At 34.9% G+C, this 144,179-nt stretch overlaps 1 protein-coding gene across 1 annotated transcript; it reads right to left on the reverse strand.

Annotated features, from left to right (window-relative positions):
• Positions 1-1,717: 1,717 nt before the first annotated feature.
• Positions 1,718-89,676, reverse strand: GCR1 (G-protein-coupled receptor 1). Its single transcript, XM_089815429.1, has 9 exons — positions 89,185-89,676; positions 49,295-49,326; positions 29,274-29,443; positions 7,605-7,699; positions 5,748-5,849; positions 4,732-4,788; positions 3,959-4,102; positions 3,044-3,114; positions 1,718-2,579 (listed from the first exon to the last, which is right to left on the reverse strand). Exons 1-9 carry the CDS (start codon positions 89,347-89,349, stop codon positions 2,474-2,476), a joined length of 942 nt encoding a protein of 313 aa, XP_089671555.1. The 5' UTR covers positions 89,350-89,676; the 3' UTR covers positions 1,718-2,473.
• Between the last annotated feature and the right edge of the window lie 54,503 nt (positions 89,677-144,179).

Raw genomic sequence — 144,179 nt, forward strand, 5'->3', positions numbered from 1 at the left:
AAATCGTTGTACTAGATCTTGTCATTGTGGGACCCATTTCTATACTCTGCTACTTTCTTCGACCACAATGTACCCTCTATCATAATCAATTTAATGTCTCGACACAATATCATTCCCTCTTTGTTTAGCTTGCCTCAAAGTTATTAGTTGTGGATCTTTGATTAGCAATACCTCTATTATGCATCTATGAAGAAATTAGTGTTCAACTAGACTTTTGTCTCTAAGGCTTTGTTGAGTTTTGCATGAAGCTCATAGAGCCTATCAAACTTTCCAACCTCACTTGATCTACAAGATTGGCACTTATTTCCTTTGAAGAAGTTGTTGTCACATGATCTCCGTCTCAACACTTTTAAGTGTATGATGTTCTAATACCAATTGAACAAACCCTTATTTTCGGCTCCAACTATTATTCACATTTAACTTCTATTAACATCTTATACTTAAGCCTCGACTTCTTATATCAGGTTGTTTTTGGCAACCCGTCTTCTTTCTTGTTGCTTAAGTAATCAAATAAAATGTTGGATTGCTTAGTCCACTCTCTCACTAGTTTCTCTTTTTCATGTCTTTGTTCGGAATATTTTTCTGCTTCATGACAACCCCCGTTCTTGGGGTGTTGGATTTTTTTCTTGTTCTTTGCAATCAACTTTGGTACGACAATCTTGGGCAATCGACTAAGTAATGTGTCAATGTCTTCAGTACCTCCAAATTGTTCTAAATTGTGCCTTCTAGCACTTGATTCCTTTCAAATTTTGCAACAATGCATGATCATTTTAAGAGGTGCCCCAAATACGTGAAGTCTCTTGTGAGATCATCTACACATTGGTTTGAATTCACTGCTTTGTCAATCAGCCAACCCATTTATTTTATCATCTTTCTAATGTCTTTGGCAATAGGTATATAAATTGATGTTTCCTTTAACCTAATTTGTTAAACCAAATTTGGAAAGGCAACAATGCCAAAATGTTTGCTATCAATTCTACAGCGTTAAAGTTTAGCAATGTAAATGATAATAGAAATAAAAACAAACACGGTGAATACAAACTAAGCTGATGCTTTCATATGGGCGGTGACATATGTTTTCTATAGGGAGGACCAAACCAACATTCTTCCTCTACATAAACTTGCTTTTCTAAATGAAAATTTATGGTTGTTGACTTTAAAAATGTCATTAGCTGAACAGAATTTACATTACTGCCTAATGCCAACAAAATATGTTGGCTACAACAAAACAAACTTTTCAAGTGATGCTAGAAAGGAGAAACCATAAAATTGTACTTTGACTAGCAAAAAATAATGGATACCATCCAGATAATATAGGAAATGCTGTTAAATATGTCATATACAAATATGACACGCATGCCCTTGCTCTAGTGAATGTTAGTCCAAACAGTAGAAAATTTCCTTGCATTACAGTCAACATATTCCCCAGTCCCACCACAACTGTGGGTGGAGAAAGGAATGAAGAGAAGCGTTTGGGGAAAGTGACTTCACAGTGATGCTCTGCAGGTCGTCACTTTTTCTGTAGCTGCTGAATCTTGGAAGTGATCTTCAAAATTTTATATATAATAGTGATGTTTTCATGCCTAGAAATGGAGATTAATGTTTCTATTTATAATCTCAAGACATTCTGAATAGTAAATTTGTAGTTAACAAGCTAATTGCCTACTTTTGCCCTTGTGTGTAGTATGATTGAGCCGTGATACCATTCTGGTCACCATTTTTCTGAAATAAACCAATTTAATTTCCAATTTAAAAGGAGTCTCATTTAGAGTAAATTTACAATACAGAAATGTGTACTCAATGGTAATGAGTTACACAAAATAAATGTATATTTATTACACAGTTCCAAAAAATACAAAAATGTAGGATAGCAAGAAGCAATTGCTGAAAACTAAAGCTTTTGTTAGCAATCTAGCATGGCAATGAGAGTGATAACACGTCTCAGATTGCATACATATGCTTAATTTCTTTAATGGAGATTTCAATCCTAAGTTTTACATCAAATTAATAAATTCTGCTGAATTCCAGTCCCTTGTCCAGCTCTCCATGAGTTTTAGTTATTACTGCTTGCACACTTGGTAGAAATCCTCCCTTCGATATTCTGGTGTATGGTCTTCCTGAAACGCTGCAAACATACGTTATCTGGCTGGTACCTCGTTGAAGTACACAACAATTTGTATTGTTGGTGCTAGAGACTGGCTATAGCATTACTAACAAGGCAATTCTATTCAACATCCCAAAAGGGGCAATTAATCACAAATTTTGGAGGGATGCAGAAAATGGAGAGCAACCTTGCTAAGATTTTGGTCATCTGTGGGTCCTGAATGGTGTTGAATTTAATTATACATATGAAAGTGACGCGAGAACATCTGAATTTGTTGCTGTAGAAGAACCTTAAGAAATTCGAGTATAAGTCCAAGGTTGGCTGAAAAGAGCCTAACAATATGAAGGTTACGCATCCCAGTAGATGAAATCATTGTTGGACTGAAACTTTGAGGGGGATCAGTTCACTTTCCCGTGCTTGCTCCCTCATCATGATACAACTAGGTAGCCACTTTCTAAACCTTTCTGGCCACCACCTGCATCAAAAGTACAAAATCAAGAAAGAAAAGAAGTTAATTACATATAAATTTGAAGTAGATGTAATACTGGAATACTCTCTTATAGTTGTCAGTGGACTGCAAAAATAGAGATATTTGTTATTAACTTTTGATACTTGTAGGATTGAATGGGCTTCAAAGCATTTTCAGGCAGCAAGGCTATCTAAGCATGTTTCTTAGTGTATATCTCCCTTGTAGACATTGATACTAAAGGTAGAACTGTATCAGTTTCTGTGAAAGTGATATTCTGAAGAGAACACAGTGCACAAACAAAGGCCCCACATAGGCGATACAGAAAATAAGTCTTAGATAATGAGGATTGTCTTTAAAGAAAACTGCACATAATACAGCAATATGTGGCAATAAAAGTTGCAAGAAAAAACTGCCGGCTCTATTAGCATATAGAAAGAAACAATGAAGAGTTATGAAGTTGGGCAGCTCACCGATTGGTTTTTTCCTGAATCGTGCGGCGCACTGAAGAATTTAGTCCATATGCCAAGGAATTAAACAAGCCCTGAGAAATCAAACAAGCCCTGAGAAATCAATTCAAATGACAAAGCAAGAAATCATGATAAAAGTTGCTAATGATTATATATATTGGTATCAAATAAGTAGTATCTAAACCAGAAAATAGTTCTAATAAATTTAAAAGAAGAAAAATCATATAATATTTAGGATGTCAAGCTCATAAACTCAGAACAAAACACCATCTAGGTTATGTAATAGTGTCAAAATCCATCGACTAGCACAGAGATGAGATAAATAAAAATTAAGAAAACAAGAGATTGCTGAAATGGTATTTATCTGGTGCATATTTCGTGATTGCTAGGCTACTAGCATATTCATGCTCTAGTGATGCAAGGCCTATGCTACTTAATGAATACAAAGCATTTCCCTATAAGGTTGCATTATGCAAAGGGGTCATGTATAAGAGAAGGAATTTGATGTAAAAAAATTCAATGAAGTGAGAAATTCCACTCACGAGAGTCTAGTTCATACAGACAACGAACAAAATCAAAATCAAACTCTACCTATCTTTTAGTAATAATATAATAAGACTTTATAGTTTTAAGGAGGAAAACTTCCTCAACAAATTGTCAAACTCTCCTAAACAAGGAATAAGTTGTAAACTTCCCCAGAAATTAACAAAATGGGAATTAAAATAATAAATTAATCCACTTAGATTAATAAATAAAAATGAAACAATATCAGAAAATCAGTTTGAAAACTAGGCATTTATGTGTGAATGTTCTTATCAATGCCCCATAAATTATTAGGAGTAAAATAAAAGGTGGAATTTGTTCCAAAAAATTTCTGAAAAACTACAGAACCATTCCATTGCATGGGCTAGAACTTACCATCAAGGCTGCTGTTCCAACATCCAGAAAAGAAAGCCAAAAAATCTTTTTGTTTGGTTCAATAAAATCATGCATACGATTCAGAGTGGAAAATGTCCAACAGCCTATCAATATCAGAGGGTAGTAGCCCCATCGGTTCACTGCCTGGAGAAACAACAATGCACTAAATTTAAATGCTTTTGAAATTAAATTAGATAATCCATCATGCAGCCAACTGATATTTGCACTGCTATGCTAAATGGTTTTAAGATATTATTGTAATTCTTTTCAATGTAGATTGTATCAAAGATTTTTTTCCATCAACGCTTTGGATCACACTACCCAGAAAGAATTACAATAATTTCTATGGATCATGGAAATCTGATATCATTGGTTTTAAAATATGTACGCGAAATTTAACACACTGCAATTCCTTCAGATAGAGATAACTCTATGGGATACAACTCAACTAAGCTATAAGTGTAGACCGACAGATTTTGAACAGATTTTGAATCAAACAAGCATTTTGTGTCTGTGTTATATAAGACATTGTAATCTGTCACAAACCATTTCAGGGTACTTATTGAAAAAGCTTGCAACTGCAGGAAAATAAGTTATAAATAAACAGAGAGCAAGGAAATGAATATTCTAGAATCTAATCAGCTGTACTTTTATTGTTTGCAGGCTATATTTCTAACATGCAGGCAGATTGGCCTTCAAAATAATCAAGATGAAGAAACAATATGTATTATGCAAATCTAAACATGCAAAGTAATCTCGTATCTTGTACCCACCTTCATATCAGCCTTTGCATCAACTTGTAATTGTCGATCTGACATGCCTGCTGCCATCTGCCAGAAAATAAAAAGACAACGTTAATGGGCATGAGAAGCTGCATTAAGCTGAGAGGTTAGAATTTGAGATGTAGCAAGATGAGTTAATGGCTTCTTGGATTTGCATAAGACATTTGTATCAGACCAAAACACTCTAAGGAATGTTAGTAATAGTTGTCACAATTCTGCAGGTTTGAAATAGCATTTTCTCCTTTGTTTGACTTCCCTGCTGTACACACTTGTAGCATATCACTTGTTATGTACCACTGTGACTCCAAAATCTAAGGGCTCGCTATAAAACAAAAAAATAAGAGAACCTGTAAGGCACTCATTACAACAGTCTTTACTAGAAAATTTTGAATTAGAGATATCAACTACTTTAAAATAAAAAGACAGTAGAAAAGCTTCTGTGAAACAGAGTTGACACCGATATTACCAACAATGTGGATAGATGATAAACTACTTTGCTTCTGCTGCCCAGAAGATAGAATGAACTGTATACAAATATCAGAAAAAAACGAAACCTCACCAAACTTGGGTAACATCTAGAGTAGAACTGCCAACACATTATTAAAAAGTTGAGTAGTAAAGTAATCAGGATTTGTATAGGAAAAAATGCAGACTATCCATCCAATTATATGCAAACACGTTAAAACAATATTTTCTACAAGAATAATTATAATGTTTTGAAATTTCAAAAGAAAGTATCCTAATGGCTTTAACATTGCACTTGTGAAAATGCAGCAGTTGGGTTTCTATCCAAACACTATATCCTAAGGAAAAATCAGTTTTTAAGCCTGCTTAAGATATTAAAATATGACAGACAAATTAGCAGGATTATTTTAAAACAAAGGTAGGTTCTGATCTCTACAACACCTGATTCTAAAATGACCTAGTTTTTGTTGTTTTTGGAATGGATGTTGATAACTGTTCTATTAAAGTGCGACAGACTACAAACAAAAAATCCATATACGTACCCTAGTAGCATTGTTGAGCATACGAATGACTTGGAAATATGTGAAACTGTTGAAGAGAATGGCTCCCCATAGTGGAGAATAGAAGGTGATAAATTGGAGAACCTGCACAATTTTTTTAATAAAATGCTGTTTGTTAGGAACTTATGTCCATGTTTGTTACATATACATCAACAGGCTTAAACACACAGGCTCATGAGCCAATAAGTATATACCTAAACAGAAGCACCAAACTTATAGTTCATCCATGTAACGGGCCATTATTTCAACTTTTAATATAAATGCTCAGAAAACAATGTTAATAATATACAACAGATTAATTAAATATATGGAAACTAAGTAATGAAGTTAAGAACACAGCTGTTTGGCATATGCATTATAGATTTAGTTTCTATCTGTAGGATGCCTCTACTAACAACATAGAAAAGTTAAATTGCTCAAATCTTGCTCTTACAATTTGATCGACAACATATTTAATATGCTACAATGCTAAAGGAGATAGAAAACAAATCAAATGAGCAACATGCCTTATAGAATTAAGTGTGATGACTACATATAGTTAAGTTCTTAAACAAAACTATATGCTACCAGTCACTGATGTAGGAGTCACAAAACAAGCACGAAGAGGAATGAAACAATATTTTAATGGAGAAATTTTTTGCCAATAAATAAAAGAAAAATAACATCAAAAAGAGCATGCTCTTTATAAGAAAGACCCATAAATACAATATAGTATCCCGTGGCTGCAGTTGCAGGGATAGTAGTTCCATAGATTTAACAGAATTTTCGTGTTTACCATACTAAACAGTCCAATGTGCTGTAATACTTTGTAATACTTTATATATAACTTAAAGGGGAAGAATAAGAATTGTGTTGCAGGCATTTACATCCTGCTTTGGTAAGGTTAGAATTTCAAAACTTATGACCTGCCTTCATGTCTGGTCTGTTTATACTTCAATGCAAGAGGCGACCATAGGATATCACAAGAATATGCAAATAGCAGATACTGATAGCTCTAATCACTGGAAATTTCAGTTCTTCATTAGGTTCCAGTTAAGTTGTAGCCATACACAATTAGATCTACAAACTCATTATCCCTGACCAATAAATGATGGGCTCAACCTCTGATATAATCAGACCATGGAATGGTGGAGAATTCTCTGACAGCAACATCAAGCTTCCTAACTTTCACCTTGCAAATGTTACATTTGGTACTTATCCAAAATTATCAATGGTGTGATTACACACACCAGATTGGTGCTCTCAATCGGCATGTATGGGTCTGACAATACTACAAAAATGCAACAGTGAAAAAACAAAAACTGTAGAAGTCAAATATAGAAATGTGGATATAATAAATCAATAACATAAGCAAAATATACTTATCGATCTACAAAAATTAACATAAATCAAATAGTTCAAAAATACCAATTAAATCTTATTCAAATTAGAAACTCCCTACAGGTGCCAGGTACAGATAAGAGTGAATGGACACAGAGGATTGGTGCAAAAACTTACCAAGTTTTTAAACTCAACCTTTTCATGTGTGATCTTTCTAGAACTTCACTTGCATTCCAATTACCTTCTGTACACTAGGCTTTAGCCAATACAATTCTTTAGTCTTAGTTTCTAAAGTAACCATTAGAAAGCAGCTATGTGTGTCCTTACTTTTATCTTTATTTAGCAGTCCACACTTGAATCAAAAGTTTACTCAATAAATTGTATGCTCAATCACACTAACAAGTTCTTGTTAAGTATTTTTTATTATACAATGGAGTCAAGTAAAGTGTAAACTTGGTAAATTCCATAGAAGGAAGTCGATTTCCCATTGAAGCATACAAGAAGTTAATAAGAAATTACCTTTCCAGCCCGTGTTGTTTGAATCCAGCACCAAACACCTGTTTGTCCATAACCATCTCCAATAGAAGGTATGATGATCATAACAAGGGAAGTTCCTGATATGTTGCAGAGAAGGGAAAAATATTAAAAATATATACAGTCAATAAGCAGTAAACATAAGATGATAACTAATTGGTTCCTATAAAAATAATGAAACTATAATCCTGGCTAGGAATAGGATCTAGGCAGACAGCCTGCAGGTCAAGATCTGATCTGTATTACTACAATACACAAAAGGATTTTAGATTGAATGTTAGTTCAGTGACAGAGATATGTAACAAAGCTAGCAAGTCCTAACAGTCACAAGCAGATCTAAATACAATTGCAAGGAATATTCATGAGACATTCTTGATGCAGGCAATCTGATAATTGTATTAGGTCATGGGTGGGGAACTAGGGTCATTCTCAATAGTTTTGAAAGTGGTCAGAAATGTGCTTTACTAAAATTAGAAAATATTAATGATTACTAATTAGAGACGGTCCTCATTGCCAGCTGCCTGTGACCAGATCCCACCTCAAATCAGATTGTATCTGCAACACTCACTCTTGTGTTTGCCTTGTATGCTTTCGGAATCATATGATAAAGGTTGTATTGCATGTATTATTTGGTTGATGATTGATATGTTATAAATTATAAACCATTGCATCAAATTTTTCTATGAGGTTTGTAATAGGTGGAGGACTAACGTCATTCAACGATAACCTTTTCAGTGGTCAGAAATGTGTTCTACTAAACTTAGAGAGTATTAATGATTAGAGATGGTAATTGCCAACTGACTGTAACCAGATTCCACCTCAAATCAGATGTCTCTGTAATGCTCATACTTGTGTTTGCCTTTTGTACTTTCTGACTCATATGATAGAGGTTGTATTATCAGTGCACAATTTAATGATGATTCATATGCTGTAATCCATTGCATGGAATCTTCTGGTGAGGTGTGGCATGCCTTTGAGGTGTACTTATGTTGTATTTTTGAATGATTTTGCGAAGATACTTGTTATGAGTAATGACTATCGAGGTGTTTCCAATGAGTTACGTTTTGACATTGGTTTCTCAACTATGCATTATGGGGTGCATATGTTGTGCCCATGTATTTAGATTATTTGACTGTTTCAACATTATATTTTATTGTTGATTGTTCATATTATTCCTAGATCATGTTAGTCATAGATGTTTTAGGGTAGATGAGATGAACTAATATCATGTTATGATTTAGACCACAAGGATTATCATTAGACTATGTTGCTTTAGCTGTTATTATGTGGAGCAGGTATGCCTGAGGTTTGACTTGAGTGTGCATGAGATTTACAGGTAAAAAACCAATGGTTGGGATGTGGAGAAGTTGACATGGGTTTTGTTTAGCCATCTCACTCTAATTAGCCCCTGTTAACCTTTGTGTTAACCCAAATCTAAACCAATAACGATCCAAATCTATATGTTTTGAAAACCCATAGGTGTATGTGGGTCATCTGTGCTGCATTTCTTTTAATATTAATGTGTCAGAAAAGATAATATCTATGCCTGACTAGAAAAAAGGTTTGTTAGATTATATTGTTTCATTTAGAAGAAAATTAAATGAATTTAATTACTTTGAAAAAATATAAAATTGATCGTAGTAAAATAATTGCTTGTTGCAAAGTTATTTAAATTATTTTCAACTATATAGTTTTATTAAATCAAATTACATTTATTTAAATATTAATTAAATGTACTGTTAGCCAAAATAAATAATAACAAATATAACAAATAGAAAAATAGAAAAGAAATGTAAAAGGGAAAAGACATAAATTAAAAACTTCTTATTCACTCGCTCACTTCAGCATCAACTTCTTCAAAATCCCATTCTTTGCTCCTCTCAGAAAAAAATGATTTTGAGGCAAATGGATGAAATGGCTTAAAGTTGGATTTGGATTGCATGTTGGAGTGATAATGCTTGCCGGTGGATAAGAGTTGCATAGATATGTATTTTCTGCAAAGGAAGAATTACTCCACTGTGTGATCTTGAAAAAAGTGGTAATTTTCTTATTAAATTTGTAATTAAAATGAAATCCTTCCCTTTAGCCATGCCCGGTTTAGATGGTAATATGGCATCATTCTATAAAATATTTAGAATATTAGTTTATAGATTTTTATAATGTTTTGCATTTTTCCAAAATGGGGTTTTGAGGGCAAAGTTCCTGCAAAATGTTCTTACATCACATGCATTCGAATTTTGAAAAATTGACTTCGGAAAAAGAAGTTTGTGCATTTCTAGATCAAAAGAGTATCTTTGAGTTTTTTAAATTTCTTCTGTTTTAAATGTTAGAAAAATAAGGGAAAACTGAAGATATCATGATTAATGGAGGCATGCGATTTTTAATATTTTGACCTCCTTGAAGAGAACTGTCAAAATTGCATTTAAGACCTCATGCGAATGAATTATGTCTCAGAAAATATCATTGAAAGCCTAGTTGTGCTTGCTAAAACCATCAGAAATTCAGCATTGAGTCTCACCAAGATGACACACTTGCCTTAGCTGATGTTAGCTTCAATGATGCTCAAGAGCATGCATAAATAATTTTGTAGGTTTGTCCAAATCTGATTCCGATTCTTCTGAAATCTAATAAGAATGGGAACCTCTTAAAATGATGTGCTTAAGCATCACAGACCAAAGCCCTTCGATCGGAACACACCTTCCTTACTAGATTTTTGGCAAGTTTGAGGACCCCTTGATTGTTGCAAAAGACAGGTGAAGGGCCTACCTGAAGCATATGGATGTCGAAATGCATCCTACAAAGCCAAACCTTACAACCTGCTTTGACTCTTTCTCCATATTCAACTTCTATTAAGGAAAGAGATAAAATTTGCTGCTTCTTACGAGTCTAACTAAAACCACGCCCCCAAACTAAAGACATACCCAAAAGTAGACTTTTTGTCATTAACTGAGCCTCCCCAATCCAATTCTATGTAACTGATAAGTTGAGCATCTTTGGTTCATCCATAGAGGAGATCAATATCAGGAGCTCACTTGACATAGCATAGGACACGCTTCATTGCAGCCCAATGATCTGAAGTGGGAGTTGTCATGAAGTAAGATATATAACTCTCTGCAAAGCTGAGATCAAGTCTAGTGGGGGTGAGATATATCATACTAACCACTAGTAATATGAACGTGGATTCATTCTCAGCAAGAGAACCAGATTTGGATGATAACTTGATATCAAACTCTATAGGTTTAAATGCAGGTTTACAATCTTGCATTTTGAATTTGTCCAGCAAAGCTTATGCAAACTTAGATTGAGAGATGAAGATCCCATTTGACTATTGCCAAACACCAACACCTAGACAGTAATGAAGAAGTCCAAGGTAGGTCATGGTAAAAGACTGATACAGATTTTTTTTGATTCCCCAAATCAATGATTCAGAACTGCTAGTGATAATCAAATAATCAACATATATATAGCTAGAATGATGATATCTCTGCCAGTAGTCTTGACATTCAAATTTGAGTTAGGACTTCTCGGGAAACCCTAATCAATGAGGTAATTATCACTTTTCATGTACTATGCCCAATAGCTTGTTTGAGGCCATAGAGTGCTTTCACCAGTTTGAGTACCTGGTGTTCTTTACCAGCAACATTGAATCCAGGAGGTAGCGTCATGTATACTTCTTCCTGTAACTCACCATTCAAGAACACAGCCTTGATGTCCATTTGATGGACCTTCCAATCACACCGAGCTGTCATGACAAGAACTAATCTGATGGTGCTCGTCTTTGGATGAGCCTTTTGACATTGTAGACCCATTTGCAACCATTGTGATTCTTTCTTTAAGGAAGATCTGACAAAACCCAAGTGTTATTTTTCATCAAGCTATGATGCTCATTCTACATAGCTTCTTCCTAATCATGTATTCCTTTTGCCTATGTACACGCTTGAGGTTCATATACACTGTGATTGTCGGCCACGAGGGCAAAATTTACCAAGTCATAAGGTTTGCTCTTCAACCAAGCAGTTCTACCCTCGATCAACTCATCATCATGAAGATCACCAATCATCATAGCCCACCTCTTAAGCCGAAGAGTAGAAGTGCTTACATCTAAAACTGGAGGTGCAAGCAAATCATCATCATCAAACCAAATATCGGATGAATCTTGAGAAAAACCAAGTGGTGTGGTTGCATGTATAGGTGAGCCTACTGGAGGAAAGGTAGGAACAAGAATAACTGGAGCCTTCTCACCTGAAGCCCTCTTGTCAAGTGGACCTTAGGAACAAGAATAACTGGAGCCTTCTCACCTGAAGCCCTCTCCTCAAGTGGACCTAATGGGAGATGTATATCCAAGTCTCGAGCTTAAAGAGATTGATCCTCTATATTCATAACTAGAGGAGAGAGCTGAAATGGTCTGCATTCCTCATCAAAGACCACATCACTATTGAAGAAAAGATTAAATTAAAGCTATCCAATTTGCACAATCCATAAGAATAATGCTAAAGAGTTTTAGATTTGATTGTATGCCAATTTTTAACATCAATGTTTCAAATCACACTATTTAATTCATCATCAAAATGCAAGCAAGAGAATAAAAAGAGAAATTGATGAAGAAGAGACGATTAGTATGATGAAGAAGAGATGATAGTCTCGATGTCAACTAGGCAATAGGTTTTGTGATTATCACTGTAGCCAATTAGCAGGACTTCTTGGCTCTTGGCATCTATCTTGGTGTGTTTAGCATCAAGGATCCATACAAATGCAGTGGAGCCAAAAAAATTGAGTGTGGGATGACTAATTTTGGGCTTCTGCCCTGACTATGCCTCTTCCAGAGTCTGCTTCTTGACAATCATTGTAAAAGAATGATTTTGAAGAGAGACAATACTGTGGACAGATTCAGCCCAAAACTTCTTTGGAACCTACTTATGTGATCATGTTGTTAGACACTCAACAAGACCATTTTGCTAAGGGGTGTATGGTGTTGTTACTTGGCGCTTTATGCCATGTTGATCACAAAAATGAGAGAAGGCAAAGAAACAAAACTCAGCCCCATTGTTAATTCTAAGAGTAATAATGATTTGAACTTTTGAACTACAACAAATGCCTCTGATTTTTGATGAAGGAAATACACCCACATTTAACAATTAAAATCATCAACAGAAAACAAAAATAACTAGACCCAGTAACTGAGATAGTAGCCATTGGTCCACAAACATCAACATGGACCAATTGTAATACCTTAGAAGCTCTGCAGGTTTCGCCATCTGAAAAAGGAGTGCAATGTTGCTTCCTAGCTTGACAAGCTTTGCAAACTCCAAGATTCTAGGTCTAAAACGATGCAGTCCAATTGTTAAAATAGGAAATACTGAGAGGGGGGTGGGGGGTGACTCGATGTTTCACAAACTTTTGACCAACTATGGATATCTTTAACAATCTTTAAACATGCATATAAGACCAAGCTCAAAATAAATATAACAATAACACAATGCAACGTATAACACCATTATTTGTTAACTAGGGAAACCCTGGCCAACGGAAAACCCCGGTGGGGATGGTACCCACAAAATGATCCACTAATCAAAAATATCTTGTGAAAGATATTTACCCTGTTAGGATTCTATTACATCCGTATAGTGTATATGTCCTTGTTAGAGGACTAGGCCTTGTTAGAAGCCTCAACCCTATTAGGAGTTGGTATTACAATTACCAAAGTACCAAGCTAAGCCCGTTGCTCAAACATGCAAACACAATAGTACAATCTTTATACAAAAGGTAATGATACAAAAGCCTTTCTGACAGTGCTAATATCTTCACTATTTGATTTGTCCTTTGTAGCTCTCTTCACAAAATTGATCACGCATCAAGTTCGCATCAATACTGATCATACCAAGTGCGCATTCAAACATTATATCATTACAACACAATGCCACACTTCTGACAAACAAAAGTGTCTTCCTTTATACCCAACTACTTAACCAATCAGCCTTCAAAACCAGCACGTTTCCCAAAACTTGAAATTTCCTTTTGCTAAGTGAGGGTTAACATTTTAGATGTCGTCCCAATCTTGTTAAGTCATTATTTTGGTAAACCAAAACAATCCCTTAACCAAAATGCCTTTACTCTATCGTCTGCTCTATTCAACCTGCTATGACCTGGACTTGGAAAACTGTGCATAACTCTGTTCCTACATCGAATATTCTTAAGCGCTTTAACCACGTTCTTATTACATCATGTACTTGCTTCCCTCAATTGCTTCTAGTAAATTGCGCTAAAGCAAAATGCAAACTGTTTGCTGGTTTCATTAATAATACCTAGACAATTTTTGAAGTTCAAGTATCCAAAACTTAGTATCAAGTTTTGTCTTCTTCACAATAGATATATGTTGCCATAAATGAGAACCCTATATCATCCTTACATATCCTCCCAGCCAAATTGCTAACAATCTCCCCCTTTGATATTGATGGTAACATATGGGAAAATTGGCTAAGTCCCCAAAATCCTCAAAATTACAAAACTTGTGAAGTTCTTTACATGGCCAAACAAAATTTGCAAAATGTGGATCATTTGATATATTTACCATCTTTACATCTTATATTCATAATTTACTCCCCCTTTCACTATACTTTATCCTACTTATAGCTTCTTGCAATAACGTATACATAGCAGTTACAATTTTCCTTAGTATTAACCTCCTTTGACATCAATGGCAAAGGTGAGACAAAATTTTATATAAATGTCAAAAAAATTGTTACCTTCTCTTCTTCATCAAGCTTGCTTACTGTTAATGAGTGTCATGCACTCTCCCAAGTTCTGCTTCAAGTTGTTGAACTCTTTCTCCCAATTGTCCTTTACTGTCTCATCTATGTTAATAAGTGCACATAAACCATAGGACACAAATTCTAATACATTAAGATCAGAGTAGACAAATTTCGCAAAAGATTCTTTTGCATCTGTACATTCTTTAAGCTGCCTCTGCACATGGTCAATTTTCAATGTCAGGTGCTCCCTTAATAATGAAAACTTCTTTACAGTCCTTTCCTTCTACAACTCTAAAAACCTCAGCTCATCACGAGCACTGCTAATCCATGTCTCCAAGTCTATGATCTGAGCATTTGGATTTGACAATTCATTCACAGTGCTCTTCAACTCTGTCTCCTTGTCCTTAATTTTATTTTGAATGCCTTTTGTGTACTCAAAAGACAAAGCACATTTACCATATAATTCTTTGCCTTTTTGCAGGCATCTTCTAAATTCATTGATGCAAATGTCATGAAGTGATAAGTCTACAACAATGTTATTGCAAACATTGCTAAACAAGTTTGCATCATGATTGGCTTGAGCTTTTGCTGTAGCAACTTCAACTAGTGTAGAGAACCCTTTATCAAATTTTGTCATTTCTTTCTTTGCTCTCTTCTCAATGTCAGACTCACTGATCTGAATCTGAGTAATATCTTGCATTTTGTTTGTCATCTTCTCAAGTGTCCCTGAGGCACTCTTACTCATTTTCCCTGATTCTTCAGCAATCTTTCCAAGTGAAAATGTTGTTAATTACAGATACTTTTGGATGTCCATGTTTACCATCACACATCCTAGTAACATCTTGTGCCAAATTCGTGATTAGTGCTTCAAGAGGGGATCTCAAAGGACTAGCTTGTGTTGTCTCTACTGCCTTAGCAAGTGTATGCACAACTGCTATTTGTCTCTCAGCTGCAAATCCTTGTTGTTCTGGTGGCTGTGATGGCTGCGTGTCCATCTGATTGTTCTATTCTTGCACTTTTTTGTCTTTCTTCTTTCTTTCCTTCTTTCTTTGTCTTCTTGAAAGAAATATCATTGAATGTGACTTTATTAACTATGTTTGACCATTTTGTTGTATAGTCAAACTCTGCACTCACAGGGGTCGGCATCAAAGATAATTCTATGGATGCTCCTTGTCCGTGCACAACTGTAGATTCCTGGTGACTCACTTTATTATCTTGTCCACCAGAGCTGGAGTAATCTTCAATGCTGACTGCTTCCATATTGCCAACTCCATCATCCTTCTAAGCTGCAGAGGCGTCATCTTTAGCAGTAGCAAAGGGATCTTCACTAGTATCAATGGTGATTGTTGTTCCCCCTATCATCATGGAGTCATCTTTCCTCATTTGGTGCAAATTCTGCATCCATTACAGTATCATCTTGCTAATCTTCTGTTGTTGTTGCTGCTAGAGTAGAAGTAGACTCTGTCATAACTTTTACTATTGCCTCCTATGTTTCCTTGATTACTTCATCATACATGCCTGCCATTACTTGAATTATTTCCTTTCTCAGTAGGGGCTCCAATTTCCTCTTAATATCCTCCATTTGATTATCACTGTCTAGGGTCTATAGTTTCTGAATTACATTTTCTCTTATTTTCTTCTCTTCCTCATCAGCTCTCTTCTTTCTTATTTTCAGCCTTTCTTATAATTCATCAGGTACATTTCCATGTATATGTATAAAGTATTGCTTGAAATCAATCATATTCCTTGTCATTGCATTCTCCAACTGCCTCTTTTGTAAATGATCATATAAGTCATAATACTTCTTTAACCGAGTTAGGTTCCCATCTTTGATTATCATTTGATTCATTCTGCCAATTTCTGGTTTCCATCTCTTCTTCCTCTCACTGCTCTCTGCTTGTTGTGGTTGTGGTAGTGTCTGTGGCTGAGATTGAGGTGGGGTAATCTGCTCTCTCATCTTCCTTGGTGTACTTTTCTTTACTTCTGTTGTAGCCTTCTTCCCAACATAGGTCATTAACACCTTTGGCTTCTTTTTAGGTCTTGGCCCACTAGCCATTTCCTTATTCTTCTTGATTTCTTAGGTGTTATTTCTTCCTTTTTCTCTTCCTCATTTTCTTGCTTAAAACAGGTACAAGTATTACTGATGGTGAGGTCCTTGTAGACCTTGAAACTGGCGTGCTCATCTCACTGATCACTGTTACATCTTCCTCCTCTTCTGACTCTGCTTTAGGTACAAAGGGAATAGCACTAATAGGTGCTAAACAGGTAGGTGTTGCTAATGGTGGACTACTCGGTGCAACAGATAAAGGTTGTACTAGTAAGATGTTAAAATGGCCCGCTACCTTCATCTTTGTTGCAATTTGTTTTGCCTTCACATATTCTTTTTTTGTCGTCTTTATTTCCTTAAGCATTTTCTTCACAACTTTCTCTATTGATTTTTTGGTGCCTTAGATATCTTCAATTGACGTGCCTCAGTCAATCTTTCTTCTACAGTTCCCCATTCCTCACTCTCATCATCAACATCTCCCTTCAATAATTTTGTAGCATACTCGATTATTTCTGCCTCAGTGACTTCATAGCCCAAGGGGTCAACAAACATTACTCTATGAGTAACTGCCTCCACACATATCTTATGAATTTCAACCATAAAACATATTTGATTCTTGTATCTCTCAACAACCGACTTTGGTATCCTTGCTCTTCATTTCATCTCAGATTGGAATGATCTTATAAAAAAATTTATAGTCATAATCATATAGTCTTCAGGTGTTTTCCTATAGAAGTAGCTCACCAAATTCATTGAGCATTTATTTGAATTCCATTTTGACTATGGCATATTTGGGAATCTTTTCATGATATGAAAGAATAGGTATGTGATCAGAAACCCAAATCTAAAGATTGTATATTTGTTTTTCTTAGATCTCTCCAAGTTATCAAGAAGTTGTTGCTTCAAGATCTCACAAAGGTTAACTTCAGTTCTGCCAACACACATCTTGTATGCAGCATTAATGAAGCCTACGGAAACTTTATCTTCTCTTCAACTTGAATTCATCTTATAGGCTAAGATTTTGCTGATAAATCTCACATCCTCTTGTTGAATTAGACTTAACATCATGCCTCTTACCATTCCATTTTGTCTTGGTGTTAGCTTCAACTACTTTCTTCAGATTCTTCTCATTTATAGGTATTTTGCCCTTGTTGCTCAGTCTAGTCACCTCAAGAAGTAGGTCACTTGTTATGTCAACTACTTGTTCTCCTATCCAAAATTTATTGTCAGAGATTTTGCTCAGAATGATTCTTGCCCACTCTTCATTCTCAAATTCGTGGCGATACAAAAATTGTCCAATCCTTAACTGACCTAAATAGTTAAACTCATCCTTAAAGCTCATGTCTTGCTTGTAGATTTTCTCAAATTCCTTTAATATGTCAGAATCTCCTAAGGTTTCAAATTTACAGTGGATATATAATTGCACATCCTTTACAATTACTACTCCATCTAGAATTTGCAAGAATGCCCCAACAAGGTCGTCTCCTAATTGTGCAATTAAACTTCTTTTGAACTTATATCTAGGTTTCTCCATAATATCATGAAATAACGACTGATCCATTTTTACAAAATTCATATGACTTCACAGTTAACTCTCAACGATGCAGATATATACCTTGAAACTGTGATATTAGGGCTTTAGCACAAACTCTTTGAATTTGCTTGTAAAACACTTCAATTCTCTTTCAAATCACTCTTCAATCTCCTCCACAAATTTCTCTTGGCTCTCGACACTCGAATGATGGCTCATTACTTTGATTTTAGTCCTTTTATTCACCACAAGTCGGATTTGCATTAATTGTACCACGCAAACTCAAAAAGCTGATACTATAACCAGTAAATTGAATTTCTATCCCAAGCTCACATATGATCCTAGAAGTTTATGTGTTCTTGGTTGTAGCTCCCAAACCTCATTTCCATGCTTCTCCTAAGTGTACAAAACTTTATGCCACCATTTCAGGGTCTAATGAATTTCTGTGTAATATCCATTCTTTCTTCTAATGAATTAATTGCTGAAATTGATAAGGGTTTGTTAGCTACTACAACTGATTTCAACTTATTCTCAAATGTGTCACTTGTCTTCTCAACCAATACTTATGTGCTTGTAGGTGTCTTTGCCTTAACAAATGTTTCATTGAAGATTTCTACTTGTTCTTTCACATTATCTTTTCGTCTTTCATTGTTATTTTCATTCCATCTTATATTGTTGTTTGCATTCCTTCTATGGTTCATATTTAGTGTTCTCACATTTGGTGTTCTCATGTTGTTCACCTTACAAAATGTTGATGTATGTCCCAAGTTGTTGCAAATCTGACATGCTATCACATTGTTGTCATAGCTAGGCCCAAATTGATTAGTGTGTAATCTGCAATCCCTAGCAATATGTCCAAAATTGTTGCACTTATAACATATAACTCCATTTCTTATGACATATGTTGCTCCCAGTGGTCTACTAGCTGTAGGGTTAGTACTTCCATACATTCCATTATTATTATATCTAGGTTTCCTACATTCATTACCTCTATGTCCATAAGCAAAGCAATTATAACAATAACTAGAGAAGGATTTAGAATACTTACCTGTATAGTCCTTCATGTGACCAATTTAATTGCATGCAAAGCATGTTCGATTAAATTGTTCCTTCACCTCCTTAGGGTGTTCAAATTGATCAGGTTGATTAGGTACTACTTTGTTCAGATCTTGTTGTTCAGGTTGTTGGTTCACTAGATTTGGTTCCTCAGTAACTTCAAATCCTTGAGATGATTCTCCTTCAACCTATCCAATCCTTGTTTTATCATAAACAGGGCTTTGTGCCATAATCTGCTCATCAAGCTTTTCAGTGCTAGAATATAACTTCTCAAGATGTTGCTTGGTTTGTGTACGCTCTCATTTAACAATAGTGTTGTACTTCTCAAGTTATATATATTGTAACTTTGTAGTCTCAAGTTCAAATGTCACCTTGGTAAGTTTGGATTTCAGATATGCATTCTCAGATCTCAAATTTGATTGACTTTTCTTCTCATCTTCCATCATACTCATCTTAAGATTGGTAATCTCAAGTTCATGTATTCGATTTTCATTTTTCTTCTTCAATTTAGAAAATGCTTCAAAATCCTTGATCTAATCATGTGACTCTTTCTTCTTGGATTTAGTTAATTCAATTTGTTCCTTCAACTTCTGAATGAAATCTTGTGCATCTCTAAGTTTGATCTTCATCTTCTTTCTATCTTCTGTCACTACATCAAATTCTTCAAGAGCTCCCTCAAGATTCTTCTATAACTGTCATCCATAGAGATCTTACTCAAGCTATTAGGCCTCCTCTGACTAACTATGCTTTGATACCAATTGTTAGAAATAGGGAATACTGAGACGAAGTGATTTAGGGGACTCCCCTTAATACCATAAACTCATAACAGAAACAAAGAAACAACAGCAAATGCGAGAACAAAATATGAACTTATTATTGCCACAAATGCAGAATTCTCAATTACAATATGCTAACACAAATGAGCGCCTTCATTACAGTAATCTACAAGACAGTGCTACAAACTATCACCCAAAGTTGTCTTAGACAATCTTCGGGCCTTTCTTAAATAGGCAGTTTTATGCCGCCCGGGAAGGTTCTAGATGCTTAAACTTAATACCTAAGGCCGACAGACCCTAACAATACACATAGAGTCGGCCAAATACATCTTTGACAAATTATTTTAGAAATTTTGGTAGCCCAACTTCCGAAGGCCATAACTCATGAACCGTTGCTTCGATTGGCTCTTATAACCACTTTTTAGAAACGCCAACTCTTGATCTACAAGCCCTAAATTGCACTAGCGCCCTTTCGTCGAGTTTTCGGACCTCATCTGAGCACTCTAAGGCCTCCAACAATGAGCTTGAAGATTTTTCTGCAAATTTTTTCACTGAAAATCTACAATAACTTCTTTGATACTAATGCTTGAGCAATGAGATTTTTATGGTAGGCTTACAACTCTAAAATGAAGCTTCCTGTAGAAAATGAGAACATTCTGAGTTCATATGACAAACTTACTAAAAATAGTAAATTCCCATAAATAGTAACCACCTTGTCTACTAGTCCTTATTAAAATAGAAAAGGCTAAAAATAAAATATTTTTGGGTCATGCAAAATTGCCCTTACACCCAGGATGCTCTTGCTCGCCATCTGACATACTCCACAACTTTGTACAAACTTCGTCACATCTTGCTGTAACTGTGGCCAGCAATAATTTTCAGCAACCAAAGCTATAGTTTTATCTCTGCCAAAATGTCCAGCCAATCCTCCACTATGCTTCTCCTTGATGAGGTTCTCTCTCATTGAACTTCTTGGAATGCACAACTGGCTTCCTCTGAACAACATATTATCTTGGATCATAAAATCCAACCACTTTGTCCTGTCAAGTGTAACAGGTTTTGTACAAGCCTTCCACACTTCACCAAAATCAGGATCATCTAGATACAATGTACTAAGTTCCTTGAACCCAACCACCTCTATCTGCATTTCTGTCAGCAAAAGTTGTCTTCTACTAAGAGCATCTGCAGCTTTGTTAGACTTCCCACTTCTGTGTTTCAAAACAAATGTATAACTCTGCAAAAACTCAACCCATTTTAAATGTCTTTGGTTCAATTTTCCTTGACTATTCAAATATTGCAAAGCTTGATGAAAAGTATACAAAACAAACTCCTTGGGAAGAAGATAGTGTCTCTACTTCTTCAATGCTTGAACTATAGTCCCCTGCATCAAGTGGTATCAGAGCTATAGAGTTCTTGAGTGTGTGGACAGATCGCCAACTATGAGGCAATTAACCAGGACCGTGGTTTGGGCTGAGCATGTAGACAGATCGCCAATTGTGAGGCAGTTTGCACTAGGGTTTCAGCAGAAGCACAAAAATGCCTCCATGAAGAGAGCGTGGCGGAAGAGCTGCAAGTGTTACACCTGAGGGTTTTCAAGCCCTCCAAAGACAAATGCAAGCATTGGAAGAACAAATGCGTAGAGGAATGAATCTTCCCATAAGAGATGAAAGCGAGGATGATGAAGTAGAAGAAAAAGCCAAAGCAGAGGTAGTTCCAAACCCAAAAGAAGAGAGGCTTTTTAGGGCCATCTCCAAGATTGGAAAAAGACCTAAGTTAGAAGTTCCCACATTTTCAGGAAATCTTAACCCAGAAGAGCTGATTGATTGGATCAATGTACTATAGGAGTACTTTGAGTATGAAGATATTGAGGATCCGGATAGGGTCAAGTTTGCAAAGGCAAAATTGAAGGGACGTGCAAAGATCTGGTGGCAAGAGGTTCAGTTGGAATGAAATAGAAAGGGAAAGGACAAAATCACCAGATGGGATCGAAAGATAGCTAAAATGAAGCGACAATTCATTCCTATGGATTATGAGCTTGATCTATTGAAGAAGATGCAAGGAATGAAGCAAGTGGGAAAATCTGTTCAAGAGTATATCAAGGAGTTCTACCGAGTTCTCATTAGACCGGCCATGTAGAAGTTGATAAAGAGAAAGTCGACTGTTATCTTAATGGGTTAAGGACCAGCATTTAGGACGAGTTGAGTCTGGTTCAGATGAACAATATTGAGGAGGCATACCAGTTTGCCCTAAAAGTTGAGGAGAAACTGAGCAAGAAGTTTGACAATAAGAATAGTGGAAGAGGTCATGGTGGAAGATCTAGCGGACGATCTTATGGAGGGTGTAATGATGATCAAAAGAACAAGTATAAGGCTGGAAGTAGCAACCAAAACCAAAGGGGAAACAATTCCAATCGTTTCCATGATCAAAACAATAGAGATCAAAGAGGAAGAGGTAGAGGACAAGGATCTAGAAGAGGAGGCTTCCGTGGAAAATGTTTTCATTGTGGGGAAGATGGGGATAGAGCATTTGAATGTACCCAGCGCCAAGGAAGGATAGATCGAAGAACAGAAGGTCGGGCGAGAGTTGCACATGTTGATGAAGATGCTAGATCCTCACATTCTGAAGATGCTGAAAGAGAAGTCCTAATTAATAGAAGAGTCCTGCTGAGTGGTGAGAATGAACCTGATCAAAGGAGTCTGTTTTGAACAAGGTGCAGATGTGAAGATAAGTGTTGTGATGTGATCATTGATGGTGGAAGTACTAACAATCTGGTGTCAAAAACGATGGTCACCAAGTTGAAGCTGAAGAGACAGAAACACCCGCGTCCATACCATATTGCTTGGGTGCAAGATGACCACAAGGTTATGGTCAATGAGCAATGCTCAATGAAGTTCAAGATTGGGAGCTACCAGGATGAGGTACTATGTGATATCATACCTAGGCTGTGGCAGTTTGACAGGCATGTTGTACATGATGGGCGAGCAAATACCTACACTCTAACTAAGGATGGAGTGAAACAAAAGTTGAAGTCATTAGAAGGATAAAGAAGAAAAGGTATGTAGTGCTGCTAGAATATGTTTTGTTGATGGAAAAGAGTTTCTTAAAAGTATGAAACATGAGTATATGTGTTTTTCTATAATTCTTAAAGATAGTAAAGAAGAAGTAGAGGAGGTACTTGCAAAAGTTGCAGATATGTTGGAAGAGTTTTCTGATATTGTATCAGATAATGTACCTATTGGATTGCCCCCAATGAGGAAGATTAGTCACCAGATGGATTTGGTTCCAGGAGCCAGTTTTCCAAACAAGGCAGCGCACAGAATGACACCAGCAGAAAATGAAGAGTTGAACAGACAAGTTCATGAGTTGTTGCAGAAGGGGTTGATTCGAGAGAGTCTAAGTCCATGTGTTGTACCAACAGTGTTAGCACCAAAGAAGAATGGAGAATGGAGGATGTGCATAGATTCTCGTGCTATCAACAAGATCACCATCAAGTATAGATTTCCTTTGCCAAGGATGGATGATATTATGGACTGTTTGAGTGGAGCTCAGTATTTCACAAAGATAGATCTGAAGAGTGGGTACCATCAGATTCGTATCAGAGAAGGTGATGAGTGAAAGACTACTTTCAAGACAAGGGAAGGACTGTATGAGTGGTTAGTCATGCCTTTTGGGCTAACCAATGCACCGAGCACTTTCATGAGGTTCATGAATGAGGTATCGAAGGAGTTTCTAGGTAAGTTTGTCATTGTTTACCTAGATGATATATTGATCTTTAGTAAGACATTAGAGGAGCATTTGATTCATATTCACAAGGTGTTTGAAAAGTTGAGAGAAGAAAAGTTGTTGATAAACTTGAACAAGTGCAGTTTTGTGAAGAAGGAGTTGGTGTACCTGGGATTTGTAGTCTCAGGAGAAGGTCTGAAAATGGACCCAGAGAAACTGAAAGCTATCCTTGAATGGCCTACTCCAAGAAGTGCAATAGAGGTAAGATCTTTTCATGGACTCGCTACATTTTACAAAAAGTTCATAAGAAGTTTTAGCAGTATTTGTGGACCCTTGATTGAAACAATGAGAGGAGATAGAAAAGAGTTTAAGTGGACCGTAGGAGCATATGAGAGTTTCAATCTGTTGAAATAGAAAGTTACTGATCAAGCTATTTTAACACTTCCTGATTTTAATAAGGTGTTTCAAGTAGACTGTGATGCTAGTGTTACTGCAATAGGAGCTATTTTGAGCCAAGAAGGTAGACCTGTTGTTTATTTCAGTGAGAAGTTGAATGATGCAAAAAGAAAATATTTTGTTTATGATTAGGAATTTTATGCCATAGTTCAAGCATTGAAGAAGTGGAGACACTATCTTCTTCCCAAGGAGTTTGTTTTGTATATTGATCATCAAGCTTTGCAATATTTGAATAGTCAAGGAAAATTGAACCAAAGACATTCAAAGTGGGTTAAGTTTTTGCAGAGTTATACATTTGTTTTGAAATACAGAAGTGGGAAGTCTAACAAAGTTGCAGATGCTCTTAGTAGAAGACAACTTTTGCTAATAAAAATGCAGATAGAGGTGGTTGAGTTCAAGGAACTTAGTACATTGTATCCAGATGATCCTGATTTCGGTGAAGTGTGGAAGGCTTGTACATAACCTGTTACACTTGACAAGACAAAGTGGTTGGATTTTATGATCCAAGATAATATGTTGTTCAAAGGAAGCCAGTTGTGCATTCCAAGAAGTTCAATGAGAGAGAACCTCATCAAGGAGAAGCATAGTAGAGGATTGGCTAGGCATTTTGGCAGAGATAAAACTATAGCTTTGGTCGCTGAAAATTATTACTGGCCATAGTTACAGCGAGATGTGACGAAGTTTGTACAAAGTTGCCGAGTATGTCAAATGGCAAAAGGAGTGAAGCGGAATACAGGGTTGTATCAGCCATTACCTATACCAGAGAAGCCATGGGAGGATGTCAGCATGGATTTTGTTCTTGGATTACTGAGGACACAACGTGGGCATGATTCTATTTTTGTGGTGGTTGACACGTTTTCAAAGATGGCACATTTTATTCCTTGCAAGAACACTAGTGATGTTGTTCATGTAGCAGAGTTATTTTTCAAAGAAGTGGTGAGATTGCATAGTCCGCCAAAGAGTATAGTTTCAGATCGAGATACCAAATTTGTTGGGTATTTCTAGCGTACATTGTGGAAGAAGTTGAAAACAAATCTGAAGTTTAGTTCATCACATCATCCACAGACTAATGGGCAGACAGAAGCTGTCAAATCGTAGTTTGGGAAACTTGCTAAGATGCTTGGTTGGAGATAAACCAAAAGGATGGGATATGATTTTACCACAGGCGGAATTTGCATATAATAATTTTGTCAATAGGAGTACTGGTAAATCACCATTCTAGATTGTACATGGGAGTAGTCCCAGAAATGTTTCTGAATTGAGGAAGTTGGATAAGGGAGAGATAAGTAGTGCTGAAGCAGAAGATTTTGCTGAACATTTGAAGAACATCCATGAGTAGGTGTGGAAGCACATTATAAAGATGAATACACAATATAAGGCTAAGGCAAATGTGAAAAGGAGATATAAGGAATTTCAGATTGGAGATAAAGTGATTGTTCATTTGAGAAAGGAGCGTTTTCCAGTAGGTACATATAATAAGTTGAAGTTAAAAAGTTTGGACCGTGCAAGATAGTGAAGAGGCATGATTTTGGAAATGCGTATGAAGTGGAGTTGCCTGCTAAATTAAATATTTCACCAGTATTTAATATTTCAGATTTGACGAAGTATTATGAAGGAGGTGATGGAGATGAAGTTGTAGAAGCACAGTGGAGCATTCCAGCAGCTAGTTCGGCTACCAAGGAGATTGAGGAGATATTAGACAATTGTATTGGAAAAAGTACCAGAAACAAAACTTATGAGGAATATCTGGTCAAACGGAAAGGAAGACCAGTTGAGGATTCATCATGGCTAGCAAAGGAGGAGGTCAACCGTCTTGGTTTACCTTTGAACACCTGAAACGCGACGGGGTCACTTCTCAAATTACCCCGGGTGTTTGATGCAGAAGCATCCTAGGTGTAAGGGTAATCTTGCATCACCCAAAAATATTTTATTTTCAGCCTTTTCTATTTTAATAAGGACTAGTAAACAGGGTGGTTATTATTTATAGGAACTTACTATTTTTAGTAAGTTTGTCATACGAGCTCAGAATGTTCTCATTTTCTACAGGAAGGTTCATTTTAGAGTTGTAAGCCTACCATAAAAATTTTATTGCTCAAGCGTTAGTATCAAAGAAGTTATTGCGGATTTTCGATGGAAAAATTCGTAAAAAAATCTTCAAGCTCACCGTTGGAGGAGAGTGCCCGGATGAGGTCTGAAAACTCGACGAAAGGGCGCTAACGCGGTTCCAAACCTGTAGATCAAGAGTTGGCATTTCGAAAAGTGGTTATAATAGCCAATCGGAGCAATGGTTTGTGAGTTATGGCCTTCAAAAGTTTGGCTACTGAAATTTCTAAAATAATTTGTCAAAGATGTATTTGGCCGACTCTATGTGTATTGTTAGTGTCTGTCGGCCCTCGGTATTAAATTTAAGCATCTAGAACCTTCCTAGGCGGCATAAAACTACCTATTTAAGAAAGGCCCGAAGATTGTCTAGGACAGCTCTAGGTGATAGTTCGCAACACTGTCTTGCAGATTACTGTAATGAAGGCGCCCATTTGGGTTAGCATATTGTAATTGAGAATTCTGCATTTGCGGCAATAATAAGTTCATATTTTGTTCTTGCATTTGCTATTGTTTCTTTGTTTTCGTTATGAGTTTATGGTATTAAGGGGAGTCCCCTGCATCACGAAGGGTGAATTAGTTCTCCACAAACTTTTGCCCAACTAAGGATATCTTTAACAATTGTTAAACTTGCATATGAGATCAAACTAAAAAGTATATATAACAATAACACAATGCAACTCATAACACCACTATTTGTTAACTAGGGAAACCCTGGCCAAGAGAAAACCCTGGGGGGGATGATACCCACAAAATGATCCACTAATTAAAAGTATCTTGTGAAAGATAGTGACCCTGTTAGGAGTCTATTATATCCGTATAGTGTATTTGTCCTTGTTAGAGGACTAGGCCTTGTTAGAAGCCTCAGCCCTGTAAGGAGTTGGTATTACAATTACAAAAGTAGCAAGTTGGGCCCGCTACTCAAACATGCAAATACAATAGTATAATCTGTATACAAAAGGTATAGATACAAAAACCTTTATGACAGTGTTGATATCTTCATATCTGATTTGTCCTTTGTAGCTCTTTTCACAAAACTGATCATGCATCAAGTTCACATCAATACTGATCATACCAAGTGCACATTCAAACATTATATCATTACAATACAATGACACACTTACAAACAAAAGTGTCTTCCTTTATACCCAGCTGCTTAACTAGACGGCTTAACATCTAGGATGTCGTCCCAACCTTGTAAAGTCATTGTTTTGATAAACCAAAACAATCCCTTAAGCAAAAATGCCTTTACTCTGTCATCTACTCTGTTCAGCCTGCTATGACTTGTACCTGGAAAACTATTCATAACTCTCTCCGTACATCGAACATTCTTATGCGCTTTTAACCATGTGCTTATTACATAATGTAACTTGCTTCTCTCAACTGCACATAACCTCAACTACTTCCAGTAAGCCGCACTAAATAAAAATGCATAATTGTTCACTATTTTCTTGAATAATACTTAGACAATTTTCTAAGTTCAAGTATCCAAAACTTAGTATCAAGTTTTTCCTTCTTCGCAGTAGATATATGTTGCCATATATTATAACCCTATATCATCCTTACATATCCTCCTAGCCAAATTACCACCACCAATGGCAAGATCTTCTAAACAAATTGAGAAAGATAGTCTATTGAAGTGCCCATACCACTGACACCAAAGTGTACTGATAGAGAAGCAATGGGTTACCATAACAAGCTTTCGAGAATCCCCAGAGCTTACAAGTTTGAAAATACCATAATCTTCAACACCAACAATGAGTTTCCCAATCAATGATACTACATTGATGTGAACTCAAGGTTACAACAAGCTGAGGAGAATGTCTCAGAATTTGACTAACGGAGAGAAGATTGAATTTCATGCCTGGAACATAGTATACATCAAAGAAAATTAGTTTCCTTTTTCTAGATTGAATAACGATACTACTTTTTTCGACAACAATATACTCTTCTCCTCCAAAGATAACTAAAAACTGAGAATGGTTAGAAATCTATGAACCAATCCTAACAATAAGTAAAGCAGCAAGAGGCATATCAGAGCCATGTGGTGGCTCTGCTGGAAAAGAAACTTCACCTTTGTTCCTTTGGCACTCTATGTATTCTCTTACATGCTTGAGAACATCATCTTTCATACACTTCAATGAAAACCTTTCATGGATGTACTTGGATGTCTTCAAAAAGCCTGGTGACCAGCAAGCTGATTGTTACAGACAGGAATAAGAGTTTAATGTTTTAGCCTACTCTCTGGTACAAAATAGATTCTATCCTTGAAATCTAAGTTGTCAGTTCAGTTTCAGGATTGAGATTGCCAATTGGATTTTTTTGAGGGCTTGGGTTCAGTTTGGGTTCCTCCATAGGAAAACATACTTAAAAAAAAGAAAAAATTGTTTATATATGCAGCAGCAATTCAGTTCATAATACACCACTATGCTAATTATTTAGCAAAATGTCAATATAGACTACCTTGTTGCTGTTTTAGTTCAAAAATAATAAGGTCAACTATCAACAATCAGTCACCACTGATCAAATATCATATGGGACATCAAAAATACCATCGTCCTCCATATTCTGATCAATTAGAAGAACTACAAACAGTGCTATTAGTAGTAGCATTGGCACTTGCACACGCATTGGCAGCGGTATTAGCATTCTCAGCTAAAGTAGAAAAACTTGGACTCGGCAAGGACTCGGCTGGCCCAAAAAATTTAAAACTTGGGAACTACCAAATAACTCAGGGAAGTTGGCAATAACTTGGCAAATTTATTGAACATTCGAATATATACATTTCTTAAAATATTCTTAAAAACACACATAAATTAAATTTATGCAACAGAGTCAACATAATACTCATTTCCAAATATAAAGAAGAGATGCCTAATTTGATGAAGCATACTTACAGTCCTTAAGTTTATTTGCAATATGAATAAAAGACAACCAGCAGTATGTGATTGTGTCGCACTGTGATTAATTCTTCGACAAGAGTGAGACAAGTTTGAAAAGGTGGTTCAAGGACAATTTACGAGTCTGTGCACTTATATTTACACTTGGTCATTAAACTGCTAAGAATTTACCTGCCTTTTAGAAGTGAAGAATTTAGGAAAAAAAAATATTTGCAAATATCTAAGTGTTTCCATTTGCACATTTGTGAAACTGTTCTCTGATGGGCTAAGTGCATAGAAAACTGATGGATAAATCAAATGAGGGAATAGTGCATACCCCATACATATAAATGAAATATAGCTCCCAATTCTTCAACATCAGTTTTATGCCTCACAACAGTGCGATGAAGGGTAAAAGCTATAGTTGTCGTCCACAGAAAAGATGCAACGCAAAAGAAATGTGTGCTGTATCCTTGCGCATAGCAGAAAAACCTCTTTCCTGGATCCCTGTATCACTGCAAGATTTTGAGACCAAAATTTCTGCTATTTGTGATATCTTGTAATGCGTAAGAAACGTGAATGAATCTAAAAGTATGCATTGTGCAAAATAAACAAATTTGCTGCCTAAACTTGCTGAAAGAGAACACTCGAAGTTTTCTGTGTCAATTCTTTTTTGCATTTCAAAAAGGTACTCGGTTTATGAATGTCCTACTCCTGATTGCCATTTAAGTTTGAAATCAAACTTCTTGAGGAAAGAAAATGGAGTTATATTAAAGTTCAAAATCAGTGTTCTATTGACAACTAGGTTGCATAAACCTCATTTTGAAACTAGTAATCAAAATGCAAAGTCATTGCAGTTTTTCACATTCAATATAATATTGCACTCTGAAAAGTAGGAAAACAATCTTGGATCTGTTTGCACAACAAGTTCTTTGAATATAAAATTCTATGAAGTCTGGATTCCAATGTGGAAACCACAATGAAGCATAGTACATAAGAATAGTAAAGCATATATTCATGCACCATGTTGGCTCCCAAAGCAGCGATTCCACAAATCCTAAAGCAAGTGGACAAATCTTGATCCCAGAAACTAAGGAAATGTAAGTTGTTATGATCAGATTGTAACAATTATCAGCCACTGCGTGAGTGGATTAACTCTCTTCCTTTAGGCTCTGATAGGCAAAGAGGGCCATTCTCTAAGGTCTTCAAACTAGGTCCTCTGCAACTACATTTAATGCACTGTAAACTCCAAATTATGTCATTCAGCTCAAACTAATGCTGAACAAAATGGGTCTTTTAAGAAAGTTCCAATAGCAGATGGAAAACATTCCTCTGAATGCACCAAATGATACAACAGCCCTATTCCCTTTAAAATGAATCCTCTTGTGCTTTACATACATATATGCAAGAAACAAACAAGACTATTGTGGTTCTATTCCCATCAAAATGACTTCTATCATGAATCCTCTTATTCTTATTCCAGAGACATCTTCAAGCTTCTATCTTTCAATTACAGAATGGAATGCATTCCTGCATTTACTTGGTTTTGTTTCTTCCAAAAGGGGGGGAAGTTATTTGTCAACATTGAACCATGTTTTGTATTCAGACAAAAACCATTTTTGTAGGAGTTATACAGTGTGGGAGGGGCTGCATAGTCATTGTCCTTCCCTCTTATGGGGGGACTATCAATCGTATCTTTGTGATACTGAGTTTCTGGATTAGATTGTGTAAAGATATATATATAATTAATACTTTTATATATGTAATATAGATATATACATGCTTATTTTTATATATATTTATAATATATACTTATTTATATATGTAATATACATATTACATATATATATGTGTATATTTTATATATATAATATATACTTATATATATGTAATATTTATATATATATAACGTACATATAAGTATATAATATATATAGGTTATTTACACATTCATACGCCTTCTTAATCTATAGGCTTGCTTCTCTTGGATTTAGATTGGTTATTGTTTTTTCTCTCCCTTACTATTAACCTTTTTCTTGCAATTGTGAGATGCCTTCTTGTTTAGTCTTTCACACCATTTGTTTTATTATTATTTTTCTAACTTTGGGATGTGTGCAATCCCTTTCTCTTGGTCTCCTTTCTTTGATAAGTCTATAGGCTAAATCTGCAACTTACATTATTTTTCATCTCTTGCTCTCTCATCCTGATGATGGATCATGTAGTGTGATTCGAAACGTTTTTTCTTGATGACAAAAATCTTTAGACAATCTAATCCAGAAACTCAGTATCATAACTATTAGGCCCCGTTTGGTGAGCGGAATAGGAATACTTATTCTGGAATACGTATTCCGGAATAGAACGTATTCCTGTTCTCCGTTTGGTTCAGCCAATATTTGATGGGAATTCGCAGACCCGAAAATTTATGTTTTCTAAAATAAATAAAAATGGAATAGGAATACGTATTCCAATACCACCTATTTTGGTGGAATTGCAAAACCCCATTTTTGGGTTAAAAATGGAATACATATTCCATTTTTGCTTCGTATTCCAATCCCGTTTTGGTGCATCCAAACAAAGAATTCGCCATTTTTGGAATACGTATTCCTATTCCGCTCACCAAACGGGGCCTTATGGATTGTGGAAATCTAATCGTATTAATGTATCTTTGTGATCAATGAAGCCCTGGGAGTATGGATGATTCCTCCATTCATGACTGATTTCATCACTTGTACATGATTGTTTGTTGTATTCTCTCTTTTGAAGAGAGGTTTTTTCCCATGTGGATTTTCTCCTAACTCCATTTGCGAGAGACCTAAACTGACCTCATAGTTGGGACCCATCCTTGCATCATTTGCATTGGCTTTTTCCTCCCTAAATTGCACTTAAGGCTCGTGTTGGCACAAATAAAGTATTTAACTAACCAATTTATCAATTTATCTCATTCACATGCTAACTTAGCTCTCAAGATGAATTCAAGGATGACCCCACAATATGGCTTATCTGCAAGGAGAGGGGGTTGCCAACTTCATCAGTCAATTAACGGGTTAGATGAGGGCTTGTCAGCTCAGTTTGCTAGCTCCTGGGATAACAGGACAGTTTCCTTTGGGGATTTTTCTTTTGAAATCAGTGAAGAGGTGATCGCAATGGCCATTGGGTTATCTAAGGCATAGTTGATAATGGCATTTTAAACAACTAATCTAAGGCAAGTCAGGCTTCGGTTAAGAAGTAACGAGAATATGACAAAGCTCTGCTTCCATCACCTCGGGACCAGGTTTTCTTTATGACCATGAGGTACTTTACACTGGAAGGGCATTTTAAGGTGTACTATTATTATCATATGGCACTTCTTTAGGAATCCTGAAATCATCTCATTTCCTCTTTTCTTGTTAAATTCTCTTGAAAGCTATGTATTACTATTAGAAGTCAAGGAAAGTGCCTATCAAGGTAAAAAACAAATTTACTTGCATCAAGGCCTCTTACTTTTAGGCTTTATCACTTTAACTAGGTCCTCTATCCTCCTAAATCAATTGTTGTCTGTGAGGCCCCTATATTACAATGCCCCCGGCTAACCAATATTGTTGATATGCCAAACCAAAATAAAAAAGAAGGCATCAAGCATCCAGAGAACATTATAATTGTGTATTGTCCAAGCACCCTAGATAATTTGAACTTTGAGGCATCTGCCATTGAGGCTGGCCTGAAAGGTAAAGACACAATGTTGTCCGCCTCCAAGAAGAAAAGCTAAAAATCCTTCCCCACTACAAAAAAAGCAAAATTCTTTGTTCAAGCGGTAAATAATATGAACAAGGAGGTCCAGAAGGAGCATAGCACCCCCCATAGATCCAACAAATTGGCCAACAAATCCGCAATGAAGGAAAAAAAATACTTGTCGACTATGACTAAAGAAGACACAAAACAAGGGAACTAGACAACTACAAAGGGGAGTGAGAAAATCAAGACAATGGAGGGTGATGTTTTGGAGACTAATAATATCTTTAGCTCAATTAAATCTACCTCCAACAGCTTGACCAATACTTTTGATAAGGTGAAAGAGGGACCTGTTGATCCTAGCATTGACATGCTGCCGCCCGAGGAGAACCTAATTTTATCTAGCTTCAACATGGTTTCAACCAACTTGTAGAGTGAGGTGGATAGTCTAAAGAATAGAGTACGTGAAGCAGAAAGAAAATTAGTAAGCATTTCCAAGTTCAGTCATTGGGTGATGCAAGACTTTGCAACCTCCCTCCATCTGCTGCAACAGAAGATGCTAAATAAATATGAACAGGCTAATGGAAATTACAAGGACTTGTTTAAATTCCTCACTGATGACTAGTCCCATGTGCTGCATAAATCAGGTTGTGATATCAAATCTTCTCATAAGGCTTGATGGGGATCTGAACCCATACCCCTCTATGGATTTTCTGTACATTCTTACTGTTAGCCTAGGTATCTTTTGAACTCTAGTTGGTTGTTTTACATCCTCTACTGTATTAGTATAATTTTGATTAGGATTTTAGTTTCTTCAGTTATGATTAGTGCTGTTTGGTACTATGGTGGTAACTTTCATGGTTATATGTTGTTGGACTATGGCCTAAATTAATTTTACCAACTTTGTTCTTGGCTACTTTTGATGTTTATCCTTGTTAGTGTGTTCTGTTTGTACCCCTCGGGTAGTAGTCTTGCAAGGGGTCAACATCTTAGTTTTTTTCGTTGATTAATATCAAGAACATAGAATGCATCTTCAAAAATCCTTATCTGATATCAACATTACCAACTATACTATACTTGCCCATTGTAAGATCCAACAAGACCAAAAATTAGTGTTGATAGAAATGTCATCACACAAATGTAAAACTCATGCTAATAGTCATCCTTATTGTTAACATTCACACAATACAATCTCTTGAAGATCCCTAGCTCGTTATTAAGCCAACTTAAGTATAATCACAAAATCAGATTTACAAAGAATCAAATATTATTTAATGAACCTTCTATCAGACAGACTTCTTTCCAAAAATCAACAAAAAAAATGTTTCCTACCTTCTACTCAAAAATTCTATTTAGTATTAAGAATACATCCATATACAAGATTATTAAGTCTAAGCATTGAGATCAAGTGGATAATGCATTGGGTTCACATTGTGAAGGCCCAAGTTTGAGTCCCCAGAGTGACTTCTTTGATGGAATTCTAAGTGTTGTTTCTCTTAAGGAACAAACTATTGTATTGCTCAATGAAGCTAGATAATAATAACAATTGGCTCAAATGCTCATTTGAACTATAATTGAGAGACCATTAGAAATATTAAAAAACTAACACCAAGCATATAAGTGAATTGTCCAACTTAAATGTTTACACAATTTACAGTTTGTTGTGGTTCTAACAAGTAGAGTAACTTCATGTGTAATGGATATATTCCTATATCACCTATACTTATGTTGGTTATGTAAAAAGCACATTATTGAATTAGTTATTAGCTAGGTCCTATTCACATATGTTCACATGTTTACTTAAAGAGTTAGGAATCTTTCTAGAAATCTCTAGTACATGTGATCTTATCCCCTACTTGTCACAACATATGATTAAGACACTTATCATTATCCTAGTTAGTCCTATCTCTCAACCTTACCTATATAACTAAGGCATCATATGTACATGTTAATCTTTGAGCCCATTAAGCAATTGGATAATCTTTGATCAATAGATCTAACTCATTATGCTCCATAATCAAGCAATCTTTTGTTCTCATCACTCTCTTGCTAAAGGTAATATTTGGCGTTACAAATGATCATGGAAGCTTGAGTCCATTGCTATCTCTATCACAACATGAGAGCATCAAATCTGTGAACCCCTTCTCAAATTTGAGAGATAATTAGGTAGGAGCTTTTGTGGAGTGCACTTTGTGGCAAAACAGAACTCCCAATTGAGTCCAAATTCCCAAAAATCCCTTATTAAATTGATAAAATTTCAGCAATTTTAGGAGGGTTGACATATTTGCAGTGTTACCCAGGTGCGTGCACCTGAGGTAAAACCATGTCGCACTAGGTGCATGCACGTCCTAGGTGCGGGTACATTGTGCACTCGCACTTTGCCACCACTGCCAAATCGCAATTGCATCAGTTGGTGCACCCAAACGAGACGTGGGTGCTTCTTGGGTGCGGGGGTGTGAGGGTGTGTGCTCGAGTGAGCACGAGGTGCGTTTGGCACCAAGGTGAAAAAGTCTAAAATATAAAGTTTCTGGTTGTTAAATTTTATTTTATTTTAACATGGGAACCCTAATTGGGTATGGACCCCATGATGTTTCTTTCAAGGTTTAACAAGGCCAATACACATTTTCATTTTGTATTTCCATTTCATTGTTTTGCAGCAACAAGAAGCAAAAAGAGAAAAAGAGGTTGGAGGAGTTTTTGAGAGCATTGTGAGTGATTTTGCAAGGGATTGAAAGATCAAGAGGAGAGCAAGAAGATTTGATTTTGCAGAGGATTCATCAAGCTCAAGGTAGGTATTTTTTATATTACTATAGTTTTGTTTTAGAAATTTAGATTCTAGAATTTATATTTAGTATTTACTTTCAGCTTTGCATTTAAAAATTAATTTTTGAATGTTGCATTCTTGATTCTTGAATCTTGTAGATATTAGATAGTTCTAAACTTCTATATTATTACTTTATTAATTTTATTATTAAAATTGTTCTATGATTTTTATTTTTATTTTTATTTGTTGTTACTAAAGTAGGTTGAAACATATTTAGTTTACTATTTTTTTAATTTCTAAATTTTTAAGAAGGCTTTAACTAGTTTGTTCTAATGTTTTTTAAAATAATTATTAACTAATTAGGCTGAAATGTATCACGATTCATAATCATTTTTATTTTGTGAAACACAGTTTTCTAAAAGGAATCCAGACAAAGTGTAGAAGACATGGAAATTAATGAGGGAAGTGCATCTAAATATGAGCCTAAGCCTGAGGGAAGTGATCATGAGGCTGATGTAGATGCCCAATCTGATTTAGAGCCTCCTTATGTTGCACCAGGGGCGCCTTTTGGTAATTGCCTTTCACAGATTTTGGCAGAGTTTACTAGGGGTCCTTATGATCCAAAGTCCCCTCTAAAACAATTTGTTATGAGAATTACACTTTCTACAACTACAGGTGGTGGCACACAAAAATGGAAATGTAATATGTGTGGCGCAAAATGGTTTGGCAACATTACAAGTGTCAATGCACACCTTTGGACTGGTTATGGTGTGAGCTCATGCCTATTCTTCGCAGATTCTAAAAATGTGAAATACGGAATTGAAGTGAACAAACTATGGGGCATTCCTGATGATACTGCAATTCCAGTGCCTAAATCTTTGGTTGCTAGGCAAGAGGTACAAAATATACAATAGTTATAAGGGCAACAAGATACATCTACACGTATCTTGCATCAAAGAGCAAGGACTATGTCACCTACACCATCCTTTTCTTCACCTACACAGTTCAGCAAGGGAAAACAAAAAGCAAGTGCAAGTACTAGTAGTAGTAAACCCATTGCTTAATTATTTAACATGCACACAAGGGAGCAATTAGATGATGTCGTTGATGATTTCTTCTTTGCCAATGGCATGTGGCCTAATCTCCCTATTTTGTGAGGATGATATCCATGGCAATGAAAGAGGGAGAGAAATCATATTTGTCGTCAAGTGACCATAAGTTGAGGACCACAGTGTTGGATAGGGCCTATAACAAGTTTGGGATCTTTATGGAGTAGATGAAGGCATGTTGGATGGAGTCAGGCTACAACATTATCACGAATGGGTGGACGAACATTAGTCATCGACCACTCATCAATGTTATGTTCACATGCATCGAGGGCCCATACTTTTTGAGGGCATTTGATTGTTCAAGGCATCTTAAAGATGTTGATATTCAGTTTTGTGTGCTTAGGGATGCCATTGAAAAGTTTGGTCCACAAAATGTGCTCCAAGTTGTGATAGATGCAACACGTGTGCAAATCTACAGGGAGGCTTGTTGATGAAGCCTATAGACATATTTGGTGGACTCCATGTTGTGTGCTTGCCACGAACAATACACTCAAGGACATGGGGAAAATTGATTGGAGTAGACAAGTAATAATGGGAGAGAGGTGCAAATGCTTATCTGCAATCAACATACACCACATGCACTTTTTAGGGGCTTCGCAAAGAAGCAATTCTTGAAACCAGTTGCGACCAGATACGCCTCATATTATATTCTCTTGGAGAGAATGATTGAGTTGCAAGAGTCATTGCGACTCACGGTTATGACACAAGAATGGAATCGATGGCCCAAGTCTAGAACAGAACAGGGGAAGAGGGTAAAGGAGATAGTAAAGAGCGATCAGCTTTTGAGTGATGCAAAATAAAAAGTCTCCATCACTACTCCAGTGTTCTAGGTGATTAAATATGGAGATGCAGATACACCTAACCTTGGAGAGGTTTATGAATGCATTTATTCCATGCTTGGGAAGATGAGGATTGTGTGTCAGAGAGACCCTCTCTAGCATTCTATATGGAGCACATTCATCCTATCATTCACCACAGGTGGGAGAAGTTGAAGATTTGTTTGCACATGGTTTCCTATAAACCCAAATTGGTACATGCCTAGGCCTAGTAGAGTCACACCACTTCAAGATGTTGAGGTGAATAACGTGTTCTTTCAATGCATTGCCAAGATGTATGATAGTGAGATTTGCACTAAGTGTTCGAAATTTGCTAGTCTTACACGTAATCCTTAAGTCTTGATTCAGTGTTCTAAGTTCTTTATGATTATAAGATCTTTAAATTATTACTTATAAGTTATAACTTATTTTAATATTATGTTGTAAATTTGTAACTTCTAGGATACTCGGATGTTGCAAAAGTGGATCTCAAAACTATGGCACAAAAGAATCCCATTTTGTGGTGGAAATGCCATGGATCACAGAATTCAAAGATCACCTCACTAGCCATCTGATTCCTTTCTCAGGTTTGTGGCTTTACCCCTTTGTAATCTTAATTTTAAGAGTTTCACTTTACTGATTTATAATTCATTGATTTTTTATTTATCATTTGTCACAAATTGTATGAACATTTGTTTGTAAATTGTAACTTTCAACTTTGTTATCTCAAGTTTCTAGCTCCTTAGTTGTAGAGAGGAACTAGTCTACCTATAGCTTCATCCACTCTCTTAAGAGAAACAGACATATCTCTAAGAAAGCAAAGAAGTTTAGTGTTCTAAATGGTTTCTTGCAGCTCAAAGATCGCAAGGCACGCGAGTACAAAGAGCCCAACAGCACAATGGGATGTAGAGCCAGAGGATCCAACTCAAATTGATGAGGATGATGATGCAACAGAAGCCAATGTAGGGTTAGTTGGCGTTCCTTTGGAGGATCAAGATCTTACCTATGAGGAGTCTAGTAGTTCTAGTGATGAGGACTTTGTTATAGGGGATGATTAGAGAGCTCCCACCTGTTAGGATTAACCACGGACAGAAATAACAGTTACATACAAATATAACCAATATCAAAAAATAATAAATCGCACAGAAGAGAACACAAGACACACGAATTTAATGTGGTTCACCAATCCGTTGGCTATGTCAACCAACAAAAAGTCCGATATTATTATTATCCAATGATTACAATCTGCAATCCCTTACAGCTCAATACTGTTGCAAGAAGCTACAATATCACCATACATCATGAAATCATAACCCTAAGCAATTTTATACAAGTTTTTGGGTTAGAACAAAATTAGGGTTAGAATAAATCGTCCAATGGAAAAATAGCAGTCGACGCCTTTTACAATAATGGGTCATTTTTGGGTTCAAAACCCCTGTGGGGGCATTGCCCTTCGACCCCACCCTATACTGCGATAGGGAGCAATCCTAGAGCACTGCCCCAAGACCCCCGTAGAAATAATCTGGGAGGAAACTGCGCCGAATAAACCTCCGAGTCTGATTAGGCTCCACATCACAACACCACCCTTACATTCTCATTATTGACATTTTGTTGATTGTACTCACTCTAATATGGCCATGATACATTATTTCATTTCAGTGTTCAATGCTACTCTACTCATTGTAATCATGAGCATCTTTATGATATATCATATTTGAACAATCAATTTTGAATCTTTCATCTTTGTCATTTGATAGTCAATGGTTGATGGTACTATGTATGATTTATATTTTTCATCTATCATTATCATTATTATGTTTAAAGTTTTTACTATGAATATGTTACTAAGTTCAATGATCATTGATTATGAGGATTCAAGTTTCAAGTTTGAACTTATGGTTCATGAATCGCATTTCAACTTTCTATATTCAACTATATTTGGTATGTTATATTGAAGTATTATTTTATAATTAGCATTTCCATGCATAAATGTATACTATGCATGTTAAAGGATAATTCGTCAATGCATTCTTCAAGAGAATAATTGAACTAAGGGATTAACTGTCAACTGTTGGATATGAAATTGATAGCAAAGAGTTGTCCCTAATAACTTGAGGTGGCCTACCAAATTCATGGGAGTCATTCATACAAGGTATAAGTGCAAGACCAAAACTTCCAAAATTGGATTGGTTAAGATCTAACTACCTTCAGGAAGAAGCTAGACAAATGTCAAAAGGAATTTAACAAAAACCTATAGATGAGGATATTCATGTCCTAAACACAAATTCACATAAGAAAGAAAAGAACTTAAAAAGGAAAAGAATTTTTCATGGAAAGGGTTCATCCAAGTAGAGAAGACAAGATAATTCGTCAATGCATTCTTCATGAGAATAATTGAACTAAGGGATTAACTATCAACTGTTGGATATGAAATTGATAGCAAAGAGTTGTCCCTAATAACTTGAGGTGGCCTACCAAATTCATGGGAGTCATTCATACAAGGTATAAATGCAAGACCAAAACTTCCAAAATTGGATTGGTTAAGATCTGACTACCTTCAAGAAGAAGCTAGACAAATGTCAAAAGGAATTTAACAAAAACCTATAGATGAGGATATTCAAGTTCTAAACACAAATTCACATAAGAAAGAAAAGAACTTAAAAAGGAAAAGAATTTTTCATGGAAAGGGTTCATCCAAGTAGAGAAGAGATGTCTCTCAAGATCAATGCTTTAGATGTGATCAATATGGACACTATGTTGTCAAGTGACCGGACAGGGCAAAGAAACAAGCATCCTTTGCTAAAGTTGGAAAAAAAAAATATGGAAGATGATTTCGAAAAGTTTTTATTCTACTTAGCACTATCAAATCATGTATCAAACAAATTTAACACTTGGGTGATTGACGGTGGGTCATCAAGACATATTACTGGATTTTGAGAACATCTAGACACTATGGTGGAAGAAACTGATGAAGAGGTAACCATTGGGGATGATTTTGCATATCCTGTAAAAAGGGTGGGAACTTGTACCATCAATTTAGAAGAAGGTATCACTATCCAACTAAAAGTTGTACTAGTTGTACCTGGAATTAAGAGAGACCTAGTAACAATCTCTATCCTAGAAGATAATGGATATAGGGTCAACTTTATGGATGGGAAATTTCTGGGATGACTAAAGAATTCTACATATAAGAAAGTTGAGACTATTGGTAAGACAAGGATATCTATACAAACCCTACATTGAATCTAAACAAGCACTCATTCATGAAACTTCTAACTCTGATCTAGCATCGAAAATTAGGGAATATACACTTTTGCACCCTAACCTCTATGGAAAAATTGGTAACAAGAGTGCCCAAACTAAATCCAACTTGGTGGGACTTGTAAAGGTTATGCCTTAGGGAGAAACACTAAGAGTTATTTTCAAAATAGTTTTGAGCAAAACTAAAAATATATTGGAATTAGTCCACTTTGACCTATGTAGACCAATGTCTACCCTCTCCATGGGAGGTTCTCTTTATTATGCACTTCATCCAGAAAGCCCTGGATCTACTTCCTTAAAGGTAAAGTGTCAGAAGAGATCCTTAAAAGGTTAAAGGACTTCAAAGCCGTAACAGGAAACTCTTTTGGAAAGAAAATTAAAACTCTAAGAACAGACAATGGGAAAGAATACACTTTAGAAATCTTTCAAGAATGTTGTGTTAATGTCAAGATTAGAAGGGAGTTCAATGTACCCTATAATCCTCACTAAATGTGGTAGCTAAGAGGAAAAGCAAAACTATTGTGGAGGCTGCAAAATCAATGATGTATGACCAAAACCTAGATATACCTCATTTTTGGCAAAAGCATCTAGAACAATTGTTTACATCCAAAATAGATGTCCTCATTCACAGCTTCATAACAAAACTCCTAAAGAGGCTTTTACCAGTCCAAAACCTGACATGAGCCATCTAGGGATTTTGGCTGCCATGTGTATATTCGTGTGCCTGACGAGAAGAGCTCAAAACTAGAACATTCAGAGAGGAAAGGAATTTTGGTAGGCTCTAACGAAATCTCAAAAGCCTACAGGATTTACATACTTGGACAAAGACAGAGAACTTAGCAGAGATGTCATATTTGAGGAAGATATTGGCTTCAAGAGGGCAAAGACTTCAAATGAGTTGGAAACTCAGGAATCGCCTAACAACATAGAGGAAGACTCTACTCCTTTGGTTCAGAGGGAGTACCCAGATGAAACCTCAATGAACACCAAACTGATCCTAAGAAACGAAGGGAGCATCAAGAGGAAAATCTAATCATAAACAATAAGAAAAAACCACTTTGGACTAGAAAATTTGTTGAGGAAGTTGAAAACTTTGCAGCACTGAAAAAACTTTCAGAGAAAGTAAGAGGCCTAGCAAATTCTCAAGTTATGTGGCCTTAATAAGCGAAATCATGAACTCAGAACCTACTAGTGTAACAGAAGCTCTCAAATATCAAGTATGGAAAGATGCCATGACAAAAGAGTATCAATCCATTTTGAAAAATGATGTATGGGATATAGTACCTAGGCCTAAAGAGAAATTTGTTGTCTCCTCCAAATGGCTCTTCAAAGTCAAACATTTTGTAGATGATAGTGTAGAGAAACACAAGGCACGCTTTGTTGTCAAAGGATTCTCTCAAAAGGAAGGTATTGATTATGAGGAGACATTTGCACCTGTTGCCAGATATACTTCTGTTAGAGCAATTTGTGCCTATTGCAGCAACTAAAAGCTAGAAGATACACCAGATGGATATAAAACTGCATTCTTGAATGGGACTATCGAAGAAGAAGTTTATTTAGAATAACCTGAAGGTTTTTTGATTCATAATGCAGCCTCACCTGTATGCAAATTGAAGAAAGCCCTATATGGACTTAAACAAGTTCCCCAAGCCTAGTATGAAAGGATCAACAACTCTCTTATGGGACTTGGTTTTTCAAAGAATGATGTGGACCCAAATCTCTACTTTAAAATTATTAAAGATGATATGTTAATACTAATCCTACATGTTGATGACCTAATTACAAGAGAAAGTCACCTTATTGTTCAACGTAAAAAGGACTTGGCTTCAAAATTCAATATTTCCTAAGTTTGGAAGTGTGGCGAAAACCTGATGGTATTCTTCTGAATCAAGAAAAATACATTGTTGATACTCTAAAAAGATTTGGGATGTTAAATTGTAGACCAATGTCCACACCCATGGAAAGAAACTTACATTAGTTAAAAGAGACAGCAGCAGAATCCAAATTTGCATATCCTACTCTTTATAGACAGATTATTGGATATGGTTTCAAATATGAAGAAGTTGACTTACATCTACATGGTTACTCATATTCAGATTGGGCTAAAAGTATGACTTATTGAAAAAAGTACCTCAAGAAGTGGTTTCAGCTTGGGATCACCCACGATTTCTTGGACAAGCAAGAAACAGTCTTTAATAGCACAAAGTTCCACAAAAGAAAAATACATTGCAACCTCTATGGGAGCTAGAGAAGCAGTTTGGCTCAAAAAGTTAATTGAGGGACTATTTGGTAAGCCCCTGAAGCTTACTACTATCCACAACAACAATCAAAGTTGTATCAAGCTCTCAGTAAATCCTGTATTCCATGATCGATCTAAGCATATAGAGATTCCTTACCACTACGTGAGACATATGGTAGAAAGGAATGCAATCTGGTCGGTGTATATTAGTACAAGTGATCAAATAGCAGACATTATCACCAAGCCTCTACACTTCATAAATAAACTTGGTATAGATGAAATGTAATTTACTAAGACAGTCTCAAAATCATTTTATTTGTACTAATAATATATACCTAAAGATGTTTAACGTGTAAAATATTTTGTCAAATGTGTGACTCTACAACTCTATGGGCTTCCTGTGTACATTACTGAAAGGTGATGATCTTTCTGATAATATACACTTGTATTCAACACTATCAGGTGACAACTTTACAATGTTCACTATCATGATGAATATCATGTGACTTGATATTCATATGCATGTCATGATAGTATCTCTTGAACATTTTGATAGATATCATGAGATGTGATATGTATTATATATCATTATGTTCTTTATGAGATAATCGTGGTGGCTATTATGTGACATTGGACATGTCATGATATATTATGGTAGACATCATGAGACATGATGTCAGTGCACATACCATAACTAGGATACACAAATGTCATGTAACGTGATGTTCTCCATATTCTTGATATTACAAGTTAGGTGATATCTAAATTGATGTTCACTTATCTTCGCTAGCTAAGAGGGAGTGTTGATATATATAGCTTCGGTCAGATACAAGGTTAACCAGTCACATTAATAATAAATAAGCATGTATGTATGTCTATCAGTTAATATAGTGAACTAACATACATTCATACATACACTTGCACATAATCGTTGTGCTAAATCAGAATTATTATTCATATACCTTGGAGATAGAAATTATCCTTGCACTTAATCGAAACCATATATATATATACAAGTTATGCATACTGAAATCTGTATTGACAAATCCAAATATCTTCAATCTCTTGGTGATAGAGTAATGATCTCTTGCATAATAATGATCAGGTATATTATATTTATATCAAAATTGAATCTAGCAAATGATTCATTAAAGGTTATGCAGATAGGTGAACCTTATTAAGCACTGTTTATTGGTTAAACATACCCAATTAGCATTGGGTCTATTGGAGAACCTTATGTCTTTTCATGAGGAGACATGTCCACTCATGACATGTCCACTCATGACATGTCCATTGAGACATCTATGCATCAAAATCAATAAATGCATTCTCTCCTTCAGATTGGCGATCTCTAAATAGAAAGCAAAATAAATATTCAGATCTAACTTAAGTTTTTCATTATCATTGCTATTCAGATTCACTCTAAAATAATCTGATTATCATCTGCAAGTAAATTAAAGAATTAGTATTTCTCAAATCTGAAAATTGCTATTACTAAACTAGTCTAATCATAAGTTTCATTTACAATTACAAACTTAATAACCTAAGTTTAACTAGTTCTGTGATCTGATTCTTAAGGTTTTGATCTCCTTCTCTGGCAGGGGAATGACATATTTGTATCTCGTTAGTCCTGAATGATGTTGCATCAGATTGTCAAATTACACTTGATATTGACAATACCCTTTGATGAAGATACATAAGAAGAGCTTGAATAAGATGGAAAGCTTGAGCATATTGTTGATAAAGAGACATCTCCTATCGCTCATCAGCTCCTATTGAGATCAGATACCCATCTTTTGTTGCTTCATCATAGTTCAAAGTTGCTTCATTGAGAGCTTCCAATTATTCTTTGAAAATCATAGTCTTCCAAATTCAGCTTTTAGGGATGATTAATTGATAGATATTTTGAGATTGCTCATTAAATCTTACATTACAGATCTGGAGGATAAGATTGAAAGGCAATAAGTTATAACCGCATCATAGTTGTTGTCCCATCATCTTTGTCTTTGGGTCTTGTTCAACATCAGTTGCAGCTTAATTGTGTTCATCACTTTCTTTATTGATTGGGCATGTACCATATTTGATTATGGAATCATCTTCTATGGACATGGCAACATATGAGCATCTTTAAAAGACATAATCATGCATCTTGATATTTCTTTGTACTAATTTCTATCTGATATAGGAAACAATCCCGCATCTATACTAAGTTTTGTTTCATCCGAAAGGAAAAATATTGTTTGTAAACATTGAATCATGTTTTATCTTCAATTATTCACCATCATTGCAGAAAATTACATACTGTGGGGGAGCTACAATGTCTTTCTTTTTCCCTCTTATAAAAACTCTTCATTCTATACTGGTCATGGGTGCCATCCTTGGAGGTCTTGTGTTCTCTATCCATCACGTGCATATGTTTGCTCGCATCTTTTCTATCTTTCAGGAAGGAGTTTTGCCCAATTGGGTTTTCTCCTTTTCTACATTTTTGAGAGATTGAATCCATGCATGGGTATTTAACAAGGCCTAGTAGCCGGGAACCATCATCACTTTTGCATTTTTTGCATTTTTACATCATTCTCCCTAGGCCACTCATTGGGGTGTATGCATGAACAAGAGTAGTTCCCGTCCAGATTAGGAATATTTCTATAAGTCTCTAGTGCACATGTGATCTTATACCTAGTTGTCACATCACATAGGATTAAAACACTTGTCATCATCCTATTTAGTCTTTTCTCTCAACTAGGCCTATATAAGCAAGGATCATGTGTACGTATTTATCTTTGATCTCATTAAGTAATGGTGTAATCTTTGATCAAGTGATCTAATTCATTGTACAACATAATCAAGCAATAGCTTGCTCTTACTGCTCTGTTGTAAAAGGTAATCTTAAGTATTGCAGATGATCTTGGAAGCTTAATTTCATTGGTGAACCTAACATATTGTCATATTGACAAACATAAATTTCAATAATTGTAATCGGATTAAATTTTTCATTCAAAGTATGAGAAAAGCAAGCTGACCCTTAAATCTTGTAAATCTTGTAACTAAGAGTTGAATAAAATTATCTTTCAAGTTTTATAAAGATTTCAATATAAAAAATTAAAATGCTGTGTAACTGCTTAAATAGGCATCAAAGTTTAAAGTGATTCATGAAAAGGAATCTAACAAAACAATGTGTACTATGTGGAGAATTTGAAGACGATATTCCTTACCAGATAGGGTGGATGGTTCATAGCGTATCATTTGTTTTTGAGACAATACTCCATATCAGTTGTATGGAAATCCACTCATTTTACTAAGAATCTATATTTCAAGTACTCTCAAAGAATAATGCTGCATTTTGTTCATTGTTTCATTTCTTAATTGAGAATTGTGCAAAAGTAAAGTAACTTCATTTTTTAATTGAGAATTGTGTGATTTCCTATCTGAGGCTGCATTTTGTTCTGCTACAGCAGTGTCCATTCCTTGGGCCGTGTTTCATGGTTCTTAGACTTGAGGTGGAGTTTTTCTTATTTCAGCTGCAACAAATCCAATGCCAAAGGCTAGTCCAATTTCTTTAATAAATTACTACGTCGTTCAGCTTAAGATTGTAATAATTGCTTCATAAAAAATTGCAATTGAAGGTTGTGCTGGCATACTATAGTTATTTCAATAATTGTTTTAGTAATTGCATTTGCTTTCTCAAGCAATTCTCTTTATTCCATTATAAAAAAAGCAAGGTATCCAGCATTGGTCTAGAGAGAGTCAGCAAGGCTTTTACACTAAATCATGTGTTATGGTAAATCAATGTTGTTGTAATTGTATTAAACAAAGGAGATGAAAGCTCTTTATATAGATTTACAAAGACGATATTTCTAAAAGAGACAATCGTGAACTAAAGACAGAAATAGAAACTACTTAATAAACTGAAGATTAAGATGACCATTAAAGAAACATTATAATATTCTAATACCCTCCCTTAATGGTCACTGTCTAACTATTGTCTTTCAGTCAAAAATTCTACAAAACATTTTGTTGCTGCTGAGACCCTTCCTATATCTGTAAAATGTTAATGACCAAGAAGCCAAAATCTGTCCAAACAATAACAGAGAAGGGTGTCCCCTTCTTCAAAATGCTTTGCACAACAAGACAAGAGCTTAACACTGACTCTGCCACTGAGATGAGTTTGCCACAAACCCTCCCAGAATCAGCAAAACCTCTGATCAAAAATCATCACAAAACATCCAACCTGATATTGGATAACAAAGTTGCTCTTCCCTTGAGACAGAGATAAACGCTGAGAAAAACTAGCGCAATGTTGAGGAAGAATCGACAACCCCTCCAAACTTTGCAGATGAGCATGATGCCCCAAAACAGACTGCAAAGGCACAATTGTTTAGGAGAAAAATCGGAAGAATCAAACATGATTTTTGAGGTGAAAAATCAATCAAAACCTCACAATACAGTAGTAAAACCCACCAAATAAAATTATAAGCCCACAAAAAAATCCCATGCAACTTTACGAATTACAGAATAAAAAATTTTTAAAAGAAAAATTATAGAATCTCATAAGAAATTTTTTCAGGGAAAAATTTTATAAAAACCTATAAAAAATTTGTTAAGGGCGGCGAAATGCACGAGTTTGCATGGTAAACCAACACATGCAAGCAACATGCAAGTGCATGCAAGTACAAGCAACCCTAAAAAATCAAAGACTTTTGCTACAACCAAGAAATGTACAGGATAAAAACCCTTAACTAGGCTTGTGATTTCCAGCAAAAATCCTTGAAGACTAACTAGAGAAGTTTCATAAAATACCTCTTAACAAATTTTTTTCTAAAAATTGAAAATCAAATTTCTAGAAAAAATCTAAATCAAGAGAAGCTCGAATTTTCCTTAAAAAAGTCCACCAAATTTTATGAAATCCCATCGACCTACTTTGATACCATGCTATGGTAAATCGATGTTTTTGTAGTTGTATTAAACAAAGGAGATGAAAGCTCTTTATATAGATTTACAAAGATGATGTTTCTAAAAGAAATGATCGTGAACTAAAGATGGAAATGGAAATTACTTAATAAACTAAAGACTAACTAAGACGACCATTAAAGAACCATTATAATATTCGAATATCATGGAGTAGGATCCAAAACATTAATAAAAAAATGATCATACAATTAAATCCAAAAACTATGGAGATAATTTATCGTGGATTCTGGAATTTTCATGCATTTAATCTTGTAACATTAACTGATTTCTGAACTTCATCTAGTTGCCCCTCTAACATACCCCTCTAGCTAGCATCATTGGCCATTAATGGTGAAGTAGAATTCCCTTTTACTACTCAAGAAAGGCCTGTTGACAAAGTCGGCATTTTTAGAATTTTGAATTGAAGATTGGCACCTTAACTTATAACTTTATTCTTAAGGTCAATTCTAAGAACAAAAAATCACTTAATCATTTGTTCTCTTGTGAATTACAGTGAACCTACCTATATCCTTCGACCCCTTTGTTAGAAAAAGTAAATAAGTATCTTGCCTAATGAATGCAACAATGCATGACCTAAAGAGATGAAGTTGATGATTTGCTTTAGCCTGCGGTCAAAGGCATACGTAAAAGCACCTACCTAAACTATCAAGCTACCTCTTTCTTTCCAGAGATTCAACCAATGTCATCAAATCTTATGATGTGGAACTTTAGTCAAACATGGGATCACTTTATCAACAAATTTCCCACAAGTTAAAAACTTTTTGTTCAACACCTCATCCATGTTTGTCATTTACATTGGTTGATACATTGTTCTTATTTACATTTATTAGTCTCTCTTATTGCCTGAATGTCAAACATATCCTCATACAAATCATCACACCATCTGCCTTGCACATTGACTTACTTTTACTTGAGTGCATTCATTAATGTTCATATATACTGTCTAGTTGCTCCCTTCTCTATACATTTCTTGATGCCTTTGAAGTGTCCAATGCAAAAAAACTTCTACTTTTCTACTTCCTGCCTACTTGGTACCTTCCTTGATGTCTTTAAGTGTTCAACACAAGAAGCCCTTCACCTTTTCATATTTAGAGGCTGATTTAGTAGAGTCAATATCTTAGTCTAGACACAAGTCCTCAAAATAGAAGCAAACCAATCCGCCAATTCAATATTTTCAGTCTAAAAGAACTCATTGAAAAAATAGTGTTGTTAACCAATATGTTAGAATAAATTGTAAGAGAACCTGAAAATTATTTCTCAGTAGAATTACAAATTTGTGAAATTCCATCTTTGATTTTGATTCCCATTTATGCTTCCGTGCTTACATATTACAGCATATAATATTTTTCATTTTGGTGTGCTTACTTCAAGTTTCCTCGTCAACTAATCATATTAAAATTTATTGGTGCTTTAAACCACAGAGCTATAGAGTGGCAATCAAATTATTTTGAAAAGCAGCTTATGCATGTATAACTTATCATGATCATAACGTACCCAAGGATGTTGAAGAAGCTGTAGAACATATCCTGCATATTAAGACATGCCTATATTAGAACAAAAGATTGTAAAGTTGGAATGACAATCTAAATAAAAATTGCAAAGAACAAAAAGTTACAAACAAAGAAGCAATCGACGGTTTAATAGCATGCCATATTTTCTCAAAGTATGAATTGTGATCATTAAAATTATAGGGTTCCTTAGATGCAATTACAGATCACATTTAAGTCTTGATAATCAGGACATTACTTCATAATTAAATCCATATTGATTATTTGTAATACAGAATTTAAGCTACATGGCCAAACCTGTCTACAAGCATAAAGCAAAGCACTCCTAAGAATAAGACCACACATATTGATAGCATGACAAGGCTATTATCCTCATTTAAATTATTATATCATAAAATATGTGTGCACATGTAGAGAACATGCTCTTACATTGAGATGTCTTTTGTTCCCAAAAGAAGATGCCACCAAGAGATGCATGTATGAAAATGCTAACTAGGTATGAAATGAAAAAACATTTGAAAACCAATGAGTTGGTTTGCTTCTTTCAGGACCTCTAGATGATGAAGGAGTCAGGGAAGAGAATCATTCTTTGTTGCTTTCGATTTCCCAAGGTATTATTTGTGTCAACTATGGTTACTCCTTTATCTGATAAGGCTGCTACTTGCATAAATGAAAATAAATAACAAACCATACCAGATAGACTAAAAGAAATACATCTTTATTCACCTGAAGTTCTTACACAGAAATCCAACTGCTTTCCCTGGCAATGAAAAACCTATTTAAAGAACCCAATGAGTGCCGAGGAAAACACACCCGTTGACAATTATTTGTAATTGCCTCTTAACAACTACCCACAAGTCAACAAGCAAAAAACACATGGTCCTCATGATGGCACTGTACTGATAGAAGGGCCTTCCACCTAATGATTCCCTTGCACAATCAAAACAACTCGAACATAACCTGGACACTCCATAACAAGTGAATGTTTCACAATGAAATATGGTCAAAGATCTTAAAGCTATTGAGCTTCTAGCACTGTGAACTAGAAGTTAAAAAGTAAACTTATAAACACAACCCAGCTTCACATTGAGATTGCAATGTGCCGTACATAGAATGTACCCACAAGCAGCCATACACCTAGATGAACTATGGTGGAGGACCATACAAACAAGTATAGGCTAAATGTACACTTGACTATATAAAAAAGCCTTCAGCATGCTGATTAATGTACCTAAAGAGTACTTTTAGCATTACAAATATATATCTCCATTAGGAAAACCTTATTCAACACTACCATATGCCATGACTGTACCTTCTCCTATCTCAATAGCCTATAGGAATGATTCCATAGGTCTACTAAATCCAAAGTCTGAGGAAAAGCATACTCAAAAGGTTGAACAAATGCAACGGTAGAATGGAAAGTACAAAACTGTAAAGCAGCAACAATGGATGACTGATCAACATTGTACAATGACCAAACAAATGCTAGAGGATCATACAACAAAAGCATGTGTAGTCTGTGTAGTAAGAGACAAATCTGATGAGGAGTATTATGTGAAAATTGAGGATTGAATGTTGAATATGGCATAGACATGATATATTATCGTTGCTTTTTAAAACTCCATAGACCGTGCAATACAAAATCCTTCTGCGAGACATGAAAAATCTGTAAACAAGAGACGCAACAAACAGACTGTTTTTATGATGGTTTACAATGGATGTATCGTGGGATGCAACAATTATACAATAGATTTCTGTAACATTGATCCCAATTTAATATTGTCCATGGTTTGCCATACAATAAAAAAGTAAGGAACTTGATTATTATTGTAAATTTTAATTTTTGGGTTCATTTGGGTTTGCTAGTACAAAAACAATGTAAAATTTGTATTATATATATATATATATATATATATATATATATAGAAATATATATATAGAAGCAAGAATTAAGATTAGAACTTCACACAGTATCATATAAACAACAAAAAAACCATAAACTTGTAATCATCACATCATGATCATACCATAATAACAATGTAATAAATTTGGTGCTGGCTGGACCCACAGATGTACCCGACCAGGACCAGCACTACAGGCGCCAGGGGCCAAGCCCTGCAACATAGATATTCCTTCTAATATTTTCCTATTTCAAGTATGTTTTAGTAAGAAACCACTAAAGATGACATACACTAAAAATTTGCTAAAGAGACCATTTAGTGAGAACTTTCTAAATAGGCGACAATGAGAAATTGCCAATGATGTCATATTGTGAGAACTGGGATATCGCCGAAGCAAATGTTTGATAGGACCTTGCTAAAGCAACCATACAATATGAACTTCCCAAGACAGCCATATGGTGAGACATGTTTTTTCTATTCCACTATGTTTTTTCCCTGCATACTATAATACTTTTCTTTCTGACCCACTGTAAGAAGCTTCTCCTTTTTAGGTTTTTTTTCCATCCCCTCAATTATCTTTGCACTTCAATATCATGTCAAAATGTACAACATCAATAGAGTCCCGTGTAACATTTGTTAGGCAAATTTATTCATTGGCTCCTAATTGAGTATCATTTTAATTTCATTACCATGAGTCATATCTTCATTAATTTGCCAATTTCATATGTATAGCTTTCAACCATTGAGAATAAATTGTTGATTCCAAACCATGTACTTCTCTTGATGCGCATAGACTATTCAACTTTTTCAAATCAGCTACCAAAGTTTCCTCACAGATGATTATTTACCATATCATAATCTTTATTCCTTTCATTAATCTTTACAGCTTCAATCAAATTGAAGTTCAACAAAGATTTCATACTCCACTTGCTAATGGGAGGCTACAAAAATCAGCTACCCAAGTTTCCTCACAAATGATTATTTACCATCTCATAATCTTTATTCCTTTCATTAATCTTTATAGCTTCAATCAAATTGAAGTTCAACAAAGATACTTCATACCCCACTTGCTACTGAGAGGCCACAAAGGGATTTAATTTCATCTTTAACACACAATTGTGAATCCAAGACTTCTTTGATATTCAGCTCCATCGGACTCTAATAATGCTTCTCTATTCACTCTTCCCTAAAGTCTAGAATTTGATGAATCCAAGGAATCTGAGGAAGTTGCTTCCTCACATATTACCTGATTTTTCAAATTAATTATACGTCGATTTTTTCATTTCACTGCAGATCATGTTATTCTTCCAATTGTGGTTGACTTTAGCTTCCATCAACCCAACCCAACCCAACCCAACAATGCATCATAGGCTCTTTTCCATAGTGAGATCACAACAAAGATGAGTAGAACTGATTGAATTCCAAAGATTACCTTTTGCCCCATGAGAATTTCAAGCATTTTGATTCCTTGTTGAACCACTATTACCATCTGGAAATTTGGTGGTCACTAATCATGCTTCTTTCTCCACTCTTCTCGAAACTGAAGAATCCGATGAATTCAAGGAAATAAGAAAGTTTCATCCTCACTAATCACCTGATTTTCAGATCAATTATATATTAACAGATTTTGTTTTCAATAGAGATTATGTTGTTCTAACAATTGTGGTTGGCATTGGCTGCAAACAACCAACACCAAGCCAACAAAGCATAATATGCTTTCTTCCATTAGTCCATAACTAGATGACAAAAAAACCAAGTAGAAATGCTGGAGTTCCAAAGATTAACTTTTGCCCCATGAGGATTCCAAGCATAAATGATTCTTTGTTGATCCACTCTTACCAATTGGAAAGTTGGCAGCCATTAGTAACTTACCTAGACTTTGCCAAGTGTCTTTTTGAAGTACATTCATACCAAACTTGCCCTCAATAATTGTGTCAACCATCACATGCAATACAAATATCTCCTTTGTCATGTTAACCATTATTAGAAAAAGGTTATCACTTAGCTTACCAACAAAGGGTGTATGGCTATAAGGTCTTCATTATTTCCAAATTCTAAATAGGCAATGGCATGTACTGTCTCATCCCTCAAAATTATAGCATTTATAAGCTTGGGAATACTTTGTAAAAAATCCACTACTTTAATTGGTGTGGTTGTTTGAAGTACTTGCCTTGCAATAGTTTTACTGAACTACAATTGATTTACATTTGCATTTGCATTTGGTGGCAACACTCATTATCCATGGAAATCTCCAACTCAACTTTGTCTTCACCAGGTTTCTTTTACGATATGTGGATCAAGGTACAAAACCTTCTTTGCTTTTGGCTCAAGTAACAACCAGTGCTTCATTATGTCTCTCTCCATCAATTATATCAATGCTTGCCTTTTGTTTCAAATAGCTGCATCATCATGATCTACGGGTTTGCACCATTTACAAAGTAGTCATGTTTTGTGTTGGTTTCTATTGTAGCTCCTTGCAAAGTGTCTCCATTCACTGCATCATCGATATTGTATGATGGGACAACCTTTGAAGTTTAAGTGTATAAAACTCTGCCCTCCCCTTCTTTAATTTTGATGGCACCAAAGATGCATTCTTGTTATTTTGCAGCTTTGGTGGAGTGAACTATTTTCCTTGTGTTCAATCAGCAAACAGTACTCAGGAAGGGCAGATAAGTTTAGAGGAAACGAGAAATTAAAACAATTATAATTATCAAATCAGTGATTAATATAATAGCAATCCAAGCAATAATAAATAATAATTTACTAATTAATCGGAAAGCATGTGATTGACAAGGAAGGACCAAGTAAGTAGTTTAAAGAAGTATGTCTCCTCCCAAGGCTTGCCACTCTCCCAAGGGTATTGGGATATAAAAGGAAGAAGGCTACAAAAGAAGGGATGAACAGTAAAAGAAAAACACATATTCGGCAAGGATAATCCAACACGTACAATCAGCAAAAATATAATTATGTCAAGGAAGATCAAAGTACAATCAGCATTAGCCAATTTCATCAGAGAGCCAAAAGAGCATAAGGAAAAAGAGGCTCATGAGCATGCTGAAGAGATTCTAGTGGCAGAGATATTTATGCACCTCTAACTGGATCCCATTCAACTAGGAAAAGAGCTTCAATGAACGGAAGCCCCACAAGGGTGGGTAGAGTGTATAGAAGAAAATGGAACCACCAGTTCTCCAAGTGGAGAAATACAGTACAGATAATGCTTCTTCCAGATTTTTACCTTATGATACACATTCCTTAGTTGCGGATTATGTATAAACTCTATTAGTTAGTGACTGAGACAGAGCTGATGTATTTGATGCGATGCCATATTTTCTGGTTAGATACATATGGTGAATCCACAATCAGACAGTGATATAAGTTTTTGTAATGTCAAATGATATTATATCTAATATAAAAAAGGTACTATCAGCAAGAAATAAGGGAGGACATTCAAAGAAGATCAAACATTCAATACAAGTTATAAATCTAAGAACAGCCCCTAGAAGTTTTCAACAAATACAAAAGAGCAATCTTCAGATCAGGATCCAAGAATCGAACATACTCTAGGAGTCCATTGAATCTGCAAACACAATTATCAATAAAAATAGAATCAAGTACTAAGGGCACTTACACCATGTAAGGAGGTCAAGAGGGTAGTTACATCGTGTAAGAAGACCAAAAGAGCACTTACACCTTGTCAGGAGGAACAGAGAACACTTATACCTTGTAAGAAGGCTAGGGGGCATTTACATCATATAAGGAGGCCAAGAGAGCACTTAGACCTTGTCAAGAGGCCAAGAGCACACTTGCAACTTGTAAGGAGGCCAAGGGAGCACTTGCATCTTGCAAGGAGGCCAAAGGAGCACTTTCATCATGTAAGGAGGCCAAAAGAGCACTTACATAGGACTGAGAAACCCCTGTACAGCCTTGTGCCCAATCACTCAGGGTGGCATATGTCTGTTAGGAAGATGAGATATTGATAGGGAAAGTAGGTACAAGCAAACCACTAAGCAAGCAAAAGGAAGGCTTTGGTATACATCCACTCTTGGGCTTAATGTAGAAATGGCTCCAGGCAGATCTATCTTGTTTCTTCCTCCAACCTTTAATATGCTTACATAGTGTTATTGGTAGTCTATGATTACGATGTAATCTAACCCTGATCATAGAATAGACATATAGATATATTTTTGTATATGTTATTTCATGTGATGATTGCGGATTCAATCCCAGATCAAAATATTAGGAATATCTGCTTGGTAAGATGTAACTGTAATGTCCCCTTTTCTGGGACATTGGAGAATGAATAAGCCAATGCAAATATATATCAATATTGACAATTGGAGGACTTACTACAGAATTATTAAAGTCAATTTAATAATATAAAAAGGGGTTGATAAGAGACGAGTTGGAAAGAACACAAGGACAAGAATGAGGAAGTTGAAGATTCCTAAGTTGGGTCCTTAAATGGAGTTCATTTTGAGCATGCTTGGTTATTGAGTTTTGGATTTCTTCTCTCTTGGAGAACTTTTGGAAAGCTATTACTTTCAATAGGCGAGAAGATGGAAATTCTCAAGCTTGGACAATGGACGGAAACCCATTGTGAGGTGGAGTCTTTGTCTGATTTGCATAGGTGTTTCACATTGTATTCCAAGTTCATCTTTTCTGTTATCCGATCTTGTTGTAGTTATCATATTTATGATTGGATTTCTTGGTCTTTTTGCTGAAGAACCTCAATGAAATATTATTTCTGAAAATGTATTTGGACAATGGACGGAAACCCATTGTGAGGTGGAGTCTTTGTCTAATTTGCATAGTTGTTTCACATTGTATTCCAGGTTCATCTTTTCTGTTATCCGATCTTGTTGTAGTTATCATATTTATGATTGGATTTCTTGGTCTTTTTGCTGAAGAACCTCAATGAAATATTATTTCTGAAAATATATTTCCATTGGAGATTTAAAAGCAATAACATTTTGAGACTTCTTTAATTTGGTTGTTTAATGGGGTTTTGCTGATGAAATCTGAAATACATTGCACAAAGTTATTGGTTTAACAATTTCTAAGATTGGTTATGAGAATTGGGGCAAATATCCAGTTAGGGATAATATAATGGTATCAGAGCATCAAACATGTCATTCTGTTGGGTATAATTAGAGGTTTCATCAGAAACATATTTACAGAAAGATTTTTTTGTCAGTCATGTATCCTGCCAGCCTGTAGGGTTATCAATTTGTAAAAATTAGAAATTGGCAGATCTGAAGTGATTTATCTGCTCAATTGAACCAAGAAAACTCTCAAAATATTATAAATCTAGTAATACAGTGATCTTGTACTGCAGATTCTAACAGAGAAAAAGTGTTACTAGGAGCGTTTAGACCTTGTTTTGCTACGTCCAAGAAATGTATTATTCGTCATGGAAAAGATTAATACATTCTCAGAATTGTTTTGTCGTCAGAAGGTAATTCAGTATTGGTTATTATTTACCAATAATATGTGGGAGAGCCCAATATGTTGTGGAAAGCATAAGGAAAAAAGTTTTGGGGCTCCCTTCTTTTGTTAACATATGCTTGTTGCAGTGAATAATAGAACAAAAAAATAATGTTATGTTGCCTTGATATAGTTGGTAATTGATTATTTCATTAGATTTTAATGGAAATTTGGAGTTGGCCATTTAGTATTGAATTGTGGTTATTCTACGAAATCATATATTTATGCATTCTTCATTGGAGCAGATTCTCTTAAATTTGTTGCAGGTAAGACTTGATCGATGTTTGCCTTCATAGTCAGACGACTTCACCTTTGTTTTAGGCATCGACACCTTAGCTAGTGGAGTATTTGTGTCAATTTGAAGCCCTGCAGTTATTCTCACAAGCATTTAATTGAAAGGAACTAGAGACAACACAGATGATGACCTTTTTCTCTAAGCCACTGGAAATCGACGATTGCAGATGGAACGATAGTTAAGAAACAATTGGTATTCCTTGCTAGCAATTGATGGAAATGTCAAAAGAGAAAGGAAGAAATGGAAAGCTGAGTTTAGGGAGTTGCTGATTTGTATGAAGTGGTTGATTGTATCGTTGAAGCCTGAAGGTAGACAGACAGGAATAATAGTTTATTCGAGAATTAGAATTCTGAAGAATGGTATTCCCAACTTCTTTTTGTGCAAGTCCCATTTCTAAGCTTTTCAAATGATGTTATAGCATACAGGAAGTGAAGAATCCATAATTGTGTAGTGCAAATAAATCTTTAATTGGAGCCTACAGTTATACTAGTCATGCTCCAAAAACAACAGAGGAATTACGAAGGCAAATATTTTGGAAATTACATATCATTCTACAATATGGATTTGCATGCTTAGCATGATTCTTTTGGGGGCATTTCAAATCACCTGCATACTGGTTGTTACAAAAGAACTATGCCCGAGAATACTCAGCAGTTCTCATTCATTGGGCGTTGATTGCTTGACTGTTTTATGGTCACGGCCAGAATATTCGTGATGTGTTACTGGCAAAAACAGAAAGTTTTCAAATGACTCTTCATCATTGCGGCACTCATCAAATACAGCAACGACATGGTTTGTTATAGTAAAATTAAACTGTTGCAGATATGTTATTGAAGTTGGATACATCATTGATAGAAGTGTTGCATTGCCTATTGTTATCAACATTTACAATAACATGCAACAAACATTCATAGAGCGGTGAGAACGAAGTGGCATTGCAACAGGAACTGAAACGCACAAGTTTGTTATCAGTATCGTATTCTCTATTGAGTGTTGAGCAACTCATAATTTCTGCCGTAGTCTTCATTGCAGCATCTGCAAATTTGTTGCTGAAGAGATTATAGAATGAAGAACAAAATGTTGATTTTTACATCCCCAGAAAATGCTTTGCAACGAACTAATTGATAACATCGAGGGACCATGCTTCTGTTCTTAGAGTTGGGCATCTGGACGAAAACAGCATATACACAGGCCAGTTCACAATAATTGCTCTCTGGCGAATTGTTCGCCAACAAGGATAGTTTTTTTTCTGTGTTATTTTGTCTACATATAATTCTAAGACGCAAACCTTAAGAGAGTTTAAGAGTGGACAAAATTCCAATCTGCAAGTAGGAATTCACCTACAAGGTTCACATTGGAATTACCGCATTCTCTATAAGTTGTTTCATTTGAAGGGGAAAGAAAAAATTGTCAAGCACTCCATAATCCTTATTGTCATTTGCATGGTACCCGCATGAAGCTCATACAGGGTATGCCAACAGAGGAAGATTACAGGTGTTCTTTCCTAAGAGTCTCTAGTGCCTATTCAAACTAGGAAGTAAACGCAGACTAAAAAAGTTGTTGTAATCGAACGGTGACCAATTTGAAGTGTCTTCACATCTGGAGGAATTTGTTGTGTTAACAGAACACATTTTCTGCAAACTGTTTGGAGTTGCATTGCAACAAAAAGTCTGAAGAAGGGTGTATGAGTTGCATAGCACATCCATATGCCACCATCAGCAGACTATTGAAAATTCTTTGTTGGAGTGTCCCAGGCACCAATAAACCAATTCTGAATAGTTAGCTTACCTCATATTTGTATTTGTTAAAGAGATCATAACTATTGAAAATTTAACAGCAATTATAAAACTCAAAACTTGTAAAGCCATATAGGACGGGTTATGACAGTGTACTGTCCACCATAGCGGACATAGTACTTCATGATTGACATCTATTACAGCAGGCTCAAATTGGAAGTCATCATTTTTGGAAAGGTAGGGAAGAAATACACAAGAGAAGTTGTTCATTTCAGCAGTTATCAAAACAAGGGTAGCATATTACAACAATATTTTACAACTTGTGTGAGTGTGTCTCACATTTGGTACAATTCAATATATACAATGGAAAATCTAAAAAGTTATCTTTTCTCAAATGAATTTAATGATACATTCAGTAGTATTCAGCTAAAAGACTTGCAAAAGGAAAAATAAATAGGTAACAAATTGTATATCATTGGATGGCAGTTGGAGTTAATATAATATACAGATGGTGTCCTTGCAAAATTGGAGGAATTGGATTTATGTTTATCCAAAATAGACCAGAGAGATTGGAAGTTGTTGAATTGGGCCTTGCAGCCTTCCATGGTTGTCTTAGTGCAACCCAGGTTGATCGATCAGCGGAGTGAAGGTGTAAGTCTAGTGGTTGCTTCTTGTCTCGGTGAGATCATCTGAATAACAACTCCTACTACAGCTTATAATGAGAGCAGATTGAAGAAGGTTCTTCAATTGATAGTGGATAGTGTTTTCTTGCATTTTGTCACCACAAAATGTTGGTAACAACACGAAACTTTTTCAAGCTAGTTTCGCGTTTCTCTAAGCTTGAATTTAATATTCAATTGCTTAGTGTTGATCAATCAATTCATTTCAATTCAACTATCAAATTGTTTTATTGAAAGCCTTTGTCGTTTTATTGAAAGCCTTTGTCAAGTCGTTTTTGTTTTGCTTTTTGTCAAGCTTTTGTTTGATTTTTAAAGCCTTCACAGTCCTTTCTTTGCTTTTGAGTTTGCATTTGCTTGTTTTTTGGTCCTTTGGATTTGCTCATGTCATGTCTTTCGTTTTCCCCTTCGATTCGGTCTAACCTAGAGGTCGATCGGAGTTGTCAGTCAAGAGATATGGTCATTTTAGTGCCTCAAAAGTGGACATTTTAAGTGCAATAGCACGAATTTAAAAAATGATGTTATATTTTCATTTTGACATTCACTTTTTCAAAAATATAACATTTACTCACTTTTTGTTATGTTTTGAAGTTACTTTTCATTTAAATTTATAACTTAAAGTGACTATAATGCACTTTATGTTATAATTTTAAGTTGAGTTACTTTTTAATTTTTCACTTAAAGTGACTATAGAACTATATAGTTACTTTTTAAATTTTTTATTTTTAAATAAAATACTTTAAAAAATGTTACTTTAACTTAATGTTTATGAATTATATTGATTAATATGATGCATAAATGTTATTTTTGACCCATATTGATGACATTTTTATAAAAATAAGTGAAATGCATAACTTAAAAGCCTTAAAGTGGACTTTTTATGTGCATATGCATGTAAAAAACTATGAAAAGTGGAAACTTTTCATGTTATTGCATATAAAAACTCACTTTGAAGACATTTTTCATGCCATTACATCAAAAGCTTGTAAAAGTGGACCTTTTTGATGCAATGACATGAAAAGTTGAGTTTTTGTGCTCGTGCATCAAAAAGGTGAGACATGTTTTTAAAACATGTAAGTGACTCCAAAAGGTCCGATTTTAGAGTTTTACACATTTTAAAATATGCAATGAGCTTCAAAAAGTGAGATTATGCATGAAGACATATTTTAAAACATGTAATGGACTTTAAAAGGTCCGATTTTGCCTTCCAACATGTTTTAAAATATGTAATGAACATAAAAATGTCCTATTTTGTGAAGAAAACAAGTTCTTGCTCCAAAAACCTCCAATTTTAATCATAACTAGAGATTTTCTCCATGGATTTGGATGGAATCACTTGCATTCAAAACGTTTTGGAGTGGTGATCATTTTGCCTTCATAAAAAATGAGTTTCATGAGCTGAAAAACGTTTTTTTTGGGAGTCCAAATCTAAGGAACGTTTTTGAAGCAAAACTCCAAATTTCTTCATTTTTGCTCATAACTTGAATTTTACTCAATGGATTTGCATGAGATTTGTTCCATTTGAAATGTTTTTGCATGGCAATGAGTTCCCCTACTTCTAAAATGGATTCATTGCCTCAAAAACATTTTTGAAACTTTCATGATGAATCACGTTTTTGCTTAAAATGCCCGAAAAATTGGGGTTTCAATTCACTTTTATGCATTTTGAAGCCACTTTTTTGCATTTTGATCCATGTATATGCATTTGGGGAAGTTGTTTTTGCATTCACAAGTCAAAAATAACTCAAAAACATGCATTTTTTGGCCACGTTTTTGCAAAAACGGCCCAGATTTTTGCATTAAAAAGTCATGTTTTTGTTCAAAAAACTCAAAAAAATGCATTTCCAGCCCATACCTTTGATCAAAAGGGATTTTTTTGAGTTTTAAATGCATGATATTGTCTTTAGAGACCATATTTTTTGCCTTCTCATGTCAAATTCGACCATTGAATGTCCATTACATGCAAGTGCGGAAAAAGTCAAAAGGTTGTTTGAAAATCAGGATTTAAGGGAGAATTGGTCTTAAGCTTATAAAACTTGCTATTTTGGCTCTTTCTCATTCATTTTTGGCACTTAATCTACATGCAAGTGGACTCTTTCTTTCTTGCTATTTAATTTGTGCTTATCTTGCTATTTCCATGCATATTTTAGCTTGAAATTGCCCATTTGTCCATATATATGCCATGAAAAGTGCATTTTGCCTTTAAAAAGGATGAAAACTCTCATTTTCACACTTTTGAAATTTCCCCAAACTCCAAATTCGAATTTGCATGTTGAAGTGGCTTCCTTGTTGATATGTTTGAGTCTTTTGCCAAAGGCATGTGCTTGATTTTGTGTTTTGCTTGTTTTTATTTCGGTTTTTCTCTATTTTGGAAGAAATTGCAAGTGCTTTCCCAAGAACTTGCACACGTTTCACTTCACTCCACTTTCCATTTCATGCGAAAGCATCATCACATTCCACTTCCATCTTCCATGTCACAACACTTCGCATCTCATCTGACAAATGCGATTACATGTTTTCCATCTCATTCACCATCCACACATGCATATAATCCCATTTTCCGCTTTCATTTTCACTTATCTCACTTTTCACTTCCATTCACATGACACAATTACACGAAATGTCTTACGTGTAATTGCCTCTAAAAGGTCCGATCTTGATTATAAGTCACTTTTTGAAAAGTCAAAAATATGTCGTGCATGTTTTCCCATGTAATTTGACCTTACTTTTCCTCAAAGGTGTCTATAAAGTTCATTTTCGCCTCTCCATATGCATTCGCACCTCCATGAGCAAATACATGTTTCCACATCTTTCCATGCTTTCCATCTTAGCCTTCATCGGCATATACATGTAAAGTGTATCTGTTAGAAGTTGTAATCTTTCCTTGGTGTGTTTATAAACCAAGGTTAGATCTCCTTTCTTTATTGTTATAATATATTAGGATATAAGCCAAAGTATCCTAATATATTTCTTTTTTGTCCTTTTTCCACTACATCTTATTTTGTCCTCTAGTGGAATATGTGAGGACAAATATTTATTGTAATTTGTAATTTTAGATTATTCCTCCTTAAGAGGAATCTCACACTTGGCCTCACACACTTATGAATGGTGGCATTCATAGACATGGGAGTTACATTCTAACTCCTCTCTCTCATCTCTATTTAAGAGATGACCCTCCTCTCTCATTTCTAATGAGGTTTCTTCCTCTTCTCAATTATTGTATGAGCGATTGCGCTCTCTCTCTCTCTCTCTCTCTCTCTCTCTCTCTCTCTCTCTCTCTCGGTTTTTCATGCCTCATTCATAATGTCACAAGGGGTTTTCTTTGCTTTCCCCTTTTCAAATATATTGTCTCATGGTGTTGGATCTTGAAGCCTCCTCTCTCCTATCTTATGGTAATATCTTTTCATGCATTAACTCGCTTAGATTCTTTCCTAGTATTGCTTATTTACATATTTCTTTTTCCATTTCTAACATGGTATCAGAGCAGTTTAATCTTTGTTTTGAGTGTTTGCATGAAGGTTCGATTCGAAGGAGACTTTTGAGAGAGATTTAACTAATTTCTTTTTAATCTTCTTAAGTTGGAAGGAATTGATTTTTTTTCTTTTTGGGTTTGGCTGGTTTACCGCCAAACCCGATTAACTTCTATTTGCTCTAATTTGTGCAAGTTTTGATATATTGTTGATAAAGAAAATAATATAAATTTAAAGATATCTCACTCCTAATCTAGTATATTGTTGAGAGAGTTTATTCTAATATATTTCATTTTTTTTAACTAATTTAATTTAGTAGAAAAAATTTAGTACCTCCCCTTTCCTCTCTTCTCTATCAACCTAATAGGCTCTCCGGCCTTGGATTCCTTTCTTGCTTTCTCTACCCAAGGCTTTGTGAAGCAAATGTTGTTCTTCTGAGCATTCGCTTCTTGACGAGATCACATTGCAGTCGTCTTTCTTCAATCTGATAGAAAGCTTACAAACCCAAATGCTCTTGTTGGGTTTGATTCGTCTCTGCTGTTTATGATATAATATTCCACTTGTTCTTCAATCGGTCCCTGTTTTTGTTCTTATATTCACTAATTTTGCAGTTGGATGAGCAGGAATCTGTGATTTTGCTAGGCTTTTTTTTTGCACCTTTCGGCTTACGAATCTGCTTTTCATGCCGTCGGAGTAAGTCCTCGTAGGCCTACTCTGCTGAATCTGCTATTTTTTTTGTTTTTTTTAGTATATTCTAATTCTCTCCTAAGCCTTTTGTATCGCTGCATCCTCCTCCCCTGCAAAGAACTCCTCGAATAATGCCATTTTCGGCCCTAAAAACCGCAGCAGCAAAGCGCATGTAGCATATACAATAGCCTTGGCACTTTAGTTGCATAGGATGCAATAGAAGGACCAGCTGTTTACTGATTAATTCCAAAAGAAGTCGAAGGAGAAGTCCCATAAATATACAATTTCTATCACCACACATTTTTGAAATGCATAGGTTCATTAAATTAATAATGTGAATAACAGTAGCCCATAAATTAATGTTGGCCTTTAAACAGAAGTATAGTTCCAAGAATTTTTTTAACAATTAAAGGAAAATTCCAGGTAATTCTCACCATGCTAGAGTTAACAAGAATAGGGCTTCATTTGCTTTGGTTGTCTAAACTTTGCAGAACAATGTTATATTCGTATCTTTTGCTAAAAGCAATACTTTCATTTTGTCTGAGGCTTGAGCTTCCAATCTATCTATCTTGTCTCTGATCATGACAGTAACGTATTTTCCACTTCTAACGTATTTTTCACCACCCATGTGAAAGATTGCTACATACTCTACCATGACCATAACAATCTATCAATTTGGTTACTCTGCAACCCTAAATTATTTCAGCTGGCTGTCATGCGATACAATCTATAATAGAAGGAAATCACCACAAAAGGCCATTTCTGTGTGGTATGTGAAATGACACCAATCATAAGTTATTATTTAAAAGGTGGAGATAAAGCTGCCGTGTGTAAAGAATACTGTTCATCATTATTAATTACTGTGAGGAAGAAACCTCTTGTTTTTAGCGGAGGCTACACAGTGACTTCTTCGACCTTAGGATGAGGGCCCACGCATAGGATTCTAGCGTTAGGAATGTACTCGATGGGATAGGCCGCCCTCGTATTCTCTGTCACAGACTTGTCGGTTTTATCCACTTCCCTGAGGTTTTTTGCAATTCATTTTTCATCCACTGTCATGCTGAATGATTATGGAAATTCATTATTACTACTGTCGATATCAGAAGTTGTTTCAACAGGTGTACCTCTAATACCAACTGATTGCCTTTTTGAACTTTAAAATATATTGTTTAAATTAAAAGTTTAAACGCATGGTGGACCTCCCATATTTTTTTTTCACAAACACAAAAGTGTATTTTTTTTACTCTTTCAAAAACTCAAAATAAGAGGTTTTTATTTGAACAAAAAATGATAATATTGCTTTTATGAAAATTACTTTTATGAATTACAATATCCTCTATTAAGTAAATCTATATTCTTTAATAGTAAGAACATTCAATATTTTTTTAAAGATCTTATGATATTGTGTCATTCTCATATTCTTTGATATTATGATATTTTGTTTTTTTTTTTGGAAGAACTTCATAACTGGAAAAGGTAATTATGTTTTTTTTTTTAATTCATCCTATGCATTTCATATACATTATCACTGGACAATCTTAACAAACTTTTTAAAACATATTTATTCTAAGATGAGAGCATAGATAATGTTTTAAGGCCTTGAGGTAATTATTTCAACTTGATATCATTTGATAGCACTTCTCTATGTTTTTTTTAATTGTAATTGTGTGATTTATTACTATGATACGTTTAGGTATATTTATTCGTGTATATATGGGTGCACACATATATACCCAGATAAATAATTTCTTTATGACTATTATGATTAAAAAATTGATATATACCCTCTGCAAATGAATTAAGTACTCTTGTTTACCCTCAATGGAGCTTTCTGCCTAATATCCATATTCTATTTAATTCTCATTGATCTTCATTGGATTTCTACATTTATCTCAATTATTCAAGTTTATGAGTTATCTTACACTATTGCCTTCAATTGTACTATGAACTATTGATTTGCACCTAGGTTGTGCTTTTTTATGCTTTTATAGCATCATTCTATGCCCATGCTGGCACTTTATGGTTTTATACCATTGATCTACAGGATTTATTTGATTTTTTCTTGTGTAAGTTGCATCGGGAGCCAATTTTATCAAGGTTAACTATGGTGGACCCGACAGTTTTAAACTGACTCATAGTTGCCTTATCTGGCCCGTGGAGTATCTCTCCAACCTATAATTGATGTGCACTTACTTCAATGGAGTTTCCCTCGATTTGTTCCACTTTGTTCCTCAATGCGAGGATGATATTTTATGGGGATTTCCCATTCCAAGCTCCTTGTCTCCTTGGTGTATGCTCCTAGTTGTGATTTATTCATGGTATGATTTCCTACACTTTGCTCATTTTCTGAGTGTATAGGTGACGAGGCTACCATATCTTGGAGAACTCCAATATTGGAGACTCTATTTGATAAAGTTGTTTTGACCCTTGATGATTTTTTTTTCCTCGTGGCAATAAAGTTGCTTGTCCATGATGGATTTCCAATTTGAAGGCAATATGTTGTTACACCCTCATAATCCATTCGTTTGAGTATCCTAACAAATCATGATAATACTAATTTGACCAGCATGTCTCTCTTTTTTTACTTTATTTTCATATATTAATGTGATAATGATCTACATACTTTGCTGCTTAGATCATGAGTCATGTAAGTTATGCTGTTGCAGCCCATTAACTTGCAGTGAGATGATTCATTAAGTGGACTGTCTATATCCACGTGATTGATGCAATATTGATGCAAGTATCATTAGTTGGCCTTGTCTGTGGTCATTTGTGCATTAGTATAATATACTTTTCATGAGAGCATTGATCAAGCCTTTTACTCAATTTGACCTTGTTGACAATTTTTTGAGCATATAATTTATCTTGATATCAGGTTATCTCCATTGCTTTGTGGTAACATGTTTATTTTCCTCTCTATTTCACTATGAATATAAGATTTCTAATTTGAATTTAAGATGAAATACTCCTTGTGGATAGTTGTCTTGTTTCTTGTGTCTATGTTTTTTCAGGTAATCCATCCAGGCACATACAAGACAATATTATTTGGTGTACATTCAGATGACCTATCCACTTCTCTCTTGGCTCTATGAAGATTTACATACACTCACAAGAGACCTTTGCACAATTGAAAACACTCTAAAAGATCAAGTTGCTGATATTTCATTGTAAAATTTGGGTTTAATACCCCTTGATATAATTACCTCAAGTAAAGATTAAAGGGGGGTGTTAGAAGTTGTAATCTTTCTTGGTGTGTTTATAAACCAAGGTTAGATCTCTTTTCTTTATTGTTATAATATATTAGGATATAAGCCAAGGTATCTTAATATATTTCTTTTTTGTCCTTTTTCCACTACATCTTATTTTGTCCTCTAGTGGAATATGTGAGGACAAATATTTATTGTAATTTGTAATTTTAGATTATTCCTCCTTAAGAGGAATCTCACACTTGGCCTCACACACTTATGAATGGTGGCATTCATAGACATGGGAGTTACATTCTAACTCCTCTCTCTCATCTCTATTTAAGAGATGACCCTCCTCTCTCTTTAGGCATGAAAAGCCGAGAGAGAGAGAGAGAGAGAGAGAGAGAGAGAGCAATCGCTCATACAATAATTGAGAAGAGGAAGAAACCTCATTAGAAATGAGAGAGGAGGATCATCTCTTAAATAGAGATGAGAGAGAGGAGTTAGAATGTAACTCCCATGTCTATGAATGCCACCATTCATAAGTGTGTGAGGCCAAGTGTGAGATTCCTCTTAAGGAGGAATAATCTAAAATTACAAATTACAATAAATATTTGTCCTCACATATTCCACTAGAGGACAAAATAAGATGTAGTGGAAAAAGGACAAAAAAGAAATATATTAGGATACCTTGGCTTATATCCTAATATATAATAACAATAAAGAAAGGAGATCTAACCTTGGTTTATAAACACACTAAGGAAAGATTACAACTTCTAACAGTATCTTTCACTCGCACTTGCATCTCATTTCACCCTCCACCTTCCCTTACATGTTGCATTTACATGTAATTCATTTTCCGTGCAAGGACGTCTTAAAAGCTCAAGTCACATTTTGAAAATCAGTAATCTTCATTTGCATGCATTCCCATGCGTCAAGCACTTTACAACAAAATTAAAAATTTAAAAAAATTAAAGGTGCTGATGGAAAGTTGTTCTGAGTGTACATCCGGACATTGTCAAGAAGGTTTTCAAAGTGTCAGAGACTCCAGTTTGTGTTGATCTACAAAGGAGAATTCACAACTTGAACGAGAAAAGTTTGATCACATCAAGTTTTCAAATGACAACGGACAATTCATCAAAGTCAAAGGTTATCAAAAGACGCAACACCATGGTTATCAATGTGAATGCAGTGGTACAAGGTACAAGAACTCTCGATCCTGTGATCGTCCAGGATTGCATCGTCAAGTACAAAGCCTTTCAAAATTGTTTTCTTCTCTTCTGTCTTCTTTCTTCTTCTTTCATATTTGTAGTTGGAGAGGATGCATTACATGAAAAAGTGTAATTACATGTAATGCGAATTGCATGTATGCAAAAGATGTAATGCGAGTTGCATGTGCAGTTCCATGTAACCCTTTAGTTTCGGTAGTTAGACTTAGTCAAAGTTGGTTGAGTTGCTCCCACTTTTTCCTCCACCTTTTTCTCAACTTCTTTGCTTATATAAAGGAGTGCCCCCTCATTGTAAAATCATCATTATCTTTATGCAAGAGAGCTCTAGAGAAATTGTGCCAGCAGAACTTTGTTTGTGTGAGCATTATTTTGAGAGAAAGTGAATACAAAGGAACATTTGAGACTTAACTTTGATTAAGTGAAATTGTTATTTGTATGAATTGTAAGCTTTGTCTATAATTCATTCAAGTGATCTTTGATTCATGCTATCTTTTGTTATTGATATTGTATCTTGTGAATTGATAGAAAAGAGTTAAGAAACAATTGAAGCCTAAGCTTTGACCAGGAACAATTGTGAAAATCCATAGCTGGAAGCTTTGTCTATAGCTTGTATTTTCGTCTTAATTTGCAAAAATAGTTCATTATTCTTACTTTTAGGAGTCTTTGTGCCCTAATTGTAAAGCTTTTTCCATATAGAAGTACGACCGGACTTGGAGCCAAATTGGTACATTTTAGCTAGCCTTTGAGTTAGTAAAAGTTTATCAGTATCACTGTTTCCAGCTCTTGATAGAAGTGTAGTTAGAGATTCACCTCGCCCATTATTTGCTCTATGAGTAAGTGGATCCTTTCTTGAAAGTTAAGAAGAAAGGATAATAGTAACACCCTATTTATAAATCTCTCAATTTCTTGCTTACTTTGAGTTGATCCAAGGAACGGTGAGAAGGGGGAGCCTTCCCTTTAAGGTAGGAAAGACTTTGTCTCACACGTTGTGGCTGGTCATCCTATTTTGCGACTGAATTTTTACCCAAAACTATCAGTTGCAAAATATCCACCCAATAGATAGCTTGTGTGGATTGCATAATGTCGGCGACCCTACTAATGATAAGAAGGCTAAGACTTTGAAGACTATGGTAACAGCTAGATTCTTTATTCTCGTGTTGGATCTCAATTATGAAGGAATGATTCTCCAGTCGTTTCATTGTTTTTGAGTGAGTTTAGGAAGCATCATTTCAACAATATAAGAGCCTACATCAAAACAATCATGTTTAGATGAGGATGATGACACATGCAAACTTCTACAATCAAATTTGTTGGCTATATTAAAAAGGGAGAATAAAATCTCACCCATGGGTCATGAACTTGTGGAGGAATTGATTGAACATAAGCTTGACAAGTTCAAGGAATTTATGATTGAGCGTGAGCTAAGGTCAGCAAGCATATGGATTGCAAGATCTTTAAAATTGAAAATAAATCAAATGACAAAAGAGCAACTTTCTTTTAAATGCAAGCATGTATGGTCTCGTGGTCACATTTGTGAGAAGGGCAGGGAAGAAGAGTCAGCTCGAGAAGTGCAGATTAGTGTTTAGGGATTTGAGGACTCTTTAGTTCAACTTCAACAAAATGATACTCAAGCTTGAAAGGAGGTGGAATCAAGTTCCATAGTTGGCATAATCGCTGAATAATCGGCGAGTTTTTACTAATCGCCGAGTTTTTGGGACTGGCGAGTTTTTCTCAAATTTAATCGCCAAAAAAAATCGCCGAGTTTTTGTGAAAAATCGCCGACTAATCGCCGAGTTTTTGCAAAAAATCGGCGAGTTTTTCAGAAAAACTCTTTTTAAAATTTTTTTTTTTTTTTTTTTTTTTTTTGTTAAAAAAAAAAGCCAAAAATCCTATATATATTATGTAAGATAGAGAGTTACAATATGCTAGTAGAGCTAGGAAGAGGAAAATCTGATTGTAATGATGTTTTTACTTCTAGTTTGACACAAATTATTTACTATTATGCTTCCCGCCATCAGCATTCAGCATGAGAATGTGATTTTGTACCCACTATGCATTTATATATATCTAAACTCCTGCTTCTTTCTTTTGTGTTCTCTATAATGAACTCATTAGATGCATCTTCTCATTGAAATTTGCAAAAAAATGTATTTTGAATTAAATTTTAGCGGTTTTTTTAGGTTCCCGAGTTTTCCCGAGTTTTTTTTTTAAATGGCCGAGTTTTTCCCGATTAAACTTTTGGGAGGCTCGGCGAGTTTTTGGATTTGGCGAGTTTTCCAACTATGGAATCAACTACGATCAATGCTAAGAATTATACAAGCCTCTTATTTGGAGACTTGGAGGTTATTATTGACAAACATTATGATGATCGTGAGGTTGAAAATGGATCACTTTGTGGGGATGAGCTATTTGAAAACAATGGCGTAATAGTTGATGAGACAATACATTTGAAGGTGGAGGAAAATTCTGAAAATGTGACAGCTAAAAATGAAAATGAATCTAATATTCAAGAACTAAAGCAAGATGATGTTACTATAGGGGCTGATTTGAAGAATCAATTAGAAATTTCATTTCTAGTTGATGATTTTGGAGCGTATAATTTAGAGGATAAGCTGAAAGTATCAAATGATATGGTCATCGTAGCCTTAGTGCATTTTGAGAGCACCCATAAAAGCAATGAAGAAACTTTGTGGGAAGTTATAAGTGTTGAAAAGGAGAACAGAAGAATGAAGGGGATTAATAGTGCATACCTTCACACTCTAAAAGGGGCATTAGAAAGAATGAAATCAAATTACTTGAAGTTGCTCGAAGACAGGGATATGGCAATACAAGCATGCAGAAGATAAAGAGAGGGAGGTAGATGAGCTTTGCATTCAATTGAGTATGACGCACTACTCCTTATATCAAGCCGAAAATCAGATTTCTATGACAGCTAGTCCCATGGAAGATGGTCTTAATTCTAAAACCAAGGAAATCATACAAATGGTAGAAAAGATGCATACACTTGGTGAGAATGAAGGTGAGAATGGTATTTCCACTTCACTTATCTATGTGAGATGTATTATGCCAAAGAATACCTTAAGGACCAGCAAGAAGTCAACAACGAGAATTCTGATTTTCATATCATCAGTTATACACTTCACATTATCATGTGGATAAAGATAAATCGAGTGACTCTACTTCTGAGACTATGAGTTATGGTGATGATTTCATTGATGGAGATGTATATTTGATAGATAACACTTGCATTGAATCAGAAATGGAGTTGTCTTCAATGCATACCGAAGGTTTCTACAATCTGGCTAGAGATTTGACACCAAGCTATTATGATATGGCAGCTATCTATTTGTTGACTGCTGACTTTATCATTATGCCTACTTTAGATATCAACTGTTGTCCTGCTTGGCTTACCATTCTATTTTTAGATATGAATCAATCCACAAGGGTTATGGAGTTGCATGGACATCTGCAGAGATGGAATCGTGTGTTAGATAATGCACTTGGGAGAGATTTATTTCAGAGACAGGAGTACAGCAACACCATCAGTGTCACACTTAATGCTAGCATATCTTATAGCAGCGATACTTGGCGACCTATTGGGTTGGTTGTCATTCATCTTGGAAGTGTTTGGTATCTATAGGGTGGATCACTTACTCTGATTGTTATTACAAGAAGATGCTAGGAGGATACACATCTATTTCTACTCCCAGGATTGGATGGATAGACTGATTTGGAATCTAGGAGTTAACAGGATGGATGATTTGCATTATGTGGACTATCGGAATTACTTCACTATCTGAGACTTGACACAATTGTGTTCAGAGTAACGTGACAGGCAGGCGCAACAGTATTTCTCTAGTTGATTTGGGATTCGTAAATCTTATTGATAAAAAAGAGTTGTACTTGGATACATTGCTTCAATGTGGCAAGATGTGATTTCAAATTGGGCTATAAAATGACCTGCAGATTGATTTAGGGTCCTAGTATTGATTCCATATCTAATATAATTTGCTTCTGAATTCGATTGTGTATGTTTTTTAGCATCAATGTTTCAAGTCACACTCTGTGACCCATCATCAGGATGAGAAAGAAGGCTAGTAAAGAAAGATAGATATACAAACTAGCCTTATAGACAAATAAAAAGGCAAGGAGAGAAAGAATAGCCATGCATCACAAGGCAAAGAAGGAAAAAAACAAGAAGAGCAAAAACCGGAAGGAATAAAAACTAAATAAACAACCAAATGCCCACATATACATACGAGGAAAATCAAATGTATCATTATAAACAAACAACCACTAAACTAAAAACAGTAAAATCCACTAAAACAAAAACAAGAACTTGAATCTAACTAAAAGTAAGAATAGTATATAAATACATAATCCAACCCACATATATATACGTACTTGAATATATATGTGTGCAATATATATTATTAAATGTCTCTATTATGTATCTTAGGTATACTCTATATATAATAATATTTTTAACCTATATATGCATGTTACATGCAATATATATAAATTCATAGAGGAGAAAAAATGTCTATATAAATAAAGTAGAGAAGAATAACATCTACAAAGTATAAAAAGAGAAGTGTAACAAATGAAGATAAAATACAATTAGAGAGACGCATGTCTACAAAAAAAAAAGAAAAAATATATATAAATATATATAAAAACCTAAAGGTATATAAATAAAAGAATATCACACAAGTGCAGTTCCTATAAATGTGAGAACTAAATATACAATAATACATAACCCAAATAACAGTCACAAAAGTATATAGTGCGTACATATATATATATATATATATATATATATGAAATAGACTCGTGATTGCTTCAAGGCAAGCAATCTCAAGAAGGGAGGATTGTAATGTCCCCTTTTATGGGACATTAGAGAATTATTAGGCCAACCCAAATATATATTAATATTGACTATTCGAGGAGGACTTACTGCAGAATTACTAAAGTCAATTTAATATTATAAAAAAAGGTTAAAAAAAGACAAATTGGCAAGAAGACAAGGACAGGAATGAGGAAGTTGAAGAGTCATAGGTTGGGTCCTTAAAAGGAGGAGCTCATTTGAGCATGCTTGGTTATTGATTTTTAGATTTCTTTTCTTGGAGAGCTTTTGAAAAGCTACAACTTTCAGCAAGTGAGAGGACAAAAATTATCATGCTTAGACAGTCAACGGAACACATTGTCAATTGGCGACATCACACAGATGTTTCACATTATATTCCAAGTTCGTATTTTTTGTTCTCCAATCTTGTTGTACTTATTGTATTTACGATTGGATTTCCTGCTCATTTTGTTGAAGAACTTCATCGAAATATTATTTCTAAAAATGTATTTCTGCTGGAGATTTATTGCAATAACATTTTGAGACTTCTTTAATCTTGTTGTCTAATGGGATATTGCTTGTGAAATCTGAAATAAAATTCACGAATTTATTTGTTTAAAAATTTCTTACATTGGTTATCAAATTTGGGTCAAATATCTAGTTAGGGATATTATAGTAACCCTAACCCTAATTTGTTGCAATTGTGATTCTAGGAAAAAATAGGAAGGGGACATAACAATGTCTCCATTCACTACGTTGTCAATATTGTATAGTCGGACTACCTATGAAGTTGGAGTGCATCCAACTTTTCCCTCACCCTCTTTGATTTTGATGACCATCCAAAGATGTGTTCTTATTTTGCAGCTTTAGTAGAGTGGACTAATTTCCTTATGTAAAGAGTACTTGTGTGCTCTTATTTTTCAAAATATAAAGACAAAATTTAATTGAGTGACCCACAACATTGCATATATCAAAGAATAGCTATTTAGGACAATTAAATTTGGTGTGACCTAGTTTAAAATCAATAAATAAAAATTATTAGAGTCTTTTTGTGTCCTTCAATGATTTCATCATTCTTTAAAAGTCTGTTCAAAGAGCCTACCACAATACAAATTCAATGTCAAGTATAATCCTCTTCATGTTTATTCAAATGATTATGTCTTACCTCCACCATATGTCCATCGCCTGATTATATGCCTCCTCATATAACAAGAGAAGAACTATGTTCATTTTCTTCTAACTTAAGCATGCAAACCCTTCAATAGACCATGATTTCTTTAATATATTGATTGGTTTCGTCTCCAATCAGCTAACTCCTTGGGCCTTCGATTATCAGCTTGGAGGATCTCATGCTTAACCTATCAAGTATACAGTATTATAGATTTTCATAAGGGTCTCATTGTTATCCCTTAATAATTTAACTATTCAAATACTTTCTTTAGTCTCTTCCACATTACATTCTCAATATCAAGAAGATGTGGATGTTGGGGCTATCACCACTCCTTGTAGTGTGGTTGGACAACATTAACCACCCTGATGTTCGAAAGGATCTTTGGATCCATCGTCACAAAATTTTGGCAATTTTTCCTCTCAACAGAACTTATTGGAAAGGTCACTGTTGTTTGATGTGACTGTAATACTTAAAGTTTCTCCTTGGGAAGTTCTAGTTAGGATGGTTCTTTGCTTCTTGGGAATTTTTGGACACATCCAAACCCTCAACCTCTTGAGTATTAATACTTTTCAATCCACTAGTTCAACCTTTTTTAATCACATGGACTAATTTTGAACCCAAACTTTTTCAATATTCATCAAGCTTGATATCCAAGCATTTCATTGGACAATTTGATGTTAATTTATTTTGTTTGTAATGAGAGAAAATTTTGGGAAAAAATTCATCATGCATTTACTCATAAATGTATTGAGGCGTGACATTAAAAAAATACAAAGTTCAATTAGTGGTTTGGAATCAGCAAGTACCAAAACATGTTCACAATAATTTAATTACCCTGAATAGCAGATTTCGACAACCACATGGTGGATGATCATGCATTGTCCACTCAAAATTGCTTCTACGCATTACATTGAGCCATATGACCCCTTCATAATCCTGTAAACCCCTCCAAAAGGCTGCACTTGAGTGTTTCAAACCTGCACACCACACTTCCATCCTGCTGGTGACAATTGATCTCCACACCTCTTTGCTGAATGTCGAGATCCTTAAATCAAGATTCTTGCACTAGCTAGGGGTCTACTTATTCTTGAGGGTTGTGTCCTGTCTTGTTCACTCGAATAAATCACAATTACCATTTATGAACTTCATACCAAAAGTGATAATGCATAAGCTTCTAAAGGTCACGACTCCACCAACGCTGCAGAGACCCTAGAGAAATCAATGAATTGACCCATGGAAGACATTCCAATTGTTAACCACCTAGGAGAAACTTCATGCCAAACAACAAGAATGATTTCAACTACAAATACCTCATCAATGACATCCCCAAAATTATCTCTCACAAATTCAATCAACGAATTAAACTATCATAAAAAGTCGGAGTGATAATAATAGTTTATCATTTGCCTACAAAACCTCTGCTAAATAAAAATTGTTTGGCAAGCCATCAGCATTAGTGTAGAACTTGTGTGATTTCACCTGCAAACTTGCTAGGATAATATCTCACCACTGAAACCATTCCAATCTAATAGATGCAACTGTTTATGCTGTGCAAACACACCAAGTTGGCAGAAATGGATTCCCATCCAACCAACCAAAAAGCCCAAGAGTTTTTGTCCTAGGATTTGCTGAACCAAAAGTAGAAGCTCACATATCTCTCCTAGAAAAAGAAAATGTCAAGAACAAAATTTTAATGGCTCGCATCCCCTTTATATCCCATCTTTGAGAGAATTACCTTATTTTATTTTTCCTCTTTTCTATTAGCAGTTAATAGTCACTTTATTGAAATAACCAAGGTTCAACTTTTTACTAATTAAATAAAAATAATCCTGAGAAGCTTAGGACTATTTTAAATTTAATTAATCACTTATTCTCTTAAAATACCCAACTTAGCCAACAAGAATAAAATATGCTAATGGTCTTATAAAAATGGGGACATTACACCTTCAAACTCACTTCTTCGTATTCCAACCTTCCATTTGGGATTGTAGGTTCAAGTTCATCATCAATGAGCAATCCTTAATGCCTTGTAACAAAAATTGAACAGTTGTAACACTTGTCCTTTGCATTTGTTCCGAGGTTTTTAAAGTCGTTCCAACAAATACATTTCTTGCACATCTACATTCTTGACAATCCACAGGGTTTATCTATACTTCCACAATTCATATTCATATATGCCAAGACAGCTGTAATTCTAACATTGGCCAAAATACCTACATCCTTTGCATTTCAATGTATTCCAATTCCCTATTTCAAAGCCCCGTTTAGGTAAGGCCAATAATAATGCCTTCAAATTGTTTTGGAGTTGAGCTTGAGAAGCATATAGAAAAGAGTGTTTTACCAATGATTCATCCCACTTCATCAAATAACCTGAAATTGCGACCCTATGCAAATTGTCCCTCATTGAGCCTTATAGATGTTTCATATTTGATTCAATCCCAAGGATTATGGTAGACAAATGATCATTTGGTCTAATCTAATGAAGCTAGGCTAGTACACAAAAACCGACAACCATTACAACATGCAGATAGTTCCCAAGATGGAGTAATGCTGAGTAAAAAGCAAAGCAACCAAATTTTCAGGAAAACGAACTGCAAATATATTTTGGTCAATGTTGATTACTAGTTGCTCGGATGAACCTACAATAGACATGCCAAAAGGAAAATATGTGTGGGTGAAAGTTAGGTAACATAACTACCCTTTCAAGTTGTAACCACCTTGCAACAAACTCCATTATTATGTTAGATGCACCAACAAAAGATGTTTCTCCTTTTCCAACAAATTGTTGGAACAACTGTAACCCTCTTTCTGCAACTTTGCTCACTACTCTTCTCTCCTCTTATGGATTTGTATCCACCATTGTCATCCTCCTTTAACAAATTCTTTCTCTTCTATTCTTCCTCTTTGTGGGAGCCAAACCACTATCATCTGGCCTCCACCAAACACTATTTTCACTCTCTTCCACTTTCATGGGTTTTGACCAGCCACCTCCACCAAAAATTTCTTGTGCTGTTCTCTACAACTTCCACATGCAAACATGCAACCTTCTAACACCAATCTGCAATATTGCAAAATCCACTTTCGCTCTTTCTATTATTTCTACATGCACATATGCAACATTTGCAACTAACTAATTATTCCTTGCATCTACTTGCATCGACTTCCCAAAACTTAGAAAAATCAATGACTACCAGTTTACCTCTATGATTTCAGAAGCTGCAATATCCTCTTCAAGCTCTACCATCGTAACATATTTTTTGTTACTGTTCATTGCAACTACAACTTCTTTGGGCACCTCTACAAAATCTTCTTTCTCATTTTCTTCACTCAACATGAATGACTCTTCTATTTTCGTAATCTTTAGCAATAAGTTATGTTCCTTGACTCCTTGAACAAACACGAGATCACTCTCTTCCTCAAGTTCTTCATCAAACTCTGGATCTCCATAAGTCATCATATGCTTACCCTTCACTTCAGCTGTGACAAATTCCTTTTCCCTGCTCTTTGTCATTATTACTTTTGTCTCCCTGGACCTCTCCTCATACCCCTCATTTCATATTACTATGTAACTGGTAAAATACTTGCTTGTTAACAACAGAGACTAAGAGGTCAACATATACAAAAGAATAAAACGATGTTTCCTTAAGAAACGATCATAAAGAATAGAAACATTCTATTCTAGCTAAAAGAAAACTAAGGAAAGCTAACAAATAACTACAAACTAACTAATATTAGAAACAATCTAATATTTACAATAGATTACAAATAGATAACCATTAACTAATAATAGAAGTTTATCTATTATCGTAATACCCTCCCTTGATTGTTAATTTATCCAAAGCACGAAGTTGTCAAAAAGCGGAAAAGGTGGATTTTGTCTGCGCAGAGTGCTCTGCACTCTCCACTATGGATTGCGAACCAAACTGCTCAAATCAAGACCAACTTGAGTAGGTCAAGTTGTAGTATCTAAAACCACCTTATCGTTGTCCTGATATTTGAAGATTGTTAGCATCCGCTGTTTCCACGTGCCATAAATGTGACCATTGAACTAATGATTTCCCTCGAGCAAAATATTAGTCAGAGATGCCCTAGCACATTTTTCAATTAAAAAAGCCGATAAAATATATGAAGGCGCATACTTCAAGGCAAACAAGCGGAAGACCCCCAAAAAAATGAAGAGGTGCCTAAAAGAGAGCTCAAAAAACCCAAAATGAATATGTTAGTTTTCGGATCCACTATCTCAAAAATTGAGGCACCCAAAAAAATCGAACAACTCAATTGAGCTCTTGAAAAACCCACCAAGAATCTATAAATAAAAAATTTAATCTAGTACAGAAATTTAGGGTTTCGAACAAAAATGGCCCTACCTGCAAAAAAGCCTAGAAAATGGCGGATTTGTAGACAAAATTGCACAATCTGGGCACGAATAACTAGTAGAGGTTCGTTAAAAACCTAGACACCTCTGAATAGGCAAAAAACGCCCACTTTTTTTTTAAGTGGAAAAAACGGCCACAAAACAAATGCGTGATTTTCAAAGAAATTTGGACGCGAGTGGCAGAAAAAATTGGGCGTGAGTTGCAGAGAAATGGCACCCAACAGACCTCCACGTGAACAATAGAGAATAATCCTCGATTTTCAGAGGATTCAATCGCGCCAGATGTAGATACTAGATAGAAGGGCGCGAGTTTGCAAATCAGAAAAAGTCACGAGAATTGCAGACAAAATGGTGCAATATTCTTTTGGCAGAAAACCCTAGTTGAACCAGAGGTTTTGGAAGTAAATATGCATGAAAATAATTTTGAAAATAAAAGGCAGATAATTTCAACCAAGAAATTATAATTATTTTGAAATTTTTTAGAGTATTAGCTCTCATACCATATTATGATGTAATTAGTAAAATACTTGCTTGTTATTAACAGAGACTGAGAGGTCAATGTATAGAAAAGAATAAAACGATGTTTCCTTAGGAAATGATCATGTTAGTGTAAATAATTAATTATTATTACACTTTACTTAAGTTTACTTAGGAATATGCATAGTCATATGAGTTGTCTTGTTGACAACACAGAGTTAGCAACTTATTTGAGCACATGGTGTCTACAACATCTTTTTATGAGATAAACCTATGTAAACTTATCCTCTCATCATTGCACAAACTCCTATGCTCAATGGAGGATAATCCACCTTTGGTGGACATGTGCTGAGTTCTAATCCGTATCTCTTTGCTGACTCCTAGTCAGTCTAGTTGCCTTTATATACAAGGCACTTCTAGTGTGTATTCATCTCATATCCAATTATCCAGTTATCTCATATCAAAATATCTGATATCCAATTACCTGATACCCATTCTCATTTGATCATTATTAGTCTCTCTTGTGCTATGTATTGAGCTTTTTGATCTTGGTGTTGAATTATTGCCTTAGGCAAATTCTTACATAGTATCAGAGCTATACCAAATTCTTACAAATCATAAAGAATAGAAATATTCTATTCTCGCTAAACGAAAGCTAATGATAACTACAGACTAACTAATATTAGAAACATTCTAATATTTACAATAGATTACACATAGATAACCATTATCTAATAATAGAAGCTTATCTATTATCGTAATATTTCATTCATGTACATTCTCTCTCTTTAGAAGGACTGAAAATCCCAAAGGCTTTCCCATAGCCAGCCTCATGCTTTTTCTGTTCCATGTATCATCAAATCATTTGCACACTTTCAATCTACAACTTAATCACACTTTCAACTCTCTTTCCAAAACTTGTCCCCCTCATACGCCTGCACCAATTCTCTAAAGCCTCTGGAATAACTCTGACGCTTCAAACTCCGCCCACAAGTCAAGATGCCAGACCACCTCACATTTGGTGCTCTATCTGCACACTCAAGAACACAGGCTTTGATAACATTTGGTGGAAAGGCTTCTTCCCTTTGCATGCCAACTCAAAATCTCAAAATACATGACACAAAACAGTCTCTTGATTTTTAATTGAACAATTAAAATGTGAGAAGCAATAAAGTCTGATTCCCGTTAAATCTGCAAATGCAACTTTTATAGTCATGGACTCTCAACGGCCTCTCTGACTACACAACTAATATCTTCCCTTTCCACATCATGAGCAAGCACATAAATTGTCTCTGAGTCGTACCTCAACATAGTTGCTTTCATATTCTACCCATCTGCATTTGATGGAATGTCTATTTGTATCCCATTGACCACTGTCCCTGCAGCTTCCTTCATCCTTTCTCTCGGTCCTTTTTTATCTATACTCCTATTGTGCATGAGTTTGAAAATTGTCTTACTTCCTCCTATTGCTTCTTCTCATCACCTCCACAACATTGTCTCCCTCCCGTTCCTATGCTATCTCCTTTCCCACTCTTCTCATACTCCCTCCACCCTGATGCCAGTTATTGACATCTTACGCTCCAACTCCCACTGGTGTCTTCATGTATTCCTCCCACATTCTTTTTACTTCTTCACTTGTTTCTCCCTTTCACTGTGGGTACCAGTCCACTCTCCTCTCCCACAAATCAAGGCTCCCTTTCCTTATCCCATCCCCCTTAGCATTGAGATCGGGAGCTGTCATTGCTTCCTCTATCCTCTACATAGCTGCCACCACTTTCCTTGTGCACTTCCTATCCTCCTCCTTTGTGCCCTGGCACTCTCCCTTTTCACCACAATGCTCTCTATCTCCTTAACTTCCTTTGCCAGTTTCTTTCTTCCCTCCTCACCAAACCCTTCTACTCCCTCCTGTAATGTCATTTCAAATTTTTACCGTTTGGTCTAAGTGAAACTGATCTTGTTTTGTAATTGAAGTTGAATGGCTATAACACCCGTCCATTACATTTTTTCCAAGGTTTCTAAAGTTGTTCAACCAAATCTATTTCTTGCACATTTGTGGCCATGACAATTCACAAATTTTCTCTATATTTCTGCAATTTCCATACATATCTGCCAGCAGAGCTGTAATTGTGTTAACATACCTCCATCCTTTGCATTTCACTGGATTCCCACTCCCTCTTTCAAAACCCCATTTTGGCATAGGCAATGATAATGCCTTCAAATGTTTGGAGTTGAACTTGAGAGGTCTATAGTAAGGAAGTTTTTAGCAGTGATTTGGTCCCACTTGGTCAAAATACCCCAAATTGTATCCAAACGCAAACCATCAGTCGTGAAATTTATAAATGTTTCATATTTGATTCACTCGTAGTGATTACAATAGCAAAATGGTTGTTTTTGTCAAATCTAATGAAGCTAAGCAAGTGCATGAAAACTGGCAACCACTACAATGCACATACAGTTATCAACATGGAGGGATGCTAAATGAAAACAAAACAAAAATTAAAGTAAACTAACTGGAAATATATTTTGGTCAATGCTGATTACTAGTCTGCCTGAATGCTCCTGCATCTTTCACCAACTCACAATATCTTTCCTTGTAGTGTAATTTCCAGTATGAGCTATATTCCATCTTATAACCCTATGTTTACATTAAAAAATGAGTTAGTTGACAAAAATTGGCCATATGTCCAATGATATGATATGATATGATAGATTTTAATGACGTCCACGAGACTAAAGTAGTCTATGGGACCCATGCAATCGCCCTCCCGAGTCAGGAGCCAAACTAGTCAGTTGCAAAGTTTTGGTTAACTTGTTTCTTCTTCTCTGAATTTTGATAATCAACTCCGCTGTTCTCTTCACTTGATCTTCCTCAAATAAATAGTTGAAGTCCTTGTTCTGCAGAATTTTTGTATAATCAGATCTGATGTCGTTGTAAGCCAAGCATTCCATGACAAAGTGTTGCTCTGTCTCCACTGTTCCCATATTGCAAAATAAACATGTTCTGTCTGCCCACTCTTCCTTTGGAACTTGCCATCTACCAGTTTCACATCGCAGCTGATGTGAACTAGTTCTAATTTGTGCCATCAACATTTTTGCTTTCCAGTTAATAGGTGCCCTTATATAGGCCTTTTCATCATGACTAGAAGTGGGATTAAATTCTTTAATGTAATAAGATTTTTTCCTCCCTATGTGTCTTGTCCACAGAATATTGCGAAATTTTTCATTGACAAACTTTTTTATTTCTTTAATATTATCCGGGCAAGCTTGGATGTTGATATCCCATTTTTGCATCCATTTGTCATTTTGTTTCATCCATGTGCTTTTCCGCCTCACAAGTTTTTCCTCTATTACCAACTTGGGCCAACGATGTGTTTCTAGACCTTGAGTTTTCTTTAAATAGCTTAGCATTCGGGTCAATGCGGCGGCTTCTAATGGAAAGGAACCCACCTCCGCCAAAAGGATTTCATACGGAACTGTGGTCTTGACTTTAAGATTGCATGTGATAAAGTGTTTTTGAATTCTTTCTACTTGCCGCCATTTCTGTTTGGACATACTACCGCCCCACACTTCACATCCGTATAGAATAACCGGAGTGACCAGCAAACCAAACAGAGTTTTCATGGTCGTCCAATCCCATAATTCTGCGTTCCTGCACTTGTTTTGTAAAGAGTACAACGCCTTCCAGCCCCCTTGGATTCTTTTCGATCTACAAGTATCCCAGTTGAGTTTGTTATGAAAATCGATGCCCAAGTATTTGTACTCTTCCACAATCTCAAGGGGACTATTTTCAAACAGAAACTTGTCTTGTATGCCCCTATTCTTCTTTAGTGAGAAGATCATAATTTTGGTTTTGCTAGTGTTAACTTGCATTCCTACATCATGGCAAAAAAATTCTAGTGCTTTCAAGTGCTCTTTCAAACCTGTAGCTGTTCTAGCAAGAATAATGAGATCATCTGCATATAAGAGCAATCTTATCACGAAGTGGGCCAGCTGCACCCCCTCACCATTGGTCTTGTTTATCCACTCTTCTAACTTGTCAATATAAAGCCCGAATAGTGTGGGAGAAAGCGGACACCCTTGCTTAACCCCGATGTTGCTATCAAAATCTTCTGATAACCCTTCTGTCGTTCTGATTTTAGCTTTGACCTGCTCATATAATCTGTAAACCGCTGACGTAAGTTCTTTAGGGACATCCAGCTCTACCATTCTATCCCATAATTTATTACGTGGCACTGTGTCGAAAGCTTTTTTAAAGTCCACGAAACAACAAAAAGCCTCGTTCCCCGGAGTGTCCCAAACTTTCTCTATCAAATGCCTGAGAGTGATGCCGTGATCTATAGTAGAGTGTTTTGGTCTAAAGCCTGCTTGCCCTTTTGCACGTTTGCCTTCTGTTTCAGCCCAGTTGCTGATTTTTTGTTCTACCAAACTACCAAATAACTTGCCAAATAGTGGATTGATCATGATGGTTCGGTAATTAGAAGGATTGTTTATATCTCCACTTTTGTGGAGTGGGATCACCACACTTGTAGTCCATTTTACAGGGAAACCCTCTCTATTGACACTGTTGAAAATCTTAGTGATGTGTGGTGTGAGGATTTCAGCACCCCATTTTAAGTATTCCACTTGTAGCCCATCTATATCTTGCGCTTTACCAACAGCTAACCTTTTGATGCCTTGAATAATATCATTTTCACTGAATAACTCCCCCGTAGTCTCTGTTTCCATGATACTGTGTTCTCTTAGATCACATTCGTAGAGAGTCTTGGCATATTCCAGCCATTTGGTTCCTGTTATGTTATTCACTATCTGAGTTTTTCTCTGCTGAAGCTCTTTCCAAAATTTTCTGGGGTTGTTTTTACCAAGATTAACCAACTCTATTCTTCTTTTGTTCACATACTCTTCTTTCTTCTTTTTAATCAGTTGATTATACTCTTTTCTACTTTCTTTGTTCATGTTCTTTTTCCAATTCCTTTTTGCCATTTTGCACTCCTCATCAAACCAAGGATTGGCCGGAAAAGTGTTCTTGGCTTCTTTTGTGGCCCTAGATCTTTTACACTCCTCCAATGCTTTAATGATAGTAAGAACAAGATTATCCTTGTCCATGAAATGTTGTTTTTCAGACTCTAGATGGTTTCCCGGAACCCTAGACAGCCGCAAAAGAGAGTCTTGAAAAGTATCATGGTTTTCTTGTGTCATTAAAACTTTGCCAGTCGGAATCATCTTCCTCTTCTGTAAAAGTTTTGGGACAATATGTTGATCTTTGAAGTGAGTAGTCACCCTTATCAAGATGGGGTTATGATCAGATTTTAACTCCATGGGGCAATCTTCTATGTCAAAGTTAATTATCTTTGTGACATAGTCTTGCGAGCATATAACATAATCAACAACACTTTGTCCATTGTGTCTTTTGCATGTGATGCCTCCTGATTTAGGCCACTTTTCCATACCATTGCATATAACCATGTTGTATAGGCAGCATAATCCTAGTAATTCAGCACCAAAATGATTAATCTTTCCCGTGCTATCCTGCGAAGATCTTTCCCATTTTTGTGTCCCTTCTTCTTCGAGCCAAACTGGATCTCTGTTTTCATTGTAACTCTCCTTAAGATTGAGAGTTTGGTTGTTTGCTGTTCTAGCATTGAAATCCCCTATTAACATTATTTCCCCTAAAGAGCTAAAGGCTGTTATGTCTTTTTTTAGCGCAACAAACGGATCTTCTCGATCCAACCTATGTTTTTTATATACTTTTGAGCCTTTTGGAGCGAAGTAACATATAGCCACCCTTGTAGAAATCTGATTCTCTGTTATTTTTATCCAAATATACTGCTTGTTTACATCTTCTTTCTCTAAGTTTACAAATCTGCTCCAAGTTTCTTTTATTAGAACGGTGATGCCTCCATGCCCCTTACCATTATCTATCTTTTCATTCCACAGTGATACCTTCTTATATCCTTCAAAATCTGGAACTCTACATCCATCATGCTCATGAGTCTCGGTAAGCATAATGATGTCATTATCTTTAGCTATCGGCCCTAACCCAGGTCCTCTTCTCCAAGGATAACCTCTACAGTTCCAGCTAACTATAGTTAAATGTTCCTGGGTGGGCCCGAGTTCCTATTTATTGCGTGTGATTTTGTCGCTGATTTGGGCTTTGCCATCTTGTAACCACGCCCACTTGCCTTTTCCTCTTGCTGTTTTCACTTTTTCCCATTCCTTCCTCCTTTCTTCTTGTTGAGTTACGGTGAGATCATCATCAAGATATATGCGTGTGCCTCTAAGAAACTTCCTCTTGCTGAAAATGTTATTTTTATCTCCTATATTCTTCATTGTCACTCTAACATGTCTATCTTTGCCTCCTCTAATCCATTTTCCGATTCTTTGAGCTTGTATGGTTGTTCCATGCCAATCTAATTGGTCTTTAAAGAAGTCTTTAACTAAATCCGTTGTTTTCTCCTGTTCTCCATAGTCTCGTAGCCCTTTGACAACGATATTTGTTGCTTTCTCATTTCTTTCTTTTTCCTCTCTAATCTGTCTCCGAACTTGTTTTTCTATGTTGTCAATAGGAGTGTTTGCTGGCCCCTTTACTATGTTGGCCCATGATCTAACTTCTTCAATCTGTTCTCTAAGTTGATTCTCTTTTATTTCCATATTGGCCATGGCATCTTGTATATTTTTCATTTGCGAGTTTTTGTCTGCTTCTGTAGCCTCTCCTTCTCCCATAGTACTTGCTGCTGTCCTCTTTTCCCCTACTTCTTTCTTCAACAATATTAATTCATACTCTCCTTTTTCCATATTAAATTGCAATTTTTGAATTTGTTCTCTAAGTGATTTGACCTCCGCTGCCAGCTTCCAGTTATCTTCAGTAACTCTTTTCATTGTGATACTTTCTATTTGGTTCCTCTCCTCAAGTGCCCACACCCTTTCCTTCATAGCTACTAAATCATTCACAAAAATGTCTGGATACCACGTCATAGGTGTCCTTGTGGGGCTGTAATTATTCGGTAACCCATCCTCCACCATGTCTATCACCTGAGAATTATCTGGCTTCCCTTTACCGTTAATATCTCTGATATTATCAAACTGCTCAATTGTTTTAGAGATTTCAGTCGGCCTCAGACTTTGTTCTCCCTCCCTTGTGCTGTCTGGGGTTTGTGGAATCGGTTTCGGAAGTAAAGTTGCTAACTTCCCTCTTTTTGCATTTTTAAACTTTTGTATCTTTCTCCGCCTAATTATTCTTTTATATTGTTTGGCATTCACATAGATGTAGTTGCCTCCTGTGAGTGGTCCGCTGGTTTGTGATAAGCTCAAAGTGTTTGTGGGCAAATTACCATTTGTCCCTCCAAGATTGAATGAACTCGTGTGTCCGGCTGAGGGTTCTGGAATAATGAGGAAGCTCCCTTGATTCCACTTGATGATGCTGCTGTGCCTTAAACTATCTCCGTATGTCAGGACCAAGCCACTATTGCCAGAGATGTCGTATTTCGTAGCTTCTTTCAAACTAGTTTGCTGTTCTGCTGTTACTGGTGCCCTGACTATCTGATTCTCTGCCACCCTGTTACTATCAGATCCTGTGTTATGTAAGGTGGACCCATCTAGTTCTGACTGTTCCTCTCTTATCATAGGTTGATCAGTTAATGATACTTTTACAAGTATCCTATCTGCAGATGTATCTGTGATTTCCCCGTTTGTTCCGTCCATGAGGACCATATCATTCCCACCAGTGCCTTGTTTATATGTTTTTAATAGTGTTTTACTGTTGTAAACTTACCAATGCCAGGAGAAGAAACAAAGGGAGCCTGAACAGATGTAAAATCATATGCAAGATAAAAGGAAAAGGCGTACCTGGGATCTGCCTGTCCGCCTATTGGAGGCACATATTGTTGTCTTCAAATGGAACCGAGCTGGAGCCCACTGAAAGAGAGGGACACCATATCAAGTAAAATCATCATTTGGAAGCCCGCCAATATCAAAGTCTTTAGTACTGGATGGTCCCACCGGATGCTAAGACTACCGACCAAACCCTTAAATCTGCCCCTGCACTGATCCCGTGTCTTGTGGACCCCTCAATCAGAATGCTGGACCCCTCAAATTTTTATGTAGACCTTGTTAAACTGCTGTCCTTGTTGTCAAAGCTTCCCTTAGACCACGTCTGAAAAGGACTTCTCTGTCGGGCAGAAAACAGTTTTACTAAAGCTTCCCTTGTTCCGCCCTGTCTTGACTGCCTATTGCTGACAGCTGAGATCTATCGCTGACAGCTGATATTTAGATTAACACGAATCCACGCCACTGAAGCCCGAGATATTTAGATTATGTAATTTGTAATCTCCTCTCTACATCTCTTGTTGAATCTCATCCCAAGGAAAACTCTAACCCAGATGCCCAACTCTAATCAGATAAGAGTAAAATGACTGGTCAACAAAGCCAAATACAGCAATCCCAAAGACCAAAGCCCTCAAACTAAAGAAAAAATAAACGTGATCTTTATGGCCGTGTACCTAAGGGAGTCCTAGAGCTAATCCTAGAGCTACTTTTGCCAACTGGTATGAAAGATCGTCAAGGACACCTGCCATTGGCTTTTTCTGTTGGCCTTGGCCACATTAGAGAGTTTGATTGTAGACCTTAAGACAGTCATGTAATCCACCTTTGTCTAATCTTGTGGTACTCTTCTGGAAAATTATCATAGGTCTAAGAGTAAAATACAGTATGGCTTACATAATTCAAAGGTTTACGAAGCATTTGATTATCTCATCTTTCATCATATTGTAAGTACCAAAAAAATCTGCAGATAGGCGACTAATTGGGTAGCTAATATGGCATGCTCATATTCAAAAGAGGCCAGAGAGTATGCTTAAATCTAAAATTTAATCTAATCAAGGAAATTTCCATCATTATAGTGGTAACTGCCCCATAATATTCCATACAAGACCATCCCAAGAGATTACAGGATCATTCTTATTGGGAATTTTCTTTTCACATAAGTGAGAGAAGAAAATGCTGCCAATTAAGGGTGATATAGAGAGGAACAAAGTCAATGTAGAAGAAATGTGCCTAGAGGCCCATGACGGCATTCTTGTGAACATAGTTTCGACTGATGCATAATTCCATCCAATTAAAATGAATAAGCCAATGGGGATATAGCTAAACTAAAGCTTAATGACCAGGTGTTGAAAGCTGTTATTAAATTAACTTTCCTGTCCGTGATTGGAATTTTAAATCACATGAAGCAGGAATTGGATCGGATCATTCAGGAACAAGACACGAGCTGCTGCAAGGTATTTTGGTTCATTGAATGTGCACCCTTTTGCCCTTCTAACTTATGGTCAATCCAGCATTCCAGTATGTTATATACAATAAATATAGTCTAAATCATTTGATTGTTAACAGATTTCCACAATCTAGATCGTTATGATTTCCATGCTTGTGGAATCAGAGTGTAAGAATTCTTAAAACAGTCAAAATTCAGAAGCATGGTAATCATACTAGATCATTTTGCCAATTCAGGTTTGAAGTTCAATAAAATAAGTCTAAATGTTTATTGTAAATATGTGTATATATAAAGGCCCTGGTATCGGTATAATGAAATATGGCTAATGTTCATGACTTGTCTCTGTTATGTTTGACAATGAGATAATCGATTTATCTTCTTTTCTGATACGGTTTTGAGGAAAAAAATTGGAATCTGGGTACTCATTCTGATTGAGGAATTTTCTTCACTAAAAAGAGCAATATAAACGTAGCATTTCTTTCTGAGCCAGTCGAAAAAGGTCAGGGCAGAATGAACGAGATTCAATTGGGTTCGATTTTATAGAATTCTTTGACAGGATCCTGTGCAAACAGTTGCTAAAGAAAAGTGGATATAACACAGAGGTTTCCAAATAAATGTTCTGATAAAAAAGCAATATAAACGTAGCATTTATTTCTGAGACAATCGAAAAAAGTCGGGGCAGAACGACCGAGATTCAATTGGGTTCGATTTCATAGAATTCTTTGACAGGATCTTGTGCGAACAGTTGCTAAAGAAAAATGGATATAACCCAGCGGTTTCCAAATAAATGTTCTGAAAATGAGAACCTTTCGTAAAAAAATCTTACAATTCTAACAAGGACAAAATCAGATTTATCTCTAAAAGGCGGCCAAAATCAACCGCCCCCTATTTAAATCACCATTACCAGACACTGTTACATCATAGCTTTTTAAAATAGTATCTTTCTCTAAGGTTAAGGATGAAGATCCCGATCTCAAAAAACTTGGACGAATCACCTATGCTTCAAATTATTAAGTGCGGATGCCCAAAAAGGATTGCCAATTAATCTTAAACTAAATTCTGATTTACGGCAACTTACAGATAATGCTAAGTAGAAGATGAGTTTGAAGGAAAATTTGCGAAGCTCTCTGAAGACCAAATAACAGAGCACGATAAATGCAGATCCCGACAAGGATAATGCCGATAAACCCACGTTAAGCGCGTTCAAAATCTGCTTCTCTCCTGCGGTCAAGTCTGCCGCCATATCGCCCCAATATTCGAGCGACAGTCTCACCAGTTTTCAATTATCCCGATCCCGAAGTAACGCATTATGATATAAAATTAATGCAAGAGGCCTCAAAGAGAAATCGTAAATTACAGGCTACTTGTTCAGACCAGGTAGAATGAGAAACGAAGAAACTCCGTGTTAAAAAACATCTTAACCTCAAATTCTCCAGAATCGATCATAAGATTGTTGCTTGAAGGGGGGTTTTCTTTGTAACGCATATGGCGAATTGTCTTTAAGGACCGCTATGTTGCATTCCAGCCATAGTTTTAAGAGTTTCAACCTTTGAAATTTATCAATTCCAGCCATTGTTTAGAAGTTTTGACCTTTTAAATTACTATTAAGGTTAATAATTTTATTTTATTTTTAAAATGAATTCATGTCATTATCAACACATTATTTGGTCGAAATTCAGACAATTTGAATACCAACTCGGTGCTTTGTTTTTTTAGGCTATTTTTATTGGCTTAGTCATGTATATGAGGTGCAAGTGTGGAATTTGATGGTCACTTCTACATGTCATATGAAATTTTTGTAGCATTTTTTAATTTCTATGTTTCTATCTTCAAGTTAAATTGTAATATTGTTGTTGTAATGATTTAACTTCGTAGTTTTTGAGTCATATTCATTGACTCTTGTTTTGTGAATAGTGGTGACATAAGAACCTATCTATAACATATAGCACGTATTTCATCTACATGATATTTTGAGATGAAACATTAAGTCTTCTCATTCTGATATGATATGATAGATTTTAATTACGTTCACGAGGCTAAAGTAGCCTATGGGACCTAAATGATCACCCCCCCAAGGCAGGAGCAAAACTACTCTAGTTGCAAAGTTTTGGTTAACTTGTCTCTCCTTCTCTAAAGTTTGATAATCAAAGCCATTGTTCTCTTCACTTGATCTTCTTCAAATAACTAGTTGAAGCCCTTGTTCTATAATATCTCTGTATGACCAGATCTAATGTCATTGTATGCAAGGCAATCCTTGACAAAGTGTTGCTCTGTCTCTACTGCTCCCATATTATAGAATAAACACATTCTGTCTGCCCACTCTTGCTTTGGAACTTACCATCTACCAGTTTCACATCACAGCTGATGTGAACTAGTTCTTAGTTTCGCCATCAGTATTTTTGCTTTCCAATTAATAGGTGCTCTTATATAGGCCTTTTCATCATGACTAGAAGTGGGGTTAAATTCTTTAATGTAATAAGATTTTTTCCGCCCTATGTGCCTTGTCCATTTTTTATTGTGAAATTTTTCCATGACAAACTTCTTTATTTCGTTAATGCTATCCGAGCAAGTATGTATGTTGATATCCCATTTTCGCATCCATTTGTCATTTTGCTTCATCCATGTGCTTTTTCGCCTAACAAGTTTTTCATCTACAACTAGCTTGGGCCAGCAATGTGCTCTAGACCTTGGGTTTTTTTTTTAAATCTTAGCATCCAGACCAATGCGACGGCTTCTAATGGAAAGGAACCCACCTCGACCAATAAGATCTCATACAGCATCATGGTCTTGACTTTAAGATTGCATGTGATGAAGTGTTTTTGAATTCTTTCTACCTGTAGCCATTTCTGTTCAGACATACTACTGCCCCACACTTCACATCTGTATAGAATAATCAGAGTGACCAACAAACCAAAAAGAGTTTAATGATTGTCCAATCTCATAATTTTGCGTTGTTGGACTTGTTTTATAGAGAATATAACACCTTCCAACCCCCTTGTATCCTTTTTGATCTGCATGTATCCCAATTGAGTTTGTTATGAAAATCTATGCCCAAGCATTTATACTCCTCCACAATCTCAAGAGGATTACCCTCAAACAAGAACTTGTCCTGTATACCCCTATTCTTCGTCAACGAGAAGATCATAACTTTGGTTTTGCTAGTGTTCACTTGCATTCCCACTTCATGGCAAAAAATTTCTAGTGCTTTCAAGTGTTCTTTCAAACCTTTAGTCATTCTAGCAAGTATGATGAGATCGTCTACATATAAGAGCAATCTTATCACAAAGTGGGCCAGCTGTACCCCCTCGCTATTGGTCTTGTTTATCCATTCTTCTAACTTGTCAATATAGAGCCTGAATAATGTTGGAGATAGTGGACACCCTTGTTTAACCCCAATGTTGCTACCAAAATCATCAGATAGCCCTTCCATCATTTTGATTTTAGCTTTGACCCGCTCATAGAATCTGTGAACAGCAGACCTAAGTTCTTTAGGAACTGCCAACTCTTCCATTCTGTCCCAAATTTTGTTATGTGGTACTGTGTCAAATTGTTTTTTAAGTCCACGAAATAGTAGAAAGCCTTAGCCCCCTGAGTGTCCCAAATTTTCTCTATCAAATATATGAAAGTGATGTCATGATCTATAGTAGAGTGTTTTGGTCTAAAGCCTACTTGCCCTTTTTCTCTTTTGCCTTTTGTTTCAGCCCATTTACTGATTTTTTTTTCTATCATGTTGCCAAATAACTTTTTGAAGAGTGGATTGATCACGATGGTTTGGTAATTAGAAGGGTTGCTTATATCTCCACTTTTTTGGGGTGGAATCATCACACTTGTTGTCCAATTTATAAAGAATCCTTCTCTGTTAACACTGTTGAAAATCTCAGTGATGTGTGGTGTCAAGGTTTGAACACCCCATTTTAAGTATTTAGCTTGTAGTCCATCTATCTCTTGCGCTTTACCAATAGCTAACCTCCTTATGCCTTAAATAGTATCCTTATGGCTGAATAACTCACTTGTAGTCTCGGTTATCATGGTTCTATGTTCTCCTAAATCACACTCGTAGAGGGTCTTGGTATATTTCAGCCATTTAGTTCTTGTGATGTTGTTCTCTATCTATGTTTTTCTCTATTGAAGCTCTTTCCAAAACTTTTTGGGGTTGCTTTTACCAAGATTAATCAACTTGATTCTTCTCATGTTCACATACTGCTCTTTCTTCTTGTTGATCAGCTAATCATATTCCTCTCTACTTTCTTTGTTCATGTTCTTTTTCCAACTCCTTTTTGCCATTTTGCACTCCCATCAAACCATAGATTCGTTGGAAAGTGTTCTTGGCTTCTCTTGTAGCTTTAGATCTTTTACACTCCTCCAGGGCTTTAATGATAGTAAGAACAAGATTATCCTTGTCCATGGAATGTTGTTTATCAGACTTGAGATGCTTTCCCTAAACCCTGGACAACCACAATATAGAGTCTCGAAAAATATTATTCTAAGTGTTCTACTCATTCTCAAGAAAGAGGGGTTCTTTCAAACTACTGCTACTCATGAAATCTTGGTCAATGAGTTTGGCTTCAGAATAACATAGTTCAATCCTATAGCAGTATCACATAATGTTAGATGTCAAAAAGATATTTAATTTACGAAATATTTTTATAAAGATTGTTTCATATTTTAATATTTGTATCAGTTTAATCAATAATATAAATTCATTACAACGCTCTGAGGAAGTTGAAGGATTTTTTTGTTGCCTCCTTGGAACACATATTTATAAGTCTATCAATTTTCATGCTAGCTTAGATTTCTTCATGACTCTTTTCCACTTCTTGTTTTTGTTGTCCTTTGATTTTGATTTTTTTCTTGTTTTTGTGTGGTTGTGATTTTACTTTCTTTATTTGATCTCTCAAGTTTTGTTCCTTTTTCAAACCTTTGTTTTCCCTGTCATCCACATTTAATAGCCCAAGAGTTTGACCTATAATGCTTTGTACTAAAAGGACAATACTATGCTCAAAGCAATGGGCAATAGTAATGAGGATCTAAGAGGACACAAAGCAAATATTGATGAGATAGTTTTGGAAAGAGAGTTGGACTCTCTTCACAAAATAATATAGAGGTAATCGTATAGGGTTGCATTGGTCATAGGCAATTCAAATACACAATGTCCACCATTTCTAACCTTCATATTAATGACAACTAATGAAATGGGACTAGGGTTAGAAGCGATGGAAATGGAGATGGAAGCATCCTCCAAACTAGAGATCTTAGATGCAAAGAAAAGGGTAAGATGCCTCTTTCGAGACCTAAAATGTTGTCACTTTCTCCAAATGATGACATGCTGAAAGCAATAAAAGTGAGCAAAATAGTCTTAAAATGTTGTTATTTACTTTGTCTCATTTGACATGAATTATTTGTCTTCTTTAAAAAAATTTTATAAATGGATTGGAAATGTATGGGGTAAGAAATTGGAGGTCTGTGTTAATTTTTGGCTGTATGATGAAACAAGGGCTTTTTTTGTTGTTTATAAATCACATAGTATACAAGTATGAATTCTAGAAAGGGGACTTTTGAGTGTTTGTAAATCCTTGATCAAGGCTTTTCCATGGTCTCCTAAAGGAAACCTAGACTAGGTTTTGGCTAGGTCTTCTCTAAATTGGATGGAAATTTAAAAAAATGTTCCCACTAAGTTTGTATTTATTGGGGTTAATCAAAATAGAAAATGGGGTGTGTTCTCTTCCTTTTCATGTTGCCAAGGAAATTAGGCAAGATAGTTTAGTGGTCCTTAGGTGGGCTAAACCACCAAAAAGGAACTTTTCCAAAAATGAAATTGAGGCTTTTAAAAAATTAATTAAAGATAATGATATCCTTATTTCTGAAGCCGACAAGGGTGATGCTATAGTCATCTTAGATAAGCAAGAATGTTGTTAAGATGTGTTCTCTCCTCTTAGACCATAATAGCTTGAAAATCTTCCCCTGCAACCCTTGCCCCAAGGTTCTTAAATGTGTTGAATCCATGGTAGCTATCTCCTCCTTTGATGATGCCACCAAGAAGCATATGGTGCCATTCAAGAAAGTGACTTTGTGGATCTATGGTGTCCTCAAAATTCACAAAGAAGGTTTCCCACTTAGGCTCATTGTGACACCATAGGCTCTTCAACATACAAGCTTGTTGCCAACATATTGAAGCTCATTTCTCCTCTTATTAGTTTCTTAGACTCTTTCATCAAAGATTCTTCCCATTTCATTCAATTTAGTAGGGACACTAAGATAGACAACAACAATATCTTAGTGAGTTTTGATGTTGTCTCTCTTTTCAGAAAGGTCCCCATTGGTGATGCTATGGAACTTGTTAGTCACAAGGTGAACACTAAGATTGCATCCTCAGCTGAGTTATGCCTTACATCTACATTTTTCTCCTTCCAAGGTGTTATCTATGAGCGACTTGATGGTGTAGCTATGGGCTCCCCCCTTTCGCCTGTCATAACTAACCTTTTCATGGAGAATTTTGAGCATGTATATCTTTTATCCTCTCCTCTCAAGCTAAAGTGGTGAAAGCAATATCTCAATGATACCAATGTATGTTGATTAGATGGTCCAAATAAGCTTGACGAGTTATTGTCCTACCTCAACAACATTTACGCTTACATCAATTACACCATGGAGCTTGAAGCCAATGAAAAACTCTCGTTCTTGGATGTGTTACTCCCCAAGAAACCTGCTGACTCCCTTGGTCATCAGATATTCCATAAATCCACCCACACCAACCTTTACCTCAACTCTTTTTCGCACCACCACCCTTTCTAGAAATTAGGAACCCTCAAAACTCTTACCCTTAGAGCCTTTCACATGTGTGATGAATATAACATCAACCAAGAGCTTGATCATCTTTGTCACATCTTTAGGCTTAATGGTTATACCAACAAGAAAATATCTAGAGCCATTAACCAAGCTCATTTGAGGTACCTCTCTGATTCCATCCATCCCCCTTCAGTTGACTCCCTAGAGTGACCTTGTCTTATATTGATGACCTCTCACATAGACTTTCTAATATCTTAGCCCAAAAAGGCATTCATTGTGTTTTCAAGACCCTCTCTATGGTTAAAAAACATGTCTCACCAATCAAAGACCCCAAGGACATCCTCTCTTAATCTAGAGTGTGCAAAGTGTCATATTCTTATCGGACTCCTTACATAAGGGAAACAATTTTCTCCTTTTCTACTAGAATCAAGAAGTGTGATGTAGATATCAAGCATGATCAAGTGGTCAAATCCACCCTTGTGGAACACTCCCTATCTACTAAGCACCACGTGTCTAGAAAGCACCCAAATTATTTCTTAAGAAGACAATTTTTTCAAGAGAAAACAAAGAGGCTATTGCTATTAACTTCCACCCACTCAACCTAAATCGTGACGATGGGTGAAGTTTGAGCATGTCCTAGAAACCCTTTCTTTCTAGCATCAGTCACTTTGGTAAACCCCCTCCTTGACCCTTCCTCTTTGTTAACCTTTTCTCCCGCACCCCAGACTCTATGGGTTCTTCTCTTCTTGAGTTGTGTCCTTCTTCCCCCACCCCACCTCCAACCTCTTGCCCTTGGTTTGAAGCTCCCTCCTCCCTTGGTGGTTGCCTTACCTAACACCCTATGCACTCCTTTCCCTTTCGGGTTACTCTATTTTCCTTCATCTCTTTTTCTTGTGGTGAGTGATATCTAGGGTCTTTTACTTTGATGTTTCTACCTTTTGTTAGTAGGATTGTTTTTTAGTTCTCTTATATTTTAATTTTCCACACACACACACACACACACATATTCACATATGTATGTATGTATGTATGTATCTATAGGTGTACATATGCATATATATTCATACATATATGTATACACACACACATGTGTGTGTATACATGTACGTGTATGTATGTATTTGTATATATTTGATTACACACACACATATATATAAATAAATATGATTATATTCTATGTATATAAGTCTATGGTAATATAATTAATTAGTCTCTATATAATATATAAAATCAATTAATTATATTACTGGAGTATAATAAACATAGAATACAATTAGTTGGTTATATGTATATTTTATACAGATACATTCAACCAATTAGTTTCTATTTATTGTATAAGTAATGTATGTGTGTGTGTAACCAATCAATCTTGCTAAAGAAATGGAAATGGTAGGATTGGAGAGTGGAAGGGTTATCTTATTGACAACAAGCATCTTTGAGACAGTTATTTTCAAAAAGGGAAGTATGCTTAATTGATCTTAAGGACAAAGTAAGGTGGTGTGCATCCTCCTCAGGGGATTACTATATGAAACTAGGTTATGACTTATTGTCTCAAGAAGTGTGATGTAGATATCAAGCATGATCAGGTGGTCAAATCCACCCTTGTGGAACACTCTCTATCTATTAAGCACCATGTGTCTAGAAAGTACCCAAATTATTTCTAAAGAGGACAATTTTTTCAAGAGAAAACAAAGAGGCCATTGCTATTAACTTCCACCCACTCAACCTAAATCGTGATGATGGGTAGAGTTTGAGCATGTCCTAGAAACCCTCTCTTTCTAGCATCAATCACTTTGGATTCGGAAAAAAAGGAAAATCCCTTTAAGTAGTGATGAAGTGAAAGGAGCTTACATCGACAAGAGGGAATGCTAGAGAGGCTCTAATCGAGGTATTTATTTAGGCAAGGTTGGTGTGTTTTGGGGATTGATAAGTGGAATAGGTACTAGTGGTTTGGGTTTATGTGGTTTTGGAGCCATGGAATCAATATTTACATTCAAGAATCGTAGACAACATAAAACCCTTATAGAACCATTTACAGAGAAGAGACTAAAGCTACTCCTGCTATGTCCAACTTTGGGAGTTATCCATGTTACGCAAAGAATTTCGGGTCAAATGTTCCAAGAATATAAATACCATTGGAAGGTGCAAGCTAATGTTGCTGCAATGGTGACAGTATGGAGGCTAGAGCTGAATGAGGACACACCAATAGTCCAGTGGGTAGTGAAGGCTTTGTTCCCCAAAGACTTGATTATGGGGATTGATTCAATTCTAGAGTGGGCTTTCCTAGGTTGTGACTTTAGTTACAGTGAGTATTTTTCAAATGAGGAGGAAGCAAGTAGGGTGGGAATGTTTTCTTTCCTGTGGTAGCCAAAGCTAGCAAACCAAAGGGTTTATAACATGGAAATTGTAGATGTATGGAGGTAGCTAAAAGAGGAAATTTGATGCTTTCAAGAAGAAAATGATCGGTAAATGTGGTAGGGTTTCCAATGGCTCCACGGAGAAGGCATTGATAAGATAGGATGAGGCGATGAAGGTTGGTGGTGCCAGTGATATTTCCTCAAGGATGAAAGGTAAGTGGTGCTACTGAAGATTTTAGTTTTTTTTATTATGAAGAATGTGGTTGTGAATGAAGGTTTAAGTGTCTTGTGTAGAACCATTTTGGGTGGTTTGTCAACATCCTTGGTGATAAGAAGATAAAAAGTGATGAAGTGTGATAAGGCACGATTTTTGGAAGTTGTTTCTTGAAGCTATAAATTATAAATGAAGTGACAAATTTATGGATGCAAAGTAAACTTACCTAGTGGGAGATTATGAATATTTTACAATTGAAGAATGATTTGTGATGATATTGATTGGCAATGTATGCTCATGTAAAGACATTTTATGATAATAAGAAGGTAATAGAGTTTTGAAGCAGCATGTAGCTCGTTGATCTATGAAAGAGGTTGCTATTAGATTGAAGAATGTATCGATGTTGCTCCAAAAGGCAGTTTTGGAAGTGGTTTTAAAAGTCTGGTTTTTGAAACCCTGGGTGTATTGATGTAAATGGTTTTGGGTCTTTATAGTGGTTTGGACTTAAGTTGTATGTTCATATTTATCAGAAACTATGTAATGTATATTTTTATTAATAATATAATATAATATTACTGACCAAATATATATATATATATCATATTGTGGGAATTACTATTGCAATCATTGATTATTAATCTCCTATCTTAAACGATTATTTAACTGCTAAAAATTAATTCACAACTAATATCAAAAAATAACACAAGTGCAACTTCTCCAATAAAAATATAAAAAGAAATAGGCAACACAATGACACAATATTTTCAAACAAATTGTCCCTGGAAAAACCCCTAAGGGAAAACCAATTCTATAGGTGAGGAATTAGAATTATATTAAACTTCAAAAAATCAAGAGATACAAAATTCTTTGCCTCTTATTGGCAGAACTCTGGCAACCTCCCAATTTCTCCTCTTGATATTCCCCCATTGTAGTGTTGGAATTCTTTAGAATAACCAAGAGTGAGGGGGGGGGGGGGGGGGGGGGGGTGGGGGGGTGTGGTGGTGAATTAATTATCTAATGTCGAGATGTACAATTAAAGCTTTTCATAGCTTAATGAACCCATATCCATAAAACATTTTCATCATGCGTGCATCCATTAGATTATGTGATCACTTAAACTTGTAGGTTACTGCCAAATCAATTTGCAAAAATGTAAACATGAAACATAATGGATTTAATAACACATTTGACACAATGATTTATGTGGAAACCTAGTTTGGGAAAAACCACCAGTAATTGGCATTAATTGGCTTTTGATGCTCGACAAATATTGTGTTGTGCGACATCCATTGTCAAAACACTCAGCATGAACTAAAGTTTATTGGTGCTCGACATCAATTATACTTTACTCGGCTTACACTGTTTCATTCGACTTGCATTGAAGTTGACTTTGCTCAGCTCCAACTGATTTTTTTCTTGGCTTGCATTAACTTTGCTTGACACCTACTGTCCACTCGGTCAAGCTTGGCAGACAAACTTCATTTAACTTGTTCTTCTAGACTTACTTAGTGCAACCAACCTTTGCAACCTTAAGTAGATTATCAATGCACTATAATATCATTGTCTAACTGATTCTTGTACTTCTTTTCATATCATAACTCAACCTTTCCTCTAGGTACTATTGTTACCTCATTTGATTAAATCCTCTTCATCAATCAAATAAATGATAGTGCTTAAATCATATAAGCAATTATCTTACCAACAAGTAGCAAGTTTGACATCAGTGACAAAATAATGATTGAAACACATTTATCTTACTTGTATCAATTTGTTTTCAACATGTAATCCCAATGCTATCATTGTGCCCTTGCTAACATTGCAAGACTATTTTCTATCACTGCAAATGCTTCTCAAACTTATGTTCTCCAAATGCACCTCGACCCCCTTTTATACTACTTCTGTTGGAAAACCAACAGCCAAGATTGATTCTCAATCAATGACTGAGATAAAAAACAACCCAACAACCAATAACAAAATTGGTTTCTATTTGTTTCTAAAAATGGCCAATTATTTAACAAATAATTGTCCCTACTCTAACTAATTAGTTAGTAAAACAGTTATTTACTAAATAATTACATGTAGACAAACAATTATCTAAGCTAACTAACTAACACTCCCTCTTAGTGAGGAAGTTGTTTTGCACGACACCCACCTTATCTCTGAAGAAGATGAGTTTTGTTTTTCCCAATGCCATAGTCATAATGCCTACTATATGCTCATCTATAGGTATGTACTATAGCTAAATAATCCCCTATTGTACACAATCCCTTATGAAGTGATATTTGATGTCGATAAGTTTAGACCTATCATGAAATACTGGATTCTCAGATAACTTGATGCAATTCTTATTTTCACAGTGTATTACAACAGTCTCAACTCTCTGACCAAACAATGCTACTAGTAATTTTTGAAGCCATATAGCTTCACATGTCAACATGCTAGTTGTTATGTATTTTGCTTCTACTAAACACAAAGCCTCTAACTTCCACTTCTTATTGAACCAAGTGACAACTCCTAATTCTAAACTAAAAACACACCCTAAGGTTCTCCTTTTGTTTGTTGTACTCCCTTCCCAATCAATGTCAGTATACCCTATCAACTTGATACCTCCACCTCAAACATATTTGATCTTGTACTCAACTGTACCACAGAAGTAACACAACACATATTTAGCCTCTATACAATGCACTCTCTTTGCTTCAACCATGAACTGACTAAGAGAGTTTTCTACAAATATTGTGTCTAATCTAATGTTGATTAAATACACGAGTGAATGAATAAAATTCCTATATAATATGGGATCCAAATCCTTCTCTTTGGATATATCTACCTTCTTCCAGCTCATGATCGTGGGTGTAGACATGGCTTTGCAATCCTGAATATTGAATTTCTTCAAGATTTCAATGCAATATTTCCCTTGACCAAGGAAAATATCTCCATCTTGTTGGAAATATAGAAGGAGTAACTAAGGCGGGGGGGAGGGGGGTGGTGTTAATCAATTACTATTAGAATAAATCCCATATCCCTTAGATGTCAACAATAAAATTTAGACTGAGAAAATTGATTGCTGTTGTTACTCGATAAACACACAGAAAATGTTGTAACTCGATAAATGCAGAGTGTGATTTACTTTTAGTGGATATTAAAACATTTGACAGTAATTAACTTATAAGCATAAGAGAAATAACATTAACACGTGAGACACTAGGATTTAACATGGAAACCTAATTTGGGAAAAACCACCAATGTAACTAGTTACTGTTTTTCACTCTTCTGAAGTGAGCCCTATTAGGAACCAACCCTGTTAAAGGTTACAAAACACATTGTTAGGTGTGAGCCTATTAGGGGATTTAATCACCCTACTAGGAGTGGCCTTGCAAGAGGTCTTAAAAATGATTCAATGGAATTGCCACCTTGTTAGAGGATTTATAACTCGCTATTAAACTAACTCTATTTTAGACATTTTAGATCACTGCTACAATGGTTAGAGAGTAACAATGAAATGACCTGATTGTGATGCAACTAAATTGCTGAATCTAGATCTCTTTTCTACTTAAACTTGATCCTTCCTGATCAAATATTACTTTTCTGCTCCACAAGGATACCTGCTTATCCTTCAAGTTTGCTTCCTCTCTTTTCTTTTCAATTCAATCAATACACTTACACACACTATAAATCTCAACTTGACCTTTTATTTATACCTTCTAGATTATCAAGTCGGCCCAAATTCAAATTACAATAACCAATATTCATCAGCATAGTCGGCTAGAATCAAAACATAAAGTAATTAAGCTTCATATGCCAAAACAAGAAAAATCCTTTGTAAGTTGACCCTGCTCGGTAGAAACAAACTTTGAAATGATTCTTTGTGTTAACCAACAAAAGCTCAATTAACACTGCAAACTTGCAGAAATCCTCTGGAAATCGAGTGAACTTGGTGAATACTAACTCTGTCAAACTTTCCCTTCGTTAATTGAGTGAGCTCGGTTAACACTCTTTTCTGCCTCAATTCCTTCGACGCCCGAGTGAGCTTCGGTAGACACTGTAATCTGTTCAGAGTAAACCTGTGAATGCTCGGTAGACAAGGAAAACTATCTTCATTGACCAAGTGAGTTTGGTAAGCACTGACTGATAACTACTATGACATTTATGTAACATCAAAGACAACACACAATTAATTAGTTGCATCCAACACATCTATCTACCACACCTCCATGCCAAGAAAGTAGTGCATAAGTCTCAAATCCTTCATCTCAAACTCTTATAGAAGGTCCCTTTTGCAATCCTCTATGAGCCCTAATGAACATGTAAGAAATAAGTCATCCACATAAAGAACAAGAATGAGAATCTCACCCCCAACCACCAAGTAATAGAGGTTAGCTTTTGCTTCACTCTTCACAAAGTCCATTTCCTGCAAGTATGCTTCAATATGCTCATACCATGCTCTAGGAGCCTTCTTGAGTCTATACGAGGCTCTCTTCAATATGCACATATGGGCTTCTTTATTTTGTGCTACAAAGCCTTTTGGTTGCTCTATGTATACCTCCTCCTTCAACTCAACATTAAAGAATATTGTCTTGACATCCATTTGATGGATCTCTCATCCCATATGTATTATAAATAAGATCACAACTTGTATACAAGTATACCTACCACAAGAGAAAATTTCTCCTCATACTTTATGCCTTCCTTCTGAGAAAAACCCTTTGATATGAACCTTGCCTCGCATTTCTTGATGCTAACATTTGCACCATGCTTTATCCTATAGATCCAGTGTGATCCAACTATTGCCCTATGTTTTGATCTAGGCACTACCTCCCACACATAATTATGCATTATTGAGGAATATTCCTCAACCATAGCATCTCACCATACTCGAGGGCTTTGCAACCTCCTGATAGCTAGAAAAATCACTATCACCAACTAACTAACTAGTGCCACATAGTCATTAAACTTGGCTGGTTGTCTCTGATATCTAGTACTCTTCCGAGGAGCTCACACAAACTCTTGAGTATCCCTTTATGTATCTTGAAACTCATGGTTTCTTCTACTAACCATAAAGCATGAAATATCAACCTCTATGTCTTCTTGATGCATTTTCCATTGCACTAGTTTCTCCACATTTTGTTAATCATTACCACCTAGGCATATGCTAGTATTGGTAAGTGTACTTGATCTTTGTTGCCCTTAACTTGGCCTTGGAGCTTCTATTGGCTGCTCACTCTAATCATTTGTTGGAAAATCTTTGGACCTCCTAAATGGTGTGTCCTCTATGAACTTGATGTCATGTCTAACAATAATTCTTTTGGTACCTAGAATAAAAATCGTGTATGCTTTTGAGGTTTCACTATACCCAAAAAAGTACCCTCTCTTCGCAATTTAATCTAATTTTATATGTGTATCATTTGGAATATGACAACATGCCAAACTCCCAAATATCTTGACATGACCAACATCTAGCTTCTTCCCTTTGAAAGCTTCCTTTGGTGTTATCTTCCCTAGTACCTTGTTCTGAATGTAAATTTTTGTAAAATACACCTTTTCCCATAACTAGCAAGTCATGTACCGGTCATGTAGCATAGACCTTGATGCCTCTGATATAGAACAATTCTTCCTCATAGCTACTCCATTCTATTGTGGATTGCAAGGAACAATCCACCCTCTCTTGATTCCTTCTTTGGTATAGAACTCCTAGAAGTCATTTCCTTTGTACTCACCTCCATTGTCTGGCTAAAGAACCTTTATCTTCCTTCCCGTTGAGTTCTGCATGAGAGCTTGAACTCTTGGAAGTGACTAAAAACTTCATCCTTTCCTTTCAAGAAGTATATTTGCATCTTCCTGAAGACAATAAAAGTAACATATTACCCATATCCTCTATGAGATTTCGTCGACATAGATCCGTAAACATCTGAATGTACTAGATCAAGAACACCCTCAAATTTGGTGTCACTCCTTGGAAAAGATGCTTTCATAAACTACCCTTACACACATCCCTTACATGCATCATCATGCTTTGTGTTCACCTTTGGAACACTTGTTACTATCTCACAAAGCAATTTAAGTGATTCGTGATGATTATGACCTATTCTCATATTCCATAGCTCTCCAAGATCTCTAGGATCACTGTTACTCATGAGTGCCTTATGAGTATCAAACTATAACCTATAAAGGTGACCACTCCTAATTCCTATAATTATGAGTGATCTCCAATCCTTATGCTTGATCAACACATGTGTCCTTGTAATGCCTACCCCTAGCTTACTTTTCATGTGAGATTACTGAATTCTTTTAGGCCAATTTTATGTTTATGTTTTATGATTAGTGGTACTTGGTTACCGAATTTGATTAAATTCTATTTCATATTCAGTTGATGCATTTGATGAGCTACTTGATACTTAGTTATTTCATGTGTTCATGATTATTTTGATGATGATATATGTATGTTCATATAGCCATCTCAATTATTTCATGATGATAGTTAGATGGATGATTTATATGTAGTTTCTATGATTATTTACCCCATACTTGCATGTCTATGGTGTACTTGTATGTTTTACTTTATGTATGATGTTTCTAATGTGGTTGAGGAGGGAGTCATAGTCACCTGCTAGTCAAGATCTACATGATGCACTATTTCTTGTCATTGCATGTTTAGTTTAGATTATATGTGTATGTACATGCTTGAATTTTATGCAGATTATAGGTACTGGGCATTGACTTCCCTAAATTGCCAGGATGAGCGTGCCCTATCGCAATATCTTAATGGTAAAAGAGGGGAGATAATACTTGAGTCCAAATCCTATCCCTAAGCCAATTTTCCTAGAAAGTAGGATAAGTATCTAAGTTAGTTTTACCCTTCCGAATTCATCAAGTGGTGTAAATTTGTGATTTTGACCCTTGGGTTTGATTTAGTATTTTGTACTTTATGATGGATTTTTGTATTTAGTCTTATGGGTCTGTTGTGATTTTTAGTTATAATTAAATCAAATTAAAAGATAATTTAATGAAAATTTTATAAAGAAAATACAAATATTTAAATTAATTAAACAAAAGAATTAAATTTAAAGTTCTAATTTTGGCTTAATCATATTTATTTAAATTAATAATAAAATATTTGGGAGTTTCATTTTTATAATAAACTCTAAACTATTATTAGTTAAACTAATAAATATTTTATTAAAAATGTCTTGTGATTTAATAAAAGAGGAAAAAAATTAATTTAATAAAGTTTATTTAATTAATTTACAAAAGATTGCACATGAAATTAAAATATAATATAATAATAATGAAAAGGTTTTGCGTGATGGCAAAACTGAAGTCCTAATTGGAGAAAGCTCTTTATTAAGAAATTAGAGCTCATTTCTCCACACACAAGTTTGGAGAAACCAATTTCCAAGAAGAGGGTTTCAAAAGAAAGGGAAATTGCTTGCAAGTTCTGTGCATTCGATTGTTTTAGCATCAGATCCAAGGAGGATCTTGTGAATTTTGCACAGTAGTTTCTTTCTTTAAAATATTTGTCTTCTCTCTGTCTGAATAAAATTTGTTTTTTTTAGAATTCAATTGGATTGAAACCCTTGTTTGTGAAATTATCATTCTTTGTTTGAGAAACATCTATAAATGAATTAAAAATTTAAAACCCTTGTCTTGTAAAATTTAAAGATCTTTGTTTTGACTGTTTACAATTCTAGTAGGGTTTGGAAAAGAGATCAAAATTATATATATGAATTTCAATTGGTTGTTCATATCCTTCCTATCAGATCTATTAAGTAAATTGATTTAAAATAAATAAAATTATATCAATTACCACAGTAAATAAATTACTGTGATAATTGCATGCATACATACATACATATATATAAAGTTTTGTTTTCAAAATCTCCAATTTAAAAATTGGGTTGAGAGATTTTTAAAGGGAGGTGACTATGTTGTTTATATATTTATTTTTTGATAAAAAAAAGGAGATTGGGGGCCATCACCCCCCATCCCCATGTTGCTACGCAGTTGGTTGTGAAAGTAGCAAAGGCTGCCAAAGCAGCCAGCGCTGCTCATAGGCAGCATGGCCGACGGGCCTAAAACGTGAGGGTTCCTTTTTTTAAATGTTTAATATATATATATATATATATAAAGTTTTTGATATATTAAATATTAAATATTGTTAATATGTTTAATATTATATATTTTATTATTAATAACTTTTATTATTAAAATGATAATGATTATTATTATTATTAGCTAATATTATCGTTACTTTTTTAATGATTTAATAATCATTATAATACTAATTTAAGTTATTATTTAATTGTAAATATTTAAAAGTATATATATACTTTAATCAATGAATTACAAGTTAGGAATTTAGTTTTGATTTAAACCAATAGGGTATAATTGTGATTTTATTCTTTTAAATCTAATATTGATTTAATTAAATAATCGTTTATCTATTAAAGGGAAATTGTAAACTTTGGCAAATCTAAGACTTGAAAATGAATATGAAAACTTGAAACCATAGTGAAAAAATTGACCTTTTATGTTTTTAAAATCTAATGAATTATGAAAGTTACTTTTGTATGTACTTTATGTGATGTGTAGTTTACTATTGTGGTTTTGGGTTTGACTTAGTACTTTGACCAATCAGGATGTTTACCAAAGGCTTGGGGGGTTTTTGTTCTATGATGATGTTATGTATATGATCTTTAATACCCGACCATGGTGATGTGTTTGATTAGATGTTTGTAATGCTTTCCAGTTTCTTGTGTAGAATTGAGGTGAATGATATAATTTTTCTAGAATAACCTTTGAGTCTTCAATCAATTATCTTTTCATGCTTTCCAATTGCTTGTATAGAACTCAGGTGATTATGATGATTTTCTTGGAGTAACCTTTGAGTCTTTGATCAGTTATTTTTTGATGCTTTGGAATTGCTTGTATAGAATAAAGGTGATTATGGTTATTTTCCCAGTGTAACCTTTAAGTTTTGATCAATTTTCTTTTGATGCTTTCCAGTTGCTTGTATAGGATTGAGGTGATTATTCTAATTGGTCTTTAGGTGCTTTCCAATTGCTTGCAAAGGACTAAGGTGAAAATTGTGATTTTTATGAGCCTAAGGTAGGTAATTTGTGTGTATGTTGGGAAGTGGCTTGCAATGGAGGCCAGAGCCCTAAGTGGTTGCCTAGGTAACCCATTGTAAATTATTTTAATAAATGATAACATTTCATTGTATGGGTTTAAAATGAACTAATAAGAGTCAATATTTTTCCTTGCCCATGCCTTGAGTGCTAGTACAAGCTAGGATGGGAGTAGAGAGGATGCTTGGTTGCAACCTTGTCTCATTAGTATGCCTTGTGTGTATGAAAAGATACTGGTACCACATAGAGACACTAGGGGGCTAGAGTCCAGAAAGGTTGCCAAGGTAACCTTAGAGTTGGCTCATGCGATGACACTTTCCCACTCACATACTAGATTCCCTGCGTGTCTTTGTTGCCTCTAGGATAATATGATATTTGTGTCTTGGTACCCTTTGAGATAGATTGCTATCAAGATTCATTGACTTAGATGTTGGTTATGACTTATGGATTGATATATGTATTGGACTTGAGATTATTTCCTTAGCACAATGGGAGTGGGCCATTTAGGTTCCACGAGGTCAGGTGGTAGTGCATTTTTCTTATACCATTGAGATTCGTTCGTTAAATGTCATTATTGGATGTACCTATGCAATTGTTCCTTTCTATCTAATCTTTTTTTTTTTTATGTATGGTTATATTCTATTGTATTGTATTTGTTCATTAGAGATACTATGAGATGATGTATTTTATTTATGATGTTTATTCTTTGAGCTTTTCATACCTTGTGACTTGTATAGTGGATGATTATGCATTATGGTTATGCCAAGTGGCATCCTTTGTAATTGCATTTTATTTATTGGATTCGTACTTGTGATTATTCCATGATGTGGATTTTGGTTGTGTTAGATTTATTATCAATAAACTTTTACATGTGATTCAATGTCATGGAACCCTTAGGAGATGTAATTTGTTTATGATGGTTGTATGTATGTGAGTTATTCTTTCAATGTTTTATCTATTGTTGTTTATTATCTTAAAAAAAATGTTTGGCAAACTTAGTGAAACTTTAGGTAAATTTCTTTTGGGTTCCCTAGAGGGGCATTACATCTGGTATCAGAGCTAGGTTTTGATCTTGGGACTTGTGGGTTATGGGTGATTCCCAATCCTTATGCTTGATCAACACGTGTCTCTCTAAAAAGTACATTATACCCCTTATCGCGGAGGACATCTATAGAAACTAGATTCATATCTAAGCTTGGCATATGCAACAAATCATGAAGTGGAATTATCTTTACATTCTCCCTTTGAAATTGAATAGTCCCTTTCCCAACTAAGTTGAGTTTGGACAAGTTTCCCATAGAAATTTGTATATTGGTGTTCTCCTCCTTGTAACTGGAGAAGTACTCTCTAACTCCTATCATATGAAATGATGACCCACTATGTATATACCAAAAACACCATGAGGTTGAGTTAACCATACAAGTTATGAGTGAAAACACATCTTCCATTCTACTAAAGAGTTCTTCTACACTTGCTAAAGCTATCACCTACCTCTTTCCCTTCTTCCTTTGCGATAAATCACTAACAAAGTGGTCATACTCGTGACAACCAAAGCACCTGATCTTAAACATGTCCTTCTTTTTCTTCTCCCTTTGAGAATTTGATCCTTTACTAGACCCTTTCTTTTCTTTCCCTTTTCCCTCTAGGGCAACATTTTCCTATTCCACCTCACTTTTCTAACTCTTGTTGGTCCCATTGAAAAGACATAGTCTAAACTCCTCCTGAGTGAAATCACTCCATAGTCAATCCCAACTAGATAAGGTGTATTGTCCACTAACAACTTGAACAAAGACACCCCACTTCTTAGTAAACCCATTTAGGGCTATTTGTACTAGCTCATCATCATTAGTGCTATCTCTAATAGTTGTTAACTCGTCCTTGACAAGTCTAAGCTTGGTGAGGTAACTTGTGACATCTTCTCCTTGGTTCATTTGGGTATTCTTCAACTTCTCTTTGAGAATCATCTTCCTATTGGTTGTAGCATTCTGTTATAGAGTCAAAATGACATCCCACATCTTCTTCATTGTATCTAGCTCTAAGATATGTGGAAAAATATTATCCTTGACACCATCAAGGATTATCATCCTTGCCTTGTCATCATCCTTCTTGTATGTTGTAAATTGTGTTGCATCTGTAGATACAACTACAACAGTGGTAACATAGTCCTTGATAGCATTTTCTTCCAACAATAAAGATAGTCTAGCCTTGCAAACACCAAAATTTGAGGCACCATCTAATTTGTCCTGATCTTGCAAACCAACTGAAGCCATCTCAAGGGATAAGAACAATAATAAATCTAAAGAGATCAAACTAGGATTTATAAACCCGCGATCTATTTCCTAGGGAAAAACTTTTTTACTCTCAACACTACTCTAATACCATGTGAAAATTACTATTGCAGTCATTGGTTATTAACCTCCTATCTTAAACAATTATTTAACTATAAAAAATTAATTCACATCTAATATCAAAAAATAACACAACTGCAACTTGACTAATAAAAATACAAAAAATAAATAAGCAACATAATATTTTCGGATAAATTATCCCTGGAAAAACTCCTAAGGTAAAATTAGTTCTATAGATGAGGAATTATATTAAACTTTAGCAAATCAAGAGATACAGAATTCATTGCCTCTCACTGTCAAAACTCTAACCACCTCCCAATTTCTCCTATTGATTACCCCCCACTTCTATCCCTGGTGTTATTACTACACCCTTGCTAACACTGCAAGACTATTTGCTATCACTACAAATTCATTTGTTGACATTGCAAATGCTTCTCAAACTTGTCCCCTATTGGAAAACCAATAGCCAAGATTGATTCTCAATCAATGACTGAGATTAAAAACTACCTAATAACTAATAACAAGATTGATTTCTTGTTGCTTATAAAAATGATATATTTTGACCATTCTCCCATCTCTTAAAACGTTTCCCCACTTTTTAGGAGATTTTTAGTCTATAGTTCATCTCATTTTCTCCTTTTGCTTTCTCTCTTTCATCCTGATGATGGATCATAGAGTATAATCTAAAACATTGATGAAAAAATTCTTACACAATTGATTCTAGAAGCATAAACTAAAATTCTCATGGATTGTGGAAACTCACTCACTATTATAGTCTAAAAGTGACAATATCACAACAACCCCTACCTTGATGTCTAATCATTCTACTATTCAACTTCTATATTGGTGGATTTGGCATCCCTCCTCTAGTCTTTTAGAAAACATGGGATCTTCAAGGCCATTGTTTCCCTCCTCCATGATAGGGATTTCCTAGAGGCTTTCTAGACTACTTCTTGCTTCTCCAAATTTTGTAGTGAAGATCTTAAGTTGATAAATTAGTGGGGATTTTTTTTCTTTTATGGAAGAATATACTAAGAAAGCACTTGATAGGAATAAACTTGAGGGTATATTGCAACTTAAGCTCATTAATGTAGAAAATTAACTTCAAGAGTGGGACCATAATGAAGAAAGTGAAGCTAAATTGATTAAGAAAAATTGTTGACAAAAATTCAAGAATATAAGTTTTAAGGCCAAAAAGTCAAGCCAGGGTGACTTGGATCAAATAAGGGGATAGAGAATCCAATAAAAAAATTCAATTGATTAAGGGAAAATAAATTAGATAGTTTACTGAGGAAATTGAACACACACTACTACATTTGGGCCTGAATTACGATGGCAAGCCGTTGCAATTATGACGGCCACCCGTTTCCTAAGTGACACCAACAGGAATTGGCTCCCATTGGATAGGCATTGGACTTTTTCCATTGTAAATTATGATGACAAGAGATTCTATTGCAATTGCGATGAATAATGCTATCGCGAATTGAAGCTAGATGGGGCAATACACTGTCACAATTGCGATGGTTATCTGGCGAAGACATCATTGCATGTGCGACATGTATGCGACAACAATGTTATGGGACTGATAGCTAGCCACCAAACCTGTCCATCACCATAGTGACAGATTTGTGGCAACGATTCTATGGAACCAATGGCTAGCAGTCAAAATTTTGACGACTTGTATTAATTAAAAAAATAATTGGCAGAAAAAGTTGAATAGCTATAATGTTGTCATAGCTCATAGTAGATTCACATGGTTAGTTGTCATGTAATCATAGGTTAACATTGAGCTTCACTTGCTTTTGAGAATAGTCTAATATTTTGTACTAATCATGGCCAACCATGTGAAGGTTCTTGCATTGAATTTGTTTGCAGCCTAAACATGATTCTGGAATTGCTCGATAGGCATTGTATGTAGTGCAATGAACATATTACGAAGGTTGATGAACCTCTCTCCAAATATGATTTCGTATACTTGCTAGTAGATTTCAAGTATATTAAATTTTTATTGAGTTTTGTATTAAGTTATTAGGTTTCAAATATGTGCAGTTAATAAAAAGATTAATTTGGTTGTGGTTTTTGTAGAAATAGATGTAATTTGGGCTATGTATTTGTGAATTTTACTCTACTAAAGCTACATGGAAGTTCTATAAAATATTCCACAACTATCATTTGGTTGAATCTAATTCCAACAAGATTTGTGAAATTACATATGCCAGACTCCAGGTATTGTGTGATCTCAAGGAAAGCTTTATATATATGTGTGCGTGTTTGACTTATTATAGTTTTATGTTGTTAATCTTTATTATCTATATTGAAATAACCCTTCATACTGTTGTTTATTGTCTTTGATAGGGTTGTTGTCTTTTAGAGGATCACTTTATAAATGTTAGGCTTGAATGTGACGCATACAACTTTTTTTCATTAGTCTTCGATCCTCCCTACAATGGGTAGAATTTGACAGTCACAAGAATCATCTGGTCTCTCCCAAAAGATAAAAATAACAGGAAAACTAGTTATAGGGGTAAGAGTGTTGCAGTCTCCTGATAATGTTCATAACTAAAGTTTAATTTCAAAAATATATTTTTTAGGAAAGCACTCTCTCCAACATCACACATTTCATATTTTTTTCTATTATGATTGCAAAATTTAAAGTTATTCGATTCAAAAGTAAATAAGATGGTTGATGTATATATTGATGTAGATAAGAAATTTGTGTTTGGAAATATAAGGGATATCAATGAATTTCACTGCACACACACACACACACACACACACACACACACACACACACACACACACACACACACACACACACACACACACACACACACACACACATATAAAGGTGCTTATTACATCTTAGGACAAAAAAAAAATTGATCCAAATATATAAATATTCCAGAATCCAAATAATAAAACAATAAGACTCACTCAACCAATGCTAAGTGACTTACGTCAAAATCTTGCACACAAATAATGCATAGTTAATGGATATATATATATATATATAATGTAGGGGAAATATAATGCCCATTAACAATCACATTAACTCTGCCCATTTTTCCTAGTCTATATATATATATATATATTTATATACATACATACATATATACATAGAAGTAGACAATGGGAGAAAGAAGTAATTAGGGTAGAGATGTTGAGGGTGATAGGTGGCATTCTAGTATATACTATAAGCATGTGGATTATAGACCTTGCACTTCTCATCATGGCACAAGAAGGTATTAAGAAGAGAGTGGTGGGAATGTTTGTAAGACTAAATTTGATGAGAGAGATTCCCAGAACCCTGACAGGAGGTGAGAAAAAATATGAGCATAAATGATGACATTGATAAGATATGTGCATTTAGATGTAAAATGAATGAGGAAGACAATAATAAATATGATTGTTAAGTCAACAATTATAAAAACATAATAGTCAGAGATTGTTTGCATGAGCCTGCAAGCTCCTTGAGATATTATTTTGTACAATTTAGTATGTACATGGTATGAGATTTATTTTCTCTTTCTGTAGACATGTTACTAAGAAGTAAAAGGTTTTATATTTTAGTTCACCATTGACTCATAATCTGGTATGGTGGGCTATATATTAGAATTTGGTAATTGCAAGATTTATTTTTTGCTATATTTCAAAATAGATTTCTATTTTTATATTGGCCAAACAATATTTTTGTGCTTGCCATTTTAAAAATAATTAGAAGGTTGTTTCATTAATATCAACAATGTACTTCACTTGAAACTTCATTTTTACCTTAAATGCATCATGCAGTGAGAAATTCTATTTGAAAAGTGAATGGGCCACTCATTTTCTGAACATACTATTTCTTAAGTTATTCAAAGTTATCTTCTTGTTGGTTCATGGTGGATTAGAATGTTTCTAAAAGGAAACAGTGAAATTGTCAAGGTTTTGTGTCAAACTAATTGTTACTAAAAATGATAATGATGTAGTGCAAGGCAGTAGAATCCCCAAAGGAGATTTCCTAGCCCCCAAAAAACAACCACACAACAGAAACACAATAACAATGTAAGATTTGAAGCCAAGTCACAATACTTTATACATAGATATAACTGATTACATGCAATGTGTCGGGCTATAAGGCCTTCCCAGTTACAACCAAATACAAAGCAAGTAATAGTTCTACAAGATCCCTCAAGATCCAATCTAAACCCTAGCTAGTCCAAATCCACACTCTGGTAGAAACCGCCAAGAATCAACTTGTGCTCGCAAGCCACCAAGCAATCTCCTTGTTTCCCAAGCCTCAGCTACTAGCTCTCTTCAAAATTCACTCCTCTACCACCTCCTCTTCTCCAAGATGGATGAATAATGACTAAAGACTTCACCAAAACCCCTACTTATACCAATCTAAGCCACAAGTTGACCTAGAATGCTACAAATTAAATATCCCTTACATTAACTACTTTAAGAGTCACAAGTCGGCCTCCAATAGGAATTAATTACCAAGTACCTTTAAAGGCTCACAATAATTATTAAATACATCAAAATTAACTACCCAAGACCCAAATAGGTCCACTCAACCCCACCAAATCCCTTAATCATGTAGGATAGCCAACTGCCCTAGGATGCTTTTGCATTAGACTCCCTAGGTGCGAAAAGAAAAGTGTGTCCCACACTTTGATGTCCAATGGAAAAATCCACAACCGTCTTCATCTTCACTAATGGATTCCAGTCCAATAGGGACAAGAAAACCAACATGCAAATCATCCACATCTACATCAATCCATCAAACACCAAAATCTCAACTATCCAATCAACATGCTCACTCCCAGGAACAAACTAAACATAATGCTTCATCAACTAACCCTCATCCACATCAACAACTAGTGAATCCACACTAGCAACAAAACTCCATATCAACAACAATATGTAGATCTCTATCAACACATTCCAAAGGCATAACACTAGAAATATCTTTGCTCACAAGAAGATGCTCAGCAACACATAACTCACCACCAACAACAACTGGATCATCCATGACCAAGTGCTCTATAATCTCCATGTCAGACTCAATCAACTAATCATGAAAACCAATCTCCATCCCAGCATCAACAAGGTCACGAATATCTTTAGCAACCACCTCTAGTTGCTCTACAGAATCTGTATCAGACTCCACAAACTGATCAACAAAACCAACCTCTTCCACCTTGACCTTGCAATGCCATCTTCTCTCTCAAACAAGTCTTCTAACTAGCCAGACAACTCTCTTCTAGATCGGTAGACTCCAACTCCAATAGCATATAACTTCCTTCTTTGGTTCCTTAACTCTTTTAGAAAAAAAGCATCCACAACAACATCCACTCGAGCTATTGTCTCATTAATCCTCCTCTCGACTATATCACAGAGATTTTCAATCATCTGAGGGTCCAATCCTCTCAGAGCCATCTTCCAAGATCTTCGCAAACCCTCTGCAACAAAATCATCAATAGATCAATCTTCTTGAACAAGATCAACCTTCCATCTTCGCAACCATAGATCCATCTGCGTGTCCTCCCAAGGTCCTGGTGCAAATTGCCTCAACTTCGATGATCTGTCTACACACTTAAGAACAACCTTTGCTCTGATACTACCTAATGCAGTGAAAGGCATGAGTATCCCCAAAGGAGATTTCCTAGCCCCCAACAAACAACCACATAGCAGAAACACAATAACAATGCAAGATTTGAAGTCAGTCACAATAATTTATTCATAGATATAATTGATTACATGTAATGTGTTGGGCTATAAGGCCTTCTCGGTTATGGCCAAATACAAAGCAAGTAATAGTTTTGCAAGATCCTTGAAGATCCAATCTAAACCCTAGCTAGTCTAGATCCACACTTTGGTAGAAACCACCAGGATCTCAACTTGTGCTCGCAAGCCACCAAGCAATCTCCTTGTTTCCTAAGCCTCAACTATTAGTTCTCTTCAAAATTTGCTCCTCTACCACCTCCTCTTCTCCAAGATGGATGAATAATGACTAAAGACTTCACCACAACCCCTACTTATACCAATCTAAGCCACAAGTTGGCCCAAAATGCTACAAATTAAATATCCCTTACATTAACTACTTGAAAAGCCACAAGTCGGCCTCCAACATGAATTAAATACCAAATACCTTTAAAGGCTCACAATAATTATTAAATACATCAAAATTAACTACCCAGAACCCAAATAGGTCCACTCAACCCCACCAAATCCCTTAATCATGTAGGATAGCCAACTACCCTAGGATGCTCTTGCATCAGATAATGCAGTGACGATTCTCACTCTTGTAATAATGTTGTTACTAAAGTCTCCATAAAACTAAACTCATACTGAAAAAGCAACAATAGACTTGGTGAAATAAAAATCACTTTAATAAAACTAATGTTGAATTAAAATTGAAGAGCCATTTAATTAATCTTGTTTTTTATGTATATACATAACTTAGTCAGACATAACCCAGTTGAGGGTATTATATCAAATAAAAGATGTTCCATTTTTTGGAATCTAGGACTATTTTTGTATTCTAAGTATGTGAGGCAAACAAGTGAGTTTGACCTTTGTTATACGTACATACATATAATGTCATTGTGGTAGAGGCTTCTGCAAGGGAATGAGCCTCGTGAGTTAACATATATTGTCTTAAAATAGTTAAGTGTTACCTAACTATGTCCAAGGCATCTGCACACTGGAGGCATACTCCACCTACCAAGTTGCCTACATATCTGTATCCATGGGATCAAGACCCTTGAACTACTCACTCTAATGAATATGTAGTTTTGGTTTCTAATTGTTTTGATGTAGTTGTATTCCTATAACCACTATTGAGCTTTACTCACCTAATATAGTTCTTCACCATCATACACCCACTCGGGCGAATTAGGTGGTTTTCTATAATTATGATACTGTAATACCCTAGTGCAACCTTTGTGTTGTAATATACAATTAATGTAAGGTTAACCTATATACATCCTAACTCACTCCTTATATAGTTATGTTTAAAACCTTGTGACAATAATCAATGTGACAAAAACTTGTTTAAAAGCACATTTTTTAATATTAAATGTAAGGTTGATTACCTAAACATCCATATGTGTATAAGCATGGTAAGTTACCTAGAATTTCATGAGATCAATCTTTAAAGTACCTGGAATGTCCTCATTGTATATGAGCAATGTTAGTATGCTAATAGAAACCAAATTTAAATAAAGCTTCTACAAACTAAACAAAATTCATAAACTTCAAGATAGACTAAGATGAGCTCTCAATTGAGAATATGAGCCATTAATGGACTCTCTCAATAAGAAGCTCTCTTGTTGAGTAGCTTTGTCTAAATAGATAGGATGTATGCTCAAGCTTATGCTTCAAAAAGGGCTTCAAATGGAGTTGGAATTTGGGTGTGAGTGTATGGTTTTGATGTAAAATGGCTTCTCAAAATGGCATTATGACTTTACTTCATGAATTGTGTTATTTTGCAAAGGGGAAGGATCCAATTTATAGGCAAGAGGCTTGAGGGATTGAGGGCTAAGATGCAAGGATGGGAAAAAGCTTATGGAGAGCTCAGATTGCATGAGAGGAGAGCACATGGATTGTGCTTCCTTATAGCCAATCAAGGAGTGACACATGTCACATGGTGAGAGGATGGAGGAAAGGGGAAGGATGAGTCAACAAAGGAGGCTCAAGGGATAAAATCTTCATAAAGACCCTCATAATGACTTGTAAGAGCAATAAAAGGGCTTGTAAGAGTCATTTATGACCTAGTGGACTTCATAAAGTTTTATGGTTGAGATATTTTGAGGGTGATGAGAGCAATTTCGACTTGGACTTGATTAGGAAGGTTTTAAGCTTGCTTAGGCATGTGCAAATGATTAGAGGATGGATTAGGATGGTTTAGGATTAGCTTAGGGATAGGCAAGTGGATGGCATTTAATGAGGGTGGGTGAAGGAGGAGATATTTGTTAACTTTGGCTTGGGTTAGGAAGTTTTAACTCATGTTTAGGGAATGTGACAAGGTTAGGAGGGGATTAGGATTAGGTTTAAAGACATCTCTTAGAAGAGTCTAGACTTTGGATGAGGATAAAGACTTTCTAGAATAGTCTAGAATTTCCTAGGATGAGGATGAAGACTTTCTAGAAGAGTCTAGAACTTCTTAGGATGAGGATAAATTAGATTTTTAAGAAATAAATAAAGTTTTATTTATTTCAAGGGTTTGGGTTGAGGAGATATTTATTAAAACTTTTTTAATAAACATGAGGATTAATATTTAATCTTAATTAAATATTTTGAGTTGGGATTAGGGGTAGGAAATGATGGGATTAGCCTTTAATCAAAATTAAAGAAGGATTAGAAGATTTTGATTGGTCATAAGGAAATTGGCCAAGTTTTGGGCAAAAAATAAATTTTTTATTTATTTTAGGATTTTTGGTCAATTTATTAATTAAATAATTAATAAATAAGGAAATAATGTTTAAATAAGATTTAAACATTTTTGGGAGGGATTCCTTAATTAAATATTTTTAATTAAGATAAAAGGATTTAATGGCATAAAAATTAATTAATTAATTAAATAATTAATTAATTAATAAATGATGATGTCATCAGGACTTTTTTAGAAAATAAAAATACTTTATTTTCTAAAGGTTTTTAGGTGTCTACACTCATCACTTCCTGCCACTCTTAGAGGAAGTCCATCTTCATTGCTCACGAGCAATTCATCACGCATGTGCATCTAGGAATGTCCTCATCACCTCATGCATAAAATGATTCCAATATTACAAAATTCCCCCTAAAAAATAATAGTTCAAGTGAAATAAACACATGAAAAATGAGAGAGAAAAAGAGGAATCTACTTACCAATAGGCGTTGCCATTACATCTGTGGCCATTCTACCTGTTGAGTGATTTTTATTGTTTTTCTGTTGTGCCAAGTTCTCTCTATTTATATACATACATACGTACATATACACATACATGTGTATATATATGTATATACATACATACATACAGACATGTATAGAGATCACAAGGGCACAAGAATGAAATGCAACGATCATTGGCTTTGTTCAAGTTTTGATTTTAACGAAGTAACAAACTATGAAGTAACAAGATGTTCAATAAAAAAAGTATGAAGTGACATAAATGGATCATCTACTCAATCCTATTATGACTTTATGTGAATGCATCTGATCATTACCTAGACGATATTATACATGTGATCTTTACTTAATCACCAAAAGATAATATAATTTGTAACTACAAATTTTTGCATACTTATTTTGGTATGAATAGTTTCAATTGAATGCAAGGATAATTGTTTGTGTGAATTGAAGACATGAATGATTAATTTAATTTAGCACAAGTACTATGGAAATGTGTATGTATGCATGTAAACCAATTCACATAGTGAATTGATAAACATACATACATGCAAATATGCATACAACCATCATAATCAATTACCCTTGAATTTGACCAAATCTATCATATATGAACAAGAAGACAGATATCACAAGGGCACAACACGGAAATGAAATGAAGCGATCACAATGGAACAACAACAAAATCTTAGATCTCCACTGATCTCCACCCTCTTTCGTGCGCAACTCTCCACTATCAAGTAAAACAAATGGGGAATGATTAATGTCATGGTTTCTTTTCTTTTTTTTATTTATAATCCATAATCCACAATCCACAAGATCTCTTTGTATACATACATACATAGACACACAAATATGTGTGTGTATGTACACACACACACACACACACACACATATACATACATACATTCATATATATATATATATATATATATATATATATATATATATATATATATATATATATATATATATATATATATATATATATATATATATATATATATATATATATATATACACACACACACACATGAAAACAACAATGCACTTTCTAAGAGTTTACAATTGTTCAACAAAATTAATGTATTACAAGAAAATGTTGTTGAAACAATCTTGAAAACTTGAATGCTAAAATGAAATCTATGGATGATCAAACACCTATGCCAGAGGTAAATATTTAGAAGTTTGATAATCAAAATTTAAGGCACGAGAGTGAAGGAGAAGGAACGACTTTAGAAAGAGAAGGAGAAGAAGCAACTTTAGAAAGAGATTGAATGACAAAAACAACAACTAGACAACATAGAGAATATTATGGGAGCCACTGGATAGAATCTAGGAAAGTGTTGTGGTAGGTACTATGACATTGGAAACACCAGTTAAATTAGTCTAGTTGTTGATTAACTGGGTTGATTACTTCATCATTATACGATCCAATTGTAGTGTTAGTTATTATTTTGATGTACATTAAAACATTATTATTATTCATTGTTATATATACATGCATACATGAAAACAAAATTGTACTTTCCAAGAGTTTACAATTATTCAACAAAATTAATATTTTACAAGAAAATGCACTTGAAGAACTTTTAGCTCAGAAGCAAGAACATGGTGTTGAAACAGTACAAAATGTGCTTGACATGAGAGGTCTGCAAGTGAGGGTGTTGACCAAATTTGAAAACTTGAATGTTGAAATGAAATCTATTGATGATCAAACACCTATACTAGAGTTGCAACACAATGTAAAGTTGATGTTAGATAAGGTAGAGGCAAATATTCAAAAGTTTGATAATCAAAATATAAGGCACAAGAGTGAATGAGAAGGAGCAGCTTTAGAAAGAGAAGAAGGAGTGGCTTTAGAAAGAGACTGCATGACCTAAACAACATCTAGAGAACATTGTGGATATTATGAGAGCCACTGGATAGAATCCAGGAAAGTGTTGTAGTAGATACTATGACATTGGAATCACTTGCAAGTGTCTTTGAGATTTTACAGTCCAAATATCAAATGCTTATAAGAGTGTTTCAAGTATTGGCACAGTCTCCCTGTGATGATCCCAAGTATCAAATGCTTATAAGAGTGTTCCAAGGTTGGGAACCACTTCAACATCCTTGCATGGTTTAGAGGTAATGTCATTGTGGTAGAGGCTTTTGCAAGGGAACAAGCCTTGTGATTATGGCATTTAGATAGAAGCAAAACTTGCTTCTTCAACTCCTTACACTCAACTCTTCACTAAATTTATTCTTCTAGCAATGAGAATAGTTGCTACAAATTCCTAGGAGCCAAGGGACCCTAAACCTATGCTACATTTTTTGGAGACATGGGATAAGTTACTACTGACTTTAGTACTTCATAACATTCTAGATCATATAGTGATGCCCAAATTAACAACAACAGTAGATACTTGGGCTCCTCACATGGAGAGCATGCCAATACAAGCATGGTCACATCCTTGGATTCCATTGTTAGGCCAACATATGGAGCCTTTATATCCAACTATTCATTATAAATTGGCGAATGCACTTCATGCTTGGCATTCAAGTGATGCATCTGCATATGCAATTTTATCACCATGGAAAACTGTAATTTATCCTGCTAGATGGGAAAAACCAATTGTTCATTTTATTGTATCTAATATAATGATAGTTCTATAGAAATTTTTAATCAACCTAGCTAATCAATAACTAGACCCAATTTATTGGGTTATGGCTAGTTTATTTCTAAAAATATTTGCTATCATATGTCTTTGTAAAATGTCTTGCAAACTCTACCCTTTTTTCCTGGTTTACATTATTTTTGTGGAGGATCTTGAGGTAAGTCACTTAGCACAGGTTGAGTGAGTTTTATTGTTTTATTATTTGGATTCTGGAATATGTATGTAGCTGGATCAATTTTTCTGTTGTTCTAAGATGTAATAAGAACCTTTAAAAAGATCTCTAAATATACATGTTTAGAAGGAAATACAAAGAGATACCTTTTTAGAAGGAAAAGAAACAAACATTTACATAGCCCTTGAATAAAATAACAAAGCTAGGGCATGACAACGAAATCACAAAGCAAGGGCATGACATGATAATGAAATCATAGAGCAAGGGCATGAAGATCACAAGGGCATGACATGATAAAAAAAATTGTAGAGTAAGGGCATGGAGATCACAAGGGCACAACATGATAAAAAAATTACAGAGCAAGGGCATGACAATGAAATGTAGAGATCACAAGGGCATCACAACCAAATCACAGAGCAAGGGTATGGCAACTAACTGTAGAGATCACAACAATGAAATCATAGAGCAAGGGCACGACAATAAAATGCAGAGATCACAATAATGAAATGCACCAATCATAAGGGCACGATAATGTTCACAACTCTCCACCCTTGTTCAGAGCTCTCAACCCTTTTCTTGCGCAACTCTCCACAATCAAAACAAATGGGGAATGATTTATGTTTTTTTTTTTTAATACTCATGGGGGTGTCACAATTATGATGCCAACGTCAGTATTGCAAAGGAATTGGGGACAATTGTTTTAAAAAAAACCATGAAAATCAACATGAATTACATCACTGTCGTAAATTGTCATCGCAATTTGACCCCAAATTTTGTAGTGACAATGGTAGGAATATTATCTATTAGTAAGGTATCAAAGGAGCATTTAAAGAATACTACCAATAACTATTCACCTCAAAGTAGAGTATTAACTACTTAGAGACCACAGGAATATTTTTAGAACTTATGACAAAGAAAGTTTCTATTTGTGTTGCAAAAGAGTTAGACATAGGCATTTTGGCTCAAAAAATTAACGATACTATTATCTCCATGGGAAAAAGGAAAACCCATGCATAGATGGATTACCTACTAAATTTTATATATATAACATTAAACATGTTAGTTGTGAGTTTTTGGAGGCTTGTGAAGATGCCTTTGAGAAAGGATGGATCTAGAAGGATATTAACAAGGGAGTTATTAAGTCATGATCCTAGTCAACTTTGAAAAGGCCTTTAATAGGTTCAAATGAGTTTTCATCCTAAGTATATGCTTGAATCCTTTGGATTCCCCTAGAGGTTTTCCAGATGGAATTGATTATATTTAAGAGTCATCTACAATTGTAGATGTGAATTGTGAACTTTATGAACCCATTCAGCTTCACATATTAATTAAGAAGGGTTGTCCAATTTCCCCTATCTTATTTTTCATTAAAACTAATGCTCTATTTTATATCTTGAAGGAAAAAAGAGTTGGGACCACTTGTAAAGGAAATTAGATTATATAATGGAGATTCTTTGTTTAATGCTCAATTTATAATGATACAACTCTTTACAAGGTATTGTCAAAGGATGATTTTTGTACTGTAGTTAAAAGGATTCAATTATTTTGTGAGGCTTTGAGGCCTAGGATTGTCCCCCATAATTCCATTGTACTTGGGTGGGTGGAAGTTCCTCCTAATTGGTTGGCCCTTTAGGGATGAGAGTGGTTGGTCCCTTCCATAAATAGTGAAATATTTGGGAATCATCTTCATAATTTCTCCAGCAAGATTAAATATACAAGAAAAGTAGAAAAGAAACATATGAAATGGAAAACCCACCTTCTTTCTCTTATTGTAAGGGTTTAGAATCCTTAGAAGATGTGATCTTCTTATACCATCTATTACTCTTCAACATGAATCTTTCATGTGTATCAATTTAATAAGTTTGAGAATATTCTTAGGGATTTGTTATGGTCAAATGTCAAAAGTATTAAAAAGAAACAATGTGTTTCTTGAGACTAGTGTTATACCCCAAGAGAAATTGCAGGTCTTGGTCTAAGAGATTTGAAATCTTAGGGAGTCTCCTTGGATTAAAAGTGGATCTTTAAAGCAATCAAAGAGGAGGAGTCATGAAAGTTATTAATTCAAAACAAGATTGTGCTATCTAGGACAAAAAAAGGAAAGCCGTAGGTTCTAGATCTTTTTGACATTTTATCACGGAGATTTAAAGTTTAAATCTTTGGCTCTATGACCTTTTCATATTTGTAGAAAGAATGGGCTCAAATTAAGGAGCTGTTAGTAGTAGAGATGTTGTGAGCTCCACCCTTGCATGTCCATCCTAAATAGATATATGTCGCGAGGGATTTACCATAATAGCAAGCCTATGGCTCTTACTCAATCTTGCATAGCTAAGTGTAGGAATGGACTTGGTGTAGAGTATGTTGGGGATCTAATAATTGAGGGAAGAATGGGATCAAGGAATAAATTGTTAGGAAAAATTCCAATTTCTCATGCTCATAAGAAAACTTATACTTTTATCTCCAAAGCATTAGGTCCTTACTTCGCTAGTTATATTAGGAGCAGTTAGAAATTCCTCAAATGAGACGAATGGAATGATGACTCCAAATTTCTTGGGATATCTATTAGGAATATATATAATATGTTTAAGGATAATCATTCTAATTTAAATGGATCAATCGATGTTGGGATTTAGAATGGTCAAACTCCAAATGGTGTATAAATTTTTTAAAAATTGTGGCATAACCCTACTAAGCCCAAGAAATCTTATATTCATTGGATTTCTCTTTAATAGAAGATTGTTGTTGGGAATGCATTGTCTACTTATGATCTAGAAAATCAAATTTGTAATATGTATCTTCAACCTAGCCTATGGGAATGCATTGAAGAGATTGATGTTTAAGAAATTCTCATTGTAAATTTGTAAGTCCTTTGTATTGATTTATAGTTAAACCATATAGTAGAGTATTAATGCTTTTGTAGGTTAGGTTTCTTCCTCACAAAGATTTCCCTATGATATATTTTGTGTTATCTTGTGACTTGTCTATTTGAAATTTACATAATAGTGAGTTTGTAGGCTTGCATCCATGCTTATCTCTCATGGGTTATGTAGGAAATGGATTTTAACTAGGCATGATCCTTATTTCTTAACAAGTTGAATCAAACATTTCATGGTTGATTAAGGGCTATAACCCTAGCTTGAGTAGACAATGTGCAAAGTTAAAGTTATGAATATGTATGACGGATTTGAGACATTGAAAGGTATAAAACACATTTGTAGGTCATTTTATTGTAGATGTGGGTATTTATTTATTGTTATAATAGATTGTTTGAAGATTTGGAGATTGAAATTTATTTGGTCAAATGATAAATTTAGATATATGCATTTAAATATAGGTTTTTTTGGGGGATTATTTTAGAAAAATGCCCCTTTGAAAAAGAAAGGACTTCACCATTAGATCCATATAATATGTGTAGGAGTTTCTTACTAATAAATATATGTCGACCATTTTGGCAAGACATGAGATGTCCTAAGAGGATTTAGGTGTGTGGTATTGGCCACTTATTTTTTTATATCTCTCATGCTATCTTTATTATATTTATCTCTCCTATCTATCATTACCTTGAGCTAGTGGCAATATTTTAACATTATTATGATGTCAAAGTTCAAAGGGATAAGTTGATGTGTTGCAACCTAATTTTATCATTAATAAAAGTTTGAACCAATATTTTCCTTCAAATGGTATCATGCATAAATATTAATGTTATAGATTGCATATTCTTTATGCTTGATTGGAAATTTTGCTTATGACATTTGTTATCTTGGTTAAACTAAGACTTATTTATTTTACTGTATTTGTTATAATATGTGTTAACAAAAAAATTGAATGTGGAAATTTTAAATTGTTTACCACCTCATGATGTTTCATGCTTTACCAAATATTTTGTTTCTACACTTTTAGAAAATGTAATTTGCAGGCTCATCCAAAGAAGTATATATCTCTCAATTGGCAATCACATATCCAACAAAACCTTAATGTTTTTGATTGGCAAAAGGGGTAATATTATGAGTGGTGAATGGAGAGTATAAATAAATTACGAAGTTGCATATTCAAACCTCAAAAATTCTAAAATGTACATCACGTTCTAATGAAGTATTTAGAATGACATTGGACCCTAATGATTATCCTTGAATAGATTGGGGAAGCTAATATCTACTAGTCATTACTTAATGTAGTTATGGAAAGGATTATATAACCTTTACCTTGAATCAAGTGTCAATCTTAAGATAAGGTTTGCAAAAAAAAAAGTGCTTCAAGGAAATTAATATTATTGCATCTATTTAGAAAGTCAATAAATCATGTTGCCAAAAAAAGTTGCCACAAGGATGTTAGCCCCAAATGATAATGTAATCGATAGAGTGAAATTGTTAGCTAATAATGCTATGAATGAAATGTTTGTAAAAGAGTCATATCGTTTGTTATATTTTCATTTATGTCAAATTCTTATTTGGTTAGACATAATGCTAACTTAGTAGAGTACCATATCATTAGATTCATGAAGATGATTTGATTGACAAAGAGGGTTTGAAGAAAGTATGATGAAGATAGAAGTGGTAAAGTATTCAATGGGCACTTGAAGGAGTTGGACAGTGATAATCTATTATTGATTTGATTATTTTACAATCATGTATTGTCGTAATATATTGAGCAACACAAGATTAATCGAGTGACAAGGTTAATAAAGGGAGACTATATTAACCAAGCTACTACAAGCAATGCCCAAGTGATTAGCAAAGGAAAAGATAAAAAAAAGTGTTGCCAGAGAAAGTAAGTACTAATAAGGTGTTATGTTGCCTAAGTGAACGTTATGTTTATTGAGTGACAACTGGATGGACAAGTTTGGAAAATTGGAACCTAAGGTCAACTTTTGATTGAAATTTGGAAAGTTTGAGAAGGTCTAAAGCATGAGTCAAAGTTTGTTGCAAGATCTATGTTTGAGAAAATTCAAGAAGGATCTAATGAAGGAATTTGAATGAAGATAAGGATGGACACTGAGTTTTATGTAAGTTATATTTTCTAAGTGTCTAAATTCATTCTATGAAGGAATTTTGTTATAAACCTAAGATCAACGTTGATGATTAAGTGGAAAATAATGGAGGGATCTGGAAGCTTTGGGAAAACCATTTAAGTATGAGGACAATACAATTTTATGCCACTAATTTTGTGTCATTGGTTAAAAGTTGATTATGTTGGAGTTGTTGATCATATGCAAGAAAGGAGATCCACGTGCAAACTATTTAAGGTGTAAAGTCAGGTGAACCAAGCAGTGGAAGGAGAAAGATAAGGAGTTAATCAACCAAGTAGGAGTATAGAGTGAAAGAAGAGCCAAGAGATAGATCAGATAGGGAAAGAGCAACGATAGAGATCTGAACAAGAAAATATAGTTGTTATTCTTAACAAATCACTTTATACTATTACTATTTAACCATTGCAACAGAAAATATCAGAAGTACTAAGTGTACCTATCAAGTCTATGAAATCCTATATGGTAGCATCAATTAGTGGTGTTTGTATGTCCTTTAAAGCAGATCACTCTTTTTAGTCAAGAATAAAGAGTGATAAGGTATAGATAATCTTTTGTTGAAATCCTCTAACACTTTCACATTAACAATGTGTATGTAACAAGGTTGGTTTCTAGTAGAGCTCACTTCAAAAGAGTGAAATTTTTGGGTAGCCAGTCCAAGGTGGTTTTTCCCTTCACAGAGTTTCCAAGTTAAAACCATGGTGTTAATTGTGTGAATGTTATTTGTGTTGTAAGTTGATTTACATGTTTATAGTTTGCTGCAACTTGGTAAAAACTAAGTTAAATATTGGTAACAACTAAGTAATTTTACTAATACTCAGTAATGAAAGGAACAACGAGTTAACATATTGAATGAAAGTATTTAACAATGTTGATTAATGTTTACACAAAGTGATTGTTTTTGAAGGTTATGATGTTTAGTTGGTATTGAAATATTTGAAGGGACTGTATGATAACTAGACATATCTGATTCACCCCCCTCTAAGTTATCTAGCAATTTGGTATCAGAGTTAAGTGCTTGGAGAAGGAATTTTAAAGGAACTTGAGCTAAAGATCAAAGATGCATAAGAGAGAGGTAACAAAATTGAACAAGGAGAATTTTTCATCATGGCAAGATAGAATGAAGCTCAATCTTTCTCGTATTAGAGATAATGTAACACATTAGTTGGAGAATGAATATACTACACCTGTTGGTCCCCTGACTGGTGAGAAAATGAATGAGCAAAGGAATCATAATAGTTTGATGATTGATATTTCATCTTCTCTCAATGATGTTGAATTTCATGATATTAAGAAATGTGCTATTGCAAAGAAAATATGGGATAAAATGAAGCTCGTACATGGTGGAGATGATAATGTAAGAAGAACCAAAGCTGAATGTCTATGATGATATGAGAATGAAAGAAGGTGAGAATGTCACACAATATGTAAATCAAATAAAGGATGTGGTAAGTACAATCAGAGCTGTTGGAGAAACTATCATGGATTCTAAAATTGTAAGTAATGTTCTTAGAGCTCTTCTACCTATTTATGCTATCAAAATTTCTTCAATTCAAGAAGTCAGAGCTATGCATGGAAATGATTTGACACTTGATAGCCTAGATGGTCAGTTGACTAAATTTGTACTAAGAAATCATGACAATAGTATGGTTAGAATGAGAAATGCATTTAAATCTTTACTCACCATCAATAATTTAAAGAAAGAGAAGTAATGTAAAGCAAAAAGTGAGTCTAAAACTGTGATCTGGATGAGCTTGAAGCATTGCTTGCAAGAAGGTTAGCAAGAGGTAAAGGTAAATACAAAGGTAAACTGCCCTTGATCCATTTCAAATGTAATGAGGTTGGTCACTTTGCTGCCAAATGTCCTAATAGAAGTAAGTCTAATAGAAATGATAGAAATGATAAGAAAGATATCAAGTGTAGGATGAACAAGAATTACAAGACAAAGGAAAGAAGTCATGTAACATTGTTGAGGAAGAGCATACTGAGTCAAGTTTTGATGATGACAAGGAAGTAGTTGAAATGGTATATGTTACAATATGAGAATGAAATTGCCTTTATTTCACATTTTACTATGAATGAATCATGGACTATTGATAGTGGTTGTTCACAACATATGATTGGTGATCTAAGAAAATTTGATAAATTTCAAGAAATTGATGATGGTGGAACTGTTAAGTTTAGTGATGATGTTCCATACTCGATGAAAGGTAAATGATCACTAATGCTAAATGATAAGATCAAATGTGGTGATGCATATTGGGTTCAAGGACTTAAATATAATCTTTTGAGTGTTGTACAACTGAATAACTCAGGTCACAAATTGGAATTTGATAAAAAGAAGGTCAAGATCTTTGATGATGGGGAAAATCTATTTGGAACATGGATGCGAAAAAAAGTAGCTTATTCTCTCTTGATACTACATTTGAGACATGCTTATTTTATATAATTGAGGTTGTGTAGTTATTGTGTAAAAGGTTGTGTCATGTAAATTTTTAGAACATGGTAAAGATCAGTAGAAAGAAAAGAGTAAGAGGCTTACCAAATGTGCAAAAATTAGAGAATTCTATGTATAAGGAATGTCAACTCGATAAGATGACAAAGTCTAGTTTTTCTAGCAAGACACACACTTCAAATGATATTCTTGAATTAATACATACAAATTTATGTGGTTCAATTGGTGTTGATAGCTACTATGGTAATAAATATTTCATATTGTTTGTGGATAATTATTCAAGGACGATGGCTATAATATTCATGAAAGTGAAATCAAATGCATTTGATATGTTCAAATGGTATAAAGCTAGAGTTGAGAAACAAATTGGTAAATCTTTGAAATTTTTAAGATCTGATAGAGGTGGTGAATTTATGTCTGTTGAAATCACTTACTTTTGTGTTGTGAATGGTATTAAAAGACAGTTATTTGCACCAAGGACACCACATCAAAATGGTATTAATGAAAGTAGAAATAGCTCCATAATGGATTGTGTTAGGACACTAATGATTGAGAAGGAGGTCTCTTAGATATTCTAGAGAGAAGTAATCAATACTGATGTTTACACTCTCAATTGAGTTCAATTGAATAAAGGAACAAAAAAGACACCCTATGAAATGTGGTTTGGTCATACACCAAATGTAAGTTATTTCAAAATCTTTGGAATTAGCTAGTGTTACATTCACAAGGATGTTAGGAATGGCAAACTTGATGTTAAAGGAGATGAAGATATATTCCTTACTTATTCATATAAGAGTAAAGGTTACAAATGTTTGTACAAAGTTTCTAACAAGTGTTGGGATGAGTATATGGGAAACAAGATACTGGGGGGGAGGGGTGGGGGGTGTGGATAAAGATCTTAAATTTTTGACTTCAAAATAAATTCACACCTAATTCATCTCATATAATAGATCTACCATTAAAATTGTAATGTGGGAACATAAATGAAATACATCACATCCACAAATATTTCAACACATAACACAATGATTTGGTAACCCAAAAACACTTCAAGATGAAGGTAAAACTGGGGTGGGGATGAAACCCATAGATTTTCATTGTTGTAACAATAAAGTTAACTTGTTAGGGTTACAATGCTTGATCATAAGATATGATCTACCCTATGAGGGGTCTGCCATGTTAAAATCTTAAGAGACTATTAGGTCTCACCTTATTAAAAAACTTTGCACTCATAATGAAGTAAGGACTCTGTTTGAAGGTCAACATAGGTCTGTTAAAACCACTATGTTAAGAGATTTACCCAGTCTCAATTAACAAAAACTAATTTAGTACCTAACCCTCAGTTTTCTCTACAAGTTTATCTTGGGTCTCCTTGTTGCCATATCTCTGATCTAATCTCTAATCTAATAACTTTGTTCAATCCTTCACTGCTCTGATTGTTATCTGTCTGATCTATGTTCAAACTTTTTCTTCACTCCTTCTCACTCTTTACACACATAAGGATACTCCTCCTTTGTCTTTTCTCTACTCTAAACCTTACGATTCTATGATTAGAATCCTCCTTAAATAGATGTTTTGTGAAGGTTCTAGATCTTGATCGACGACTAAACTTCATCATATTTTGTCATTTCTATCCTATTTTCTAATTGGTTGAATTGCACCCCTTGGGATCATTACCTTAGGAAATGATGCAAGATCATCTTCTTAGTTGGCTCTACAAATATTAAATATCATAGAAAAGTTGGCCAAAATGGTTTACATATGTGTTTGTGCCATTACAAACTTATATGTCAAAACTAAACTACTTGGCACTCGAATGCTCTGATGCTTGGTCACATATACTTGTTCATGTTGTGACTCTGCTTCTATATACCTATTTGCTTGACACTTAATAACTTGTTAACATGCTCAGTCTTAACTCTATTGATCAGTGCGTACATATGCTTGATCGCTACAACTAGGTTTGTTTGGTTGCTACTGAATACTCGACAATCACTATTGTGCTTGGTATAAGCTTTGTATGCTCAACCTTTACTAGATAACTTGGTCACAGTGATGGCCTTGTAACCTTTCCTAGTAAATGACAATCTTTGAACACTAATCAACAACATAGGCTTAGAGATAAACAATCTCCCACTTTGACATTAGTGACAAAAACACTCTATCATGAATAAAATAATTATTTCTTTCAAAAATAAGTACTCCCCCTAAGACCATAGTATGATCTTGTAAAAATTTGATATTTGATCCTTGATTTGCACATTGCTTCTCCTTGTCTTATTGCTTATATCCCCTTTTCATTCATATCCTCTTTTTATTTCATATACCTCTTGTTTTTGTCACTAATGGAACTTGGGGCTAATTGATACCTATCAAATAATTGTTGACGACTTGCTAGAATATTGGCATACCCATTATTCCATCTTTCCTTTACTTGATCCAAAATTTGAAATTGTATCTCTAGATCAGTAGCTTGATCAATGAATCCTAATATATGTCAAAATTATGTATCTTTCTTCAAAATGTCTTTGGCAACAGATACCACTTTTTGAACAATCGCTATGGGGGCAATAGATGTAGTTGAATCAACATCAACTTATGCCTGATCTCTGTATCTTTAGCCATGAGCTCGGCTAACCTCTTTTGACTGAATGTCAAGTCAATATATAAAGATGAGCTCGAACTTGCATTCTTGCCCAATATAATTACTTTTGTTCTTATGTCTGCATGTAATAGCTCTAATAAGCATGTAGTTGCTGTTGTAAAGAAATCAATATCACACAATTTCCAATACAATGAATTAATGGTTTGCAAAATTGTTTTCGGCTTTGTGACTGATGTAGAAAGCTCAACTTGTCTATGTAAAAGTTCCCATGAGACTTTTTGTAACACTTTATGATCCTTTCTTCTTTCAGACCACTGTAATAATTTGTCGTTGGTGTCTATGTCTTTTGTCTAAATTTTATCAACTAAATATACTAGTTGATCCAAAATTGTATGTTGATTATTCAAATTTGTAATCCCAAATGCATTTAGAAAAATATCTTTGATAGTATATAGTACTTGCCTTCTCTTTTTCTCTCTTCTCAGTTGTTATTGCTTTGCCTTACGACTCAACAAGTTTTGTAGCTCTTGCATCTGCTCTAGTGTAAGATTGTTCAAGTCATACATAGGTAATGTAATTACCTCATCAAGGCTCATTGACTCATCATCCTTACCTGAATGAGTCACATCTTGAGATCATGAAGGTGTATCACTAGGTAGTGATAACTATAATTGTTTCCCCTTGTCACTTGATCTTGATCTTGGTTGTTGTACTTGTGTAGAAAGTGTTGGAATTATGATATATTTGTCATTAGTTACAACACTTATTTGATTCTGAATGCTTACCGAGCTCATACTGAGTATTCCTTTGGAAACTAAGCTTATGGGCAGTTCAGAAGTGTTTACCAAGTTCATAGTGGTTACTGAGAAGAACAGTGTTCTCCAAGCAGTTAGTGGTCACTGAGCTTCGCAGTGTTTACCAAGTTCTCAGTGCTCACCTAGTCATCAGTTGAAATCAGTGTCTACCAAGTGATCAAGGTAAACGAAGGACTTAGTGTTTACTGAGTGATCAAGGTAAATGAAAGAACTTAGTATTTACCGAGTGATCAAGGTAAACAAAGAAATTAATGTTTACCGAGTGATCAAGGTAAATGAAGGAATCAGTCCAAGTGAAGAAGGTTGTCAATGGATTCAATTTTTATCGAGTAACACAATATTCACCGAGTCACCAATGGTTACCGAGTTCCAAGCTACTTAGAATGGTCAATATGAACCGTGCCTCTACTCTTACCGAGTGCATGACGATGCGGTGTATTGTAGTGGATGCCAAGTACCAGAAGGTCATCGAGTCAGTTTGAGGAACCCGAGTTTTCTACCATCTGGCCGACTCAGTAATGTTTTGTTCACTTGTGTTTGGCCGACCTTGTTAAGTAAATATTGGAATGGTATATATGTGATGTATTATATCATTTGTACAAACATGATAAGGAAATTGGATGGGATTTTGTATTGCAATATTTTGAGAAGAGGGAAAGCGAATCAACAACAGAATAGAGGAATACAGCAAGGTCAACATAGATGCAGAAAAGTTATATCTATCACATCAAGTGATCATAGCATAAAGGATCTTATCAGCAATCAGTTGTAACCAGATCTACTGCTTCATTCTAACAGGTGAATCAGTTTGTAAATCCTTTAACAGGGTAGACTTAACAGTCTTGTGTAAATCTCCTAACAGAGTGCATACTTCATTGTATGTTTGTAAATCCTCTAACAAGGTGGATCTAGCAATCCTACTTGCTCCTAATAGGGCAGATCATTAGAAGTGATCATTGCAAGCCTTAACAGGCCAACTTTATACTGCAGTATTGAAGTTTTGTGGGCATCATCCCCACCCCAATTTTACTTTCTAATTGGAAGGTTTTTGGGTCACCAAATTTGTGTGTTCATGTGTTATAAATGTTTATCTTTTCATGCATACAATAGATTAGATGGATGAATGGTGAATATGTTATTATGCATAATTGATTTAAAATTTTAGAGTTACTGATTCACCCCTCCCCTCTCAGTAACCTTGTTAGTCTTGATTATTTCCAACAGAAAGCACCTATTGTATAGGTGTCACAGTTATTTTTTCTTCAAGGTTTTCACTCAACAATTGAATAAGAGCTTGAGTAGCCTCTCACTCTTTCTATTTTACTTCTCCTTTTACCAATATACTGCATGAGTCTTTTTCAAAATTTTCCTCTTTTTCCAAAATAGGCATACAAGTTAATGGTGTATATATAATTAAAGTCTTACCAAATTTATCGGCACTTGTATCCTCTGTAGTTGATGTTAGAGTAATATCATCTGTCTTCTTATTTTCAAGCTTTGGATATTCTACTATCTAAAACAAAATAGGGTTAGTACAATTTTTCTTGAATTATTCATTAAGGCTTGAATTTCCTCCTCTGTCAGTATATTTGGATTAGGAGGAGGGATGTCAGTGTCATCTTCTATTTTGGTAGTCTCTTTCTATTCACACTAATTGACTAGTTGTTGAATCTTCTCGGTTAGCTTGGCCACTTCTTGTTTGTATTCATCTTCAAATTCTATTGCATGTAGGCCTTCCCTCATGTCCATAGATGGAGTAAGCAACCCAAATGCTTCATTCCATATTCGAATATTGTCTTGCTCAACTTCATGAGCTTTATTTTTTAGAATCTTATATGCCTTGTCTCTCGACATAAAATTCTTTACAAAATCTTTAAGGGATATAGACATATGAGTCTTCCCTAAATTTGGCATAGCTTGTGCTATTGTTGTCTCTCTTATTTGATTCTTGGTGGATAATGCCCATTTCCACTTTGCATCTCCTCGATTATACAATCCCACTAGAAATCTAGTTCCCAATTCTAGGGGGGGTGTGTCTGAACTTGATCATCATGTCAATCATGACACTTTCAAGCTTATCTTGATCAACATTATTCAAAGAATCATATTGAATATCTTTGAATCCCATAATACTTTTAGATTCTATTAATTTTGTACATACCTAATCTACAGTCATTAGAGGGAGTCTCTTCACTATTTGAAGTTTGTTGGGTTCATTAGACTTGATTTGTTCATCATCTTCCTCCTCCTCTCGTGCTATGATCAATTTTACCTTCAAATTTTCTTGTAATTTAGCTAGTTTCCTCTTCTTAGATGGACTTCCTTTGACTTGCTTGGTAGGGGGCTATGTTGTCCTTTTCCTAGTGATGATCACCTTTCCCTTTGGCCTCTAAGGTGTCACCATTTCTTGCATATCCTTCTTCAGGTTGGCCTTTACCCTAAGGCTCAATCACAACAACCTTTTTCTATTTGGTGGCCTTCGGCTTCACAACAAAAAGTTATTTTCCTTTGCCTTCCTTGGCCTCTATAGGTTGTCTAGACCCTTCCCCTTGTTCCTTTTTTTTACCCTCAACAACTTTTCTCTTTCTTCACTTTCCTTCTTTGGGCGTGCCAGATTCAATAGTCAGCTCGAAAATTATAGTTTCATATTTGACAAATTGCTTGAGACTCGCATCAATATCTTCTACATTACTATTGTAGTTATCTCATCTATATTTACTTCATAGGGCATTGGCCTCAGCCATGCTACCCTCGGCAAAAATTCTTGTGCATATAGAAAATATGTATCTATAATGAAACATACATCATCATAGTATTTGTCCACAACTGGCTTGGGAATTCTCATTATATTTCTCATCTTTGCCTTGAATTCTTCAAAGTAGTTGTCCATTATTGCTTCAAAATTTTCTCCCAATCTGTTAATTAGGTCATTGGTCTGCTCCATAGCTATTCTATTCCTGTCCCACACAACTATTCCATTAGTAGGAAAAAAAATTATACATAGAAAAAATACAAACTAATAAGGATCCAAACTTACAGGATGTATTCTTTTCTTTCTTCATTGCCTATAAATTCTTTATAATTTGGTGAAGTTGCAGCTTGGTAAGAGCATAGGAATGATCCTTCTTCATAATTTTGAAGCCCAAATCCACTGCTACACAGGGTAAGTTGTTCAACTTGCTTGATTGATAAAATTTGTGTGCAGTCACACGAATGAAAAATTCAACTAATGGGTCTTCAATTCCATCAATTGACATACCATGACCATTCTACTTAGCCTTGGTCATATTTTCAATTTCATTCTTTGTTCTGCTTCATATACTCTTTGGTCAATCCCAAGTAGGGTACCCAGTTACCCTGTGAATGATAACTTCTTATTTATCTTGATCGATCCACCTTTTAAACATATTTTCATATCATGAAATTGTCTTAGCACAATCTTTATCCATTTGACTTTAAAAACCTTTGGAAATCCTAGGGCATGGGTAATTCCATCAACACATAGCTTGTCATAAGCTGTTCTAATTTCAAAATCTTCAATTTCTCCAACTTTGCATAAATAACACGATCTTAAATCTTGAATAGTCAATATTCTGGGCAGAATTGATGATAAAGCTCCAATATCATCAACAATATTTTTGATGTTCACTAAATTTTTGAAGTTTGGTGGAGGACTTTTATCATTTCTTATGATTTGTGCACTACTGTCCTTCATCATTTCGTTTCCAGATGCCATTTTGAACTAGGGTTTGAAACCATAATCTTTTGCAAATAGTTGATAAACTACTGTGATTCTCTTGCTTTGGTTGCTAAAATCACATCAATCACTGTGAAATCTTCTTGTAAGCTCTTTGATCATTAGGTGAATGGAAATAAAATGTCCAAATTTGATAAAGATCTTCAATCTTTCATTGTCGGTCTACAATTAATAAACTACTGTGATTCTCTTGCTTTGGTTGCTAAAATGGTGTCGATCACCATGAAATCTTCTTGTAAGCTCTTTGATCACTAGGTGAATGGAAATGAATGTCAAAACTTGATAAATATCTTCAATCTTTCATTTTAGGTCTACAATTAATGTCTTCATACTTGGTTGGTGTGTGATAGCTAATTCAATCTCCATTTAAGCTTGGTCAAGGTTACTCACTTGGCCATAACTAATTTATTCGATCAATATATTACCTTCCTTAATCACTAGATCTATACTACAAAGCTCAGTTAATATAGACTGTACCACTAATGCTTAGTACTCTATGATTTTTAGTTCTTAATGCATCTTTACTTATGTAGATATGAACTTTTAGGACTTTTATACTAGGAACTAATGTAAAATATAACATTGAGTACACAGTTCCTACATACCTTCTTTCTATAATGAGATGTGGTGTGATCACTTGATCCATCAGATTGGGTGATCACAGTTTCATCTGCTCTACTACTTCTAGCTCTTACTATCTCTATCCATGTTTTCTTTCCTTCAAGTTTGTCACTTCCATTACTTGGTGCTGGTGCTGGTGTTCTCATTTTGCAGTTTCTACTGATGTGTCCAACTGTGAGACAATTGAAACATGTTATCTCTCCATTTAGCCATTCTTGTAATTTCCTCTTAAATATATTTTGATGTAATTCTTTGGAATGTGTCCATATTCTCAACAATAGTGACAAATGTACCATGTATTGTAATCCCAATTATAGGAGTTTCCTTTCCTTGATGTTTGAGTTTATTTTTCAGGTAACTAGTTTGACTTTTTCTTGTTTGATACCTTTCCAGTTGAGTCATTGTTCTTTGATCTAAATTCATGTGCTTACTTAGTTTAGGTTTAGGAGTCTACATACCATTTTTGCTTATGCAAATGTTGCTTGTGTGACCAATTTTCCCACAGTGATGACATGTACCTTTGCCTTTGGATTTTGCATTCATTTGTTCTCCACTTTTGGATGATTCTCCTTCTTTAGTAGATGAAGAGTGCTTGTTGTATCTTAGCCAAAAGGTGTGTTTTTTTCTAGGTGATCTCAACATTTCTTCAAAGTGTTTGATTACTTCATTTGGTTTATTCTATCTCTCCACAAGTTCCTTTTCATGACTTAACTCACTTTTCAATTGCTCATTCTATAGCCTTAGATTTGTGATCTCCAAATCTTTTCTGTTTGCTTCCTGATTTACAATTACCATTTGATTTATCATATCTAGCTAATTATTTGTAAGTTTTTGTACTTCAAATGATCTCTCTTCAAGTCTTCTAGCCATCTATCTTTTTTCTTCTTCAACCATGAGCTTGTCTTCCAATGCTTTATTTTCTTGTTTAATTCCTTCACATAGTGTAACTGATTGAATTTCTTGTTTTGTCTTGAGATCTTTTGCTTCTTTTGCTAGGGCACTATTCTTCTCTAGCAATTATGTCAATGCTTCATCATTGTTACTAGTCTTTCCACTGTCAAGTAGTCCTTTTGTGTCAACTTCTTTGTATTGAGTGTCATTTAGCTGAATATATATCTCTTTTCTTCTTTTTAGGGTTTTCCTTAACTCCTCTTTTGCTGCTTCTAATTGTTGTAATATGATCTGGATTTCAATCATTTGGTTCTCAATGATTTTTCCCATCTTATACACTTCCATCTCTATGATTGGATCCTCTCAAGTTGTTAGGCTTCCTGATAAGAGAGCTGAGCTTTGATACTAATTGCTGGAATGAGTATATGAGAAACAAGATCTACTAAGAGGACGGAGGAGGGTGGGGGGTGAATCATGATCTTAAAATTTTGACTTCAAAATAAATTCACACCTAATTCATCTCATATAATAGTTCTACCATTAAAACTATAATGTTGAAACATAAATGAAATACATCACATCCACAAATATTTCAACACATAACACAATGATTTGATAACCTAGAAACACTTTAAGATTGGTAATAACTAAGTAATTTTATCGATAGTCAATAATGCAAGGAACAATGAGTTAACCATTTGCATGAAAGTATTTAACAATGTTGATTAATGTTTACACAAAGTGATTGTTGTTGAAGATTATGATATTTAGTTGGTACTAAAATGTTTGAAGGGACTATATGATAAATAGACACAACTGATTCACCACCCCTCTTAGTTATTTAAGAAAGGAGGCCTCTTTACACAACAAATTTAATGATTATCAGGTGCACACATAATTTTTTTAATGAAGATAAAAGTGAACATTCATAAAATCATCAACACTATAACATAATTCTAAAATAAACATCAATATCTAGCATTATTGCTGGAGCCATATGGTTTTCGACATTAAAATCATGGTATTAATTGTGTGAATGTTATTTGTGTTGTAAGTTGATTTACTCATTTACAATTTACTGCAACTTGATAACAACTAAGTTTAAGATTGGTAATAACTAAGTAATTTTATTGATAGTTGATAATGCAAGGAACAATGAGTTAACCATTTGCATGAAAGTATTTAACAATGTTGATTAATGTTTACACAAAGTGATTATTGTTGAAGATTATGATGTTTAGTTGGTACTAAAATGTTTGAAGGGACTATATGATAGCTAGACATAACTGATTCACCACCCCTCTTAGTTATTTAAGAAGGGAGACCTCTTTACACAACAAATTTAATGATTATCAGGTGCACACATAAATTGTTTAATGAAGATAAAAGTGAACATTCATAAAATCATCAACACTATAACGTAATTCTAAATAAACATCAATATCTGGCATTATTGATGGAGCCATATGGTTTTAGTCCAATTGTTAACCCGATAGTTTTCTTCCAAGACTAATAATGGGTCCTAATGAAAGTCTTAGAACCACATAGTAATTTTGAAATAAGTACAAGAATGTGAACATCTATGGATTCAATATTGTTAGTCCATGCCTTCTTTGGTGGGGTCCAATATTTTCGACTCACTCTCCCCTATTAATAACTACTTTTGGAAATGAAACCAACTTCATTAAATTTCAATTATCTTGTAGCTTAGCTCCTCTCCATTTTCTATACAAATAAGAATTTTATTTTTTAGTTTCTCATGTCCTTCACAGGATTTCCACATTAAAATCATGGTATTAATTGTGTGAATGTTATTTATGTTGTAAGTTGATTTACTCATTTACAATTTATTGCAACTCGATAACATTTAAGTTTAAGATTGGTAATAGCTAAGTAATTTTATTGATAGTCGATAATGCAAGGAACAATGAGTTAGCCATTTGCATGAAAGTATTTAACAATGTTGATTAATGCTTACACAAAGTGATTGTTGTTGAAGACTATGATGTTTAGTTGGTACTAAAATGTTTGAAGGGACTATATGATAACTAGACACAACTGATTCACCACCCCTCTTAGTTATTTAAGAAAGGAGGCCTCTTTACACAACAAATTTAATGATTATCAGGTGCACACATAAATTGTTTAATGAAGATAAAAGTGAACATTCATAAAATCATCAACACTATAATGTAATTCTAAAATAAACATCAATATCTGGCATTATTGATGGAGCCATATGGTTTTAGTCCAATTGTTAACTCGATAGTTTTCTTCCAAGACTAATAATGGGTCCTAATGGAAGTCTTAGAACCACACATTACTTTTGAAATAAGTACAAGAATGTGAATCTCTATGCATTCAATATTGTTAGTCTATGCCTTCTTTGGTGGGGTCCAATGTTTTCAACTCTCTCTCCCATATTAATAACTACTTTTGGAAATGAAACCAACTTCATTAAATTTCAATTATCTTGTAGCTTAGCTCCTCTCCATTTTCTATACAAATAAGAATTTTATTTTTTAGTTTCTCATGTTCTATTGGTTGTGTTGATTTTTCTTTTTTCTTTTTTTGTGAGAAAAAATAGCTAAAAGTAGCCCAACTAGAAAAATGGCTCATAGTGTGTAATTTATGTGTCTACTCAAGCTTTCATAGTTGGCACTTTGTAAACAATTTAAATTGTGCATGTTACAAACAAGAGGGTGACAACAATAGGGCAAAATAAGTTTTTTTTGTAATTTGTTGGGATGTTATTTTTACAATACTATGATCAGTGAGTAACTAATGTTTCACACTCTTTTATTTCTCATTCTTTTAATTGTTCCTTCTCCAATCTCTAATTACTTCTATCTATGTAGCACATGTACATTATATGCTTGCAACAAGCATATGATTCAAAAGAAATGCATTTGGATGGAAGTTTTATGATGCTACATTTCTTTTGCATAAATTGGGATATACTCTTGTCCATGTCAAAATATCTTGATCATATATTGATTGAATCCATATTCTAGTTTGTGTATAGGCTATAGGTAGAGGGCACTTAAAGTGGAGGGTGTTAACTCTACTCTCCTTACACTTTCTATACTACATTCAATTTACCTTTGTCATCGTAGATTTATCTAACAACGAAGTGATTGCAATGGAAGTATATATTATATAATCTATAGGTATGGTTCATTAGGAGACTATACACAATTGTAGACTGGTGGATCATGAAGATGGTGATGAGGATATGGATTTGGTGAAATTTTTGTCCTTGTCAATACTGAATTTTTTTCTTATGCTTAAATCAAACATTAGAAACTTAGACCATAATTCTCTCTCTCCCTCCCTCTCTCTCTCAACCCATTATGTGGGGTAAATCTTGATATATTTATCTTCAAGTTAAGTTTGAAGTTGATGAAACCCTAATTATGACTGCACTATTTCTTTATTTTTCATGAATTTTATGTAGCAATCCATTACTTACATGACAGTACTTGTTGATGTACATTGGACCTATGAGATTAAAATTTATAGGGAATATAACAATAATGAAACCTAGTGGTTAGAATGCATAACATTTCTACAAGGTTTCTGATCCTTTTCTTAGAAGGATCCCTATCAAAGGTTATAATTAAATGGTATTAATATATGGTCTAATCCTTTGCACAAAAAGAAAAGACTGTTCTTGACATTTATTGTGGAATTTCCTTTTACTTTATATCTTTGTCGCTAAGTTTATTGCAAGTGGCATATATTTATTCAAATGTATGGTTGTCATGACAAATGAGTTTGATAGTGTGAATTTGTAAAATATATGTGGTCAAGAAGAAAATATTTTTGGTTGCAGATATTTTGATGAAGATTAATATCAATTTTATGGACCAAAAATATGTCTACACTTATACATAGACATGAACCCTACATGGCATAGACGACATAGGGTCACATCCCTACATGGTGACTATTCTAAATAAAGTTTTATAAATCAATATTTAGTGAAAAATCATTTTAAACAAATATATAATTTTTCTTTTCATTTTTAATGACTCTATAGCATACAACAATTAGTCATGTACTTAATATATGCTAACATATCTTAAATGGTGTATGTAGGTACATAATAAACAATACTGTTTCTAAGGGGCAATTTTTGTTTCAAAATCATTTGCTTGAATCCTGTAGGTATGAAGACATATTTCTTTAATTACAATTAATGCTTCTTGTTAGAAATGGAAAAAGAAATATGTAAATAAGCAATACCAGGAAAGAATCTAAGCGAGTTAATGCATGAAAAGATATTACCATAAGATAGGAGAGAGAAAGCTTCAAGATCCAACACCATGAGACAACATATTTGGAAAGGGGAAAGCAAAGAAAACCCCTAGTGACATTATGAATGAGGAATGAAAAGCCTAAGGAGAGTGAGAGAGTGAGAGTGAGAGAGAGCAATTGCTCATACAATAATTGAGAAGAGGAAGAAACCTCATGAGAAATGAGAGAGGAGGGTCATCTCTTAAATAGAGATGAGAGAGAGGAGTTAGAATGTAACTCCCATGTCTATGAATTCCACCATTCATAAGTGTGTGAGGCCAAGTGTGAGATTCCTCTTAAGGAGGAATAATCTAAATTACAAATTACAATAAATATTTGTCCTCACATATTCCACTAGAGGACAAAATACGATGTAGTGGAAAAAGGACAAAAAAGAAATATATCAGGATACCTTGGCTTATATCCTAATATATTATAACAATAAAGAAAGGAGGTCTAACTTTGGTTTATAAACACACCAAGGAAATATTACAACTTCTAACACCCCCCTTTAATCTTTACTTGGGGTAATTATATCAAGGGGTATCAAACCCATAATTTACAAAAAAATTGCAACTTAATCTTCAATATGAAGTAATTTGATTGTCTTCAAGCCATATGGTACATTTGTAGATCCAAGAGAAGTACATGAGTCCTTTGAATGTGATCAAGTGGAAGCATAGACACATCTTCATATGTGAAAAATTGAGAAGGTTCCTTGATGGATCACTTGGAAAAAAAGCAGAGAACAAAAAAACAAGACAACTATCCACAAGTAGAATTACATTGAATGGTCAAGTTAGTAAAAAAAAAATGAAGTTATAATAATTTAATCAAGGAGGAACTAAGAGAGATGAGGATAAATGAACATGTTCACCAACATGTAGTGGAGTTAACATGATATCTAAAAAAGTCATAAGCTCAAAATGATCATAATAGATGCAATAAATCTCTCATGAAAGGAACATACTAATGCACAAATGACCACAGACAAGGCCAACTAATGAAACCTACATCAACATTGCATCAATCACATGGATATAGACAGTCCACTAATGAGTCATCCCACTACAAGTGAATGGGTCGCGACTCCATCACCTACATGACCCATGATCTAGGCAATAAAGTATGCAGAACATTATCACATTGTATATTTATCAAAGAAATATAAGAGAGACAATAATAAATAAGTAGAACATGTGCCTCAAGCACCAAATAATTCAAGTTACAGTTTTTCCAAGAATGATTGCCAATGTGGACCAAAGGAAGGGTTTATGAGGAGTAACAACATATTGCCTTCAAATAAGAAATCCATCATGGACAAGCAACATCCTTGCCATGAGGAAAAAGATCAACATGGGTCAAAACAACTTTCTCAAATAGAGTCTCCAATATTGGAGTGCTCCAAGATATGATAGCCTCGTCACCTATACACTAAAAAATGAGCAAAGTGTAGGAAGTCATACCATGAATAAATCACAACTAAGAGCATACACCAAGGAGACAAGGAGTTTGGAATGGGAAATCCCCATAAAATATCATCCTCACATTGAGGAACAAAGTGGAACAAATGAAGGGAAACTCCATTGAAGTAAGTGCACACCAATTATAGGTTGGAGGGATACTCCACTGGCCAGATAAGGCAGCTGCGAGTCAATTAAAACTGTCGGGTCCACCATAGTTAACCTTGAAAAAATTGGCTCCCGATGTAACTTACACAAAATCAAATAAAAATCATATAAACCAATGGTATAGAACCATAAACTACTACCATGAGCATAAAGAGATGTTATAAAAGCATAAAACTGCAACCATGTGCAGATAGATCAATAGAACATAGTATAATTAAATCAAATCATTAAATAATGAAGGCAATAGTGTAAGATAACTCATAAACTTGAATAATTTGAGATAAGTAAGAAATATTTGGAAGATCAATAAGCATAAGTTATCAGTTAAAATCTCCATGCAAGGTGAACATGGGTATGTAAACTATTTGAAGGATCAAAATAGCTAATATATTTATCTTGGTATATATGTGTGCACCCATATATACTTGAATAAATATACCTAAAAAATATTATAGTATGAAATCACACAAGTACAATTATTAAATCATAGCTTAATGCTAGAAAAATGATTACCGCCTTTGTTTTTTAGAATAATCACCTTCATGTTGAATACCTTGGTTCAAAATATAATCTCAAAGTAATAAGAACATAAAGTCATGGGGCTAGAAAAGATCTCCCCTTTTTCCTCATAAATATGCTTCCAAGATTGGAAGTGTTTCAAAAAGTAATTTTTTTGAAATAAAACATTAAGAAAGATATAACTATGTGCATACAAAGGATGGCATAAAAATTATTAAAAAAAGTCCCATTCTATATAGAAAGAGATGTGAAAAACAATAATATAATTGATAGTGAGACACACTAATCAATACTTGGTGAAAGACAAAGAATCAGTGAAAATTGTAGCTATAAATCATCCCCTTGAAAAGGTATAAGTTACAATGAAATTAATATACCCTATTTAACATTTGGTGCAAAATCTAGCAAATAAATCAGATTTGTAGCATCCTTTAGCAAGTTCTTCAAACAAACAATAAATGCAATGTGTGTTATGCATATATGAGAGTTTGAAATATTTAATTTCATTTTGAAAAATTAATATAGGCATCCTTATATAATATATAAACTAATAAGATATAACCTTCTATTGAAGTACTCCACCAAAAAAAAGTGTTTCCTACAAATAATAATCAAAATGAATGTCTTTTCATATCATTTAATTTAATCTATAGAATTAACGATTAAAAATAGAGAAAAAGATATATTTTTTAAAAACTTAGATAAAAAGTTTTAAAAGTTGCAAGTGTACTACATGCTCTCAAGACTGCATTTCTCAGAATATTGAAGTGTACGCACTATGGGGCATTGCCGTGGCGGGATCGTTTGCTAGTAGCGTTGCAAGCAATGAATGCCAGAGAAGTAGCAAAACAAGTCCTTCTCCAAGTTGATAGGATGCTAAGAAATGTTGAACGTGCATCCTGTGATCCACGGTTTACAAAGGA

This window comes from Cupressus sempervirens, chromosome 2 (assembly GCF_028749045.1).
Source record: "Cupressus sempervirens isolate cs-2001-9-10 chromosome 2, ASM2874904v1, whole genome shotgun sequence".
NCBI lineage: Eukaryota > Viridiplantae > Streptophyta > Pinopsida > Cupressales > Cupressaceae > Cupressus > Cupressus sempervirens.

Bases quoted from the DNA above. Each gene is read 5' to 3' on its own strand.
- GCR1 (XM_089815429.1), bottom strand. From the start codon at position 89,349: ATGGCGGCAGACTTGACCGCAGGAGAGAAGCAGATTTTGAACGCGCTT. The intron at 49,327-89,184 runs GTAAGTTGCCGT...CTTAATATGCAG, and splicing joins TCTTCTACTTAGCATTATCT to GATATGTTCTACAGCTTCTT. The intron at 7,700-29,273 runs GTATGCACTATT...GCAACATATCAG, and splicing joins ATTTCATTTATATGTATGGG to GAACTTCCCTTGTTATGATC.